Below are 144,179 nucleotides of genomic sequence, written 5' to 3' on the forward strand. Positions count from 1 at the left end.
GAGCATTCTGTCCTCAAGTAAAGAAGGTGACCTGATGGAAATGGGGGTCTTGCTGATGACAGTTCATGTGCTTCAGCTGCCCTCCCCATCAGCGGCAGAGCTGTCACTCTGGGGTCACCTTTCACCCTCCTCCAGGAAGTCCCGCCTCATCACTCATCTCTCTTGCTTCCTGTCTCTTAAAGTCTTCTTTTGAATTTCCTTTTTTGTTCTGGTGGAACACATCCTTCTTGAGTAAAAATGCTGGGAGGTAAATGTTTTGAGGCCTAGCATGTCTAGAAATGACTTTATTACTCATACTTGATTGAAGGTTTAGCTAATTACAGAATTCTACGTCAGATAAAAATGTTTCTTTCAGAATCATAAAGGCAGTGATCCCTTATCTTGTTCTCAGTATTGTAGCTGAGGAGTCCAAGTCACTCTGGTATGCCTTTGTCAGTGACCTCCTTATTTCCTTCTTTTTGTTCCCTATGTTCTCAAATATCACAACAAGGTGCCTTGGATCTCTTTTCATTTAGTGTTTTCATTCTGGTTACTCATAACTGTCAGGTCTGGATGTTTTCTTGAGTTACTTTTTGTAGACTTCATTTTGCTTCCCTAGCCTTTCTGTTATTCAGAGGGGAAGCTGCTGGAGCATATATCTCAGGGGTGGAGCCTTTGACTACAGAGGTCAAGCTACTAGAATGACCCGTAATTTCTTATCCTTTCTATTATTCATCTTCTCTTTTTGTGCTGCTAATTGGGAGGTTTCTTCAGTTTTCTCTCCCAACCTATTACCAAGATTTTTCATTTCTTCCAAATGATTTAATTTCCAAGAGCTCTTTTTTTTTTTTTTTAGCTCTGATATGTTTAACTAAAGCCCACAATTCATTCATATGTCCATAATTTGTCTCTAATTCCCTTTTCCTATGCAGGGACATCACATGTCTCCTTTTGGCTATGAGTTTCTCAGACTTCCCTTGTTTGTGATTACTTTGACAGTTCTGAGGACTATTGGTGGGTATTTTGTAGAATGTCTTACACTTGGATTTGTCTGATGCTATCCTCATGGTTAGACTGGTGCTCTGTGTTTTGGAGAGGAAGACCCCAGAAGTAAAAAGCCATTCTCATCATTTCATATCAAGGGTACATACTATCAACATGTCTTATTGCTGTTATGTTAAACATGGTCACCTGACTGAGGTTTTGTTTGTCAGATTCTCTATTCCCCAGGGCTTTCTGGGGAATCCACTTTCCATACTGAACTCTTTAGAAGGAAGCCACAATGCCTACCCCACACTTAAAGAGTAAGTGAGTTATGCTTCACCTCCATAGGAGGGATGTATCTATATAAATTATTTGGAATTCAGTACAGATTTGTCTGTTCTTCCCTACTTTTTTGTTGTTAAATCATCTATTTCTATTACTATGAAACTCATGGATATTTATTTTTATACTTTGAGTTACAACCTAGAACTAGGTTACTTTTATTTGGTTGTTCAAATTTTCCAGCGATGGCTACTGGGAGCTCCTTCAGTTGGCTCCTGTGGCACGCCCCCTTGCTTGTGGATGTGCTTTGGAAGCACTTCCTTTCTTGCCTACAGCCTGCTCTAAGCTCATCTTGGATACTCCCAGCCCCTGCCCTAGAATCAGCCGTTGCTCTAAGGACCCCTGGTTTCCTTTATTTGAGAATGGCATTAGAAACAAGACCTGGGCTCTGGGTGTGCTCCTCCTAGGATGCCATCACTTCTAGGCCAGCTCAGCTGAGGGCACAAGACATAGTTTGTGTGCTGAATTGTTTTTAATGGTGGTTCTTGTTTCAAGGCACGGAGAAGGCGATGGCACCCCACTCCAGTACTCTTGCCTGGAAAATCCTATGGACGGAGGAGCCTGCTAGGCTGCAGTCCATGGGGTCGCTAAGAGTCAGACATGACTGAGCGACTTCACTTTCACTTTTCACTTTCATGTATTGGAGAAGGAAATGGCAACCCACTCCAGTGTTCTTGCCTGGAGAATCCCAGGGACGGGAGAGCCTGGTGGGCTGCTGTCTATGGGGTCGAACAGAGTCAGACACGACTGAAGCGACTTAGCAGCTTGTTTCAAGGATCCAATATTTTTTCATATCCTCTGAAGCCTGCAAAGATTTATTTATTTTTCTGTTGGAATTTCCTTCTCTATGTAGCCTGTTTTTCTGTTTGATCTAAGTTTTCTTTGCCATGTGACCTTGGACTATTCGGTCAGATTCAAGGTAGGCTGAACAGTCCTGGGCACACAGTGGCACTTATTTTGATGCCGAGATTCACCGCTGGTCAATGTAGTAGGGGACGTGTGGGCAGATGGAGTGTCAGGCCTTTCCTTTAGGCTTCAGGGTTGGTCAGACTTGCAGAAAAGTTTTCTAGTCCCTTGCCTTTGAGCAAGGGTCCAGCAACTGGTACTCTGGGAAACACCTGAGGAAGAAGGCTGAGGATCACTGCATTCAGTCATGGGGCCATGGGTTCCCCATTCTCATACAGCTCCCATACTTTCAGCTATGCCCCCAGGGCAGACACCCTGTTTCTTATCACTGGAGAGTAAAATCCAGACTTCTGCCTTTCCCAACTGTTTTCTACCCTTTCTCTTTCCAAGTCCTCATATGAGACTGACTGACCAGCACAGGGGTGGGAGCCCTGAAGGGCAAGCTATCACAGTCCTCCTACGGGGGTCTTTCAAACTTGATTTGAGACAGAGGGCCATCCCCCTTGGGTGGTGGGAGAGCAGAAGGTGACATGGGAAGAAGGAAGCGGACACAGAGGAATGCGATGGGACAGAAAGCCTTCCTCTGGCTGCCAAGGCCTCACCCTGGCTCTCAAGCCTTCAGTACTGAGACCAGCTTTACCCCTGCAATCCCTCAGGTGCTATAGTGCAGGAAACTCCCCACATTGTTCCCACTGGTTTAAATGCAGTGTGGCTTTCTATATCACAACCGAGACAGTACTGACTTGAACCCTCTGGCACATCTCTGGTCCTGGTAAGGGCTGGGGAGAAGACAGAGGAGGGCTGAGGGGAGGGGAGGGAGAGCAGGCCCTGTGGGGAGAGGCTGAAAGCCCACTCCACATGGAACCAAGGCTCAGATAAGCTAATCTCTTGCCCAAAGGACCATAACTGAAGTGGAGAGCCTGACTGGAACCCAGGCGAAGAGGCCCACGTGGGATGGGGAAGTGGGCAGTGTCTGCAGCATCCAGGGCAGGGAAGGGCAGCCAGAAACAGATTCTAAAGGGCCTCTTCATGAGCAGGCCAAGGGCAGGAGTCCCCAGTCAAAAACCAAGCCAGGTTTCCTCTCTGACTACTCCTCTCTCACCCCTACAGCCTATCTCCAAGACCCAACAATTCCACCTCTTAAAAAGTATTTTTTCCTTTACATTAAGTTTGCTTTGTATAATTTACACACATTAAGTCATCTTTTCTGAGGTGCACAGTTCTGAGTTTTGATACATACACAGTCATACACCTGTGTGCTAAGTCGCTTCAGTCATGTCCGACTCTGTGCAACCCCATGGACGGTAGCCCATGAGGCTCCTCTGTCCGTGGGATTCTCCAGGCAAGACTACTGAGTGGGTTGCCATTCCCTTCTCCAGGGGATCTTCTTGACCAGGGATTGAACCCATGTCATAGTCATGAGGGCCACCATAATTAAGATACAAATAGAGTACACCCAACAGAAATACCCCAAAAGAAAGCTGACTGTCGGAGAATTGATGCTTTTGAACTTGGTGTTGAAGAAGACTCTTGAGAGTCCCGTGGATTGCAAGATCAAACCAGTCCATCCTAAAGGAAATCAGTCCTGAATATTCATTGGAAGGACTGATGCTGAGGCTGAAGCTCCAGTACTTTGGCCACCTGATGCAAAGAACTGACTCACTGGAAAAGACCCTGATGCTGGGAAAGATTGAGGGCAGGAGGAGAAGGAGATGACAGAGGATGAGATGGTTGGATGGCATCACTGACTCGATGGACATGAGTTTTAGCAGGCTCTGGGAGTTGGTGATGGACAGCACCTGGCGTGCTGCAGTCCATGGGGTCGCAAAGAGTTAGACATGACTGAGCGACTGAACTGAGGTGAACTGATCATCCCAAAAAATTCACTTGCGGCTCCTGGTAATTATCTCCCCCCACCCTCTACCTTGACCTCTGGCAACCACTAATATAACTTTGCTTTTCCCAGAAGGTCATATATATGGAATCATATGTGGTCTTATGTTTGGTTTCTTTCACTTACTGTTTTTAGTACTTTATCTTGCTGTGCACTTGCCATCAGGCCAGCTGTCAGGCAATATCCTACTGCACGGATATACCACAGTTCCTTTCCATTCACTGAATTATGGACACATAGGTTGTTCCTAGTTTTTGACTGTTTTGAATAAAGCTGCTATGAACATTTTTTATGTGAACATGCTTTTATTTCTCTTGGGTATATATCCAGTGATGGGATTGCTGGGCGATACGACAGGTACATGTTTAATGTTATCAGAAACTATCAAATTGTTTTCCAAAGTGGATAAACCAGTTTGCTTTTCCACCAGCAATGTATGAGAGTTCCACATCATTGCCAACACTCGCTATTGTCTTTTCTAATACAGCCATCCTATTGGGGTGTGTAGCGGGGTGTGTACTGATAGTGGGTTGTAAATTAATTTGCATTTTCTTAAAGTTTTGAAACAGTTTTAAAATCAGTTCCTTCCTCTTGACACCTGCTGCCTCAGCCCCAGGCCAGCTGTCATCTTCTCTTACAAGGGCTGTAGCAATAGCTCTTTAATTGGTCTCGTGATCTTAAGTCCCTCATCCCTGAAACTTCATGTGCCTTAATGATCTTTCAAAACAAACATCCCATCACATTGCTCACTTCCTTTCTTAATACTCCACAACAGCTGCCCATTACCTCCATAGCCAGGTCTCCACCCTGTGATGCCCCAAGGCCCAGTAGGTAAGGGGTGAGTGAGGTTGCAGGCAGGTGTGGGTAATAGAGAGTTAAGACTGTGGTGAACTAGGGGGTCTCACCTAATGGGGCAGCTGCCACTCAGTCCCAGCTGAAACTATGGGAATATGAGCCTCACGTTGCCAGAGCTTTGACTCTGGCAGACAGTGAAACCAACAATTCGAGAGTTTTCAAGGTGAAAGCTCCCAATTTTTAAATGTTGGCAACTAAAAAACATAGAAACATAGGAAAACTCTCAGGGTTAAACAAGGCATTCTGTGAGCTGAAGCCAGCCTATGGGCCTCCAGTCACCAGTGCCAGTCCACCCACCTCAAAGCCCTCAAAACTTTCCAGTATCCCTTCTCCATCTCCAACAAGAATAGGTGATGTGTGGTTCCCTGAACACAGCGTGCAGGTCTTCACTTCAGAACCACTGGGTCTGAATGTTCTGTATGCCTAAAGCACTGGCCCAGCACACTCCTGCTGGCTTTCCGTCCTCAGCTGGGGCTTCCTCTTGTCCAGGAGGCCTTCCTCAACTGCTTTTCCCCACCTGGCAGGCTAGATCAGCTGTCAGTCATGCCCATATGTTCCCCTCTCCCCCATCCCTACAGTTCTCAACACACTTGTGGCAGGATCTTCTCACTTGTTAGCCTCCACTGGAATTCTGTACCCTCTTCCAAGCATAGACCAGCTCCCTGATCCCTATCCTGTCACTTCAGCGGTGTCCATAAATGTTCACTGTACGTCATAAGCCAGAAAACAGAATCCTTTCAGAAAGCTCTACGTGAAATTCTCTCCTCTGATGGGGTGAATACGTGTACAATGATTTTTGGAACTCACTTTGCATGGGGTGATTGCTGCAAAGTCAGGACTGCAGTGTATCTGAGAATGGGTGCTCCTTCCTAATCTGAGAGGCACCTAGGAATGCTTCTTTGTAAACCGCCAGACCTCATTAGTTTCCCATAATCCTTGATGGTGGCAATTTTTGCTCCCTATTTTCTGTTGTGCATCCGGAGCAGGTAGCAGTATGGTTGGGTGTGGGCAGAAGGCTATCAGGTGGGCCCTTATCAGTGCAGGCAACACTCAGCAACTACAATTTCAAACAAGGATGGGCCATACTTAGTTTTAGAAAACTCGCTCTGGTAGCCAAGATCAGGGTGGCCTAAGGGGAACTCTGTACCTGGATCCCTTCCTCTACACTACCCCTCTTCTGGGGTCCTGGTAACCCCAGCCTGGCCCTGGGTCACAGGCTTGCCAGCCTCCATGCCACCTGCTCTGTGCCCCTTAGCTTCCCCATTTGCAGAGTCCTGCTCCTTCCCTCCAGTTTGGCCCTTACCCTGGCCACCCTATGAGGACTGTTCCTCCTTTACAGTTCACAAGTTTCCCCATCCCCAAAGTCCCCTCACCCCATCCACTGACCTCTGAGATTTTCCCCAATGAGTCCAGCCTTCGTGCCTCACTTCTAGCTTTGCTAATAGAAACACTGGTCTGACAACAACTCTCCCATCATTTCACACCTTCAGACCTGCTGGAACCAGATCCAGAGGCTAGCTGAGGGAGACACCTCTGAAGAAGGTCACTGCCAACAAATCACAGGTCCTAGGGGCCCTCAGCATTGCACTCCCTTCCCTCCATTTATGACTCTGCCATTCTCCTCTGAGAAGACCCAGGAATGAATGCTCCTTTGTAAAACCACAGCTCTGACAGCCAGACCTCCTGAGTTTCCCATAATCCTTGATGGTGGCAATTTTTCTTCAAGTGGCTTGAACTCTGCTCCAGGCTCACCAGCCAGTCTTTTCCCCTCTGTCACTGACCTGCTGGGGCCCGGGGCCTACACATGGCCATCTCCTCCCATGTCCCTCCTCGGCTTCTGGCTGCTGCTGCTGCTGCTAAGTCGCTTCAGTCGTGTCCGACTCTGTGCGACCCCACAGACGGCAGCCCACCAGGCTCCCCCGTCCCTGGGATTCTCCAGACAAGAACACTGGAGTGGGTTGCCATTTCCTTCTCCAATGCATGAAAGTGAAAAGTGAAAGTGAAGTCGCTCAGTCGAGTCCGACTCTTCGCGACCCCATGGACTGCAGCCTTCCAGGCTCCTCCGTCCATGGGATTTTCCAGGCAAGAGTGATGGAGTGGGGTGCCATTGCTTCTGGCAGCAACCCTCAAACTCCTTCACAGTGAGCAAAGGAATCCAAGGTCCATTCCCCTCGTCTCCACGTCCTCGCCGCCTCCGCCTCCCAGTCCTGGACGCCAAGGCCCCGGCTTCCCCTCGCCCTGGCCCTCCCCTCATGGACCTTCTCCGCCTTCCTCCAGGCCGACTCGCCGCTGTCAGTCTGCACCTGCAAGCCCAGAGGCCCGGCTTTCGGTCCCGTCAGTACCCCCTTTCCATCGCCTCCCAGCGCGGTGCTCGGCTGCCGCACCGCGGGCACCGGTAAAGCTCAGTCGGCGCGCCGAGCCCGGCCTGCGTCATAAGGAAGCGGAGCGATCAGCGGCGCGGCCGCCAAGCGCCGCTCCCCGAAGACCTGGTCAACCAGCGCCGGGCTCGGCCCGCCTCCCCTCCGCAGCCGCCCGGCAGCAGCCCCAGCCCCGCGCGCGCGCGATTGGCCGCGCCTGCCCAGCTCTCCGCGCGCTGATTGGCCGGCGCGCGGGTCGGTCAGACCGGGCGCCGCGGCGGCGGCTGCAGCGGAGGAGAAGCAATCCAGACCGGAAGGGTCCTAGGCGCCCCGGCGCCCCTCACACCCTTTGCGGCGGCGGCGGCGGCGGCGGCGGGGCGGAGCGGAGCAGAGCGGGGCGGGGCGGCCAGGCGAGCCCGGGGCAGCGGAGCCGCGAGCAGCTAGCGCGCTGCGCCGCCAGTCCGCCCGCCTGGCCTCTCCCTCTGGCGCGGCGGCGGGGAGGCGAGGTGAGCCCGGCCGGCGGGTTAGGCCCAGCGGGGACTCTGGGACCGAGCCTCGCCGGGGAGGGGCGGCGGGAAGGCCGCGAGGCCAGGCTCCGCGGGGACAGGGGGGTGCGGAGCGGGAAGCCCGGGTTCTGTGGGGTCTGCGGGGTGCTGGCGACCCCGGCCGCAGCCCCTCTTCCTCCAGGCTGCCGCAGTCACCCCCTTACGCCCGGCTGTCCGCGCCCCAGAGCTGCGGGCTCCCTCCCGGCTCTGGCCCCGGCAGACCTGCTGTAGGGTCTGTGGGCGCCCCCTCCCCCGCCCCGATTGTTTGGCACCCAGCTGCATACCTCCTCCCGGATGCTCAGAGCCTGGGATCTGATTCCTGCGACCTTGGCGAAGGCACTGATCCTTGCTGTTCCTCTGTTTTCCCCTCGGCAAAGTGGGGGAAATGTCTACCCTTTGGGGCAGGATTGTTGTCAAGCTCTATGAATGTGTGTGAAAGCCCCTGGGCGGGAGCCCGCCCGATGCACACTTGTGGAAAATTGAGCGGGATACTGCTCCTTGCTGGTTTGAGTGTAGCAGAGTCCGCCCAGAGTCCCCCATCCTCATGCTCCCCAAGTGCCTTGTCATTGCATACTCAGTGCCCAGCAGTGCCTGAGCGGGCCCTGACCAGCTCACCCCCAACAAGTCCCCCAACCCGGAGCAGTGGTCTCCTAACCTACCCATCTTACTGGCCTTGAACATTCAGCCCTGTTTACCTCAGGACCTTTGCACTTGTATCCAGTGATTGGAGTTGCCTCGCGGATCTTTGCACAGCTGACTCCTTCTGGTCCTTCTCCTCACATGTGTCAATTTACAGAATCCTTTCCTTGACCACTCTTTCTCCTCCTTTAGTCATTCTGTCTCATTACATTAATTTTCTTCCCAGTATCTGGTTTGAAACTATTCTGTTGATTTGCCTGTTTATTTTCGGTCTCTCCCATTAGGATTATAGCTTTCTGAAAACAGGTAGTTGTCTGATTTGTCCACTGCTTTACCCCCAGTGCTTAGAAAGCACACAGTAAGTATTCAGTAATATCAGTTAAGTGAGTAAATGAGTGAATGAATGACCCTGCCAGCCTGTTGCCTCTGCTTTCTCTGTTTAGTGACTTCCGACTAACTTGTGAAACTTACATGCAGATGATAGGTTGCTTTAGTTTTGTGAAACATTTTAATGTCCTTGACCCTTTTATTTGGTAACTATCAGAACAAGCTGTAATATAAAATCTGACATTTTTGTAATGTTTTAGCTCTAACTTCCTTCCTCACATTCAGGACACATTGACTGAATTCTCCATTATCCAGGTCAGCTTTCTGCTCGGCCCTGGGGACACAAAGGCAGTAGCAACAGGGTCCCTTCCTCCAGAGAGCCCAAGAGCCCAGTAGAGAAAGGAGACATGCAGACAGTGCTCGGACAGCTTGCTGTAGAGCAGGGCTGTGCTGTGGAAACTTGGAGGAGGCGGTGGTGCTTGGCTGGTGCTGGAGTTGACTTGAATTGTGATGAGAAACTTGTCAGGTCTAGGGGAAGACAAGAAGTGGGGAAGGGCAGGGTGAAGGAGGAACTTCAGCCCAATCAGTTGAGTTCAGTCGCTCAATCATGTCGCTGTTTGGGACCCCATGGACTGCAGCACACCAGGCTTCCTTGTCCATCACCAACTCCCAGGGCTTGCTTGAACTCATGTTCATCAAGTCGGTGAGGCCATCCAACCATCTCTTCCTCTGTCATCCCCTTCTCCAATATTCAGCCCAATGTTGGTGTCAAAAACCAGCCTGTGGGGCCAGGTGTGAGAGATTAAGAGTAGTGGAGACCCTGGAGAACCAGACAGCACTTAGCCAGCAATTTTTAGAAAGAAGCCAGAACTTGAGATTTGTATCTGCACTCTCTTCATGTTCAATTGTTGGCAGTAGCTTATTTTAAAATGTTTTCAGTGCTGTGAGCCAAGCAAAATGCAGACCTCATTCAGTTTTATTTCAGGATTGTCGGACTCCGGACTTCAAGGCAGGTTGTTTAGGAGGGAAGAGTTGCAGTGAGCTAGAAGGGTAGCCCACGACTAGGGCAGCTAGGCCCTGTTTGTCCAGGAACTCTCTTTTGTCACTGGAGCCCTGCGATAGCAGCTAGGAAGCCTGCTAGCCCCCACTTGCTACACAGGAGGAAACAGAGGCTCCCAGAGTTTCGGCAGTCTGTTTTGTAGCAAGCAGCTGGAAAGTGAAATTTGAACCCAGGTCTCCCGCAGATCAGCATTCTTTCCTGAGTCCCTTAGCTCTGAGTATTCTCTTTGGCTCTTAGTTTGTTCTGGAAGAATAAAATCCAATCTAGATATCGTTTCCCTTCATTTATCCCTTTTTTTTCCCCTTCAAAAGGATCCTACAGGGTTAAAAACAATCCTGTTTTGGCATAGTTTGTCGCTGAAGAGCGTTCTTTTCCTGAGTTTCTTGAGGAGAATCCACTCCTGAGAACTTAACGTTTCAGAATGCCACTTTAAATAATTTGTTGACAGATTAAAATGTGTTTATTTGGCCTTCCTAAATAAATGTTAGAAGGTACACCTCAATTTGTCTATTTAAAATGTCTTAATTTTCTGGGTAGAGAAAAGTGCCATATGAAGCAATTAATAGTGAGCAAACCAATTTATTTCATGATACATGAGGTAAAACAAAACCACATTTTTTCCTTAACATTGTTGATTTGGCAGTAGGAGGGCATGGCAGCTCGCTCCAGTATTCTTGCCTGAAGAATCTCACGGGCAGAGGAGCCTGGCAGGCTTCAGTCCATAGGGTCGCAAAGAGGTGGACACGACCGAAGTGACTAACACACATGCCTGCACAGCTGTCTCTGATCTAGTTATACTTGGTTAAGAAGGTGACATTTTTACATGATTTTCCTTAAGAATTACTAAATTTGTATTTGCCCCTTTGTGATTGTATGAACTGGTTTCAACAACAGTCTTCGTTGTAACTGTTTATTATGAGATTTCAAACATGGAGGAAAGTAAACAGAGTGGTATCTAGCTTCAACAATCACTAACCGCTGGCCAACCTGGTTCACCCCTGCCCTCGTGCCTACAGCCCTCACACACCCTCCAGCACACACTGTGCTATTATTTTCAAGCAAATCCTAACTGTCATGTCATTTCACCCATAACTTTTTCAGTTTACGTCTGAAAATTTTTAAAAAATAAGAATTCTTTCAAACTTGGAAAAGCAGTAATTAGTCATTCTGTGATATCAAATAGCCAGCCAGCACTCAGATTTCCAGGTGTCTCGTAAATTTCATAGTTCCTTTAATAGTTTCTTCCTTGGAATACAGATCCAGATAAGGACCATATATTGTGATTGGTTGATAATGTCTTTTAAAAGTCTTTTAATCTGTAGATCCCTCTTTATTTCTGTTTTTCTTTTCCTTGTAGTTTATTTGTTGAAGCGATAGTAGTTCTGTTATTGGGATCTTACTGATTGTACCTCTGCAGTGTAGTTTCTTGTGTTTCTCTGTATTTCTTGGAAGTTTGTAGTTGGATTTAGACAAGGTTTGGTTGGATCCATGGAGCCTTCCTAGGTGGGATGTGCGCTTCCTCTAGAGGCAAGTAGTTTTGATTGGCTCACACTATGATGTTAGCTACTGTTGATACTCAGTAGCTGGACCCATTGATTCATTAAAAGGCCATATTATTTGGGGGGACAAGTTTGTGTATCTTTTGCACAGCAAGAATTCATTTTTTATAAAGTACTGTGGGTCTTTTCAGGTTTTATATTGGCCTTTGGATTGCCAGTTAAACATTTTTAACTGGTGCCTCAAATCCAAAGGGAAAATGTTGGGGTGTAAATTAACAGATATAAAAATAATCAGCAATAGTAGTCTCAATTTTAGCATAGGAATTCTTAGAGCTAAGGAAATTTACTAGACACTTGAAAGTGGAATTCAGCAAATTTGATTTTCTTTAAAGAAAACTAATTTCTTTAAAGAAGAGTAATTTCATTCGGTTTTTGGGTTCATTTTTTTGTTTTTGGATTTTATAAAATACTCTACTCCTTCTTTCTCCTAGCTAATTTTACCTAAGAACCTTTCTTAAGCAAAGACTACATACTCTAAAACATTTCAGGAGTAATAAAAATAGATTCTAAGGATGTATGAATTACAAATGAGGTGGATTTTTTTCCCCTCCCTTGTGGCTCAGACTGTAAAGAATCTGCCTACAGTGCAGGAGATCCCGGTTCAGTCCCTGGGTCAAGAAGAACCCCCGGAGAAGGGAATGGCAACCCACTCCAGTATTCCTGCCTGGAAAATCCCAAGGACACAGGAACCTGGAAACAACTGAGCAACTAACACTTTCACTTTTTCAAAAGCGAGGTGTTAATGTTAACTCTCTTTATGTTAAATAAATTCTGGCCTGTTTTAAGGTTGTTATTTAAAGTATTTCCATACTTGAAATATTTGGCATTAGGAGAATGAACAGTGTGAAAACCACCTGTTAGTCTGTCTTTCCATAGGCCAGCATACGAAAAACCTGGGGATTTGGTTTAAAAACATAATTTTATTTAGAACAGTTTGTTTAAAAAGCATAGCTCCGCTCCCTACAATGATTCTGAGAGAAAGAATAATAATGATTGGCTTTAAAACAACTCCTTTTCCTTAAAATATATATACTTATACATACACATATATTTCTACAGAATTGTAAATAATTTAATTTGTTACACTATTTGAATATTGTGTATCTAAATTGATGCTGCTACTAGTTTGATTTCAGAATATCTAGGCTTAAGGATGCAAACCAGGTAGTGAATCCCCTAGGTCTGATTCTGGAATCAAATCTGTTTTTCTAACTCTTAACTCTCAGAAACATAGCTACTATTATATGTTGTAAAGTGGATGCCGTCTACAAATCTCATGACATACCGTCTACCTGTCACGCCCTAGAATGGAAAGTAAATTCTGTGCGTTGCCTCCTGTTGTGTCTTTCATGGGGGTGCTCACTAGCATTAACCGTGTCATCAGGCTTTGCACTCACCAGGGTTGAGTCCACGTTTTCAGAATGCAGATATTTGTTTGGAACAAGCAGAATGGGTGTGGTAAGATCTGTTCTAAGGTCGGCTAAGGCGGATCCACTGTGCTAGCTGTCCTCTGAGGTTGATTCTGCAGTTATCCCCCTTCTACAGATGAGGATAAGTGCTTGCCCAAGTTCACTCACCCACATAACGTGGCAGACCCACTGCCGTCTGACTGCAGAGCTGCCTTGCACTTACGGTCCCATTTAGTTTTCCTTTAACAAGTATTTCCTGGGCACCCACTGTGTAGTTAGTAGAGGGCTAAGAAATAGAGGAGCTCACAGAGTAGAAGTGGAGATAGACTTGCAAGGCAAACGAATGCAGATGGTGATGCTCAGAAAAGGGGGCGTGCCTGGCACGGCTGGAAAGGAAGGCCTGCTGAGGAAGACTTGCAGAAAAGCTTGCCCTGGACTTGGAAGGAGGGAGGTTGGCCAGGAACACAGAAGGGGGAGGGAAGTCATTTCAGGCAGATAGGACAACTCAGGCAAAGGAACCTGAAGGTGTGCAGGAGCTGGAGCCTGCTGCTCCCGGGGGGCTTGATAATGCCTGAGAGTGAGCCAGAGGCCCTGCAGGACTCCTCTGCTGTGCTCGGGATTCGAAGTTTACCCTTAACACAATCGGTCGCTACTGAAGGAACTCAAACATAAGAGTAGTATAATCACAAATCCTTTTCAACAAGTCTCTTTAATTCTTGTTTTGAAATAATTACAAATCCTAAGAAGTTGCACAAATAGTACAGAGGCCCTGTGCCCCCTTCACCTGGTTGCCCCCAATGGTTGTGTATTAATATCGCTATAGTGCAGTACCAGAACCAGGCAGTGAGTGTCGGTATAGCGTTTGTATAGTTCTATGTCATTTTATCACATATGGAGGTTCATGTAACCATCATCACTGTCATCAAGATACAGATCTACTTCATCATCCCTAAGATCCTCCCCTGTACTACCCCTTTATAACCACATTGCCCCCCCTTCTCCCCCACCATCCGTCATCCCTGGCGACCACGAATCTGTTCTATATCTGTAATTTTTCATTTTAGGGATGTTGTATACATGGATTACAGACCTTTTGAAATTGGCTTTTGTCACTAAAATTTCATAATGCCATATGACCTACCCAAATTGTTGCTGAATATCAGTAATTCAATCATTTTGAGTGCCAGGTGGTAGTCGGTTGTATGGATGGATGTACAGCAATTTGTTTAACCATTCACCCACTGAAAGACATCTGGATTTCTTCCAGTTTTGAACTATTACAGATACAGCTTCTTGAGCATTCGTGTAAAGGTTTTCATGTGCACACATATTTCTAAGATGGTGTGTATACCATAGATCTGAGGTATCAGGAATGGAGGCTGGAGAGCACTTTGGCTGTTGGTGTGTCTCGGGCACAGTGAGGCCTTTACTCACAACACTGAGTATCAGGGCGGGATGTGGGGAAACTGTTGACTGCAAGGGGCCAGTGGGGGGAATTCTTGCTAGATCCTTAGGATCCAACTGTGAGTGACATGATAACCAACTACTAGTTGTTATTCTGTGTCATAGTATATGCCATAAGTTAAGAACTGATGTTCAAAAGAGTGGCCCTGAAATGCTGTGAGGTTTTTGGTTATTCAGGGAGGATTAAGTTGTGCCAAGATCCCTGGAGAAGGGAATGGATGCCCACTCCAGTATTCTTGCCTAGAGAATTCCATGGACAGAGGAGCCTGGTGGGCTACAGTCTTTGGGGTCTCAAAGAGTCAGACACGACTGAGTGACTTAACACACACACACACACACACACACACACACACACACGAATACTATTTTTAATAAGAAAAAAGTAGGAAAAGGGAACAATTTGATTAAAACTTCTGGCAGCAAGCATTGAAACAAAGAAGGTGATTGTGACAATCTGCTTTTAATCACAGCAGTCAGTTCACTTAAATATTGAATGCCCTGGGTATTCTGAAGCATTAGTGTGATTAAAGGTTTGATTCTGTGGATCACTGCATTATCTTCATCATCAGAACAAACGTGTCTAGGTGGGTTGAAGCCAACAAGATAAGATGTGAAGAAGGTCTGTGTTATTTTGTCGTGGTCCTAACTAGCCCTTTGACAATCACTTTACTTTCTAAATAAAATTAGAGATATTCCAGTAGTATATTGGGAAGAACATGGATATTGTAGTCAAATACACCTCAATTCAAATCCAGGCTATGCTACTCTCCAGCTGAGAATCCGGGCAAGTTACTTCCTGTCTCCAAGTTGTTTCCTCATTTGTACAAGTTGAGGATAGTACCTGGATCTCACAAGCTGTTAGGAGAGTGTATATAACTGTGTACTGAGCCTGGCCCACTTGCCTTCCTGTCTCCAGTCTCATCTGCCTCAAATCCATTCTCTGTAAAGGGGTCAGAGTGACCATTCTTCAGCTTTTTATTTAAAAGTGTTTAGTTTTTAAAATGTGAAATATGTGCATAGGTAAAAGAAAAAAAAAAGTTGTGATGTCAGGAATGAAAGTCTCGTTTTCCACTGCTTCTCTGCACTTGCTAGCGTCTTGTCTGTGTATTTTTCTGTACATTGGGATTTACTGTCTGTACTCTTCTTTGCCTTGTTTTATTTCCTGATATATCTTAAACATCTCTCCATATCAATGCCTAACGTCCCTGCATTGGTTTTAATGGCTTTATTATGCTTTTATGCCATGATTCTTCAGTCATGCCAAGGGTGCTTTTTAGATTATTTCTAGTTTTTTGCCTGTTACAAGCAGTGCTGCAAACATCCTTGCACAGTAGTCTTTGCGTCCTTGTACATGTAATTTGTCAGGCGCATTTATATAGAATTGTAGTTGCCAGGTCAGGAGTCATGCAGATTTTCCCTTAGATGTTACCTATTTTACTTCCAAATAGTGTTTTACGAATTTATGTAATTCATACTAATTTATGCTCACCAGTATGTGTGAAAGTACCTGCTTTGTCACAACTAGGTTGTGACTTGCATGCAGGTCTTGCCTCCTCCAGGAAGCCTTCCTCCACGTCTGCCTCTCACTCACACATTCCACTTGTTCTCTGCCTCTGCCCACCACTCTGCTGGACTGCCGCCCTGCAGACAGTGCATGCCCCCAGGACACTTCCTGTGTGGTATGATAATTATGCGTTGGTGGTTTGGAGGGAAAGGATTGTCTGATTAGTACTCCATGGTTTCCTTGGTGGCTGAGAGAGTAAAGAATCTGCCTGCAATGCTGGAGACCTGGGTTTGATCCCTGGGACGGGAAAATCCCCTGCGGAAAGGAATGACAACCCACTCCAGGATTCTTGAATGGAGAATTCCATGGACAGAGGAGCCTGGCGGGCTACAGTCCACGGAGTGGCAAAGAGTCGGACGTGACTGAGCGGCTGACACACAGACACTCAAATACACACACATCCCTCATGTTTGGTGCACAGGAGGCTGTCAGGAAATGTTTGTTGGGAGAAGTCAGTAAATAGTAAGTAAATAGTAGCTGACATCTCCCCAGGTCACACATTATATGCTCTCCACTGTTGTTTCCCATTTTAAAATGTTAGAACTGCGTAAAGTGTGGTGGAAAGCTGTGCTGTGCTGTGCTAAGTCACTTCAGTTGTGTCCGGCTCTTTGTGTCCTGCTCCCATGGACTGTAGCCCGCCAGGCTCCTCTGTCTATGGGATCCTCCAGGCAAGAATACTGGAGTGGGTTGCTGTGCCCTCCTCCAGGGGACCTTCCAACCCAGGCATCAAATCCATCCGTGCCTCTTCCGTCCCCTGCATTGGCAGGCAGGGTCTTTACCACTAGTGCCATCTGGGAAGCCCCAGAAAGCTATAGTTAGAGCTAATTTTTTTATTTAGAAAAGATAATCAGAGATTTAATACTGTATTTACAGTACCTGGGTTGTTTATATTTAGAATTCTAGAGGTAGGGAAAAAACTTTTAAAGCATTTCTTACTCCAGGCTCTAAACAGATAGGAATGTTCCTCCTGCCCAATGTTTATTCCTAGAGTGGGTAGATTTTATTCCAGTATCCTGGAGGGGATCCTACAGGAGTCTCCAATCTTGAAGAAATAGAGCTTTTCAGTTAGAGCAATTCATTTGACAAGCATTCATCGAAGCAGCATGGTAAGTGGGGAGGGTATAGACCTGAGGCAGTTGCCTTTAGTAAAGGCCATGCCGCTTCCTAACCTTGAGGCATCCACTCACCACACTCGGGTCTGTAAGCGCAGAGCGTATCCTCCTAGGAGCTTTCTCAGTGGATCATTGGTTGGCATTTCGTAATGTCATATGAGAGGGAAGACAGGCCTTCCCTCCTTTTGAGGAGCTCCTCGCCTGGCAGAGGGAGGCGGAGGCAGACCTGCAGAAGCTGAGTGACAGGGCGGTGTGACCGGCAGTGGATCCCACTGCTGGGAGCCGAGGTGAAGAACCAGCACCTGCTAGTGATGGGAGTTAAGTCAGGGACTCCACCTTCCGTGTGTTGGTAATGTGGTTGCCTGAAGAATTCTTACACTGCTCGATTTGTGAATTGTCTTCTGAAACCTGGTTGATGTCCATTTTGTTTATGACTGTTTCTTTTGTTTGTTGTTGTTTTTTAGTAGCTGAATAGTGTCTGACGCTTTGTGACCCCTTGGACTGTAGTCCACCAGGCTTCTCTGTCCATGGGATTTTCTAGACAAGAATACTAGTTCAGTTCAGTCGCTCAGTCGTGTCCGACTCCGCGACCCCATGAATCGTAGCACGCCAGGCCTCCCTGTCCATCACCAACTCCCGGAGTTCACTCAGACTCACGTCCATCGAGTCCATGATGCCATCCAGCCATCTCATCCTCTGTCGTCCCCTTCTTCTCCTGCCCTCAATCCCTCCTAGCATCAGAGTCTTTTCCAATGAGTCAACTCTTCGCATGAGGTGGCCAAAGTACTGGAGTTTCAGCTTTAGCATCATTCCTTCCAAGGAAATCCCAGGGTTGATCTCCTTCAGAATGGACTGGTTGGATCTCTGTGCAGTCCAAGAGACTCTTCAAGAGTCTTCTCCAACACCACAGTTCAAACGCAGCAATTCTTTGGCGCTCAGCTTTCTTCACAGTCCAACTCTCACATCCATACATGACCACAGGAGAAACCATAGCCTTGACTAGGCGGACCTTAGTCAGCAAAGTAATGTCTCTGCTTTTGAATATGCTGTCTAGGTTGCTCATAACTTTTCTTCCAAGGAGGAAGCGTCTTTTAATTTCATGTCTGCAGTCATCATCTGCAGTGATTTTGGAGCCCAAAAAATAAAGTCTGATGCTGTTTCCGCCGTTTCCCCATCTATTTCCCATGAAGTGATGGGACCAGATGCCATGATCCCCTGGATCAACATTTTCTGAATGTTGAGCTTTAAGCCAACTTTTTCACTCTCCTCTTTCACTTTCATCAAGAGGTTTTTGAGTTCCTCTTCAGTTTCTGCCATAAGGGTGGTGTCATCTGCATATCTGAGGTTGTTGATATTTCTCCCGGCAATCTTGATTCCAGCTTGTGTTTCTTCCAGCCCGACGTTTTTCATGATGTACTCTGCATATAAGTTAAATAAGCAGGGTGACAATATACAGCCTTGACATACTCCTTTTCCTATTTGGAACCAGTCTTTTGTTCCATGTCCAGTTCTAACTTGCTTCCTGACCTGCATACAGATTTCTCAAGAGGCAGGTCAGGTGGTCTGGTATTCCCATCTCTTTCAGAATTTTCCACAGTTTATTGTGATCCACACTGTCAAAGGCTTTGGCATAGTCAATAAAGCAGAAATAGATGTTTTTCTGGAACTCTGTTGCTTTTTCCATGATCCAGTAGATGTTGGCAATTTGATCTCTGGTTACTCTGCCTTTTCTAAAACCAGCTTGAACATCAGGAAGTTCAGAGTTCACGTATTGCTGAAGCCTGGCTTGGAGAATTTTGAGCATTACTTTACTAGCGTGTGAGATGAGTGCAATTGTGTGGTAGTTTGAGCATTCTTTGGCATTGCCTTTCTTTGGAATTGGAATGAAAACTGAGTGGGTTGCCATTTCCTTCTCCAGGGGATCTTCCCAACCCAGAGATTGAATCTGCATCTCCTGCATTGGCCGGTGGATTCTTTACTGCTGAGCCACCAGGATCACGAGGTCCATTTTGTTGAAATACATCTCAGGAGTTGATTTCATTAATAGTTAATTTACATGCTTTCTTCTTTTGGCTTGGGATTCTTTCTCTTGCTCTCATGAAGCCCAGGCTTGGCAGAGGAGGTGGCTCTAACAGATTCTTTCTTAAGTGACTTTTTTTCCCTGCCTGATAAGGGCAACTTATTTTAATTTAAAAATTATTTAAAATCTTGAGATGAAATTGTATTAATTATTGACCTAATGATGTAATATTGGGGGCAGGTAAGGAATCTGCCTGCATGCAAGAGACCAGAGTTTTATCCCTAGATTGGGAAGATTCCCTGTAGAAGGGGATGCCTATCCACTCCAGTATTCTTGTCTGGAGAATTCCATGGATAGAGGAGCCTGTGGGCTACAGTCCATGGGGTTGCAGAGTTGAACACAACTAAGTGAGTAACACAATGAAGTAATATACTCCCCAAATTCACAAAAGCTAATCTAATACTGTAGCAGTAAGAGTATGGGTTACAACAGCTGTAGCAGAGAGAATTCCAGAATTATTCAACATGATCTAGATTAATTTATGCCAGTCTCAGTGTGGACAGGTGGACCAGAATGGCCCAGCTCTGTCCCACACGGTCGTTCAGGACCCTGGCTGGTGAGTGATTCTAGTGTCTTCAGCATGTAACTTCCATCTCTGGGAGTACAACTGCTGATCACCCAGCCAACAGCAAGGGAGAAAGATAGATTGGAAGGTAAGCAACTTTCTGTTTAAAACATGGTCTAGAAGTAACATCCGTCATTTCTGCTCACATCTGTCAGGTAAAAGTTGGTCGTCTGGCCACACCTGGCTGCCAGGAGAGTGGCAGATGTCATCTCTGGCTGGACAGCTGTTTGTCCAGCTGGAACAGGATGGCTCCTGTTATTAAAATGAAGGGAGGAGTGGGTCCTGGAGTAGGTCAGCGGCCTGGTCCGCTCATACTGTCCCTTGGCCTCTTCAGACTTGTCCAAAGTCACACTCTCCAACTCTGCAGTTATCGCCTGCCTCCCGTCCGTGGTTTCACCTCTATTTCTCCCCATCTCCTGCTTTCTCTAAGCCACGCATTTCCTTCGTTTCCCCAGCTCCCATGATTCTGGCATTTTTGTCAGGTCTGCCTGTTTTGAGCCCTGCTCCCTGCAGTCACTCCCTTTCTCAGCTTCCCGAATGACCTCTCTGAGAAGCAAGTCAGAGCCTGTGCTTCTCATGCTTTGATGCCTCCGCAGCCCTTAGGCCCGCATCCAGACCCAGGTGGCTCCCAGTGGCTTCCGAGGCTTGTGGTGATCTGGCCTTGTGTTCTGTCTCCAGTTTTTCCCCCACAACCCAGCAAAACCAAATCTCAAATGGTTTGTCATGCTCAGAAGGCACCTCCAGGTCTCATCACCTGATCCTTCTCTTCCCTGCACCCTGAACCTCCGTCCTTCTGGCTTTAGGGCTCTCCTTGCTTTCACTCTCTTCTGAGTGTACCCACGGTGTGCACTCGCTGTAAACTCGAAGCCCAAAAGGCAGGCAGGCTGGCTGTTCTGGCAAGGGACATGGTCCACAGTGGTACTCAAATGCTTTGTGAATGACCGTCGTGGCTGGTCCATTACTCAATGGCAAAGAAAGAGCAGACTGTATTGGCTCCTGGCTTTTTGCTGAGTCTGTCTCTGATCCTTGGCATTTGTACTCCACCAGTCAAGCTGAACAATTCACCGTGTCTGAGCACAGACAGTTTGAGCTCTGCGCTTCTACTCTGTCTCTGCAGAATTGTTCAGGGCAAATGCCACCTCCTCCATGAAGCTCTTCTTGTCTTCTGCACCCCTGCTTGTGGGTTGAACCTCTTTTGCCTTTCAGATTTGTTTACATTTTGCTTATGGCCCTTACCTCTTTGTAACTTAGATTACAATAAAGATAACAGACTCATTCTTCACATTTCTTCCCCAAAGAGTGAATTAGATGATATTTCAAGACCAATTCCTGGTTAATCTTGCCATGTCTTCTGTATTAATCACTTTATTGTTCAAAGGCACCCCATAAATGTTGAAATGAATTGTCTCAACCTCTTAAAAACTATAACTAAATTAAGAAAAGGATACTCCTTCAGATGTCAGTAAAATGGAGTAGCATCATGAGGGAATCATGAGCTACAGTGTTATAGGGTCAGATCAGCAGAAGTATATTGAATGTTAACTCTGTCCCAGGGTCCAGGCCCTCCCTGTCCTCCTGTCCTGGAAATACAAGGTGCCACAGTGATCAAGATGGACCTGCCTCTACCCTCTTAGAGCTTAGGACCAGCTTCTCACGGCTGCATGACTTAGCCAGCTCACTAAGCTTTGGGTCACTCCCGTGTAACACGGGGCTGGCGATCCCTGTGGGTCATCGTGAGCAGTGTGTTGGTTTATCTAGTGCAGTGCTGGCCTCCCAGAAGCAATCCTCAACCAGTGTGCAGTGGCTCTTGGTCAAAGTGGCCGCTGGTACTAATAGCTGTGCCTCAGCCACTGCCCTGAGAATGGTAAAAAAAAAAAAAAAAAAAAAGAAGCAAATATAAATTTGATTTAATTATTTGTTCAGACTTGTTATTGATAAATTTATTTCCATTTTTAATGGAAGTCCTAGGCATCATTGCATTGAAATATGTATCACCAGTACCAAAAATTCCATGAGTAGACATTAAATGTTAGGTGGTAGAACAAACAGGCAAGAAGCTGGGGCAGCCGTAGAATAAAATTTAAATTCTGTGTTTTTAAACAGTGTGGAATACTTACCTAAATGATTTTATTGTTGGCTTTTTAATTTTTAATGACCAGTATAAATAACTTGCTAACTTTTGAATAAACATTATCAGACAAGAGCCAGGAAACTAAGTAAAAGTAGCTTCCTGCCAATTGATTTCTGTTTGTTTTGTTTTCTGTATAAAATCACATAGGCTCCTGCAGCGTAGAAATCTTAGCTTACTGTCTAAACCACCAGAAGGCTGCTCTGGAGCTGCCAGTTCATACTCATACCTCGTGTCCATGTTATTGACTGTAGTTTATGACAGATTTCTCTGTCTGTGTTGAAGCCCACTAGTGACGTGGGCTGCCGGGAATATAAACTAGCTCCAGAACCAGCTCGAAAGTTAGGCACGCACTCACCAGTATGCATGGCGCTCACAGATGCCACCAGCCCTGCAACACCGTGTTGTCCTTTAACTTAGCACTTTCATAATCACTTTGACATCAGATTTGCTTTCTGGTTCATCCCTTTAGCCTGAATCTGTGGACAGCGCAGAAGCCTGGGTCATTTGTTTCTCTGCGTGGACATAGACATGTTCATTCTGCAACATCTCCGGAACACCTCCATGTCTGGTTGAGACAGTTCAGCATAATCTGGCCCCACAGGAAACGGATGGGAGTTACACAGTGGCATGGTCTTGTCGTGGCTAGTAAAAATGTGCAGCTTCTTTTCTCCAAGGGTGGTTGTTTCCTAATCCAGTCCCTTAAGATGTGGTCATGCAGGATCTCAAAGTGTCTTCCCTTCATAATAGTCTTGTACATTAAGGTGGATGTCTTTGCATTTTTTGTTTGTGGCTTAAGTTCAGAACTTGGTCTGAGTTTATCAGCTTATAACCATAATGTCTTATATACCCAAAACTGGAAACACGGTGAAGTGCGCTATGCATGTAAAATTTCAGTAAGAGTGCCTGTTCATTCTGGTTTTCTTTCAGGGACTCTGACGACTGTGCCCGTCCTCTGGAATACTGCATGACGGTGCATCATGAGCGGCAGTAAATGTGACAGTCAGTTTTACAGTGTGCAAGTGGCAGACTCAACGTTCACTGTCCTGAAACGATACCAGCAGTTGAAACCCATTGGCTCTGGAGCCCAAGGAATTGTGTGGTAAGTATAGTCTGTTTCAGTAGTGTAGATTGTTTTTGTTGTAATGAAAACTTAATAGTTCTAAGTTGTCAGAATTTAGAAAACACTGATGATAAAAAAAATACTCTTTGCTATAGGTTTATAAGCTAAATTGAATCAACCTCTTGCTTTAGTTACATGTAGTTGGATTATAGGATACAAACTCAAATTCTTTAAAATGCTGCATAAATTTAAATAGGTAGACATTTTTCTTTTTTGTTTCTGTTTTCTTTTTTTCCCCCTTTTCCATTCCCCCTGTCATAATGATATTAGAATAATAGGTATGACAATGAGTTGTAACCGAAATTTGGAGTTTTATTCATTTCTTCATCCTGGCCACCCTTCCCCCCTCCCCCTTTTATTCCCAATCACTCCTATTCGTTTCTAGGCGCCATGATTGCAGTGCCTTGCCCTTCATTGGCAGGATGAGGCCAGTCAGTGTCATTATCACCCCATGGATTAACCAGGAAGGGATGCCGTATGAGGGGTTGGGCTGGCCGTCTCTTCCTTGGTGTCTCACTTCAGCTATGTGTCCAGCCCAGCCGTCAGAACCGTTGGTCTGACCCTGAACCTTAGTCTCTTGCTTGGTAAGACAGTCAGCTGCCGCGACATCACTGGCCAGCTAAAGGTAAAGTCTTTCACGTTTTCTAGACTACAGTTATCGGCACCTCCCGAACTTTTTATCCCTTCGTTTTCTGGGCAAAATCTTTTCTTCTTCTTTTGGTCAATAAAAACAAGATTGCCTTTACATCTAAGAGGAACTGTGGTAAAGTTAAATACCTAATGTTTACAGCTGGTTGGTAAAGGGAATTCAAGATAAAAGAGAACTCTTGAATGTTCTGGTTGGGGAGTTTATATTTTTATTAGAGGTATTGAGTTTAGAGAATCTGCATCTGTGGTTTGTAACTGACCCTCTGTTATCGAGACATATAATCAGGGAAGGTGGTAGTTTTCTTCAGCCTAGGTAGGTAGAGGTCCTGGGAGCTGAGGAGATGGTAGTCCAGAGATTCCTTGAAAAACTAATGAGGGAAAAGGGGCTGTTGGGAAGGAATGCCTGGCTTGCATCTACAATAGTGGTGATCTTAACTTTCAATGGATAACATGCTATATCGGTACTTAAAGACCCAGTGTACCAAGAGAATTTTTAAAGTGAATGGATGGCTCATATTAGGATACTTTGATGTCAATAAGAAATTCTAGATGTAAAATATTCTTTTGATTTATAATATATCTCTTATTTGGAACTGAATGGTAATTTGACATAGGAAATTAAGCAAGACAGATAAAAAGGACATTTAATGTAATAACCACATTTAGAGGTTGATTAGAAGTTCATAATTATAAAATGGAGATCTTTATAAGGGTTAGGCAGTTAAAATTAATGACTTCATTACAGCATGGTAAATGACCATGAACTTACATGCTACTTTATAAAATACTGTTTCTTGGGGATTAGTTTTGATTTCCAGTTTGCATATACTACTCATCTTTGTTTTTTTAAAGAAATGTTTAATAATGAAATTACTCATTATGAGTACATATTTTTCATTCAAAAATTCTAGTTTTGAAATGAAAGCTCCTACATATACCATGATAAGCTAAACCTCCTCTCATAAAAGCATTGGTAGAATTATAATATGGAAAGTTCTGAATTTTGAAAACATTTTAAAAACTAAGAGTCCAGAAAATCATCTGTAGCCAGTTGATTTTCAAAAAGGGTGCCAAGATTATTCAAAGGGGAAAGAGCACTCTCTTCAACAAATGGTGCTGGGACAACTGGATACCCACATGCAGAAGAATGAAGTTGGACCCCTATTTCACATCATGTGGCAAGTCAACTCAAAATGCATCAATGACCTATATATACGAGTTAAAACCGTAAAACTCTTAGAAGAAAACAAGAGGGGAAAGCTTCATGACCTTGAATTCTTAGAAATGACACCAAAAGCATGAGCAACAAAAGAAAACAATTGGACTTTATAAAAAAATTTTTATGCATCAAAGAACACCAACAAGAGAGTGAAAAAACAACCCACAAATGGGAAAATGTTTGACCATAGTCTAATACTTATGAAGATCTTCTATAACTCAGCAACAGACAAGACAGTTTTAAAAAAAGAACGGACAAAGGACTTCAATAGACATTTCCCTAAAGATTTTTGGCCAATAAACATGAAAAGATGTTCATTGTTAGTCATTTGGGAAATGCAAATCAAAACCACAGTGAGGTACAACTTCACACCCACTAGATGGCCATAATCAACAAAATGGAAAATAAACAAATTTTGACAAGGATGTAAAGCAATTAGAACCCTCATACATTGCTGGTGAAAATGTAAAATGGTGCAGCAATTTGTGAAAACCAGTTTGGCGGCTCCTCAACAAGTTCAGTTCAGTTCAGTCGCTCAGTCGTGTCTGACTCTTTGCGACCCCATGGACCACAGCATGCCAGGCCTCCCTGTCCATCACCAACTCCCAGAGTTTACCCAAACTCATGTCCATTGAGTCGGAGATGCCATCCGACCATCTCATCCTCTGTCAGCCCCTTCTCCTCCTGCCTTCAATCTTTCCCAGCATCAGGGTCTTTTCAAATGAGTCAGCTCTTTGCATCAGGTGGCCACAGTATTGGAGTTTCAGCTTCAACATCAGTCCTTCCAATGAACACTCAGGTGTTAGACATAGAATTATTGTTTGACCTAGTAAATATTTCTAGATATATTCCCAAAAGAATTAAAAAGAGATATTCAAAAAGGACTATATATAAATGTTCATAACAGTACTGTTCACAGTTAGCTGAAAGGTGAAAACAGGCCAACTGTCGATCAGTAAATGAATGGATACACAAACTGTCTTCTATATGTACATGGAATATTATTCATAAGAAGAAATGGAGCACTGATGTATGCTGTGACGTAGACCATGTACAAAATCATGTTAAGTGAAAGAAGCCAGACATGAAAGGTAGTAGTGTTTGAGTCCAAAGTAGGAACATCCATCGAGAATGCAGTCATGCGGACTGGTGGTTAACTAGGACAAGAGGGAGAGGAATGGGGAGCAACTTCATAATGGGTATGGAGTTACCTTTTCGGGTGATGAAAATTTGGGGGTTTATTTAAAGGTGGTGATTGAACAACACTGAATGTGCTAAATGTTACTGAATTGTTCACTTTAAAATGGCTTATTTTATGTTTATGTGATTTTTTTGAAAAAAAAGTGTAAGCTGAAGGATGCCTTAAATTAAGGATATTTGTCATTTAATGGATACTCTAAATATTATATTTAATATATTAAATATTATAATATTTTCATTTATATTATCCAGTAAAATATGTCATTTTTTGTAACTTATTTAAATTCTTTTAAAATTATTTAAAAGAAAATACTAAGAGTTAAGTGAAAGTGCATTTAACTCTTAAGTATTTTCTTTTAAATAATTTTAAAAGAATTTAAATAATAATAAAATTTTAAATAATTTTTTGACAATTTTATTAACATTTTTAGGAGCAACTGTCACCTCACATACATGTAGATGCTAAAATTTTAACACCATCCTGAATCTCATGTCTTGTACATTCCATTTCCATAGCCTGAATTTTTATTTTTATTTTAAGGAAAGATCAAAAAATGAGTTTTGCCCATTTCTCCTCAAGAAAGAAGTCATTATTTTGAACTGATTAAGGTAGCTCTAAAGGAGCCCCTGCATAGCTAACAGTTTATTTTATAATCTTTGATGTAATTATTCACTTAAGTTTATAATCCAAGCCAGTTATTCATTACCAAATCAAAACCTTTTAGTTGGGTTAACGTTGCTGATTCATGTAAAAGGGGTTAGTTAATTTGATTCAGATTATTGGTACTTTCTTTTAGAAATGTTTGTGCAATTATGAAAATTATTCTTAGACTTGTGGGATGTTTTCTGTTGGCTTTTAGATGAGGTGCTGTCACGAGAGCTGGGCCTAGATGATTGGAGACCTGGTTTCCATTATTACTTTACTGCTCCTTTCTGCCAGAGCCTGTGCTGGCTTTCTCTCAGCCGGGAAGGTGGGTGACTGCTCCTCACCTTCCTTCTGGGCTTGAGGCTTCACGGTTCCCCTGAACTGCAGCACTGACGGTGCTGGTGGTCCTAGTTCCAGACTGACAAGAGAGCTACTTCCCCCACCTGTCTTCGGAGGATTTTTTTCTGGCCGTTTCGCACAGCATCTTGAATATTGGCATTCTGCTTTAAAAACTCCTCAAAAGAAAAGTATTCTTTTTGTACAAGGCATAAGGAGAGGGTATTTTACCTTGTTCTACTGTTTAGATGAAGCAAGGAACTATGAATGGTTCCTTTCAAGGAATGACTCCTTTCTTCCTTGTCACTGTTGGAAGGGCCTGAGTATCCCCAGCATCAGGCCCTGACTTTTAGATAGCCTCTTCTCTCCAGTGGTCCCTTCTCTGCAAACCTGACAGGCTCTTTCCCATGCCCATCACTTCTGTCCCCACTGCATCTCCTGGTTGGAGAATTCTTTGCAACCCTGCTGATCTATCCAGACCAGTCTTTTTAAGACTTAGCTCTGAAACTCCAGATAGTCTCAGTTCATGCCTGGAATAGAGCCTTCTTTCTGGTTAAACCAAATGCTGGACTAATGTACATGTGCACACATGCATGCTCCAGGACTGTGAGATAATAAATTTGTGTTTTAAGCTAGTCACCCTGTGGTAATTTGTTATAGCAACAACGTGAAATGAATATATGTGTGTTTCACATTTTTGAGAAATATCATAGTAGTAATAATGCATGGTTTATAAAAACTTGTTAATCATCTAAACTAGAGCTTTATAAAGACATAGGGACAGGTAAATTAAGGTGCAGGTACTGATATAAGATTAAATGGAGGAGCTGAGATCCAAGTAAAATATTTTGACTCCTAATTTTGAATTGTAAAAGCAACTGTCTGATTTATTTGCTTCTCTGTTTTTGTTGTTCATTAAAACTGTTAGTAAAATAGTTAAGAAGTAAGTTTTAAAATGTTTATCATTTGCAGTATTTATAAAATTAAGTTATTAGTAGAATTAAATAGTTACAGGCTCTATAGGAAAAATGTGTGCACATTTCTTTCATGTAAATTCAGTTTTCTTCCTCTCCGTCTAAAATCTCAAGCTGTTAATCAAAGCACTAGGGCGTATTTGTTTTACAGAACAATTCTATGAAGTGTTTAACTTCATTTTTTTTTTTGCTTTTTAAAAAAAATTTTAATTGAAGTATGGTTGGTTTACAGTGTTGTTAATGTTTGCTAAATGGTTCAGTTGTACGTATAAATGCGTTCCTTTTTAAAAATATTCTTCTCCATTATGGGTTATCATGGAATAGTGAATGTAATTCCCTATGCTGTGGAGTAGGACTTTGTTGTTTATCCATTCTGGGTATAATGGTTTGCATCTGCTAACCCCACACTCCCACTCCATCCCTCCGCAGCCCCTCTCCCCCTTGGCAGCCACAGGTCTGTTCTCTATGTTTGTGAGTCTGTTTCTGCTTCATAAATGTTCATTTGAGTCATATTTTAGTTTCCACATATAAATGACATCACATGGTATTTGTCTTTCTCCTTTCGACTTCCTTCACGTAGTGTGTTAATCTCTAGTTCCATCCTTGCTGCTGCAAATGGCGTTATTTCATTCTTTCTTTATGGTGGAGCGGTGTCCATCGCATGTATGTACCGCATCTTCCTTCTCCATTCGTCTGTTGATGGACATTCAGGTGGTGAATACTGCTGCTGTGAACATGGGAGCTGCATATGCTCCACACTATTTTCCATAGTGACTGCACCAGTTTATATTCCCACCAACAGTATAGAAGGGTTCTCTTTTCTCCACACCTCCAGCATTTATTATTTATAGACTTTTTAATGATGACCATTCTGACTGGTGTGAGGTGGTACCTCATTGTAATTTTGGTTGACATTTCTCTATTAATTAATGATGTTGAGCATCTTTTATGAAGTGTTTAACTTTCTTTTTTAAAAAAGTGTATAGTATTAGATCTGAGAGTGCTTAGAAGTGACAGTTACAACCTTAACTTGAAATGGTTGGTGTAGCTTATTTTTTTTTTGCTTCCTCTGGTTCTGTATAAGCGTGAATGTTGGCCTGTTCTTACACTGTTTTATTTTCTGTTAGTATATATAAATGAACATAATGCCCACAACAAAATTTTTGTGATAAAGTAGATATATGATATGAGGCATAGGAACACTGTGATTCAGGAGAATCGAGTTCTAAGTCCAGCTCAAATCCTCATTGCAGTAGTTTTTAGTTACCTTGGGCAAATCATTGTGTCTTTATGGACCTTAATAGTTACATCCCTAAAATAAATGTTTTGAAACTTCTTATTTAAATTGGTGGACCAAACACCTAAACAAAGAGACCAGGAGGGCAGTAATCAGTGGATATGAAAGCACATTTAACAAGTTTCTGCAGAGGAAATGAGAATAACTAGATGAGACATTTGCCACAAAGAAGAGAACCTATCTATAGTAGAACTCAAGGGAGATTTTGGGTCTAGAGATGCCAGATACAGAAAACAAAGATGAAATGGGTGGCTGGAAATAGGGATGTTAATTAAATATGTGTCTGCAAAACAGTTTTGCTAGTTTTCTCCCAGCCTTCTCACCCCATCCCCATGCTCAGCATTTGCCCCTAGATAGTGAGTAAGTAAATGAAAAATTACTGGGCTAGGATCTGGGAAAGGAGAAGCCTAGTCAGAGGAGCCCAGGCTTTGGGGTGGTCTTTACCTTGAGGGCATTTGAAAATTCTGGAATGGGCAGCTAAGAGATTTGAGAGTCCTTTGGAGTGTCTTGTGGGGCCATAGGAGATAGGGATTGGAGTCCAGGGCCCTCTAAAGGGGCTTAGTGAACTTCCTTTGCTTTGAATTGGGTCCAATAAAGGGCTGCATGCTAGATGTAAGAATAATCCAGAAAATAACAGGCTCTTGCAGGCACTGCCCTTAGCTTCACATCATCTCATTTGCTGAACCCAAGGTGAGGTGAGCCCAAACTGCTAGTGTTTGAAGGTCCTTGAAGGTCCAGCAGAAATAAATGTAAATTCTACCTGGAGGAAGACAGCATCATACTGGTTATCAAATTATTTCTAGATAGCAGACAGTTTTGCAAGTTCAAGGTCCAGCACATAGTCAGAAATAACTAGTCACAAAAGGAGATTCGATGACATTCACAAAATCCAACACAACAACAGAGAAAAGAAATAGATCCATAGGAGTTATTGGCCTTATTGGATCCAAACTTCCAAAGAGCTGTGATGTTATGTTGATAACAGACAGTATGAAAAACTTTGGGTGGAAAATGAAAACTTTAAAAAACTAAATAGAAATTATAGAACTCTTAAGATATAGTAATTGAATTATGAAGTTAATAGGTGGGTTTAAAAGCATATTATTAATAAGTATAACTGAGGAGAGAATTGTGATCTGAAAGACAGTTAAGGAGAAAAGTATCCAGAATGAAGGCTGGGGAGACAAAATGGTAGAAACATACAGAAGAGAAGATGTATTTGTTTTCTATTGCCGCATGACAAATTACCATAACCTGGGCTTCCCTGGTGGCTCAGATGGTAAAGGCGTCTATCTACAATGCGGGAGACCCGGGTTCAAATCCCCGGGTTGGGAAGATCCCCTGGAGAAGGAAATGGCAATCCACTCCAGCACTTTTGCCTGGAAAATCCCATGGACAGAGGAGCCTGATAGGCTACAGTCCATGGGGTCACAAAGAGTCAGACACGACTGAGCGACGTGATGCGACTTGACTTGACTTGACTTGACTTGACTTTACTAGGGATGTAAAACAAAGCAACAGCCATGTGTAATTTCATAGTTCTGTGTAGGTCAGAAATCTGGGTGGGCTTCCCTGGGTTCTCTGCGTGGCATTTCACAAGGCTGAAATCAAGATGTCACTGGACCAGGCTCTTATCTGGAGGCTCTGGGGAAGAATCTGCTTTCAGGAGCATTCAGGGTTCTTAGCAGAACCTAGTTCCTTGCAGCTGTAGGTCGGGGGTCTCTATTCCCTTATTGTCTGTCAGCCAGGGACCACTCTGCTCCCATTCCTTCTCAAGACGGACCCCCCACGTTCATCTTGACGGCAACAATGGCATGTCTGGTCCTTCTCTGGATTCAGACCTCTCTGACTTTCCCCTCTTCCCAGCCAGCCAGAACAAACTTTACTTCTAAAGGGCTCTTATAACTGGATTAGTGCCCCCCACCCCTTCCCTTGTGATCTCCCTTTTGTTGAAATAATATTTAGTCCCCTTATGGGACACAGGATGAATATACTGCAAGAAAACCAAATGCCTAGAAATCGGTAGAACAAACCACTTCAGAAAACAATTTGGCATTATCTACTAAAATAAAACATGCAGTCCCTTTATCTACTTGTTAAAAAGACATGCATAGGGTACCCAGAACCATGTACAAGAATGTTTATGACCATTCTTTGTTTTTTGTAATGCTTTGCAAACTGAAAACAGCCAATATATCTATAAACATTATGTCATATAATGACAATGAAGGAATGTTAGAGCAATGACACAGAATGAGCTGTAGCTTCATACAACAATGGATGTATTCCTACAAACACCATGTTGAGTGAAGGAAGTCAAACACAGTTTCAAAAACCAGGCAAAAATAAATGATGCAGGGTCTTAAAGATGCATGTTTAGCAGGTAAAAGCAAGGAAGTGATTCTCATAAAAGTCAGAAGTAGTTACCATCTTTGGAGGGCAGTGGGAATAGTGATTAGTAGGAGATGTGACTAGGGAACTTTGGGGTTGTTGACAAAGCAGGATTCTCTGTGATAAATCATTGAGATAAGGAACAAAAAAGGAAGCAAAAGAATGAGAACCTGACAGGCACAAGCCTTCTGTGCATAACCAACAGCACTCAACTTTGGCAATCCCAAGAGAAAATTGACTTCAAACTTAGAAGATAAACTATCAATCAGGGATAAAGGAAGAGTAGGATAATTTATCTTCCATGCACTTTTTTCCTGAAGAAATTCCCTTAGGATATATTCCAGCCAGAAAGAGAATACAAGAATGTATAACAAGTAACAATGGAGGCCAGTGAAAAGAAATCCCAGGCTGATAGCTGCACATCAGGCGTTGAAACTTCAAGAACAATGTCTTCCCCTCCAAATGGAATAGATTCCAAACAATAGATAATTTGAGAAGGTAGGAAGTACTAGTGTCAGGCTCTGGCGAGATATATTTGTCTTCTCTTAATAAGAAAAAAAAGTTTATTAGAAACCTGTAGTAGAAAAGCTAGAAAAAGTCATGATCTAAGAAGGAAATAAATTTAAAGTAACATGAGGTTTGAGAACTGGTAGAATGTAGGAAGAGAATCCATTTAACATTAATATTGGCAACAGTCTTGTTCTTTTATGAGTGACAGCAAATCATGTGATCTTTAGAAATGAAATGTAATCCTTACTCTGCAATTAGTAATGTTTACATGTGCGTACATACATACACTTCATACCTTGATTTTCAACTTTTAGACACTTCCTACAGAAGAAACGCAGAAGACCTAATTATAGAGGCTGAAAGGTGTGTTATCAAACTTGACCATTTAAGACAAATTTGGAGGGAAAGAGAGTAGAGAGTTGGAAGTAAAAGAAGATGCAGTGTAATATTCTCATTTTACATACTGGGCAGCAAGAAATTCCTTTAAAAGTTGATGAAACAAGTTTAGACATGGTTATTTAAAGTTACAATGGTGACCAAGGTAAAAATTAAAAATAACATGAGAACAAAAAGCTAAGAGACGTCCTTGGGGGTTTCAGATAAGTGACTAAATCCTCAGTTTTCATGATGGGGAGTAAATAGATAATTTCTAAAGTTGATAAATGAGGAAAGAGTGATAAAAGTATATTTTTGGAGTTGAGACCTGACTACGAGAAGTAAAGCCAGGAATGATTGAAAATAGCTCCTCCTGGAGTTGAAACTAGGAGTGGGGAACAAGTGTCTGCTCAGGTAATTCAGAATTGGTTCATTTGTCTCACTGGACAAAACTTCTTTGTCCAAAAAAAGATGTGTCTGTTTTTAAATTCTGAAGACTGAGATATATACGTGCTTCCCAGGTGGCTCACTGGTAAAGAATCTGCCTGCAGTACAGGAAACTTGGGTTCACTCCCTGGGTCAAGAAGATCCCCTAGAGAAGGAAATGACAACCCACTCCAGTTTTCTTGCATGGGAAATCCCATGGACAGAGGAGCCTGGTGGGCTACAGTCCATGGGGTCACAAAGAGTTGGACACGACTCAGCAACTAAAACAGCAATTTTATGTATACACACACACATATAAGTGTACAAATCACACATATATATTAATGATTTGTTTCACAGATTTAATTTTAACATTTTGTAATTTATATGAATATTATATTTGCCTGTGGGCATGTGATTTTACATTTGTGTATACCTGTACACATAATGTGAACTGGGTTAAAGAAAAAACAATTTCAAAGTGACTCGACAGCTTTCAATTTTAAAAAGTTAAAATTGAATGAAGTTTGAGTTTCTTGTCGAACAGATTATTAACAGAAGTGAATAAGTGTAAACAGTGTCATAAACTGAATAGAATAAATAGAAACAGTGTTTTAAATGGTGCTTAGGTTCTCAGATGGTCTTTAGCAGCTTTGAACTGCCAGTGAGGAGCCAGAAGGTAACAATAACAGCAACTGATGCTGGTGCTAGCTTGAAACTAGTACACGAAGTATTCAATTTTTCCTGTCTACTTTTTCTAGGAAAATGAATCATAAATTTCAGCTGGGAGCTTGAGATGCTAGAAACAGATCCCCTAGATTTTATTTCTTGCCATAGTATTAATAATATGAAGAGGTATTTCTAGTAGGATTTTATGTATATAGCAATTGCTTATGTTAGGGATTTTGTATCTTGGGGATTTACCATGAGTTGAGATTTTGGCTTCTGCTTTCTTTTTAGATTCTTTCATCTAGGAAAAAACACAATCAATCAAAACTTAGATTTATAATATTACATTCTTCTCAGGAGCTCAAACCATTTTCTCCACTGTGATATTCCAAAATATACTTCTGTTTTATTTTGTGATACCAGTGAGTTTTTTCAACTTATTGACATATTTAAACTGAAGATTTTGTTTCCTGACCAGACTTACATGCTGTATATTAAATTACCTGGTGCCACTGAAAGGAATCAGTTCATCCTGCACTGTTAGCCAGCCCACTTTGCTCTTCATGTGCAGAAGTACCCTGAATGAAAGCAAGCAGATGTTTCCTTATTTGTTATTCAGTTAGAAAGATAACATATTGAATGTACATTCTGCATTGCTGTATTTTCCAGAATTATCCTAATGGGTTGCTTATTATATTTCTTAATTATAGTGCTGCTTTTGATACAGTTCTTGGGATAAATGTTGCAGTCAAGAAACTAAGCCGTCCTTTTCAGAATCAGACTCATGCAAAGAGAGCATATCGTGAACTTGTCCTCTTAAAATGTGTCAATCATAAAAATGTAAGTAATGTCTGTGTTTCCACTGTATACTTTAATGTTGTCAATGATATGTGGTAATCTTCTCGGTCTTTGAAGATACAGTGAGTTTAGACCTAGGGTAAGCTAGTGGTAAAAGTACTATTTAAATGTTTATATTTTATTGATAAAATTGTTAATCAACATTGGGAATATTGAGTCAACAAGAGGCATTGTGGTCCATAGGAATTTAGGTCACTCATTAGGAATGGGAATGTTCTTGTTACCGTTTGGTTTTCACTATTTCAGTGTGATAAAATGGCAAGAGTATTGACTTGACAAATTGAGAAATAGTTAAATACTTTTTAGGAAAACACTGTTCTATAAGTAGCTTTTACATATTCATATTTATGGAAATAATTGTTATTAGATGATGCTTTATTCAAGGTAGTTCTACTTAGCACAGAAATCAAAGCCTTGTACATTGTAAGGAAAAACAGTATATCTCTAGAAAATGAGGTACTCAGTCACGTTTCATGTTCTTTTGCTGATCCCTGAATATTATGTGGAACATGATTTTGATAGCCTTGTCATGTTATAAGATTATAAGATGGTAAGCCTAGAAGGGGCTTTGGAGACCCCCTCCCGTCTGACTTCTCTTTGTCGCAAAGTTGAGGGGATAAGTATCTAAGATCCCACTCAGCTCCATATGGCTCCTTTTTTTGTGACATTTCTGCTGGATTTTTCTGGTGTAGGGACAAAAAACAAAGATAATTTCAATCTTTTGAGTCTGTGATTTGAATTTGTTTTTAATTTCTCCAGTGCCTGTTTTATTTGTTATTCAGTTGCTAAGTCATGTCCAACTCTTTGCAACCTCATGGACTGCAGCACTCCAGGCTCCCCTGTCCTCCACTATCTCCCAAAGTTTGCTCAGATTCATGTCCATTGAGTCAGTGGTGCTGTCTGTCCATCTTTCCTCTGCTTCTTCTTTTGCCTTCAGTCTTCCCCAGCATCAGGATCTTTTCCAATAAGTCAGCTCTTTGTATCAGGTGACCAAAGGATTGGAGTTTCAGTATCAGTCCTTCCAAGAAATATTCAGAGTTGATCTCCATTAGGATTGACTGTCTCATCCCCTTGCAATCCAAGGGGCTCTCAAGAATCTTCTCCAGCACAACAATTTGAAAGCATCAGTTCTTTGGTGAACTTCTTTGATGCTTTCTTTATAGTCGAACTCTCACATCTGTACATAACTACTGGAAAAACCTTAGCTTTGACTTTATGGACCTTTGCTAGCAAAGTGATGTCTCTGCTTTTTAATATGCAGGTTTTTGTGTCTAGGTTGGTCACAGCTTTCCTTCCAGGTAGCAAGCATCTTTTAATTTCATGGCTGCAGTCACCGTCTGTGGTGATTTTGGAGCCCAAGAAAAGAAAATCTGTCACTGATTCCATTTTTTCCCTGTCTATTTGCCATGAAGTGATGGGACCAGATACCATGATCTTAGTTTTTTTTTTAATGTTGAGTTGCAAGCCAGCTTTTTCACTCTCCTCTTGCACCCTCATCAAGAGGTTCTTTAGTTCCTCTTTACTTTCTGCTATTAGAGTGATATCATGTGCATATCTGAAGTTCTTGATATTTCTCCCAGCAATCTTTATTCTAGCTTGTGATGCATCCAGCTCAGCATTTCACATGATGTTCTCTGCATATAAGCTAAATAAGCAGGGTGATAATATTCATCCTTGTTATACTCCTTTCTCAATTTGGACCCAGTCTGTTGTTCCATGTCCAGTTCTGTTGCTTCTTGACCTGCATACAGGTTTCTCAGGAGACAGGCAAGGTGGCCTGGTATTCCCATCTCTAAGAATTTTCCACATTTTGTTGTGATCCACACAGTCAAAGGCTTTCACATAGTCAATGAAGAAGTAGATGTTTTTTCTGGCCCATTTGACTTTGCTTTCTCCATGATCCATCAGTCATGGCGATTTGATCTCTGGTTCCTCTTTGAAACCCAGCTTGTACATCTGGAAGTTCTCAGTTCATGTACTGCTGAAGCCTAGCTTAAAGGATTTTGAGCATAACCTTGCTAGCATGTGAAATGAGCATAATTGTACAGTAGTTTGAACATTCTTTGGCATTGTCCTTCTTTGGGATTGGAATGAAAACTGACCTTTTAGAGTCGTGTGGTCATTGCTAAGTTTTCCAAATTTGCTGCCGTAATGAGTGCAGCACTTTAGCAGCAGCATCTTTTAGGATTTGAAATAACTCAGCTGGAATTCTGTCACTTCCACTAGCTTTGGTTGTAGTAATGCTTCCTAAGGCCCCTTTGACTTCATACTCCAGGATGTCCGGTGTCCGCTTCTGTGTATTCTTGCCATCTCTTCTGTGTCTGTTAGATGCTCACCATGTCTGTCCTTTATCATGCCCATCCTTGCATGAAATGTTCCCTCAGTATCTCCAGTTTTCTTGAAGAAACCTCTAGTCTTTCCCACTCTATTGTTTTCCTCTATTTCTTTGCATTATTCACTTAAGAAGACCTTCTTATCTCTCCTTACTATTCTCTGGAACTCTGTATTCATTTGGGTACGTCATAAAAACAAAAGTAAAAAAAATTTTTCTTAAAAAAGTATGGTGAGATGTTGCTAAATCTCATGTACATTAATGAACATAGATATAAACCATTTTTAAATAGCTACCTAGTACAAATGCACAGTAATTCATTTAACCAATTACTTATTGTCAATTAAATAAATTTATATTAAAAATTTTTTTAAAAACATAAAAAAAACAAATATTTAGATTGTTTCTAATTTTTTACTACTATAAGCAGTGCTGCAGTGAACATCCTTATACAGGTGAATTCTTTGGCCAAGATTCTGGGTCAAAAAGTATGCACATTTCTGGTTTTAATATATACTGACAAATTGACCTCAAGGAAGACTATCAGTTTTACACTTTCATTGAGTATCTGAGTATGGCTTTTATTTCAGAATACTCCAGAACTACATATTGTTGATTTTTTTGTTTCACTTTACCAAACTGATAGATGACAAATGATACCTTATTTTTATTTGTGAGGTTGATTTTCTTTCCATATCTCTGCTGCTGCTGCTGCTGCTGCGGCTAAGTCGCTTCAGTCGTCTCCGACTCTGTGCGACCCCATAGACGGCAGCCCGCCAGGCTCCCCGTCCCTGGGATTCTCCAGGCAAGAACACTGGAGTGGGTTGCCATTTCCTTCTCCAGTGCATGAAAGTGAAAAGTGAAAGTGAAGTTGCTCAGTCGTGTCTGACTGTTAGAGACCCCATGGACTGTGGCCCACCAGGCTCCTCCGTCCATGGGATTTCCCAGGCAAGAGTGCTGGAGTGGAGTGCCATTGCCTTCTCCGTATCTCTACCAACCTTTTATTTTTATTTCTTGAGAGTTTGTTTTCCATGGCCTTTGTCCATTTTTCTCTAGGACTGTTGGTTTCTTTCAATGCAGGAGGTGGAAGAGGTGCAAGGGGAAGAAAAAAAAAACTGGATTCACACTTCAATCTTTACACCAAGATAAACTTTAAATGGAACAAAAATTTAAATCTAAATTAAATTTTAAGTCATGAAACCATGAAACATTAAAATATTTATAAACATATCCCTTGCCAATGCAGGAGATGCAAGAGACACAGTTCAATCCCTGGGTTGGGAAGATCCCCTCAAGTAGGAAATGGCAACCCATTACAGTATTCTTGCCTGGGAAATCCCATAGACAGAGGTGCCTGGTGGGCTACAGTCCACGGGGTCGCAAAGAATCAGACATGACTGAGTGATTGACCACACGTTGGTTTCTTTCTTATGCATTTAGAGAAGATCTTTGATATTAAAGCTATCAATCCTCATTTCTTTTCCATTTGACCTAATTTAGGTTGTTTTTCAGAGAAGGCAACAGCAACCCACTCCAGTACTCTTGCTTGGAAAATCCCATGGATAGAGGAGCCTAGTAGGCTGCAGTCCATGGGATTGTGAAGAGTCAGACACGAATGAGCGACTTCACTTTCATTTTTCACTTTCATGCATTGGAGAAGAAAATGGCAACCCACTCCAGTGTTCTTGCCTGGAGAATCCCAAGGACAAGGGAGCCTGGTGGGCTGCCATCTCTGGGATCGCACAGTCTCCGGGATTGCAGAGTCGGACATGACTGAAGTGACTTAGCAGCAGCAGTAGCAGGTTGTTTTTGCCATACTGATTTTTGTCGTTGTTGAATGTAATCAACTCTTGTAGATTTCTTGTCATTCTTAGAACAGACTTTGCTACACCAGAGTTGTATGGATGTTTATCTATATTTTAATGTTTCATGGTTTCATGCCTTAGATTAAAGTTTTTGTGCCATTTTAACTTTATCTTGTTGTAAAGGTTAAACTATGAATCCAGTTTTCTTTTTTCCCCATTGGCTATCCAGCCACTTCAATCTTCAGTCTTTTATACTGAATAATTCAACTTTCCCTCAGTCATTTGAAATGATTGATGATGTGTTTTTAATGCTCAAGTAGCAGAATTCATTGTTTAACATTGGAGTACCCAGACCAAAGCCTGTGATGGGGTCAGTTTTTGAACCCTCTTTAGGTAAATACATAATACTGTGAGGCATTTCATCTTTATTATACCGAAATTTAAGCTTCAGTTCCGTTCAGTTCAGTCGCTCAGTCGTGTCCGACTCTTTACGACCCCATGAATCGCAGCACGCCAGGCCTCCCTGTCCATCACCAACTCCCAGAGTTCACTCAGACTCACGTCCATTGAGTCAGTGATGCCATCCAGCCATCTCATCCTCTGTCGTCCCCTTCTCCTCCTGCCCTCAATCCCTTCCAGCATCAGAGTCTTTTCCAGTGAGTCAACTCTTTGCATGAGGTGGCCAAAGTACTGGAGTTTCAGCTTTAGCATCATTCCTTCCAAAGAATTCCCAGGGCTGATCTCCTTCAGAATGGACTGGTTGGATCTCCTTGCAGTCCAAGGGACTCTCAAGAGTCTTCTCCAACGCCACAGTTCAAAAGCATCAATTCTTCAGCGCTCAGCCTTCTTCACAGTCCAACTCTCATATCCATATATGAGCACTGGAAAAACCATAGCCTTGACTAGACGGATCTTTGTTGGCAAAGTAATGTCTCTGCTTTTCAATATGCTATCTGGGTTGGTCATAACTTTCTTTCCAAGGAGTAAGCATCTTTTAATTTCATGGCTGCAGTCACCATCTGCAGTGATTTTGGAGCCCCCAAAAATAAAGTCTGACACTGTTTCCACTGTTTCCCCATCTATTTCCCATGAAGTGATGGGACCAGATGCCATTAGCCCTCATATTTAAAAACTTTCTAGAAATTTGCACATTGTATTTAAGTTTTCAGAGTTAACATATTGCTTTATTTAGTGTTTTGCTACTTGTAATTGATACTTTTTTATGTTCAAAGCTGAAAGCATTATGTGTCAAAATTCTGTAATAATAAGTTACCAGGGACACATAAAAGTTAATTTGATTAAAAGTGCATCTTATTTCCAAGGTGAGAATCCTAATCATTTAACTTTTGAAATGATGTATAATAGAATGTTTTGGTAAAAGCAGTAATAATAATAAAATTACAAAGCTCTGGTGTGATTTTTTTCCTAGTTTTTAATACATTTTAATGTTAAACTTAATTTTTATAGTCAAGTAGAGTTGTTTGACATGCTGAGGTTTAATTTTCTCTTTTCAGATAATTAGTTTGTTAAATGTGTTTACACCACAAAAAACTCTAGAAGAATTTCAAGATGTGTAAGTATAATTTTTATTCAGTAATACACTGTGCATGAAAGACTGAGAATTTAAGAGAACATGACTGCTTTTTTTAACTTAGGAAATGCAGACAATAATACATTTTTAAATGATATCTTAGCCACTGTTCACTATGAGATAGAAACAGTAAGGAAAACGAATAATAATATTCAACTGCTTGTGCCTGTGGACTTCTCCGGTGGCTCTAGTGGTAAGGAACCGGCCTACCAATGTAGGAGACGTAAGAGGTCCTGGTTCAGTCCCTGAGTGGGGAAGACGCCCTGGAGAAGGGCATGGCGACCCAGTCCAGTATTCTTGCTTGGAGAATCCCTTGGACAGAGGAGCCTGGCAGGCTATAGTCTACAGGGTTGCAAAGAGTCAGACATACTGAAGCAACTTAGCACGCACGTGCTTATCCCTAGACAGTTATCATTTTTACAACAGATAAAGGATGACTGAAAGTGGATTCCTTGGAGAAGACAGTGCCATTAATACTGCTGATTTGCTTTACTGAAATATAAAATGTTTTTCTCTAGTCCCCTAAAATCCAGGATTGTAGGGTTTAAGTGTTTACGGTTGTTATATGAAATAGGTAAGTGACGAAATATTATATGTTTTCCAAAATCTGAAATAGAATTGTTTTACTAACAATGAAATGAAATATTAATTTATTATTGAGATATAATGCCCAACTTTATCTTAAATTTATTGGTTTATTCACTCAACAAATATTTGATTGCTAGAAATTCCCTGGTGGTCCAGTGGTTAGGATGCCATGCTTTCAGTTGCACAGCCAAAAGGAAAATTTGATTGCCAGCTGTGTGCTAAGCACTCTCTTGAACTTGACATACTTAGTGAGCAAAACAGGCAAAAATATCTTTCATTATTTAAGAATTGCAGATGATCATATTTCTTCCTAGAGCTTGAAGGAAAACCAGGGAAGATAATCAACATAACAAATAGGGAAATTATGTCATTCATTAGAATGTGGCAAATGTGGAAGAAGTTAAGCTGAGTGAGAGGGATCAGAAGTGCGGGGGGTTAAGAGACAGGCTGCAGTTTTAAGTAGGATAGTTAGGGAAGGACCTCATGGGACTGGTGACATCTGGAGAAGCCTTGAAGGAAATGAGGGGGTTCGTCCTACAGATATTTTGAGAAAGGCAGTATCAAGATAGGAGGAGTGGGCTTCCCTGTCGGCTCAGTGCTAAAGAATCTACCTGCCAGAGCAGGAAGCAGGGGTTTGATCCCTGATCCAGGAAGGTCCCCCATGCCACGGAGCAGCTGAGCCCATGTGGCACAACTACTGAGCCAGCTCTCTAACACTTGGGAGCTACAGCTCCTGAGCCCACGTGCTGGAGCTGCTGAGCCCGTAAGTCATGGAAGCCGTGTTCCACAAAAGGAGAAGCCCCTGCAATGAGAAGCGCATGCACTGCAGCAAGAGAGCACCCGCTGCCCGCCGCAGCTGGGGAAGACCTGTGCATCAGCGAAAACCCAGCACAGCCAAAACTAAAGTAAATACAGTTATATTTTTAAAAGATAGAGGGAACAAGGAGCATAAAGGAGCAGACATGGGAGTGTGCCTGGTGTGTGCTTTTGAAGAGCAAGAGCCTGTTTGGCTGGATCTAAGGAAGCAGAGGAAAGTAGAAGAGATCGGCTCAAAGAAGTGGCAGGGCCAACACTGCTGGGCCTCTCGGCCGTTGTAAGGACTTCCCTTTACAAGTTAGACTTTCAGTAGAAGACTGAGTTTATCTAACTTACATTTTAAAACAATAACTTGGTTTCTGGTCTGAGAATCCACTGTATGGGGTAGAACATGGAAGACCAGTCAGGAGGCTATTGCAGTAGTTCGGGTGAGAGATTACTGTGGCTACATTTAGACCAAAGGGGTGATGGTGATGGTAAAGGCACGAGATTGGATGGTTGACACTGTTTTGAAGATAGAACCCCAGTGTTTGCTCTTAGGCTTTGAGAGAGGCTTTGTGTGGTTTGAGAGAAGGAGTTGCTGAGAACATTTGGAATTTTGGCTCAGGTGCTCACCAGAAGGATAAAAGTTCTCTCAACTGAGATGAGGAAAGCTATAGGAAGAACAGATTTGGGGGTGGTGTAGAATCAGGAGCTCAGTTTTAGACAGGGAGTCTATTGGGCACCCAAACTGATCTGTGAAGCAGTCAGTTAGATAAGTGAGCCTGGAGTTCAGGTGGGATGTCTGGGGTGAATGTATTAATTTGAGAGTTGGCAGTCTATAGATGGTATTTAAAGCCTTGAGATCAGAAACCAGAGATGATCATCATGACTGTGAGTACAGTAGAGAAGAGAAGGCCAAGAACAGGTGCTGGCACTCCAGCAGCAAGAAGCCAGTGGTAAGAGAAAGTCACGGTCAGCCAGGATTGTAGGACTAGCCACTGGGTTTAGCAGCACGGAAAGTGTCAGGATCCTTGAGGACAGTTTCAGCAAAGTGGTGGGGGCAAAAACCTAATTAAAGTGAGATTAAGGAAAAATGGGAGAAAAAAATTGAAGATGATGAGCGTAGATAGCTCTTTGGGGAGTTTTGCTTGCAGGAAGAGCAAAAATACAGGATCGTAGCTGGTAGGGGAGGGAAGGTCAAAAGTTTTCTTAAGATGCAAGCAGCAACGGCATGGTTTCTGTATTGGTAAGAATGACCCAATAGCAAAAAATTTTAAATATAGGAGACTTTGCATGTTTGAGATTCTATTTACTATGATATAAAAATTGCTTCTTTTCAAGATAGCTTATAAATCAAGATACCCAATAAAAGCGAGTTATCTTTTTACTTTAGCCAGTACAGTGACTAGGCATGAAGTTATTACTTTTTAATAAAAATTCTGAGGTAATACCATGAAGGAATTTGGATGATTTTCATGTGTACATGGCTGATCATTTATTTCCTCAGGTATTTGGTTATGGAATTAATGGATGCTAACTTATGTCAGGTTATTCACATGGAGCTGGACCATGAAAGAATGTCCTACCTTCTTTACCAGATGCTCTGTGGCATTAAACATCTACATTCAGCTGGCATAATTCATAGAGTAAGTAGTGACACTGTATTGGTTTTTTCCTTCTAATCAAAATCATTTTGTTATTGTAATCTTCAGATACAAAAGAACATATTTTTTAAAAATTTGTCAATGTTGAAAATCCAAATCAACTTTGGGATCATGTTACTTTCTCAAAGATTGTTGAGATTAGAAGACATTTGTGGAATGCCTGGTTTGCCTGGGCTCATCTGAGCCACCCTGGGTGCAGATATGAGCCAGCTGCCCAGACTCATATACAGAAAAATGCTTCTTTTTTTTTTTAAGTTTTTATTTGGGAATAATTTAAAACTTAGAGAAAAATTGCAAGAATAGGACAAAGAACTTCCAAATACTATTTGCCCAGATATCCCTGGTGTTAATAGTTGTGTCATACTTGAAATCTTATTCTTAGTGCAAAGAATTTGAATTTGGGGTGGGGGAAAGTTAAAGGCCAAGTAGTATATGATACAGTTGCTCTAGAAGTTTTATATGAGTTATCACCCAAGTATTCATTTCTTACATCGTGAAATTGTACCACTCCAGCACCCCAACCATACCGGTAGGAACTCTTGGAAAGGCTCCAGGCAGACCTCTTGACTAGGCCAAGGCTGGAATTTGAATGGTGGTGTTGCCTGTCAGGGAGTACATATTTAAAAACCAGAGAGATGTTCTCTAAGCTGGTTTTATGAGCTCTTGTTATTTTTTGATCTGTACGGCTGTGTAAACAGATCATGATAAAGTTTTTGTTTGTTTCTTTGTTGTTTCTTGGTTTTTTTTTTAGCAACTGAAGTGTTGAGTGAGACTAGAGGCAGAGATAATAATAGTTTTATTGAAAGCATTCTTAGCATTCCTTAAATAATTACTATATTGATTTTATTGAGTGTCTTTTGATACTATGTTTCAATAGCAAAAGGTTATATTTTCTGTGAACTAAAGTCTGTGGGGGGAAGAAGTGAGACAAGAACAATGAAACCTTTTCATACAAAAAAGAACAGAGAGATTTTTGATGGTAGAGTAGTAGTAATTCTTTTGAATCTGTTGAGTGGTCCCGTCACAGCCACTGAACAGAGGCCTAACACAGTAGCAGAGCCCACAGTTCAGAGAGGGCCAAACCCTTGCCCCTTGTGAACATGAGGCCTGAGGCCCGGGTGAGGTCTGCCACCCGAGACCAGTCCTGGCTCTCCCACTGACTACTGGGGGCCTGCCACAAAGATTCCTGGATAGTCTTCAGTCATTTAAATAATAGCCTCTGCTGCTGCTATGCGGTCAGTTAAAGTAATATAAATTCAGTTGATGAATTTGCTTTAGAAATAGTGACACTAGTCATTTTAATTAAAAATAAAGATTTCCTAGCATACCATTCTATTTCTTTTCCTAAAACATTCAGTTCAGTTCAGTTCAGTCGCTCAGTCGTGTCCGACTCTTTGCGACCCCATGAATCGCAGCACGCCAGGCCTCCCTGTCCATCACCATCTCCCGGAGTTCACTCAGACTCATGTCCGTCGAGTCCGTGATGCCATCCAGCCATCTCATCCTCTGTCGTCCCCTTCTTCTCCTGCCCCCAATCCCTCCCAGCATCAGAGTCTTTGCCAATGAGTCAACTCTTTGCATGTGGTGGCCAAAGTACTGGAGATTCAGCTTTAGCATCATTCCTTCCAAAGAACACCCAGGGCTGATCTCCTTCAGAATGGACTGGTTGGATCTCCTTGTAGTCCAAGGGACTCTCAAGAGTCTTCTCCAACACCACAGTTCAAAAGCATCAATTCTTCGGTGCTCAGCCTTCTTCACAGTCCAACTCTCACATCCATACATGACCACAGGAAAAACCATAGCCTTGACTAGACGGACCTTAGTCGGCAAAGTAATGTCTCTGCTTTTGAATATACTATCTAGGTTGGTCATAACTTTCCAAGGAGTAAGCATCTTTTAATTTCATGGCCACAGTCACCATCTGCAGTGATTTGGGAGCCCAAAAAAATAAGTCTGCCACTGTTTCCACTGTTTCCCCATCTATTTCCCATGAAGTGATGGGACCGGATGCCATGATCTTCGTTTTCTGAGTGTTGAGCTTTAAGCCAACTTTTTCGCTCTCCTCTTTCACTTTCATCAAGAGGCTTTTTAGCTCCTCTTCACTTTCTGCCATAAGGGTGGTGTCATCTGCATATCTGAGGTTATTTGATATTTCTCCCGGCAATCTTGAGAAATCTGTATGCAGGTCAGGAAGCAACAGTTAGAACTGGACATGGAACAACAGACTGGTTCTAAATAGGAAAAGGTGTACGTCAAGGCTGTATATTGTCACCCTAAAACATTCACAGACCTTTATATAAATTAAGGCACTCTTAATTTCTCTTAAATACATATTGTATTAAGGTCTTGCCTGAGAATAAGTTCTCAGATAATTAGGCTTCCTTACTGTTAAGCAAACAGTTTGTCTTGCTGTGTCTCCCCGCTTGGGCCCAGACATACATGGCGAAGCAGTATCCTCTCGTTTCAGGGGTGCCTTGTGAGAGCTGTAGCATACACTTGCCTGTGTTAGGTGATGTTTGGTCCTTGCAGTGTAGGCCCACACCTGCAGACTGGAAAGTCACATAGGGTCAAGGAAGTTTTTGGTTTGCCCAGCATGATTTCGCTAACCACCTCTCCATCCTATCTCCCCACTGGTTCTCCCTCCCCTTGTCTTATGCCTTCTGGTTCACACTTCAGTAGGACTGTGGACTCTGTGTTTGCTTGAGAGCACCACGTGCACATTGTGGGGAAGGTGGATAACGCCCCTGTTTGCACACCCACCCCTCCTCCAGGTCCCGAGAGGTGAGCAACCACAGTTACCCTTTAGCGTGTTAATGGTTTCCTGTGAACTTTTCCTGTCCTTTTTTCTGTATACAATACCATAGATGGAGAAGGAAGTGGCAACCCACTCCAGTATTCTTGCCTGGAGAATCTCATAGACAGAGGGGCCTGGTGGGCTGCTGTCCGTTGGGTCACACAGAATTGGACATGACTGAAGCGACTTAGCATGCATGCATGCATTGGAGAAGGAAATGGCAACTCACTCCAGTATTCTTCCCTGGAGAATCCTATGGACAGAAGAGTCTGGTGGGCTGCCATCTATGGGATCACACAGAGTCGGGCATGACTGAAGCGACTTAGCAGCAGCAACACCATATAGACAAAATGTGGTCCACTGGAGAAGGGAATGGCAAACAACTTCAGTATTCTTGCCTTGAGAACCCCATGAACAGTATGAAAAGGCAAAAAGATAGGACACTGAAAGATGAACTCCCCAGGTCACTGTGTGTGTGTGTGTTAGTTGCTTAGTCGTGTCCGACTCTTTGCAACCCCTTAGACTGCAGCCCACCAGGCCTCTCTATCCATGGGATTCTCCAGGCAAGAACACTGGAGTGGGTTGCCATTTCCTTCTCCGAAAGGAACTATAGAAAGAAGGTGAAGTCACTCAGTCATGTCCGACTCTTTGTGACCCCATGGACTGCAGCCCACCAGGCTCCTGCATCCATGGAATTTTCCAGGCAAAAGTACTAGAGTGGGTTGCCATTTCCTTCTCTGCCCCAGGTCGGTAGGTGCCCAACACGCTATTGGAGATCAGTGGAGAAATAACTCCACAAAGAATGAAGAGACGGAGCCAAAACAAAAACAACACCCAGTTGTGGATGTGACTGGTGACAGAAGCAAGGTCCAATACTGTAAGAGCAATATTGCATAGGAACCTCGAATGTTAGGTCCATGAATCAAGGCAAACTGGAAATGGTCACACAGGAGATGGCAAGAGTGAACATCGACATTCTAGGAATCAGCGAACTAAAGTGGACTGGAATGGGTGAATTTAACTCAGATGACCATTATATCTACTACTGTGGGCAAGAATCCCTTAGAAGAAATGGAGTAGCCATCATAGCCAACAAGAGAGTCTGAAATGCAGTACTTGGATGCAATCTCAAAAACAACAGAATGATCTCTGTTCGTTTCCAAGGCAAACCATTCAATGTCACAGTTATCCAAGTCTATAACCCTGACCAGTAACGCTGAAGAAGCTGAAGTTGAATGGTTCTATGAAGACCTACAAGACCTTCTAGAAATAACACCCAAAAAAGATGTCCTTTTCATTATAGGGAACTGGAATGCAAAAGTAGGAAGTCAAGAAACACCTGGAGTAACAGGCAAATTTGGCCTTGGAATATGGAATGAAGCAGGGCAAAGGCTAGAGTTTTGCAAAGAGAACCCACTGGTCATAGCAAATACTCTCTTCCAACAACACAGGAGAAGACTCTACACATGGACATCACCAGATGGTCAACACCGAACTCAAATAGATTATATTCTCTGCAGCCAAAGATGGAGAAGCTCTATACAGCCAGCAAAAACAAGACGGGGAGCTGACTGTGGTTCAGATCGTGAACTCCTTATTGCCAAATTCAGACTGAAATTGAAGAAAGAAAGGAAAATCATTGAACCATTCACGTATGACCTAAAACAGTGGAAGTGAGAAATGCATTTAAGGGACTCAATCTGATAGAGTGCCTGATGAACTATGGATGGAGGTTCATGACATTTGACAGGAGACAGGGAGCAAGACCATCCCCATGGAAAAGAAATGCAAAAAAGCAAAATGGTTGTCTGAAGAGGCCTTACAAATAGCTGTGAAAAGAAGAGAAGCAAAAAGCAAAGGAGGAAAGGAAAGATATACCCATTTGAATGCAGAGTTCCAAAGAATAGCAACGAGAAATAAGAAAGCCTTCCTCAGCGATCAATTCAAAGAAATAGAGGAAACCAATAGAATGGGAAAGCCTAGAGATCTCTTCAAGAAAATTAGAGATACCAAGGGAACATTTCATGCAAAGATGGGCTCAATAAAGGACAGAAATGATATGGACCTAACAGAAGAAGATATTAAGAAAAGGTGGCAAGAATACACATAAGAACTGTATAAAAAAGATCTTCACGACCCAGATAATCACGATGGTTTGATCACTCACCTAGAGCCAGACATCCTAGAATGTGAAGTCAAGTGGGCCTTTGGGCCTTAGGAAGCATCACCATGAACAAAGCTAGTGGAAGTGATGGAATTCCAGTTGAGCTATTTCAAATCCTAAAAGATGATGCTGTGAAAGTGCTGCATTTAATATGCCAGCAAATTTGGAAAACTCAGCAGTAGGACTGCTGATTGCCTTTTCCACAGGACTGGAAAAGGTCAGTTTTCATTAGTCTCAAAGAAAGCCAATGCCAAAGAATGCTCAAACTACCGCACAATTGCGCTCATCTCACATGCTAGTAAAGTAATGCTCAAAATTCTCCAAGCCAGGCTTCAACAGTACATGAACCGTGAAATTCCAGATGTTCAAGATGGTTTTAGAAAAGGCAAAGGAACCAGAGATCAAATTGCCAACATCCACTGGGTCATCAGAAAAGCAAGAGAGTTCCAGAAAAACATCTATTTCTGCTTTATTGACTATGCCAAAGCCTTTGACTATGTGAATCACAATAAACTGGAAAATTCTGAAAGAGATGGGAATCCCAGACCACCTAACCTGCCTCTTGAGAAATCTGTATGCAGGTCAGGAAGCAACAGTTAGAACTGGACATGGAACAACAGACTGGTTCCAAATAGGAAAAGGAGTACGTCAAGGCTGTATATTGTCACCCTGCTTATTTAACTCATATGCAGAGTACATCATGAGAAACACTGGGCTGGATGAAGCACAAGCTGGAATCAAGATTGCCGGGAGAAATAGCAATAACCTCAGATATGCAGATGACACCAGCCTTATGGTGGTCTAGTCAAGATTACGGTTTTCCCAGTAGTCATGCATGTGCATGCATGTGAGAGCTGGACTATAAAGAAGGTTGAGCGCCAAAGAACTGATGCTTTTGAACTGTGGTGCTGGAGAAGACTCTTGAGAGTCCCTTGGACTGCAAGATCAAATCAGTCAATCCTAAAGGAAATCAACCTGAATATTGACTGGAAGGACTGATACTGAAGCTGAAACTCCAATACTTTGGCCACCTGATGCGAAGAGCTGACTCACTTGAAAAGACTCTGATGCTGGGAAAGATTGAAAGCAGGAGGAGAAGGAGATGACAGGATGAGATGGACATGAGTTTGAGTAAGCTCCCGGAGTTGGTGATGGACAGGGAGGCCTGGCGTGCTGCAGTCCACAGGGTTGCAAGGAGCTGGACACAACTGAGCAACTAAGCTAAACTGAACTGATACCACAGGCATAGATACACACGTTCAGTTTTGCTTACTAAGATGGTTTCAAAATAAACATACAATTTAATTACTTGAAAAATAAAACAGCTGTAATCCTACCACTTTTGTGTTGTATAATTAAAAACAAATGGAAAGTAAAGTCCCCCAGCCCTCCATTGCCACCTGGAGGAGGCCATTGATGGCATTTGGGTTTTTTCTTCCTGCCTTTACACCGATACATCTTCTTACTTATGTAATACCAGCATATCTGTTTATACTTATGTCCTTTATAACTTATATTTTTTAAAAATAGGATCATCTTGTACATGATTGTTCTGCAGCTTGCTGAATGAGTTGGTCAATCTGTTTTTTTATTTTTATCAAGGACAACTTATTAAAAAGGAACCCTCACCTCCTCCCTCCTATTTTACTCTCCCCAGAAGCACTCATTCAGTTCTTTTAGCTGTTATTTTGGTGTTTATATTTTGAAACAATATGATTAGATCTCTATTTGTTGATCTCTCTTCAGTTTGGGACATAAGGTACTGATTTAGCTCTCTTTCTCTCCCCTGTTCTCCCAATTAGTTACAGTATAATTGGTTTAGATCAGATGTAAGTTTTACATCAGGGCCTATAAACACTTTTCACAGTTAAGCTTTCATTTATACCATGATTATATTTCTTTTCTTTTCAACTTTTTGTCCCTAGAGTTAACAACACTTGTCTTTCACTTGTTAGAGCTGCGGTCTCTGTTGTTTGTTTGAAGGAGGAAGCAGTTTTCCATGTCTTTACTGCTAATTAAACCTTACGTTTTCTGCCAGGTGTCTAAGTGTTCTCTTGCTGCAGATGGCTTAACTGTTTCATTGGTTTGATTGTCTTGTGGAATCTCAGCCCTGCTCACATCTGGACTGGCCACCCCCATACCTGATGCCGAGGCCTTATCCTGGCCTTGCCCCAGCATTTTCCTGAGGATTTCCTTCACCTCTCTCTGCTTCCTGACACCCATCTCTCCTTTGTTTTGGTGGGACATATCCTCCAATAGCTTCCCCAAAAGTGGTGCCTGGAAAGTAAAGTTTTTGAGGTCTCAGATATCTGAAACTCCTCTTCTGCCCTGTCATATAATTAATGATTTGGTTGGATACAAAATTCTTGGTTGTAAATCAGTTGCCCCCTGAGGTATAAGTACTGTACCATTGTACTGTAGTGTTGTATGGCTTTTGAACTTTCTGTGCTATTCTTATTACAGATCCTTTGCAGATGCCCTGGTTTGGGTTTTGTTTTTATCTCTGAAAACGTCTTTTAAAGTTTCTTTATTTCTTGTATTCTGAAATGTTACGGTGATATGCCATCATATGGAAATTTTTTTCATTAATTGTGGTGGGCACTTCAGTCTGGAAGGATGTGCCATAGAGTTCTGGGAACTTTGTATTATTTCTTTCAGAATAGAAATGTGTTTTTTATTCTGTCTTTCTCTGAAGTACCAGTTAGTTGGAGCTCTTTTTTTATCTTTAAAAGTTCCTTTTTATAGCATTTTGTTCTTTTTTTAAATTGGAATATGATTGATTTACAATATTGTATTAGTTTCAGGTGTACAGCCTAGTGATTCAGTATCTTTGGAGATTATATTCAACTTTTTTTTTTAATCTTTTTTTTTTTTTAACTTTGCAATACTGTATTGGTTTTGCCATACATTGACATGAATCTACCACGGGTGTACATGCGTTCCCAAACATGAATCCCCCTCCCACCTCCCTCCCCATAACATCTCTCTGGGTCATCCCCGTGCACCAGCCCCAAGCATGCTGTATCCTGCGTTGGACATAGACTGGCGATTTGATTCTTACATGATAGTATACATGTTACAATGCCATTCTCCCAAATCATCCCACCCTCTCCCTCTCCCTCTGAGTCCAAAAGTCCGTTATACACCTCTGTGTCTTTTTTGCTGTCTTGCATACAGGGTCGTCATTGCCATCTTTCTAAATTCCATATATATGTGTTAGTATACTGTATTGGTGTTTTTCTTTCTGGCTTACTTCGCTCTGTATAATCGGCTCCAGTTTCATCCATCTCATCAGAACTGATTCAAATGTATTCTTTTTAACGGCTGAGTAATACTCCATTGTGTATATGTACCACAGCTTTCTTATCCATTCATCTGCTGATGGACATCTAGGTTGCTTCCATGTCCTGGCTATTATAAACAGTGCTGCGATGAACATTGGGGTGCATGTGTCTCTTTCAATTCCGGTTTCCTCGGTGTGTATGCCCAGCAGTGGGATTGCTGGGTCATAAGGTAGTTCTATTTGCAATTTTTAAAGGAATCTCCACACTGTTCTCCATAGTGGCTGTACTAGTTTGCATTCCCACCAACAGTGTAGGAGGGTTCCCTTTTCTCCACACCTCTCCAGCATTGATTGCGTGCAGGTTTTTATATTCTTTTATAGGTTGTTATAAGATAATGGCGTAATTCCTTGTGCTGTACAGTATAGCCTTGTTGCTTCCTTTATATATCTTCCTTATATATGCTACTTTTATCTGTTAATCTCAAACCCCTAAATTGTCCCTCCCCACTTCCCTCTCCCTTTTGTTAACCACAAATTTGTTTTCTCTATCTGTGAGTCTGTTTCTATTTTGTATATACATTTATGTGTAGCATTTTTTAGATACCAAGTGATTGATATCATATAGTATTTGTCTTTCTCTGACTTGTTTCACTAAACATAATATGCTCTAGGTCCATTTACATTGCTGCAAATGGCAATATTTCGTTCATTTTTATGACTGAGTAATATTCCATCCTATATATATGTATATATATGCTTAGTCATTCAGTCATGTCCACTTCTTTGCGACCCTTTGAACTGTAGCCTCCAGGCTCCTCTGTGCATGGAACTTTTCAGACACAAATACTGGAGTGGTTTGCCATTTTTCTCACCCAGGGGATCTTCCCAACCCAGGGATTGAACCCACATCTCCTGCATTGCATGCAGATTATTTACCTGCTGAACCAACACAGAGGACCATATATATATATATATATATATATATATATACATACACACACACACACACACATATATATACACATATATACATACAATCATACAACACATCTTTTTATTCAGTCGTATTATTAGGCACTTACTTGGATTGCTTCCATGTCTTGGTTGTGGGAAATAGCATTTTCTTCTTGCATGAAGGCACTGTCGTCTCTACAAGGCTAGAATTTCTTTGAAGTTTTTTTTCTATTAAATGATAGTTTTACTGTTACAGAATTGTGTTATTTTCTGTTGCTCAATCATGATACAATGGTATTAAGTGAATAATAGTTACATAATCACAATAATAAAAGATGTTGATCAGTTTTCATAATCAATATCCAGACCAAAAAAAAGATAATTACAACTGTAAGCCATAATAGAGACATGATTAACCTAAACAATGTAAGATAATTACATACAGTTTGGAGGGGTTATGTAAAGTAATGTGGTAAGTGAAAGTGCATACATGCACATGTTTTCATCCACCCAGCTGGTCTGTGTCTTTTGGTTGGTTCATTTAATCCATTCACATTTAAAGTAATTTTCAATATGTATGTCTATATAGTCAAAACTATGGTTTTTCCAGTAGTCATATATGAATGTGAGAGTTGGACCATAAAGAAAGCTGAGCGCCGAAGAATTGATGCTTTTGAACTGTGGTGTTGGTGTTGGAGAAGACTCTAGAGAGTCCCTTGGACTGCAAGGAGGTCAAACCAGTCAATCGGAATTGATGCTTTTGAACTGTGGTGTTGGTGTTGGAGAAGACACTTGAGAGTCCCTTGGACTGCAAGGAGGTCAAACCAGTCAATCGGAAAAGAAATCTACCCTGAATATTGATTGGAAGGACTGATACTGAAGCTGAAGCTTCAGTACTTTGGCACCTGATGCGAAGAGCTGACTCATTGGAAAAGACCCTGATGCTGGGAAAGATTGAAGGCAGGAGGAGAAGGGGAAGACAGAGGATGAGATAGTTGGATGGCATCACCGACTCAACAGACGTGAGTTTGATCAAGCTCTGGGAGTTGGTGATGGACAGGGAAGCCTGGCGTGCTGCAGTTAGACACAACTGAGCAACTGAACTGACTGATGAGAAGTGAAGAAACAGCCAAGATCTTCTGTGGGGGTCTGAGAGCTCTGCCTTCACCTTTCTGCGAATCTTCCCCCCACCCACCCCCATCCCCCGCAAATCCCTCAGCATTCTGCTCCCTACCCCATCCTGCCTTCTACAGTGCTTGTCATTTAATTCCACAGCCCTTTCCAGAGTTGTGGTCCACTTTATCTCACTGCGGGCCACTCACTGAGGTTGGGATTACTCCACCTGGCCAAGTTGTTTATTCCTGTGTGCTGACTTCCATCGCCATAGAGCATATGAGGGTTTTCACTGAAGGCATTAGTGTGCCATGATGGCATTAGACATGCGGGAGATGCAGAGAGAAGGCCTCTGAGGAAGAACAGAAGGAGGGAGTCAGAGGAGGGGGGAAAGCTGGCAGGGGACCGCACAGTCTGACCCCTTGGCATAGAAAGGGTGTGAAGAAGGGTTGGAAGCAGCCTGTTAGAGGAATCCAGTATCTCAGAGGAAACGGCCTCCTTCTCCATGCAGTTGCTGGCCAAGAGCCAGTGTGGGACTTGTGGCCTTGTGAGCGGAGGGGAGGCTTAGGGCACCTCAGGGCATGTCTGTCAGTTGCACTCCCACAGTAGAGAGAGAGACAGGCATTTTCATGGATACCACTGTCCACCCCTGTCCGTCTCCGCTCTGCTTCTGCACACAGGTCAAGAGCAGGCTCCTCATGAGCCTCCCTTCCTGAGGGGGAGAGACAAACCGTAGTCCCTTTCACCAGGTGTTGATCTCGGAGACACAGCAGGTCCTCATTCTCTGCATTGTTCATTCCTGAAGTGTACGAGTCTGGTGGTCCAAAACGGACCCTGTGGTCCACGCAGCAGTCATCTTCCCAGTCCTCAAGTATGTGATTGGAACTGATACACTTGACAGTTGATACTCCTGGCAAATTGACCCCTGCATTTGTTCTTTGGTCCGCAGTTAAGAGTTATCTTGATTGGCAAGGCCAAGTGGAAACGTGAAACTGCCATCCCCAAGATAGTACATCAAAAACGGTATTAAACTCTGGGAGATGGGGGAGAATGGAGGAGATTACTGCCACCGTTAGAACCTAAAAATGTCAGGGTGGTGGTCCCTCCCAGCTCAGTGTAATTCACTCGTCCAGCCCTTGAAGAAACTAGAAGAAACTAGATGGATGCTAGAGAATGTCGACCACCAAGACTTAGCTGACCAGGAGTCCTGATTGTAGCTGCTATGCTGGACACAGTGTTGTTGCCAGAGCAGATTAATAAGGCCTTAGGTGTGTCATATAGTCATTGATTGGGCAAATGCATTCTCCCATACTGATTAGATAAGAGGATCACAAACCATGTGAGATGGACAACAATCTTCTGTCACAGTTTTGGCCCAGGCCTGTGTCATAATATAGGTGGGAGAGATCTGGACCAGTCTCCGTTTATTAGCTGGCCTCCATGACCACCCCCTACCACCAGCTGGGGGAGGCACGATGTTGTTTGGAGTCTTTGACTTTCAGTGTCCACTTAGAACTTCAATGTCTAATACTTCTCCAAATGTCTGCTTAGGCTCCTGTCCCCAGATACAGTCAACCGAGTAAGCAGTCATAGGTACATGTGAGGAAATCAGGTCAGTGGACAGCTGTTACACTTCTTCAGGCAGCGGGTTCTAGATGGAGAACTGATGAGGAATGACGACGCCCGCAGCCTCGACTCCTCTGCTCCTGCCTGTGTCTGGTTACAAGTGTTTCGTATACCCTTGTTGGCTGCCCCAGGGGTGCCATCCCCATATTCTGTGAGTTAAGCCCCCAAATTTAGGTGGCATTTGTGTTTTACTGTGTATTTCTTGTTTTCCTTGTTTGGGATGGTTTTCAGGATTTGAAGGGGCAGAATTGTCTTTACTCTGCCATCTTCAAAGTACAAATCCACTTCTTTTGTGGAAAGCTGCTTCTGGTTGTGTGTGGAGAATGATGGGGCCGTGTGTGTGGGGAACCCTCAGAAGCCCCGGGACCTCTTTAGGCACCTTCCATTGCCTCCCAACACGGCCCCATCTACCATTCCGGGCAGGACAAGATCCACACCTTTCCACAGCTTGATTCCATAGGTTTGCATTTGACTCTCATTGTTGTCCAGTAGATGGCAGTAAAGTCCATCTTTACTTGGATGGCGGTTGGTCCAACAAAATCAGTGCAAGAGACACTCTTGTGCCACTCTTTATGACAGACGTGGCTGGCATGGCCATGTTTTCTAACCACACAGCAGTTCATCAGGCTGAATGATGCTACTCTGATCATCCTTGTTCGTGTGGCTGTGTTAGTTCAAGGCCAGGCTGGATTTCAGGGACTGCTGGGTGGTCAAGTATGTTGTTAACTCATATCGCGACGTCATGTCCAGCTCTTTGCGGCACGGCAGGTTCCTCTGTCCTCCACCCTCTCCTCAAGTTTGCTCAGATTCACGTGCATTGCATCAGTGGTGCTATCTAACCATCTCTTCCTCTCCCACCCGCTTCTGTTGCTTTCAGGCTTTGCCAGCGTCAGGATCTTTTCCAGTGAGTCAGCTCTTTGCATCAGGTGTCCAAAGTATTGGAGCTTCACCTTCAAAATCAGTCCTTCCAATGAATATTCAGAGTTGATTTCCATTAGGATTGACTGTCTCATCTCCTTGCAGTCTGATGGACTCTAAAGAGTCTTCTTCAGCACTACAGTTAGAAAGCATGAATTCTTTGGCGCTCAGCCGTCCTTATGGTCCAGCTCTCACATCTACACATGACTACTGGAAAAACCGTAGCTTTGATTATATGGACTGTTGGTGGCAAAGTGACATCTCTCCTTTTTAATGTGCTGTCTAGGCTGGTCATAGCTTCCCTTTCAAGGAGCAAGCGTCTTCTAATTTCATGGCTGCAGTCACTGTCTGCAGTGATTCTGGAGCCCAAGAAGAGAAAGTCTGTCACTGCTTCCACTTTTTCCCCTTCTGTTTGCCATGAAATGATGGGACCGGACACCATAATCATAGTTTTTTTATGTTCAGTTTCAAACAAGCTTTTTCACCCTCATCAAGAGGCTGTTTAGTTCCTCCTCACTTTCCCCATCAGAGTGATATCATGTGCATATCTGAAGTTCTTGATATTTCTCCTGGCAATCTTGATTCCAGCTTGTGATTATTCCAGCCTGGCATTTCCATGATGTACTCTGCATATATTAAGCAGGGTGACAGTATATAGCCTTCTTGTGCTGCTACTGCTAAGTCACTCCAGTCGTGTCTGACTCTGTGCGACCTCATAGATGGAAGCCCACCAGGCTCCCCCATCCCTGGGATTCTCCAGGCAAGAACACTGGAGTGGGTTGCCATTTCCTTCTCCAATGCATGAAAGTGAAAAGTGAAAGTGAAGTCACTCAGTCGTGTCCGACTTTTAGCGACCCATGGACTGCAGCCTACCAGGTTCCTCTGCCCATGGGATTTTCCAGGCAAGAGTACTGGAGTGGGGTGCCATTGCCTTCTCCAACAGCCTTGTTGTACTCCTTAACAAATTTGGAACCAGTCAGTTATTCCATGTAAGATTCTGATTGTTGCTTCTTGGCCTACATACAGATTTCTCAGGAGACAGGTAAGGTGGTCTGTTATTCCCATCTTATTGAGAATTTTCCAGTTTGTTGTGATTACACAAAGGTTTTAGCATAACCCAAGAAGCAGAAGTAGATTGTTTTTTTGGAACTCCCTTGCTTTCTCCATGATCCATTGAATGCTGGCAATTTGATCTCTGGTTCCTGTGCCTCTTTGAAACCTAGCTTGTACGTCTGGAAGTCCTTATTTCACATACTGCTGAAGCCTAGCTTGAAGGATTTTGAGCATAACCTTGCTAGGATGTAAAATGTGTGCAGTTGTATGGTAGTTGGAACATTCTTTGGCATTGCCTTTCTTGGGGATTGGAATGAAAACTGAATTTTTCCAGTATTGTAGCCACTGCTGAGTTTTCCAAATTTGCTGCCATATTGAGTGCAGCTCTGTAACAGCATCAGAGTGTGATCCTTCCTAAGGCCCACTGGACTCCACACTCCAGGGTGTCTGGCTCTAGGTGAGTAACCACACTATCATGGTTATCCTGGTCATTAAGATGTTTTTTGTATAGTTCTTCCGTGTATTCTTGCCACCTCTTCCTAATCTCTTCTGCTTCTGTTAGGTCCTTAATGGTAAGGACCTTCTGTCCTTTATCATACCCATCCTTGCAAGAGATGTTCCCTTGATATCTCCAGCTTTCTTGAAGAGATCACTAGCCTTTCCCGTTCTGCTGTTTTCCTCTATTTCTTTGCGTTGCTTATTTAAGAAGGCCTTCTTATCTCTCCTTGGTATTCTTTGGAACTCTGCATTCAGTTGGGTCTATCTTTCCCTTTCTCCCTTGCCTTTCTTTGCTTTTCTTCTTTCCTTGGTTATTTGTAAGGCATTCTGAGGCAACAACTTTGCCTTCTCGCATTTCTTTTTCTTTAGGATGGTTTTGGTCACTGTCTCCTGTACAATGTTATGAACTTCCATCCATAGTTCTTCAGGCACACTGTTTACCAGATATAATCCCTTGAATCTTTTCATCACGTCCCCTGTATAATCATAAGGGGTTTGATTTAGGTCATACCTGAATGGCCTAGTAGTTTTCCCTACTTCAATTTAAGCCTGATTTTGCAATTAGGAGCTCATGATCTGAGCCACAATCAGCTCCAAGTCTTGTTTTTACTGACTGTATAGAGCTTCTCCATCTTTGGCTTCTAAGAACATAATCAGCTTTGGATATTGACCATCTGGCAATATCCATATGTAGAGTAGTCTTTTGTGGGTTTTTGAGAAAGGGTGTTTGCTATGACCAGCACATTCTCATGACAAAACTCTGTTAGCCTTTGTCCTGCTTCATTTTGTACTCCAAGGCCAAACTTGCCTGTTATTCCGGGTATCTCTTGACTTCCTACTTCTGCATTCCAATCCTCTGTGCAGAAAAGAACATCTCTTTTAGGTGTTACTTCTAGAAGCTCTTGTAGGTCTTCATAGAACCATTCAGCTTCACCTTCTTCAGCATTACTAGTTGGGCTATAGAATTGGATTACTGTGATGCTGAATGGGTTGCCTTGGAACCCATTCAGTCATTTTTGAGACTGCACCCAAGTACTACATTTTCTACTTTTTTGTTGAATATGAGGGCTATTCCATTTCCTCTAAGGTATTCTTGCCCACAGTAGTAGATAGAATGGTCATCTGAATTAAATTCACCCATTCATGTCTGACTTCCTACTTTTACATGCAAAAGTAGGAAGTTAAGAGATACCTGGAGTAACAGGCAAATTGGGCCTTGGAGTACAAAACAAAGCAGGTCAAAGGCAAACAGAGTTGTGCCAAGAGAACACACTGGTCATAGCAAACAGCCTCTTCCAACAACACAAGAGAAGACTCTACACATGGACCAAGAAGAGAAGCAAAAGGCAAATGAGAAAAGGAAAGATATACCCATTTTAATGCAGAGTTCCGAAGAATAGCAAGGAGAGATAAGAAAGCCTTCCTCAGTGATCAATGCAAAGAAATAGAGGAAACCAATAGAATGGGAAAGACTAGAGATTTCTTCATGAAAATTAACGATACCAAGGGAACATTTCATGCAAAGATGGGCACACTAAAGGACAGAAATGGTATGAAGCTTAACAGAAGCAGAAGTTACTAAGAAGAGGTGGCAAGAATACACAGAAGAACTATACAAAAAACATCTTCATGACCCAGAAAACCATGATGGTGTGATCGTAGAGCCAGACATCCTGGAATGCAAAGTCAAGTGGGCCTTAGGAAGCATCACTACGAACAAAGCTAGTGGAAGTGATGGGATTCCATTTGAGCTATTTCACATCCTAAAAGATGATGCTGTGAAAGTGCTGCACTCAGTATGGCAGCCTGTTTTGAAAACTCAGCAGTGGCCACAGGACTAGAAAAGGTCTGTTTTCATTTCAGTCCCAAAGAAAGCCAGTGTGAAAGAATGCTCAAACTACTGCACAGTTGCACTCATCTCACACACTAGCATCACACATCATATTTCAGGACACAAAAGTTGGTGAAGAAGTTGTAGTGGTTACACCTTCATTTACTGTTACCCAGTTGGTACAGTGTGAAATGCCACATGCTTGTAAGTTCTGAGATTTTTTTTTTCTGAAAAGGATACCAAATTGCTATGATTTATTCAGTAATCCTGGATAAATACTTTGGTATTATGTAGGAACTTGGATGATCCTTTCAGTTTTATTCAGTACTGTTATTTTTTAGAGATCATGTACATTTCAGATCATCAGCACTAATGTAGCAGATAGGTGAATTTCTGTTTTAGAGAGGATTGCCAGGTATTACACTCTCACAGGTTCTTAGGAAATTTTGTGGAATGTTTAAGAGTTACTGAAATTCATTTATGGAATGTTTTCATGGAGAAGGAAATGGCAACCCACTCCAGTGTTCTTGCCTGGAGAATCCCAGGGACGGGGGAGCCTGGTGGGCTGCCGTCTATGGGGTCGCACAGAGTCGGACACGACTGAAGTGACTTAGCTTAGCACACACTAGCAAAGTAATGCTGAACATTCTCCAAGCCAGCAATAGTATGTGAATCGTGAACTTCCAGATGTTCAAACCGGATTTACAAAAGGCAGAGGAACCAGAAATTGCCAACTTCCATTGGATCACTGAAAAAGCAAGAGAGTTCCAGAAAAACATCTGCTTTATTGACTACGCCAAAGCCTTTGACTGTGTGGATCACAACAAACTGTAGAAAATTCTTCAAGAGATGGGAATACCAGACCACCTGACCTGCCTCCTAGGAAATCTCTATGCACGTCAAGAAGCAATAGTTAGAACTGGACATAGAACAACAGACTGGTTCCAAATAGGGAAAGGAGTACATCAAGGCTGTATATCGTCACCCTGCTTATTTAACTTATATTCAGAATACATCATGCAAAATGCAGGGCTGGATAAGCACAAGCTGGAATCAAGATTGCTGGGAGAAATATCAATAACCCCAGATATCCAGATGACACAGGCTTATGGCAGAAAGCGAAGAAGAACTAAAGAGCCTCTTGATGAAAGTAGAGAGGAGAGTGAAAAAGTCGGTTTAAAGCTTAACGTTCAGAAAACTAAGATCATGGCATCCAGTCCCATCACTTCATGGCAAATAGGTGGGGAAACAATGGAAACAGTGACAGACTATTTTCTTGGGCTCCACAATCATTGCAGATGGTTATTGCAGCCATGAAATTAAAAGACGCGTGCTCCTTGGAAGAAAAGTTATGACCAACCTAGACAGCATATTAAAAAGCAGAGACATTACTTTGCCAACAAAGGTCCATATAATCAAAGCTATGGTTTTTCCAGTAGTCATGTATGAATGTGAGAGTTGGACTATAAAGAAAGCTGAGAGCCGAAGAATTGATGCTTTTGAACTGTGGTGTTGGAGAAGACTCTTGAGAGTCCCTTGGACAGCAAAGAGATCCATCCAGTCCATTCTAAAGGAAATCAGTCCTGAATATTCATTGGAAGGGCTGATGCTGAAGCTGAAGCTCCAGTACTTTGGCCACCTCATGCGAAGAACTGACTCATTGGAAAAGACCCTGATGCTGGGAAAGATTGAAGGCAGGAGGAGAAGGGGACAACAGAGGATGGTTGGATGGTGTCACCGATTCTATGGACATGAGTTTGAGTAAGCTCCAAGAGTTGGTGATGGACAGGGACGCCTGGCATGCTACAGTCCATGAGGTCGCAAAGAATCAGACACAACTGTGCAAGTGAACTGAACTGATTCCTGTCTGTTTTAGTTCACTGATTTCTAAGATGTCAGTCTTGCCATCTCCTGCTTGACCATCTCCAATTTATCTTGATTCATGGACCTAACATTCCAGCTTCCTATACAGTATTGTTCTTTACAACATCAGACATTACTTTCACCACCAGGCATATTCACAACTGAGTGTCGTTTCCACTTTGGCCCAGCCACTTCATTCTTTGTAAAGCTATTAGTAATTGCCCTTTGCTCTTCCCCGGTAGCATCCTGGACACCTTCGGACATGGGGGCTCATCTTCCGGTGTCATATCTCTTTGCCTTTTTATACGGTCCATGGGGTATAAAAAGGAGAATCTCCTTGGAATGAGGAAGCTGGCAGGGTACAGTCCATGGGATTGCAAAGAGTTGAACACAACCGAGCGACTAAGCACAGTTTGTATCCTGAAATACCCGTTCTTCCCATATCCTTTGGTTCTAAAAACAGAACCTAGGAACAAATTGGGTTGCTTTACCTTAGCTGCATTGCTGCCTGCTCGCAGGAAAAGGTCGCTGGTTTGAGTGTGGTGCCTGTTCTTCCCATGCTTGCTCTTGAGCAGCCTCGCAGCCGTGGGTGGGGTTGGCCGGGGTGGGGTTGGCCGTGCCGCCCTCAGCGCTTCCTGCTGGGACGTGCCTGGAGGAGGTGCTCTGGGGCCAGCCAGGGACCAGTGCGTCTGCATGGGCTTGGTAGGAGTTTTCATTATGTCTTTAAGCAATGCATAGTTACGTTATATTTTACTGAATTCCGAATTTTCAGAAAGAAAGCCCTTAGCAGTAATGAAACATAGTTTTGACTGATGTAAATTTAAATATTTTTCTACTTATCCCAGTAACATTTGGCAGCTGTCACTCAAGGCACACCTCTGTCCATTGGTGACACAGCAATTGGAAAGTTTCAGCCAGGTGCTGGTCCTAAAACATCATTTACTGTGTGATGTGACTTGGCAGTTTGACATTGTAGCTACACGTTGGAAGGCACCTGTGAACGTAATAGATTGTTTAGAAGTCATAGTTTCTAGGATGAGTTTTCAGGCCGAAGTTCCAGGCAAGAATCAAATTCCTGTAGCTTGAGGAAGGGTCTAGGATGTAGGGGATCACCGTAAAGAAAGGCCCTAGAGTAACGAAGGAAAAAGCAGCAGAAGTTGTGATGAGCTGTGTTGAGAGTGTGGTGGAGTGTGATGCGTACATTCGCCTGCAAACGTTTTCTGAGAATCTGCTGTGCCAGACTCCATGTGCTGGGAGCTCAGGGAGACCTTGAGGCCTCCTCTCACAGAGCCCTCACTGGGAGGGGTGAAGAAGGGACTTAGAGGAGTGTGTGTGCCCAGGAACGGCAGGTCCCAGGGGATGGGACGTTCTTGTTGGTAATTGAGGGATTCTTCTTCCAAAGAAAGAAGAAGCCTTTGGGAGATTCCAGGGTCCGAGAATTCTAGCCCTCTGCCGTCCAGTATCATACCCACTAGCCACGTGAAGCTATTAAGTACTCAGAATGTGGCTATAATTATAAATAAATACTGGATTTCAAAGACAGTACCAAAAAATGTAAAATATCTCCATAATGTTTATATGTTGGTTACATTTTAGAAATGAATGCTATGGAAATACACTGTGTTGGACTAAAGAAAATATTCTTAAAATTAAATCGTACCTCTTCTAGTCACTGTATTTTTAAGGTGGCTGTTAGAAACTGTAAAGTACACGTGGGGCTTGAATTGTGTTTCTGTTGGATAGCAGGGAGGAACCAGCCTGTTGGGAGCTGAAGGATGAGCGGGCGTGGCAGGAGGGAGGAGAGGATGGCATAGAGACTCTCTAAAGGATTCAAGCAGAGCAGAGTCGCAAAGGCTCCCGCACGGCGGATGAGGGCACCCGTCTGGCCTCTCTAGACTGCTCTGTGTGGGTTTCAGCCTGAGCGTTAGGTTTCCCAGCATGACTCTACAATCCCAGGGTTCAGTTCTAACTGTCTTCCCTCCCCCAGCACTCTCACATACGCCAGTGGTCACCGACCTCACAAAGCCGTAACCCACGTGAGATTGTGTACTAGCCTGCTTTGGCTCGCCGTGTTCATTTAAGCCTTTTCTGTCCTAGGATCTGAAGCCTAGTAACATTGTAGTAAAGTCAGACTGCACCCTTAAGATCCTGGACTTTGGCCTGGCTCGCACAGCGTGCACCAACTTTATGATGACTCCCTATGTGGTGACGCGGTATTACCGGGCACCCGAAGTCATCCTGGGCATGGGCTACAAAGAGAACGGTGAGTACAGACGGAACTGGAGGAGGCCGCAGTGCTTAAAATTAGTGCTATTAGTCACCACGAGCTTTTTTTCTCTTTCCTGTGAACTGTATGAAACATAATATGGAGACTGTGTTATGCATAGATGATCATAGTTCACAGATGAGAAATAATTTTATATTTCCATTGGTTAAAATTATTCACTTTTGAAATGAATATTTTGAACATTTATCAAAGTATAATATGCTTACCAAAAAAAATATGTGAATCCCAAGTGTGCAGCTCAGTGGGAGCACACCCATGTAACCAGCAGCATAACTGAGGCCTCCCTAGGACCCCTCTGGGTCTCAACCCCCATGGGAAGCCATTATCCTGATTTCCAGCACCATAAATTAATTTTTCTTATTTTTGAGCTAGATATAAATGGAATAATACAGCATGTGCTTTTTGTGTGTAAAACTGGTGTTTGTTTTTTAACAGCAAAACTTATTCTAGCAATATCAGAGCTCTTGGAAACTTAGCTTTTGAAAAATTTGTCAAAAAGAACTAAATCACACTTACTTATTAAAAAAAAAAAGAGTCTAAAAGTTTGCCTGTCATGTGAAATGAGTTGAGCTTCAAGTTTATCCAGATATTTTAGAACTCCCATTCAGAGGGACACAAGCCTGTGGCCTTCCAGTCCTCCATGGCCGTGAGAGGAAACTCGGTGCCCCGTGAGCGTCTCTCAGCCCGCCTACACCAGCAGGGGCACTGAAGAGCTCTCTGTCTAGGCCCCTGAGGCCTTGTTCAGCTGGGCCCCGCAGAGGAGGGGGAGCAGCCAGAAGCTGAGGCGCCTCTCGCCCTCTCCTAGGACCCAAACAAGCCTGGCCCTGTGGGGCCCCGCTGACTAGACAGTTCAGAAATGGATCGTTCTGAAGGCATGGTGCTCATATTTCACATGAGTCCTGCTAGCAAGCTGGGTCTGTCTTTGTTTGGGAGGGGGTTTGAGAAGAGACATGCATGGGGGGCGGTCTCTGGCTGGTTTTAATCACCTGGTATTTGGTAGTGGACATCTGGTCTGTCGGGTGCATCATGGCAGAAATGGTCCTCCATAAAGTCCTGTTCCCAGGAAGAGACTGTATCCTTCACAGGGAGATACCTGGTGCTGACCACAAGGCCGGGAGCCGGGGTGGGCTCGTGCCTGGAAACAGCTTTCTGGGGACAGGCACTCCTTGTTTCTGGGACTCTGTCTTTGAAGCTGTAAGCCAAGATTGCTGCAAACTGAAAGCCAAAATAGAGGTCAGCAATCTTTCGCACTGTCTAAAACAGTTCACCCTTAGGTGGCCGTTGATTTTCCATATTTATGTATTTAGTGCACTGTTAGAAATCTTTTCTTCACCTTTGTTTTGTTCATGGCACTTCATAATTTTGTCATTTCACTTTATTTTCAGTTGATATCTGGTCAGTGGGTTGCATCATGGGAGAGCTGGTGAAAGGTTGTGTGATATTCCAAGGCACTGATCGTATCCTTCCCGGGAACCTTCCCGGCCATGTTTTCCATAAATACCAAAGGCAGCAGGAGCTCAAAAGGAAAATGTTGTGATTCTAGACTGTATTCTAAGGAGGTCTTGATTATATTTGTTAAATTAGTGTCACAGATCAAATGGTTCAATTTTATGTTTTCTTTTTTACTTGACTAACGATTTTATTGACACATAGAATTAAACCAATTTATATTCTTAATTTTGTTAAAAATAGCTTATAAGAAATGCATTTACTCTTTGACAAATGTATTCTGGTGTTTAAATGAAAGTACTATTTAGTTAATTAATTTAACTATTTAGGGAGTTGTCTAAATTTAATAGGCCAATATTCTTATGTAATTTGCTTAATATACTATTTCATCAGTTACCAGGATGCAGTAGAATATTTTCCTCCAAAGTAAGAACTGAAGGATGCTACATAAGACCTAAAGGGAAAAGATTAAAGTGGAAAGTTTGTGAGGAAGAATATTTGCTAAATTTTTTTGTTTGTTACTCTTCTGACATTTTGTAGAAAATTTTAGAAGGTCCACTTAGATGATTATTTTATGACTTCCCCAGTGGGGAAGTCTAAATAAATACAAAATGCAAAAGGTTAACTTATACTGTGGTCAGCAAATCATATTAATGATATGTAGCATAAGGAAGAATAGATATATAATAGTTTCAATAGCTTTCTTTTCTCATATTCCTCATGTTCTTCCATCTTCAGTATTTTTTACTCTAACTTAGTTCTTCACATATACCCTTTTTCATTTGTGTTCTCACCACCTAAAATTTTCATTAGTCTTTTGATTTTATTTTTTTGTTAAGAAAGCTTAAAGTAGTCTCTGCTGGCAGATTGATGGTTATCTTTAAGAGAAATTAAGTTGTATAGTCAATGTTTTATATATATTTTATTAATTTTCATTTTTATGATTTTATGAGGGTGATTTTCTTGTAATATAAATCTTCACAACACAAACTTGAAATGAAAAAATTTTATCCCTATCATTTTATTTACCTTCCTTAATAGTTTTCACATCATAGATTTTATGTGAAGTTAAACATAGCATTTTATTTTGTTCTAATACATTTTCTAGCAATTTTTCATAGCCTTACCTTAGATTCAGTTGTTTCAAACTGTAAATAGGAGATATTTAATTTGCAAGTAAATTCAATATAAAAAGGATAAGTTGATGTATTCCAAAGATGCATTTATTTATTATGCCAAGCTACTGGGCTTGTAGGATTTTGGTTCCCCAATCAGGGATTGAAACCACGCCCTCAGCAGTGAAAGTACCGAGTCAGGGAATTCCCTAACAATACATAATTAGAAGTGTCTACTTAACATTCAGTTTGTCTCAATTTTTAATTTATTTTGTGTCTTTCTTTTCTTTAATTAACTGTGTTCTTCAGATAGTACAGATGTGAAAAGTGTGGGTACTTTTTGGTGTGTTATTAAATAATTTTAAAATTCTTAGTTTACATATTAACATCTTACAGTATCAGTAATAATAATTTTATGTATAAGGTCACCTAATGTCATCCTTAGAACACACACAGAGATTAGCATCATTTTCCAAAGACAATTTTGCTCTTTTTTCAAACATTAGATAGAAAAAGATTCTGGAAACCAGGCTGCAGTTGTCAGAGATTTGTTTTAGTTTCATAAGCAAAGGTAGAAAAGAAGTCCTCATGGCTTATAAGAAAGAGAAGGCTTCTGCCAGGTACCCCTCAGAAAGCAGGGCCCTGGAGGCCCAGAAGCAGATTACTGAGGAGGGCACGTGGACACTGTCACAAAGGTGAGGACTGAGAGCTGAGGGGCAGCCATCTGCAGCTGTGATGGGCACCGTTTTCATGAAATGATGGGTGAAAAGAATGGTTAAGAGAGTATGACAGGTTGGGAATTAAAGATAGAAACAACTCTGTATTGCTGCAAACGGGAACAGAAGCTAAGCTACGGAAGTTCACAGGAAAGTGACTGTTCACGGGAAAGTGACTGTTGTTTTAAGATGAGAGGGGAAAAAATTATGTTTGATTGGTGATGGAAAGGTCCAGTGGAGAGCAAAATGGTGATGGTATACCGATAGGAAGAAAGACATCACAGAGCATAAGAGGGCCTCCTCCTTTGTTCTTTGAAGAACATATGTTAGTTCCCTAGGTTCTTTCACAGTAATGTCATTTTATTTTTCTAAGACATACCTCAATTAATAACTTTAAGATTCTGTTTATTTATTTGATTCCTCTGGTTTGTGTTCTCTTATATAATGTTTATGGTTTTAGAATCACTTTCCACATTCATCTTGCCGGTTATCTCAAGCTCCCAGAAAAAGAGACAAAGCTGGCCTTGTCTCCATTTTACAAATAGGAAGATGAGACCCAAGGGAGATTGACTTCCTGACACCCAGTGAGTGACTAATACACAATGGAGTCTGAAACCTAGGTCATGTACTTTGAAAGGAAATAAAACACACTCATTTATATTGCAATGATAGCCAGAGTCAGTGACAAGTAAAACTTAATGACCTCTCAAAGCTGTCGCTGCTCAATGTAAGCCCAGCTACAGTGGGAGATAACATGATGAGGGCTCAGAAAGTCCAGAACCCCGGCTCCCACCCCCTCTCTCGTGCACCCCATCCTGCCAAGCCTACAAGGTGGTTCCCAGCCGTAAACTGAGCAGTCAGTTAGCTCTCCTTATTTCAGGGAGCTTTATATCTAACATAGCTTTACTACGAGAAGTGGAGGTGTGAAAGTCACTAATAATGAGCATGTGAACGTGAACGTGAAAGTCAGTCGTGTCCAACTCTTTGCGAACCCATGGACTGTATAGTCCCTGGAATTCTCCAGGCCAGAATACTGGAGTGGGTAGCCTTTCCCTTCTCCAGAGAATCTTCCCAACCCAGGGATCGAACCCAGGTCTCCCGCATTGCAGGTGGATTCTTTACCAGCTGAGCCACACAGGAAGCCCAAGAATACTGAAGTGGGTAGCCTATCCCTTCTCCAGCGGATCATCCCGACCCAGGAATCAAACCAGGGTTCCTGCATTGCAGGCGGATTCTTTACCAACTGAGCTATCAGGGAAGCCCGTTATTGTGAGAACTGATTTCAATTTGCCTACATAATTATTACCTACTTTCATGTTTAAGCCTTTCAGTCATAGGTATTCTTCAGCTTCAAGATAACTTCATTTTGATCTAGAATAGGAAGCCATAAAGACTTCATTGTGTTGATTTAATAAACTGTGACCAGAGTTTATATGGTGCAGAGTTTGTTTGTTTTAAATACTCTTAACTAGGAACCCAAACCTTATTTGAATATTATTTCAGAATGCTTCTGCTGACCCAGTGAGCTGTCCTGATTAATTATTCATTGATAAGTATAATTTAAGTTTCTCTTTGAATGATGCAACTTTATGTAATATGAATATAAGGCATTTCAGTTGTATTTTCCTCAAGAGACTCCTTAGATATTGATCAGTGGAATAAAGTTATTGAGCAGCTAGGAACACCATCTGCAGATTTCATGAAGAAACTTCAGCCAACTGTGAGGAATTATGTAGAAAACAGACCAAAGTATCCTGGAATCAAATTTGAAGAACTCTTTCCAGATTGGATATTCCCATCAGAATCTGAACGAGACAAAATTAAAAGTAAGATATCCTTTTTTCTTATACTTGTTTTCGTAATCTGGTGAAGCCCTTTTTATGTTTGCATTCTAAAATCTGTGAAAACTGAAAGATGAAATAGTTGAAAACCCTCAAAGTCATTTATAGGCAAGAATGAAGGCATTTCAGAAAGAAAGCTTAAAGACCTAGAAGTTTTGTCCTCGATAAAGGGGACAAAACTGAAGCCTCTGGTCAAAATATTTACATAGTCTGAAAGATTCTTATATTAGTTACAGCAAATGGAATTCAGACTGTTATCAGGTATAAAGAATAATTGAATAAAGATTGTCGCCCATTTGAAGAGTCAGAAATTTTAAAAGGCCTTTTCCCCTGACCCTGTGCCCGTCACATTTTAATGTGTTTAAGGGAAAAGAATAGATTTGGTTTTCTCTGCATCAAGACAAACTGTGCCTCATTCAGAAGAGTTCCATCTCTCCTTTGCCTGCACATGTGAACTTTGTTTGGTTTTGGTGTTCATTTGGCTGTCGTGGGTCTTTGCTGTGGCATGTGGGGTCTTGGGTTGCGCATGCAAGCTCTCAGGTGGAGCATGTAAGGTCTAGTTCCCTGACCAGGGGTTGAATCTGGCCCCTTGCACCGGAAGTGCAGTGTCTCAGCAACTAGAGCACCAGGGAGGTCCCACCTGTGAATTTTAGTTGCTGAAACCTAGGTGAGCCTTGTATTTAACCAAGTTATTGAACTTGTTGAGTTTATTCATAGCTACTAATCTCTAGATTTTTTTTAAGTGTACATTGTATACAGGTAGGCAAAGCAGAGGGCTTCCCTGGTGCAAGATACCTGGGCTCGATCACTGGATTGGACAGACCATCTGGAGAAGGGAATGGCTACCCACTCCAGTGTTCTTGCCTGAAAAATGCCAAGGACAGAGGAGCCTGGTGGGCTAGGGTCCATGGGGTTGCAAAGAGTCAAACACGACTGGGACACTACGCACAGCACAGGCGAAGCAGAGATATCTGTGAACTGTTGTGTACGATGCACTTATGAAGTCATTGTGTGGCTTAGTCTGTTCGGTTTCACTTTGATGTGGCATCAAGAGAAAAGGCCTGCCCGTGCTTCATGCCTGCACTCTCAGCAGTGCCACCCTCGGCTTAGCTCCTGTACCCTCCCTGTCCATGGCTTGTCAGCCTTCTGCCCTGTCCTTCTCCCCTCCCAAACTCAGGGCAAAAGCACCTTGGAAAGCCTGGTTTGTGGGAAATGGCTGCTTGATTTACTCTTAAAGAAAGAGACTAATAATCCTGAATTTATCACCAGTTTCTCAGAGTTAGTATATTTTTGTTCTGTCTGAGCTGTCACATTTAGTTCTTTATTGTGTAATTCTCAGGATAAAATTGTTACTTTATTAATCTAATATTTGTTTTTACCCTAGCAAGTCAAGCCAGAGACTTATTATCAAAAATGTTAGTGATAGATCCCGACAAGCGAATCTCTGTAGATGAAGCTTTGCGTCACCCTTATATCACTGTCTGGTATGACCCTGCTGAAGCAGAAGCGGTAAGCATCTATTTTGAAAAGACTTGTGTGTAAAGGCAGGGTGTACATTTCCCTGGATCTTCTGTCTGTCAGTCTGAAATGGCTACACAAAGATTTAAGGTTAAAAGGACTCCTGATTACTTTGAGGCCATATGCTGCTGCTGCTGCTAAGTCGCTTCAGTGGTGTCCGATTCTGTGCGACCCCAGAGACGGCAGCCCCGTCCCTGGGATTCTCCAGGCAAGAACACTGGAGTGGGTTGCCATTTCCTTCTCCAGTGCATGAAAGTGAAAAGTGAAAGTGAAGTCGCTCGGTCGTGTCCAACTCTTCGCGACCCCATGGACTGCAGCCAACCAGGCTCCTCCACCCATGGAATTTTCCAGGCAAGAGTACTGGAGTGGGGTGCCATTTAGCCGGGGTCAAACCCCTTTTAGGACTCCTTACTGGGGCTGAGCTCCGAGTACCTCAGGGTGAACATGCTTGTGCTGCGGTGATATAATTGTCTTCATTTATGTCAATGCTGATGTGTGATCATAATATCACCTTTTTTAGCCATCCATTTGTGTACCTGGTACCGTGCCTGGGTTTTGCTTTTATTATCTTGTTCAGGTATTCTGTCAGGCTAAGAAACTTGCTGAAAATCACAGGTCTGGACGTCCTTCCCCAGGGGTACCTGTTAGAGGAGTTCCACTTCTGAGTGTGGTGCTCATGTGCATTTGCCTGTAGCATCCCTGGTATGGATGGTCTTTAGTTGAAAGTGAAATAATTACATGGTGGCATGCTCATTATTGGGCTTCCCTCATAGCTCAGCTGGTAAAGAATCCGCCTGCAATACAGGAGACCTGGGTTCGATCCCTGGGTTGGGAAGATCCCTTGGAGAAGGGAAAGGCTACCCACTCCAGTATTCTGGCCGAGTCGGACACGACTGAGTGACTTTCACGTTCACATGTTCATTATTAGGTTTTGTCCTGTGCATTTAACCACCATTTAATTCACCATTTTATAGGAAAAGAATTTGGTTTATAAACGTGATTTTAAGTAAATTTTTGAAGCAATCCACTTACGATTTGGGGACTGAATTTGGGAGTTCTAACAGGAAGAAATAAAAACTTGAGATATATTTTGCAGCTTCTGTATTTCCTAGCATAGTACCTTGTCCAGGATGGATCTCTAGGAAGCAGCCTGTGATTGCTAATTTTATAATTACATTTGGGCAGATGTCCTTAGAGTGTAATTATTAGCAGGAATATAATAGGTCTATTTTTTGGTTAATTATTCCGTAATTATTTTGATTTTGAAACCAATGTAAATATCATACTTAGAAATCTTTAAGCCACATATTGAATGAAATTACATCAATATTATAAATATTTTAATATTTTTATAAGTATTTTAGAAGTCTTACAAGTGATTCATTTTCTTCATGCCTCATTATTTTTTCAACTATTGACTTTAGCTGTAAATTTTAATTTTTAGCCACCACCTCAAATTTATGATGCCCAGTTGGAAGAGAGAGAACATGCAATTGAAGAATGGAAAGGTAAAGATGGAATTTATTTTGATTGTTACACACTTCTTGAAATGGGGCAACTTAACACTTTTTGACAGTAGCCTTTCTAAGGGAGGGGTGGAGACCCTTCAGCCCTTATCCTCTCTCTTCCCGCTTCCCAGTAGATAAAGAACTTGAAGATAACAAAATTAGAGAGGAACATGTATGAATTGCATATTTGCTTCAGAAGACAAAAACAAAGGCTCTTCACACATCTCACCATATCGAATCTTGATTTGTAAACTAAATTCAGTAAGTGTATTACACTTAACTTGATAACATGTTGCAAACTATTGAGTAACCCCAGTTCACAGGCCCCTGTAAAGGAGATATGAGAGACCCCACTGGGGTCATGGGAACTTCTGCTGTATTTGTAAGCCTTGTAGTTACATATGCGTTTGAAAATAAGAGTTTGGGGGAAATTGCAGATCAAAAATATGCAAATAGTTATTATTACCACTCTAACCAGACAACCCACAAGAAACTAAACCAGTATAAAGAGGTTAAACTAAAAATATTTCATTAAAAAGCAGAATCAATAATAGTTGAGAACTGTGGTCAGCGCAAGTCAAACATGGCAGCGTGTCCTGCCCGAGAGCTGCTCCGTGGGCTTCAGGGAACCAGTGGCCTGCAGTGCACACAGCTACAGCCTCACTCTGTGCCTGCACTGTGCTGATTTTATTTCACGAATGCCAAACTTTAGGATGCTGCTAGTATCGTCCTTAATAGGTAGTTCTTCTGACAAATGAAAATTGAGGAACACTGAGAGTGAAACCAAGAAAAAACGTAGGTAACTAGACCAATTTCTGGCCAATCTGGAGGAGTTTACATTTGAAGAACCACAGTGGTGGAGGAAAAACTGCAAACAGCTGTGAGAATATCCAGTAGTTAAACTGTTCTGTTAGAGTCGCTTTGCTGGTACTTTTCCTCCTTGTCGTCCCCACTCTCCATGTCTCTCTCTCACTCTCTGCCTACCCTCAACTCTGTGAAACCCACTGGTGGATCCAGAGCTCCCCTGCTTTTATGGCCTTCATAATTGGTTGGTGAAAAGATATAATTGGTTTGAAAAGATACAAGGAATCAAATTATATTTTGGTCTAGGTAAACTATTACTTGTCTGTCTATCCCGGTTAAAAATAGCACATCACAGTGTCCTTGGAGTGGTTCCAGTTTATTTGGAAGCAGGGTTTAGAGACCCAGAGAAACTGATGAAGCATTCTAACTTGCATTTCTATTTGAAGAGCTAATTTACAAAGAAGTAATGGATTGGGAAGAAAGAAGCAAGAATGGTGTTGTAAAAGATCAACCTTCAGGTTAGTGATTGCTTTAATAGTTTGATTACATAATACTTTTTCTCTATTCATTTTTTGCAAATGGCAGCAGCGTGTTTTAAGTGCCGCCTTGACCAGCATTGGATTGGAGAACTCCTTGTGTGAAATACTTTTCTCTTTTTGGTCTGCTCTGGTTGTGGCAGCTAACAGTTTATTGATGACAGGCAGCGAACTAACTGTATTGTGAACATTCTTGGTTCATCCTTGTAACAGCTACTGTCATTTTCATTTATAGATAGGGGAATCGAATTTAAAGTTTTTCAGCGTGCATGACCTTCTTTATATTGCCCCCAACCAATTACAAAAGAAAATCAATATAAGTCTAGATAAAGTAGAATTTGGTTTTCTTTTGAGAAAATTGTTCATATAATTCTCCCATCTTTCTGGTTGATCTTCTTAGTGGTAGAAGTCTGACTAACAATTAGGAAGCTGTATGACTATTAGAGGCATAATATATATGGTATTGGAGAAGGCGATGGCACCCCACTCCAGTACTCTTGCCTGGAAAATCCCATGGACGGAGGAGCCTGGTGGGCTGCAGTCCATGGGGTCGCTGAGGGTCGGACACGACTGAGCAACTTCACTTTCCCTTTTCACTTTCATGCATTGGAGAAGGAAATGGCAACCCACTCCAGTGTTCTTGCCTGGAGAATCCCAGGGACAGGGGTGCCTGGTGGGCTGCCACCTATGGGGTCGCACAGAGTCGGACACGACTGAAGTGACTTAGTAGTAGTAGTAGTATATATGGTATTAACTTATGATACCATCTATAAGGTTCTACCTTAAACAAAACTATCTTTACTTACATTTATTTCACATTTGTATTCACTCCACTCCCACTGGAAAGCACATGCACACTACACACACATGTAAATACACATGGGGCTGTTTCTTATTCTTGAATTTTATATTCAGCATGACACGTGTCACGTGTCTGGAGATCGTATAACTTCAAGAAAAATTTAGATGCTTATAGTCAACTAATCACAAATTTAAGACTGACCTCTGAGCCCCTGGATGTTTTGTTTTTGTTCAGGCTAAAATATAGATGGTGGGAAACAGATTAGTTTCATTTGCCTTAAAATGTCAGTTTGGGGGATTTAGAAGGCAAAAATAAAATGAACAAGAGTCCATTAAATTTTGTTCCAATTTTTTTCTTGTTTGTATCATTCCTTCTTTTAGAAGGTATTTTTTATTGCAAAAGAATTCTTCAAAGGTTGATGTTTTTCCCCTTGGATTAAGTGTTTATGATTATAATTGAAATGTCTGATGACACTTGAATCCTACTTGGACTTGAGCCTTTTGTGATACTGATAATTTTAGGATAAATTCAACAATTTTCTTTTAATATCTTTTTAAAACCAGAGGGTATTTTTAAGGTAGTGAACATGACTGTACATGTGTGTGATGTTTAGCCACCAGGAAGAAAGAGAATATTGCAGTGAAAGACAGAGGAATATTTGGGATTTTGAGCCTAAAGAAAGACTCCACCAAAAGTTCAAAATGTACAGTCAGCTAACTTCTTGTCTGTACCACTAGTAAAGGAAACTGCAGGAGGACAGAGCTGAGAAGTGGCCTGAAGCCTCGCTGCCTGGGTCTGCAGCAGTGTCGCGCCTCAGATTTTATTATATTTGGTTTTCTTAGCACAGATGCAGCAGTGAGCAGCAACGCCACTCCTTCTCAGTCGTCGTCCATCAACGACATTTCATCCATGTCCACGGAGCAGACGTTGGCCTCAGACACAGACAGCAGTCTGGACGCCTCGACAGGACCCCTGGAAGGCTGTCGATGATAAGTTAGAAATAGCAAGCTTGTCATCAGTGAAGGAACTCTCACTTCCATGGGCGTGAAATACTTGGGAGTTGATGGAACCAAATAGAAAACTCCATGTTCTGCATGTAAGAAACACAATGCCTTGCCCCTACTCAGTTGTACTAGGCTTGCCTTGCTTAGATTATAAAATGAAGCAGATTGTGTCTAAAGAAAAAAAAAAAATACAAACCACACATTTAGAAATTTTGTTCAAGGTCATTTCAGGTGAGCAATTAGAATATATGAATTTTTTTTTTAAGTTGTGCGGTAATAGTGATCATTTCTCATCCTCAGTAACTGTTGGGATTTATATGCATGACACAAATGCTTGCTTGGATTTGCCCTCTAGCACTTTGGAAATCAGTATTTATAAAGCCAAATAATCTTCAAGGTAGTGCTGCTTCTAGAGTTGTCTCTTAATCCTCTTAAATAATTTTGTGTTTGTCCAGAAAAAAAAAATAGATTTATGTGTATTAATTGGCCACCATCATATTGTATCTTACCTTCTTTTAGGGTATGAATTAACCTTCTTTCATATTTCAGAAGGAATATAATTAAATCTACATCATGAAAAAAATGTAGCTTTTCTTTAATTTGTCATGTTTTAGGCTGAGAATTATCACTGCCAAGACCAGGATACTTTGTTTTCTCTAAACTGTGTTAGTCTGGATGACTGTACATTCAGTTTCACTGCACGATAGCATTTTAAGTTTTGTTTTATGCTGCTTAAAACATATATACGTTTAAAGTCCTCTCTACCCCATCTCTTTTTTCTTGGTCTTCTGGACTTACTAATTTGAAGTGCTACCTAGAACTTCATCTTCTTGATTAGCCACCGAACACCCATGTCAATCATATGATGGCAAATAGATTCTTGACCCCACCACCTGCTGTTAGAGTAGAATTTTACGATGTGATCACTAAAGATGATGGCAGTCACTTGCTGCGTGCTTGTTTCGCTTGTGCCTGGACTGGGTCCTTTCTTACCTCCTCTAGGGTAAGATACATGATTTCACAAGGCAGAGTTTCCCTCTTCCAACACAGCATTATTCCTCAGCTTTCTTTCTTTTATGAAAGAAACCACCTAAACCCGCTTTGGTCTGTTTTAGGAAGCAAGCTGGTTCAGAATGGCTGTTTGTGGTGGTTTTCCACTTTGTGGAGGCATTTCCTGTTCCTAAGGGAAGACCTTCTGAGAGATAGGGAGGAACTGTCCTAAAGGGCAATTATCAACTAGTCAATATTTCCTGATTTTAAGCTGCTCACCTGAAATTGATACTTTCAGACCAATATGGAAATTATTCAGGATTCAGTAGCATACTGAGCATTGAAGTGCCGTCGCAGAAATGGAGTTATGGCAGCCACGCACGGCTGCCTGCGCTCGTAATACTGTCCCCTGGAGCTTATTCTATGCAGACTCGTACCTTCCGTTCAGTCATTTTGGAAGCTATTGGGTCAACATTGTCACATTCTATGGACTGTGTTCTGAGGAGGAACTTTGTTAAGAAAGTTTATTATAAATATTATCTAAAATATATGATTCTCTCTACACCATTTGTATCTTATTGGTCTTATCACTGGAAACTGGAACCCTTGATGAACAAAATTAATGTTGAAGTAATAAATAGTTTTCTATTATGATGTTTAGACATGTCCAGCTGTAAGACGGAATCCTAACTTGGATTGGGGCAGAAACACCTGTTACATAGCTGAGGATTATTTTGGCTTCAGAGGCCTGATGGTATGGTGAAGAAAGTTATCGCTGTACATATGTAAACATCTTAAAGTGACCTAATACAAATTCTTTAAAAAGACTTTACTAAATCTGTCTTTGAAAAGAAAAGGAAAGGGGAGAGTTTTAAAAAGACATTGTCTGTCCTCAGCTTATGTATATGCAGCACAGGACCGCGCGGGCACATGGAAGTCCCACTAGGTGATTGTACACTCAGCCGGGTGCCGTTTACAAATGGAGCTAGGTGCCATACACAGTGGCTTTCTGCTCACTGATTCCTCCTGTGTTCACGGATGAAGTCCGTGATGGTGCGGACGGGTTTCCTGCCAAGACCACCTTCCATCAGCGAGTGATGAGTGCACCCCGGCAGGCCACGGTGCTGCGGACCGCAGAGCTCCATAGAAGTACCTCACCCCAGTTCAGGGCCCTCCCTCCTGAGCTGGGACGTGCCAGGGACCTGGTGCAATGCAGATGGTTCCACACTGCTCTCCATGGATAAATTCTGGTGTTGGATAAAGAACTGAAAAATGTGCTCAATTTTTCATCTTTTCTATTTTATTTTTGTAATTTATATTGTACACAACCCTGGAAGTAACTATTTTGGACACATATTTTTATAAACCAGGTAATTTATTATTAGCCTGGAATTTGGACTAGGTTCATTTTGTTTGTTGACTTAGTTTTTTTGTTAAAAAGGAAATGACTGCCTCCCCTGTCAGGTCTTGATTTCAAGTGCAGGTTCCAGAGAGCAGACAGAGTCTGTCAGAGTAGGAGAGCATTCTAGAAACATCCTGCTCAGTGTTGATCCCCTGTGGAAACAGGAGACAGAATCAAGGCTCTGTGCTTATCTGTGCACCACGAAACTCAGAGCTGCAGTCCTGAAAGGAGAAAATGCTTGGTAGGGCCCCTTACTGACACCCAGAGTCCAAAGTCCAAACACTGAATGCCCGACTGTTTGAATCCGGGTTTGATGCTGTGTAAAGTCATGGTAATGATACACGATGAGTTCATATGGTTGATTTCTAATGTAACTCCTCTGGTGTTTCATACTGGTAGTAAACACAGGTGTGACCTTTCAGATTGCATATCTCAAAAGTAACATTGCCTAATGTTTTATAATAAAATATATTACGTGTGTTTTGATTGGTGAAAATAATACAAATACATTTTAAAAGAGAAGTATATAACATGTCCAATTCTTGTGTGTTTTTAAATGACATTTGACTGTGTATTTCTACATCACCATCTCTGATTACAGATTTAACATGAACACAAGCAGATATTGGAGTGTTGTCATCTCAGTATTAATAGATGCTTTTAAATTGAAAAGCAAAAGAGATTCTGTTAGATCCCTTACTGAAAATATTCTGCAACTTCCTGAATCTAAATCTTCAAAAACATGCAGTGCAAGAACTGAATATTTGGAATAATTGTTTTCTCACAAGAGTGGCCAGAAGACTCCACCAATCAGTCTTTCCTTGTGTCACTTAAAATCTTTAATGGTGCCTGTGTGCTTGTAGTTTTCTGCATGGATTAGCCTCTTTCATTTTGCTTCTGGTTTGGAGGTACTTTAGGATGTTTACTCGGAGAAGGCGATGGCACCCCACTCCAGTACTCTTGCCTGGAAAATCCCATGGATGGAGGAGCCTGGTGGGCTGCAGTCCATGGGGTCGCTAAGAGTCGGACACGACTGAGCGACTTCACTTTCACTTCTCACCTTCATGCATTGGAGAAGGAAATGGCAACCCACTCCAGTGTTCTTGCCTGGAGAATCCCAGGGACGGGGGAGCCTGGTGGGCTGCCGTCTCTGGGGTCGCACAGAATCGGACACGACTGAAGTGACTTAGCAGCAGCAGCAGCAGCAGGATGTTTACCACTTAAAACCACAGGAGTAGAAGGGTGCACAATGGCTCACTGTCTTCTTGCTAGGACTAGAATCATTCCAGATGGGTTAGTATCAGTCTTAATTTTAAAGATCTCTAGGAAAGGACAGTGAAAGTCCTTCAGTCATGTCTGACTCTTTGTGACTATACAGTCACATGGAATAGGAAAACATGTGTCTTGATAATGATCTGGACTCCATTTCTCTATTACTCCCTCTTCCCGCTTTCAACGTAGATAGTACTGAAATACTTCAAATTTATTGACTTAAATGGGACATACAGATTTTGGGGGGATTTTTTTAATGGGAGGAGGTGTGGTGGTGTTCAGTCACTAAGTTGCATCCAACTCTTTGTGACCCCATGGACTGCAGCATTCCGGGCTTCCCTGTCCTTCACCATCTCCCACAATTTGCTTAAACTCACGTCTATCAAGTCGGTGATACCATCCAACCATCTCATTCTCTGCTGTCCCCTTCTCCTCCTGCTTTCGATCTTTCCCAGAATCAGTATTTCAAAATAACTTACTGTATACTTTCCTGAAGATTGTATTTTGTATTTAAGTGTAAGCTTACCTTTGGCAGTAAGGCAGTTATTTGATATTTTTGGTCTTTGATCAGGAAAGTTGGCAACAGTAACAGAGTGGCCAGTGACATCTCTTGGAAGCCAAATGTGACCGTGACTTAAGAGGGATATGCCTGTCCCGGCAGCCGCTGGGCACTGCCACTCACTGCTTCCTCAGGGCCCAGGGAGTCCTTGTGAACAAGGCTGTTTGCTCTGCCATTTGTGTGCTGTGGGACTTTAGCATTGGAAGGGAAATTCAGAATCAATTTTCTGACCCCCTGCACAACAGTTGAGGAGGCTGCAGCCACGTCGGGAAGGGCACCACAGGGCTGCCCCTCAGAATGCTGTCCCACTCATGCGGGTCTTACTGTTCTTACAGTCATGAGCACACTTGAGAATCTAATGAAGACTGTGACCGCCCCTGCCCCCCCGCCCTGCTTAGAAAAAGGCCATGAGCACAAGGTTTTGCCAAACTTTCTGAGGAATCCTGAACCCTGGTGGTTACCATGTTAAGAGCTCCTTTGTAGAAGCAGCTTCTAGATGCCTCATGGTCTTAGAGGGAGGCAGAGCCTGCAGGAGGGTTCTCCTGATCTTCTCTGTTCTAAATGGTTCCGACACTTTTGCAGACAGATCTTGGGTATAGATAGGGACATTTTTACTCTCAGCCCCAGCATAAGTCGGCGTTCTTGTTCTGTGTCCGAAAGAGCATATAGAGACTCAATTCAATGAAATGGGTTGTTTCCAGCATTCCTTCCACATGGGACTTAGCTGCAACATAAGAACTGTAGGTTTATAATAGAGAATTCATAGAAACATAGATATGATTAAGTGCATCTCTTCATTTTAAAGAAGTAGTTCTGTGCTGAGCTTTGAAGTACAGTCTTGGCTCTATTTTGTCTCTGCGCTTAGATTTATCGAGAATAGGAATGAACAAAGAGGTTCTCTAGTTCACGTTGCCATTCAAGGCACTGAGGAAGTTATCCAGCCTCTGCTCAGATGGTTTTAATGAAGAGAATGCTCCTCCGACTGCATTTTTTTTTTAGTTTTGACTGTTATAAAGTTCTTCCCTGGGATTTCCCTGGTGGTCCAGTGGTCAAGAATTCTGCCAGTAAAGGGGACATGGTTTCGACCCCTGATCCAGGAAGATCCCACGTGCCGCAGGGCAGCTGAGCCTGTGCACCACAGCTGCCAAGCCCACGCCCTGGAGCCCGCGAGCCACAGCTACTGAAGCCTGTGCCCCTCGGGCCCGCGCTCCACGACACAAAGCCCCTGCAGTGAGAGGAAGCCCATCCACCACAGCTGGGGAGTAGTCCTGGTCCCCTGCTATGAGCCGGTGTATAGCAAGGAAGACCCTGTGGGGCCAAAAGGAAATAAATAAACAAATCTTAAAATAAGTTCTTTCTCTAACTGAACAGAAAACTTGGTTCCCACAACTTCCACCCATTGGTCCAAGGTCTTTCCTTTGGGTGAAATAGAATGCGTCTGACCCATTTTTATGAGACAGGCTTTAATATATTAGTTGAAAAGATACGCTCCAAGTGTTCCCTTCTCTAGCTTAAACTCAAAGTTCTCACAACCCTCTTTCATATGAAAAAGCCCCCAGAGCCTCGTCACCTCAGGGCACCCTAAAATTATGGACGCAGATGTGAATGGAATATTTCTGCACAGCCTGAGCATGCACCCTCCAAGTGAGGCCACACTCATGAACACAGTCTCAGGTGGCCTGAGCTTTACAAGCCGTGTTCCACTAGGGGCCTGTAGTCTAGCAAAATGACTGGCTTTTGTGATGCTGCGGTTACTCCTGATGCTGTCATTCCTCATAAGCATTCTGTCCGCCAGCTTGTGACATCCATCAGTTTTATGAGCATGAACAGGCCTTCTGGAAATTTATCCACAAGGTGACTGACTGCCTTGAGTGGCAGGACCGAGCCTTGAGGGAGACCTAGCAGTCAGTGCCCAGAGCCGCGTGGCCGGCACTTTGCCAGCCTCCTCACTAGAGTTCTCAGCCCAGTGACTTGTCATTCAGCTCTTGCGGAATGTTATCTTGCCACAAGGTCAGGACGAAGCATCTTGACGGACACCGTGCAGAAATAATGAAAACACTTCAGCAGCTGCCTCTGATCTGCTTGCTTCAAGAAAAATTAATTCAGCAATTGCACCGGTTTTCAGAGTTTATGCTTTTATTTTCTCTTGGGAGGATCAGGTAGTAAGTGCCAGCCTCGCCTTCATTTCTACACCTTTGATATCTTGTGGCCACCAAGAAGTGTGACCAAGTGCTGTCTCAGTATTCACAGATCGGTGTGTGGGCAGGGAGCAGGGCAGAAACGTGTGTTGGCCTTGTTCCGTGAGAATAAAGTGATGTGTTTTGAGGAGTACACAATTGTGATTCCACAAGAGGCCAAGCTGCCCTCCAGTGGCTGTTAGAGAATTGTGTCCATCCAGCACAGCCGGGCTCAAGCTGAGCATGACTTTAGAAGTTTATCGCCTTGAGCATACCTTGCCATTTTTCATCTAATGGCAGTCACGCTACTTTGTTTTTATTTGATTTTCATCTAGGCTAGAGCTGCAATATAGAATTTCACTAATAGTTACGTTTGTCCAGCTCTCCGTTGTAAAGTTGATGACTCGGGTGTTTTAAGCAGCAAATTGTCATTCTAAAGATGCTGTTAAAACACAACTGTTTGACCAGAACCCTCGGTTGTGTGTGTGTGTTCTCACATGTTCTCAAAGGGCTGCCTCACCACGCGTGACGGAAAGAGTGCAGCAAGTGGAGGCCTGCCTCCTCTCCCCGTACACCCTCCTCACCTTGACTGTCCCTGTGCCCATGAGAGCTGGCGCCTGCCCTTCAGGAACTTCACTGCTACAAGCATCTCGATCCTGTGTCGTCGCCACCCCTCCTCTGCTCCGTCATCTGTCGTCTTCGTCACCTGCGTGGAAAGGAAAAAGCTGCTTAACCCGGCATCACCCTTGAGTTGCTCCCCTTCACAAGGGAAATCGGAAAGCAGTTTCATTTTCTCTCCCTTCTCTTCTCTCTTCTCTCATCTACTTCCTTTTTAAATAAAAAAGATACACACACATATGAAAACATAATCAAGAATGAGAAACTAAACATACCATATTACCCCATCTGGAGATGACCCCTCTTTATACTTAACTGTACTTGCAGATCATTTTCTGTGGACACATACATATCTAGACGATTTTTTGGTTTGCTTTTTGCCCAAATGAGGTCATACTGTGTGTGCATGTTAAGTCACGTCAGTCATGTCTGACTCTTTGTGAACCCATGGATTGTAGCCTGCCAGGCTTCTCTGTCCATGGGATTTTCCAGGCAAGAACACTAGAGTAGGTTGCCATTTCCTTTTCTAGGGGATCTTCCTTGCCAAGGGATCAAGCCTGAGTCTCTTACGTCTTCTGCCATTACTGCTAGCGCCACCTGGAAGCCCAGTCATGCTGTACCTGCCTTTTAGAACCATTTTTCAGTTAGCCCCCAGCTGTCCATATCAGTAAGCTTTCATCAGGTTTAATAGCCAGGGCCTTGGCATTTCCCCAGAGTCCTCTACTAGTGTGTCCTGCCAGGGTCCAGTTGAAGACCTTGCATTCCTGGGGTCTGGGGTCTGGTTGTCATGTCCTTACGATTGTCCTAACCCTCCCTGACACCAACCTACCTTGTCAGGCAGGTCAGCCTGCAGTGAATGCACCTCCTGGCTCTGTGTGGCTGCTTCCACAGGGTTGCACGGACCATGCCCTCTGGACCATGCCCTTGGATCTAGAAAGCATATCCAAAGATTTGATAGACTCACTGACATCTTTGCTTATTTAAATGAAATGTAAGTGATACTGTGTCATATATATATATATATAAAGGGTCAGGGCTCCCCAACTAGACCGTTGACTGGGGAACCAGAGGTGAGTGGCAGGCAAGTGAGTGAGCTTCATCTGTTTACAGCCGCCTCCCATCGCTCTCATTACTGCATTAGGGCAGTGTAATAATAATAGAGAGAAAGTGCGCAATAAATGTGATGTGCTTGAATCATCCCGAAACCATCCCCCTCCCTGGTCTGTGGAAAAGTTGTCTCCCACAAAACCTGTCCCAGGTGCCAGAAACGTTGGGGCCCGCTCGCTGCTATATATGAACTCCCAGCAAAAGATGTTTAGTATCTTTTTGACCCACTGTCAATGATGCTAAATTGACCTCTGGGTTCAGATAGTGCCAGTCAGGTCCTCTGTCACGCAGTTATGTTTTGTTTCATAACTAGAAAGTCGTCCACATGGGCGGGCTTCTGCAGGGGGCCCATCCACCATATACCTTGTGCAGTTATTAACCTCAGGCGATCATCCTTGCCGTGAGCAGGAATTTCACAAATTCGTTCATCCCGCTGATATCTTTCACCACCACTCTGTTGTTGGGGAGGGCTTCCTGGCATCAGCTCTGGCGGGAAGGCAGGGTCCACACCTGGCTCCTTCCCTTCAGCAACCTGTGCTCGGAGTAGGGTGTGGGTTCCATTGCCACCTCAGATGGGATCACAAGAGGATTCATATTTCTATCTTTGAGTATTTCCAGTCATTCTTTTTGAGACTTAAATTGTTATAACTGGGGCCAGGGAAGCTGATTCCATCCAGTCTTTTTGACTGACTGCATTAAGTTTTTAACTTTTTATTTTGAAATAATTTCAAACTGACAGGAAAGTTGCAGAAATAGCCCAAAAGGTGCTTGTATATCTTTCCCTACCCCAGCTCCCCAAAGCTTAACTTTTTACCACATGTGCCTGAGCCTTCTTTGTCTCCACACATACAGTTAGTTATTATACATGCATGCACGCACATCCACTTATACAGATGGATATGTTCCTACATACACACACTTATGCTGATACATAGTCACTAATTTCTTTCCACTGATTGTTTTTACATTTGGCCTCATTTTTTAATGTTTGTAAACTTGTGAATAATGAGGTTTATGCATGTACTTTACAGACAAAGATAGGTGTACATTATGGTATACTTGTATACTGTTAGAAGTATACATAAACATGTAAATAAATATTGTGTGGATATGTTAGTAGTGTTTATAATAGGCATCATTCATGTGGGTAAATGTGTCCCACATGACTTAAGAGAACCTACTAAAGAATCAGTGTGTGTATGTGTGTGTGTGTGTGTGTAATGATTGACAGTACCAAGGGTATAAATAAATTTAAAAGGTAGTGGAAATCTGAATGCTTTCCTCTCAGTAAATGCTTTCCTCTTCAGTAAAAGACTGAAATGCCAGTTACTTAACTTGGACTCATAACAAAGAATATTATACCCAATAGGCAAATTCCTTTTGGTCACACATAGAATTTAAGGAAACTGACTACATACCAGGTCACAGAGGATGATCAATAAATTCTGAAGTTAAAAATACACAACTGTTTTTCTATGATGATGCAATAAATTTGAAAAGATCTCCCACATCTGGAAACAACAATATACAGAGCAATCTAGATGAAAGAGGAAATCATAAGGAAAATTATGATATTTCTAAAAGTGCATGACCTCAGAATTGCACCGCATACCAAATCTGATCCAGCTAAGCCTTAAATACTCTTGTCAAAAAAGGACAGTTTTTCGTTTTAATGAGTTCAGTTTTCAAGAGATTGACAGAAGATCAACAGAGCAGGCTCAAAGGCAGAGAAGAGGAGGGATAATGAAGGCAGGGACAAGAAACTGGAAAATAAAATGAGAGGGAAAATCAGCAAAGCTGAAAGATTGAAAAGCTAGACAAGCTTCTGGCAATTCGATCAAGAAATAAAGAATATGCAAGTAACAGACAAAGTCGAAAAGGCAAGTTATGATAGACATTTTTTTAATCTATAGTATTCTAACAAATGTGATGATCATCAAGAAGTAGGTAAAATTTCTTTAGAAATTAAGCACGAAAATTGTCTCAGGAATGAAGATGCTAAGCACATCATACATATGAACTTATTTAATCTTCTCAACAGTTCTATGAGGCTGGTATCCTCTCCATCTTAAAGTTTGGGAAATGGAGGCAGGAAGAAATCCTACATTCCCACAGCCAGAGTATGTAGAAATGGGGTCTGAGGCCAGAACAGCGGGTGCAAGCGCCATGCTCTCAGCCACTGTGCACTGCACGGCCTCCCAACAACCTGACTGGATCAGTGGCCGTCAGAGGACGTGAAATGGTAGTCAAAGAGTTCCCCTGCCGCCCCCAAATACTCTCCAGGAAAAATCAATCTTACAGATCAGGTTTCACTAAATTTTAAAGAAACACTATCTTATCTAGCCTTTCTAAGCCACCCAACTCAGTTTAGGCTGGATTAATCTTGATTCCAAAATTGGATAAAGAGAGGTCAAGATTATGCTATTTTTTCATGGATCCTGGCTGAATCCAAGATTGTGTTGTTTATTTCCAAATTCAAGGGTGACTCAACCCAATTGTTTCAATAAATAACGTATTTTTGTTTTGTTTTTCAACTCTCAGAAAATGGAATAGAAAAGAACTTCCTTCGGGAAGCGGCAGGAGACATCAAATGGTCAAATGTGCATGGCTGAGCTAACAGGAGTACAGGGACCCGAGACCCTAGGGCGGTCAGGATGGTGGCAACGGGAGGACGTGGGGCTTGCGGCTGAGCACAGGCAGGCACCCTGGCCAAGCCTCTGCCCAATCCCCTGGTCTAGAGACAGCCCAGCAGCGAGCTGGAGGCAAAAAGCCCCACTCCCCAAGGACTCACTGCCACCTCGGCACAAAATCAAAACGCAGCCTTCTGCACAACTATGTCGGGACTCCTCATCTGGGCCAAGATGCTTCCCCGGAGCCCCCACTTCCAGGACTGTCTCTGTCCCCTCTTCCCCTGCAATGCCTCATTTTTCAACAAACACCTGCTGAGAGGCTTCTGCGTCCCATTAATAAGACACATGGTTACTCCAGCTGAGCTGACGACTGAGGACAAGAGGTTGCCTGGTAGAGGAGTCTCCAGGCCTGCTGGCTCCATCTCCAGCAGGTGGCTCAGCAGTGGCCGTGATGCTCCTGGCTTCCACTCTCATCCAGCCCCTGCCCAGCCTTTACCTCTGCCTGGACTGAGCCTGTGACGCTGCAGCTGCAGCCACACATCACTGCCTCTGTGGCAGCCTCCGGAGGGCCCAGCTGACCAGATGGGTGTGAAACCGGGGATCCCACTGCCACATTGCTCACACACACTTTTACACAATCAGGGTTGCCAGCATCACACTTAGGATATTTGGCTGTCCTAAAACCACCTTCTGTGTTTTTATTCTGCTGGTAGATTCTAAACAATTGAAGGTCAGGAAACCATTTTGACCACATCCATTTGATCATAGAAAAAGCAAGAGAATTCCAGAAAAAAAAAAAAAATCTACTTCTGCTTCATTGACTGCTAAAGCCCTTGTGTGGATTACAACAAACGGTGGAAAATTCTTAAAGAGATGGAAATACCAGACCATTTTACCTGTCTCCTGAGGAATTTGTACGCAGGTCAAGAAGCAACAATTAGAAGCAGATGTGGAACAATGGACTGGTTCCAAATTGGGAAAGGAGTATGTCAAGGCAGTATACTGTCATGCTCCTTATTTAATTATATGCAGAGTACATCATGTGAAATGCCAGGCTGGATGAAGCTCAAGATGGAATCAAGATTGCCAGGAGAAATATCAATAACCTCAGATATGCAGGTGACACCACCCTTATGGCAGAAAGTGAAGAGGGACTAAAGAGCCTCTTGATGAAAGTGAAAGAGGTGAGTGAAAAAGTTGGCTTAAAGTTCAACATTCAGAAAACTAAGGTCATGGCATCCGGTCCCATCACCTCATGGCAAATAGATGGGGAAAAAAATGGAAACAGTGACAGATTTTTATTTTCTTGAGCTCTAAAATCACTGTGGACAGTGACTGCAGACATGAAATGAAAAGATGCTTGCTCCTTGGAAGAAAAGCTATGACAAACCTAGACTGCATATTAAAAAGCAGAGACATCATTTTGCAGACAAAGGTCTGTATAGTCAAAGCTATGATTTTTCCAGCACTCATGTATGGATGTGAGAGTTGTACCATAAAGAAGGCTCAGCACCGAAGAATTGATGCTTTCAAGCCATGGTGCTGGAGAAGACTCTTGAGAGTCCCTTGGACTGCAAGGAGATCCAACCAGTCAATCCTAAAGATCAACTTTGCATATTCATCGGAAGGACTGATGTTGAAGCTGAAGCTCCAATACTTTGGCCACATGATGTGAAGAGCTGACTCATTAAAAAAGATCCTAACGCTGGGAAAGACTGAAAGCAAGAGAAGGGGGTGACAGACCGAGGATGAGATGATTGGACGGCATCACTGATTCAATGGACATCAGTTTGAGCAAACTCCAGGAGATAGTGAAGAACGGGGAAGCCTGGTTTGCTTCAGTTCATTGGGTCGCAGAGTTGGACACGACTGAGCAACTGAACAAGAATGACAAAATCATTTTGATGCTGTGATGCAGATTTCCGGGGCCCCACACAGACCCTCTGAGTCCAAAGTCTTGGTCATCTGTGCTGTAAATGAGCTCCCAAGGAAGGCGCAATACATATCCACTCTGCCCGGTGTGGGCCCTTCCGAGGGCAGCAGCCTGATCCTGACCTTCCTGCCTCCTACTGTGCCCCTAGAGCAGTTAATGGGAAGCATGCGGGGCTTGGCCCCCAGTTTGCGGTGCCACCTCCATAAGTTGCATGCCTGCTCTGAGCCTCTTTTGTGGAACAGTGTCTGAGTTTCCCATTACCACTATTGCAAATTACCACAAACTTACTGGTTCAAAACAAATGAAAGTCGCTCAGTCGTATCCAACTCTTTGTGACCCCGTGGACTATACAGCCCATGGAATTCTCCAGGCCAGAATACTGGAGTGGACAGCCTTTCCCTTCTCCAGGGGATCTTCCTAACCCAGGGGTCGAACCCATGTCTCCCGCATTGCAGGCGGATTCTTTACGCTGAGCCACACGGGAAGCCCAAGAATACTGAAGTGGGTAGCCTATCCCTTCTCCAGGGAATCTTCCCAACCCAGGGATCGAACCCATGTCTCCCGCATTGCAGGCGGATTCTTTACCACAGCCACATGCAAGCGTATTCGTGTCCAGTTCTGTAGGTCAGAAGTCTCCCATGGGTCTCACTGAGCTTAAAACAGGTGTCAGCAAGGTTGGTTCCTCCTACAGGCTCTAGGGGAGAATTCGTTTCTTGCCTTTCACAACCACCAGAGGCCTCCCACGTTCCTTGGCTCATGGCTCCTTGCTCCACACTCAGAACTAGCAGAGTCCCCAGCGTCTCTCTGACCCTGCTTCCATACCCACATCTCCTTCCCTGACTCTTCTTGTGTCTCCCTCTTCTGCTTTTAAGCACCCACTGATTATTTGGGGCTCACCTTGATAATCCAGGGCAATCCTGGGTTGAGGTAATCCCCACCTCAATGTCACACCTGCGAAGTTCCTTTTACCATGGAAGGTCACATATTCACTGGTTCTGGGGGTTAGGCCTTGGGCATCTCTGGGGGCCATTATTTTGCCCATCACAGATGGGCGGGTTCACCCTGTACCCCTTGTAATCAGTGTTTCTCAAAGTGTGACCCATCTTCTGCTGTGTCAGCCTCACCTGGGGCTCCCATCGTAACTGTGGAGCGTGTTCACTCTAAAAGCTGCCAGGAGGCGGTGACCACAGCACCCTCAACACAGGCCACAGCACTGAAACAGGATATAGCGATCTGACCTCCAGGGCAGCGAGAAAGGATGAGTTTTCCCAGATCCAAGAATGGGTGAGTAATAAGATGCACTGGCCAGAGGCTGAAGTTGTCCTCAGGGTTCTCTGCTTTCTCAATGCTTGGCAGCCCGCGTGGTGTGATCCGGTTCCTGAGTCGCCTGCCACAGGAGGACCAAGCACTGGGGCAGACACGCTGCAGGGCCCTCGCAGGCTGCAGCCACTGCATGTCTGTGGCAGCAGGGACCACAGGCTCGCCTTCCTCCACCCTGTGAAGGCCCGCACCAGACTCTGCACCCACAAGTCCCACTGCCTCCAGATGGCCCCCCAGTACCTCTCTGGCCCCACAATCTCAGCAAGTCCCGCATCCACCCTGGCCACACCCAGCTGCCTCTCGCTGCTCCTCCCACCTTCTCCGCATCTTACCATCACCCACACCCCCAGCCCCTGCCCCAGACCAGGGCGTGCGCTTCTCAGATGCCTCCTGCCTGCCGTCTCCTCCATCCCGTGCAGGTTAGCGCAGCAGTTCCAGGGGTGGCCTCCTCAGAGGACGAGGACTCCAGCCCTGCCAGCCCAGTGCTGGGCAGGTAGGACACACTCAGGTGGCCCCAGATTCAGATGTATGTGGGAGATGCCGTCTGGACCATGGACGGCCAAAGCAGGCGCTGGGGGTGCCGGGAAAGTCCTCTGGGGTGTTACAGCCAGCACGCCTCCTGCTGGAGGGGCTACCGATGGGGTTGGGGTGGAGCCTGCCCTGGGCCACACCCGGAGAACGGAGTCCCGGCTCCTTGCCCGCCAGGAGGCCCAGCCTGGCCCCTACTGCTTCCACCGGGGCCTCTGCGCCCTCCCCACCCTCTCCTCCAGGCACCTTTCTTTGTCACAGAAGCAGGATGCATGCTGGCCACAGGGTCACTGCTCCTGCTTCCCTCTCTAGCAAGGACCATCTTCCCACAGACCCTGGAGGGCTGGCTCCTCCTACAGGTCTCAGCGCAGAGCCCCTGTGTGCAGAGGCCTTTCCTGGGCCCGCCCATCTAAAGTAAGCCCAAACACACTCCACCACCTCACCTTGTATTGGTGACTTCATGGCACTTAGCATGCTCTGAAATGCTCATTTTTATTATCCTTTTGTGTGTGGGATTTGTCTTCAGTCTCCTGTCTCTAAACAGTGGGCTCTGAGGCGGCAAGAACCACACGTCCTGCTCCCTGCAGGATCCCAGCATCCAGCGCGGCACATGGCGCACACAGGCCCTCAGGAAATATCCACCGGAAGTGTGTCTCAGGGCAGGGCTCAGGCAGAGGAGACTGAGCTGAGAGCTCCCTGGGCCACTCACCCTCTGTCCCAGCACTGGACTGTCTGGGACTAGGCCCTGGGCAAGGACTGGAGCAAGAAGATAGGGCTGGAGTAGGGCAGGCCACAGGGACTCGATGGAGGAGGCGGGCCAGGGAGGCGCTGGGGAAACATGGAGCCTGCAGGGGCCCAGTCTTCTCCCAGGGTCCAGGCATGGCTCCTGCAGCCACTGTCTGCAAGCTGGGGACAACTTGGAGCAGAACTCCCTGCTGGCCTCAAGGCTGAGTTCAAGGACTGCATGCTGTACCCGCAACACAGCCTTGACCTCAGGGACAGCGAGAGAGGCTGCAGGAGGCATCAGGAGATACAGCATTCTTCCCCGTCACAGGAATAGCCCTGCTCACTCAGCCACTTGAGACATGCGGGGTGGCCACAGGCAAGTCCACCCTGGGGTTCCAGTTCCTCCACCAGGCACTGCCCTGACTTCAAGCAGCCCCGCCACTTCACCCACCGTGACAACAGCTCCTCAGTGGTCCCCAAGCCTTTGCTCACAGAGAGGGGTAGGGTGGGGAGGGGCCTGCCCTTCTCCTTTGAGCTGCACTCTGTGAGGGGGCCCTGAAGTGCTGCTCAGGCCCCAGCAAGTCACAGGTGAGTGGGCTCTTCCAAGTTTTCTCATGCAGCCCTCTCTCCTTAGAACCCCACCATGCCTCCAGCAGGCATGCAGGGCCTGACCTGAGGGCTCCGGGCATGTGGTGAGAATACGAGAAGGTTCACTGGCCTCAGGACTGGTCTTAGTACCTAAGCCCCAAGACGAATCTATTTCCTGGGAATCTCCCCCAACCTTCCTGTTTCTGCTTCCTCTTCACCGCGGCCAGGTTGTTGACACTGGTCTCAGGCATGACCCTCCCTGGGACCAGCCTCTGGCCCTAGCCTTGTCATAAAGCTCTGCTGCCTCCCTGCCCAGCCCATCCAACTCACTTGCCCTAATACATCTATGTGCCCCAGTCAGATGCCTTCTGCCTCCAGGCCTCAGTTTTGCCAACTGTACAGGAAACGATCATTGGTTTTTTGTTTGGCCTTCTACAAATAGCCTTTGGCGCATGCTAGAGTAGTTCCCTACTCCATCCTCAGGCTGAGCACAAGGGCTACTTCACCTTTGGTTCCAGGGAGGCAACACCTAGGCCTGTAATCCTCATTCTTCAGGACTTTGGAAATGGCCAGAGCCAACCTCTTCAGAGTCTGTGTGGCAGTTCTGCAGTTTTCTGGGAATATCAGGCAGCTGTGCTCTTTCTGACAGTGTCAACCCAGACATAGCAGGTCTAGGAGAAGGGAAAGGTGGATCCCTATTCCTAGTGTTTAAGTGTCTGGACCTAACAATTCTTGAAAGCAGAATATCTTGGCTTTTAATGCTTCAAGCCAATAAATGCTTCATAAGCCTTTGACTGTGGATCACAACAAACTGTGGAAAATTCTGAAAGAGATGGGAATACCAAACCACCTGACCTGCCTCTTGAGAAACCTATATGCAGGTCAGGAAGCAACAGTTAGAACTGGACATGGAACAACAGACTAGTTCCAAATAGGAAAAGGAGTACGTCAAGGCTGTATATTGTCACCCAACTTATTTAACGTATATGCAGAATACATCATGAGAAATGCTGGGCTGGAGGAAGCACAAGTTGGAATCAAGATTGCTGGGAGAAATATCAATAACCTCAGATATGCAGATGACACCACCCTTATGGCAGAAAGTGAAGAAGAACTAAAGAGCCTGTTGATGAAAGTGAAAGAAGAGAGTGATAAAGTTGGCTTAAAGCTCAACATTCAGAAAACTAAGATCATGGCATCAGTCCCATCACTTCATGGCAAATAGATAGGAAAACAGACTTTATTTTTCTGGGCTCCAAAATCACTGCAGATGGTGATTGCAGCCATGAAATTAAAAGATGCTTACTCCTAGGAGGAAAGTTATGACCAACCTAGACAGCATATTAAAAAGCAGAGACAGTAATTTGCCAACAAAGGTCTGTCTAGTCAAGGCTATGGTTTTTCCAGTGGTCATGTATGGATGTGAGAGTTGGACTGTGAAGAAAGCTGAGTGCCGAAGAATTGATGCTTTTGACCTGTGGTGTTGGAGAAGACTCTTGAGAGTCCCTTGGACTGCAAGGAGATCCAACCAGTCCATCCTAAAGGAGATCAGTCCTGGGTGTTCATTGGAAGGACTGATGTTGAAGCTGAAACTCCAATACTCTCTCTGGCCACCTGATGCAAAGAGCTGACTCATTTGAAAAGACCCTGATGCTGGGAAAGATTGAGGGCGGAGGAGAAGGGGACAACAGAGGATGAGATGGCTGGATGGCATCACCGACTCAACGGACATGGGTTTGGGTGGACTCCAGGAGTTGGTGATGGACAGGGAGGCCTGGCGTGCTGCCGTTCATGGGGTCCCAAAGAGTCAAACACGACTGAGCGACTGAACTGAACTGAAGCCAATAAATTGTTTTTGCTAAAGCTGATTGGGTTGGGTAACCTGCCACATCTCGTTAGGTAGGCCCTGACTGAAGCAAAGGACAGATATCCTGACTTTTACGCTGGGACAAACCAGGGCACTTTTAATGTCCAGCTGGAGCCAACTGAGGAAAGTCACCCAATCTCGTTCAGGCTCCCTCCCCCCGTTCTGAAAGTGAAATAGCAACCGGTTATCCTCCTAGCAGCTCAGTGTCTTCAGAGTGGTGAGCCACCCTCCCAGTGGGCCAGTTCCTAGGACCACCTCCCCGATAGAAGAGGCTTGGAGGGTGACGAACAGTCTTCCCATCCTTTGATGCCCACCCTGCGCCCACCAGACAGGGAGCACAGACAAACCACAGATCAGAGGCCATCACGGGAGGAGAGTCCAGAGGAGCGGCCTGTAAAAGAGGTGCACCGGATTTTAGGCTGTCAGGGGTTTTCCAGGTGAGAGAGTCGGTAGTGGGGAGGGGCCAGTTCAGCTGCAGAGTCCAGCAGGAGCCATGGCGTGGAGGGTGCCGTCTGATGCTTGTAGGGGGTCCCACCTCCAGGGGGTGGGAGGCGAGCCACAGCGGAGGGTCCTGAATGCAGGGCTGGACTTACGGCCTTGATCCTGAGGCCCGCAGCAGAGCAGAGGCCGGGTGAGCGGGGACGCCTCGGGGATGGGTGGCCTCAGAAGGGAGCCCCGCGGCAGGCTCCCCCGCAGCCCCACCCGGCGCGCTGCGCGCCCAGCCTTCCCCCTGCGGCCGCGAGGGGGCGCCGCGCCGCGCCGCTCGGGGGCGGCCGCCGGAGTGAGGCGGGCTCTGCGCCCCCGGCCGCGCGCGGCGGGCGGCCGGCGGCCGGCAGGGTCCGCGGCGCCGCGGGTCGGCGGGAGCGGTGGGCTCTGCCCAGGGGCCGAGCTCCGACACGGGGCGCGCCGGGAGCCGGTGAGTCGGGGCGCGGCCGGGCGGGGCGCAGGGAGGAGCCGCGGCGGCGGCGGCGGGCCTCGACGCGGAGGGGCGCGGCTGCGAGCCCGCGGGCCGGCAGGTGGCCGGGCCTCCGCGCGGGGACTCGCGGGCTGAGCACGGGCGCGCGTGGGTGGCAGGGCGCGGGGCCGGCCGGCTGCCGGGGCCGCGGAGCCCGGCTCGCCGAAGTGCGCGCCGCTCGGGCGGGGACGCGGGGAGGCGGAGGCGCTGCGGGGCGCGGGCGCGGGCGCGGGGAGGGCGCACCCCCGGCCGCCGGGCTCGTGACTGCCGCGCGAGCACCGCCGCTCGCCTTGGCGCGAGGAGCGAGCTTCCCCAGCTGCTCGAGTGGCAGGAAAAGCCGGCCTGGGCCCAAAGCCTACCCAACACGAGACCTCGGTTTCCCGGACTGTGAAATGGGAACAGGAAGGCTGACCTGCCACTGCTTATGAAGATGGCAGAGGGCCTTGTGTGTGGGAGAAGAGGATGTTGTCACCTCTAAAGCCGGGATAGGATGGAGGAAAAGATCGATGCGAGAGAGCCTGCAGGGGCAATGGGGTCAGCTCCGGGTTCTGGGTGTGTTCCTCATTAGTGACGGTGGGCAGGGCCAGGAAACCTGGAGCCCGCTCCTTTCTGCGTCCACGCCGGGATTGGGAGGCCTGGAGGGGAAGAGGCCAGGGAGGCCCCTGCCCCTGCCCCAGGCCCAGCGTGGGGAGCAATGTTAAAAAGACAGACAAGCCAGCCTGGGGTATGGAGGGGCTCACCCTTGTCCCTGTCTCCTGGTTCTCTGAGGCAGGTGTCCTGCTGAGTCTCAGGAGTCAGAGAGGTGTCCTGGGAAGATTTGCTTGCAGGCGGGTGCCGTGTCTCCGTCTTAGTTGAAGTTACTGAGGCTTAGAGCAGTCACAGGACTTGTTCAAGGTCTCAGGACCATCAAGCGGCAAAGATGGAGTTTCAACCATGTAGGACTGGTTCCAAAAGCCGTACTTCAGTCACTGTGTCAAGTAACCAGGAGAGGCCTGGGTTTGTTGCCTCGCTTGCCTACAGCGTTGCATTCCTTAACCTGTGTGCTGTCTGCTGCTGGCCCTGAGGAGTGCTTACAAGCAGATGTGGGAGAGGGGAGCTGAGTAAGTCATCTAAAGTAAAGCCAAGGTAATGGCAGGAGATGAGTGGTAGGAAAAAAAGAGTAATTAGGCTGGAGCCTGAGGAGGGGGTGAGGAGAGGCTTACCCTGCTCAGAGAGGATGTGTCTGAGCCGTGACCACTGACCGCGGCTGTGACGTGACTCCCACAAAAAAGGTCCAAAGGTGCAAGGCCCCTGAAGCAGGCACAGGTGGGAGGAGGGAGGAGCTGAAACAGAGTCAGTTTTGTGAGCTGTGGAGTTTGACCTTTCCTCCAGGTGCAATGGACAGGCCCCGGAGGGTTTCGAGTTTTGAGTATTGAAAGGATGTCCCTAAGGTGAGTGGAGAGGACTCTCAGGAGCAGGAGAGGGAGCAGGGAGGAGGCTGTGGAGTCTGCCAGAGATTCTCAAGGTTAGCCAACCAGCTGCAAGATGTGGAGTCTGCCATCCTGGCAGAGCCAGGGGCTCAAGAAGGGCAGGGTCTTCTGCAGGTGGTGGAGTTGTTAGCTGTTGTGGACAAGAGACCCAGTTTGGTCTGAAGCCCTACCCCTCTTCCTGCATCCTTCCGGGTGCCCATCTCAGACCTCCCTGTGCCTGGCAGGGGATGTAGTGCCTGCCCCGAATGTGTAGAGATGAGATGCTGGGTGTTCAGATCAATCTCTGCATCCTCTCATATGTTCCCAGAAGTCTTTGAGCTAATCCAGCTCTGACTTGTACTTTGACCCAGGCCTAGAGTCAGCCATTTCTCAAGAAGCCTTGGTGTGTTTTAGTGGGGTTGTGGTGGGGGTTAGAAACCAGTATCTGAACGTTAGATAGAAATGCTCATTGCTACCATGGCGTCGTTGACCCTAGACCTTCTCAGTGGTCTGAACCAAGCACTCCTTTGCTAAAACTGAAAGTTAATAATAGTTCCATCTCCTTTCTCCTACAGTATGAACCTGGTTCCCCCCAAAATATCAATATAAAAGCTGAGTTATATTTTATTCGATGGTTAGGACTTAAGCCCAGGAGGCAGCATCTCAAGTAACCCTGGGACAACTGCTCCAAGGAGGCGAGAGGGGCAGCCAGGCTATATAGAAGTTTTGCAACAGAGGGCAAATAGTCTAAAGTCATAAGATTACTGTAAATTAAAGAAAACCAGATATCTCATGTTAAGGAACCTAGCACTTTTCCATGTGTGGGAAGATGCAAGAGTCTGGGCTTACTGAAATCATTCCTTTGATTAGCTTCTCAGCTAGCATCCTGTGTTTTCAAATCCCGAGTTTCCTCAGGGCTCACCATGAGGAGTGGCTGCAGTCTGACTGCTGCTGGATGGCAGGTATTGTTCTCAGGGCTCACCAGCTCACCATCCGTGCTGGCTGCAATTGCTGATGACTGTGACATCCTTTGTTTACTGACATGGCAGGAAATATTCCATTTCTCAGTAATAATTTGCTTAACCCTAGAATACACTCAAAATACTTTCAGAATCACTACATCGGAACCAACCAAAACCTACCAGGTCACGTTCAGGATTTCTTTGGCTGTCAAGTCAGCACTATGTAAATATGTTATCAATTTGATATACCATTAGTTTCATCTGTTTCTGTTTGCACGCAATTCTTTTTTTCCCCTTTATGATATAATTTAATTTTTGAACGTTTGTTTTACATGGTCCAAAGGTCAAAACTAAAAAAAAAAAAAAAAACCGCTGTATTTGAAGTCTTAGTCCCATTCCTGCCTCTTTCTTCTTGTTCCCATACTATGGTATTTGAAATAATTTCAGGTTTATTCTTCCTGAGTCTCTTTTGTTAAGCAAGCCACTTATAAATTATTACAAAAGTTAGTATATATACATCTTTTTTGCGCCTTGCTTTTTCAGTTAGGAATATCTTTTTACTGGTTCGTAGAGACGCTCCTCGTTCCTTTATACTGCACATTGTACTCCATTCTGAGGCTGTTCCTTACTTATTCAACTATCTTGCGCTTGACATTTGGGTTTTTTTTTACAAGCCTTTGCTATTAAAAATAATGGAATAATATATAACCTTGCACATAGGTTGCTTGTATTTGTGGAGGCATATTATTGATTCCAAGAAGGAAGAGTAAGTAAATATTTATTTTGTTAACTATTCTTGATTTCCCTCTCCCCAAATTCTGCACTCCTACCAGCAGGTGTGACAGCGTGTTTCCCCCACACCCACATGGACCTGAGAGCCAGTAAATAGTGTTTCAATACATTTTAATTTGCATTTCAATGATTATGAGTGAAATTAGACAGCTTCTCATTTGCTTATGAGTCATTTGATCATCTTTTTTTCTGTAAATTGCCTGTCTATATATTTTGTCCATTTCCTTTTGGATTTGAGGGTGTTCTTTTCTTTGGATTTTTAAAATTTTGTCTAAAATACATATTAGAGGTAGTAGAGCTTTATCTTTGTTAAATTGCGACTATTTCTCCCAGGTTTCTTTTCACTCATTCATAGTGAGTTTTACCATTAAAAGCTTCTGTTTTGAGACCATTGATTTAGTCATTCTTTTCATTTATTGCATCTAGATTTCGAATCCTAGTTAGAAGGGCTTTTCTCAACCCAACTGTAATAGAATTCACCTCTGTTTCCTAATAGTCTTTTGGTTCTGTGCTTAGTTTACAGATCCAGTAATCTTTTTCCAAATATCTATCCGACATTTTTTTAAAGGCCATCTTTTCTCTGGTGATCCGAAATGCATTTGTGTCATATACTAAATATCCAGATGCAGCTGGACCCGTTTCTAGTCTGTCACGCAGCTTTATCCCCTTGCGTGCGGGTGTCACGTGTAGGAGCTACACTGTGTGTGTCTGTGTGTGTCTGTGTGAACAGCAAAGAAAACTGTATCTACAACTGTTGCAATAGAGGAAAGAGATTGAACTCAATTCTCATTATTATGTTTTGATATCTGGTAGGGATAATCTTCCTTCCACTGCTTTTATTTCACGGTTTTCCTATCTATTCTAACATGTTGCTGGTATCTTTTGTTAGGATCATATTAACTTTATGTATAACTTCAGGATAATTGATGTTTTTATGAAGTTGAGTAATCTTGTCCAAAAACAAGGAATGTCTTCATTTGTATTTAAGATTCCTTACTTTTATATTTGTTCAAGACCACTTTCAGGAGCATTTTGAAGTTTTCTTCATGTCAAGTTTATTCATGAATATTTTACCTCGTTTGTTCCTATTATGATGGGGAAAAATTTTCCCCCATCATATCTTTTTTTCATGGCTTATATCTTTTTGTTTATTTTTTCCAACATAATTAAGATTTATACAATTCTCACACAACAGTATGATACAAATTCTATTCAAGTTCCCATAGATGGTAAATTCAGTTCAGTTCAGTTCAGTCCCTCAGTCGTGTCCAACTCTTTGTGACCCCATGAATAGCAGCACGCCAGGCCTCCCTGTCCATCACCAACCCCCGGAGTTCACTCAGATTCACGTCCATCGAGTCAGTGATGCCATCCAGCCATCTCATCCTCGGTCGTCCCCTTCTCCTCCTGTCCCCAATCCCTCCCAGCATCAGAGTCTTTTCCAACGAGTCAACTCTTCGCATGAGGTGGCCAAAGTCCTGGAGTTTCAGCTTTAGCATCATTCCTTCCAAAGAAATCCCAGAACTGATCTCCTTCAGAATGGACTGGTTGGATCTCCTTGCAGTCCAAGGGACTCTCAAGAGTCTTCTCCAACACCACAGTTCAGGAGCACCAATTCTTCGGCACTCAGCCCTTCACAGTCCAACTCTCACATCCATACATGACCACAGGAAAAACCATAGCCTTGACTAGGCGGACCTTAGTCGGCAAAGTAATGTCTCTGCTTTTGAATATGCTGTCTAGGTTGGTCATAACTTTTCTTCCAAGGAGTAAGCGTCTTTTAATTTCATGGCTGCAGTCACCATCAGGAAACACTAAAATATATTCAGTGGCATAAAACAAGGTGCAAAAATTACGTGATCTAAATATATTGAAATCATGCAGAGTCTGTTCTCTTATGACTATGGAATTATGTTAGAAATCAATATTGAAGATATTTGAAAATAACCCACATATTTTTAAGTGCAGTGTGACGTTTACCAGGAGAGATCTTCAAGATAGCCATCAAAAGCCTCAATAACTTAGACTGAAAAAAACACAGAGGGTGTTTGCAGAGAATAAAGCATTGAAATGAGAAATTAATATTAAAGATACTTTAAACAAAATCCCATGTATTTGGAAATTAAATGATGGGTGTTTCTAAGAAGCCATAACAAGAAAAATTAGACAATATTTGTAATAGAATAATAATGAGAAAAGAGTTTACCATAATTTATTTCACGCAGCTGAAGCTACTCAATGCATTTAAATACAAAGTGGAGTCTTGAGTAAGGTATAAAAATGAATAATGGACAGTGGCATAAAACTTTGTGAAACTTGAAGAAAATCTGAACTTTAGGTATCTCTTGCTAATTCCTGTTGCTAAAAGCAACAACAGGTTTTTTTTATTATTTTTACAGCTTAGTATTTCTTTATATTCTCTGAATTGGTTTAGAAGTTTCAAGCCTCATTCACAAATATTTTTAATCACTAAGATATATTGCCTTGACTTTTAGCATTAATACTAGATGCTAAAAAGCATGGAACTATATCAAAGTTTTGCATGAATATAAATTAGAAATGTGGCATTGTACACATTCTACACATATTAAGTCAAACAAGTGGAATCGAAATATCATGGTTTTTTAGCTAGGCAAAAATTCATAAATTTTCTAAAATATATATATTATACATACTATGTAGTACATATACATATAGTATATACATGTAGTACTACATACATATAGTGTGTATAATATATATATGTGTGTGTGTGTTTGTGCGAAAAAACCTTTTCTACTAGATAAAGGCTGGAGAAAGAACAACAACAAAAAAGAAGACGTGGCGAAGTTGGAAAACATAAACTAAATGAAATGGGAGCACTGAATAGGAAATAGAAAAGGAGAAAAAAACTAGATAACAGTGAAAGATCCTCATATAATCTGTTGTTTTTAAATATGGCTGCTCGTTAGAAACATATCTGGAGGTACCTGGGCATTTGTATTTTTTCAAAAAATTCTACGACAACTCTTATGCATCTGGATTTTAAAAAATGTTACAGGTTTTTCTATTAAATGGTAGTTTTGATGATACAGAATTCTGTTATTTTCTGTTAATTAATCATGATACAATTATATTAAGCGAATAATACTTCAGTCAGTTCAGTTCAGTTGCTCAGTTGTGTCCGACTCTTTGCAACCCCATGAGCTGCAGCACACCAGGCTTCCCTGTCCATCACCAACTCTTGCGGCTTGCTCAAACTCACGTCCACAGAGTCGGTGATGCCATCCAACCATCTCATGCTCTGTCATCCCTTTCTCCTGCCTTCAATCTTTCCCAGCATCAGGGTCTTTTCCAATAAGTCAGTTCTTCCCATCAGGTAGCCAAAGTATTGGAGCTTCAGCTTCAGCATCAGTCCTTCCAATGAATATTCAGGGTTGATCTCCTTTAGGATTGGCTGGTTTGATCACCTTGCAGTCCAAGGGACTCTCAAGAGTCTTCTCCAGCACCACAGTTCAAAAGCATCAATTCTTCCGTGCTCAGCCTTCTTTATAGTCCAACTCTCACATCTATACATGACTGCTGGAAAAACCATAGCTTTGACTAGACAGACGTTTTTTCAGCAAAGTGATTGATGTCTCTGCTTTTTAATATGCTATCTAGGTTGGTCTTAGCTTTACTTCCAAGGAGCAAGCGTCTTTTAATTTCATGGCTGCAGTCACCATCTGCAGTGATTTTGGAGCTCAGAAAAATAAAGTCTGTCACTGTTTCCATTGTTTCCCCATCTATTTGCTATGAAGTGATGGGACCGAATGCCATGATCTTAGTTTTTTGAATGTTAAGTTTTAAGCCAGCCTTTTCACTCTCCTCTTTCACTTTCATCAAGAGGCTCTTCAGTTCCTCTTTGCTTTCTGTCATAAGGGTGGTGTCATCTGCATATCTGAGGTTTTTGATATTTCTCCTGGCAACCTTGATTACATAATCGCAATAGTAAAAGATGTTTATCAGTTTTCACAATCAATACCCAGACAAAAAATAAAAGATAATTACAATTGCAAACTGTAACAGAAGCGTGATTAACCTAATAATTTGAAATAATTGCATAAAATTTCAGGGATTGAATAGAGTGATGTGGTAAGTGGAAGTGCCAGCCTTATGTCTTTTGGTTGGTGCACTTGATCCATTTACAGATAAGGTAGTTATCAATATGTATAATCCTATTAACATTTTCTTCATTGTTTGAGGTTTATTTTGTATAGGTCTTTTCCTTCTCTTTCATTTCCTGCCTAGAGAAGTTCCTTTACCCTGTATTGTAAAGCTGGTTCGGTGGTGCTGAATTCTCTTAAACTTCTGCTTGTCTGGAAAGCTTTTGATTTCTCCATCAAATCTGAATGAGAGTCTTGCTGGGTAGAGTATTCCTCGTTGTAGGTTCTTCTCTTTCATCACCTTAAATATATGGTAACATTCCTTTCTGGCTTGTAAAGTTTCTGTTGAGATATCAGCTGATAACCATCTTTGCATGAAGTGTTCCCTCAGTTCAGTTCAGTTCAGGCGCTCAGTCGTGTCCGACTCTTTGCAACCCCATGAATCGCAGCACGCCAGGCCTCCCTGTCCATCACTAACTCCTGGAGTTCACTCAGACTCACATCCATCAAGCCAGTGATGCCATCCAGCCATCTCATCCTCTGTCATCCCCTTCTCCTCCTGCCCCCAATCCCTCCCAGCATCAGTCTTTTCCAGTGAGTCAGCTCTTTGCATGAGGTGGCCAAACACTGGAGTTTCAGCGTCAGCATCATTCCCTCCAAAGAAATCTCAGGGCTGATCTCCTTCAGAATGGACTGGTTGGATCTCCTTGCAGTTTAAGAAATACCAAGGGAACTCTAGTCTTTCCCATTCTCTTTTTTTCCTCTGTTTCTTTGCACTGATCCCTGAAGAAGGCTTTCTTATCTCTCTTTGCTCTTCTTTGGAACTTGCATTCAAATGGGTATATCTTTCCTTTTCTCCTTTGCTTTTCACTTCCCTTCTTTTCACAGCTATTTGTAAGGCCTCCTCAGACAGCCATTGCTGGGAAAAATATCAATAACCTCAGATATGCAGATGACAGCACCCTTATGGCAGAAAGCGAAGAGGAACTAAAGAGCCTCTTGATGAAAGTGAAAGAGGAGAATGAAAAAGTTGGCTTAAAGCTCAATATTCAAAAAACTGAGATCATGGCATCCAGTCCCATCACTTCATAGCAAATAGATGCGGAAACAGTGGAAACAGTGAGAGACTTTATTTTCTTGGGCTCCAGAATCATTGCAGATGGTGATTGCAGCCATGAAATTAAAAGATGCTTGCTCCTTGGAAAAAAAGCTATGACCAATCTAGACAACATATTAAAAAGAAGAGACATTACTTTGCCAACAAAGGTCCATCTAGTCAAAACCACGACTGTAAAGAAAACTGAGTGTCGAAGAATTGGTGCTTTTGAACTGTGGTGTTGGAGAAGACTCTTGAGAGTCCCTTGGACTGCGAGGAGATCCAAGCAGTCCATCCTAAAGGAGCTCAGTCCTGAATATTCATTGGGAGGACTGATGCTGAAGCTCTAATACTTTGGCCACCTGATGGGAAGAACTGACTCATTGGAAAAGACCCTGATGCTGGAAAGATTGAAGGTAGGAGGAAGAGGGGATGACAGAGGATGAGATGGTTGGATGGCATCACCGACTCTGTGGACATGAGTTTGAGCAAGCCGCAAGAGTTGGTGATGGACAGGGAAGCCTGGTGTGCTGCAGTCCGTGGGGTCAGAAAGAGTTGGACACGACTGAGCGACTGAACTGAACTGAACTAGTCTGGTGGTGCTAAATTCTCTTCAACTTTTGCTTCTCTGGAAAGCTTTTGATTTGTCCATCAAATCTGAATGAGAGTCTTGCTGGGTAGAGTATTCTTGGTTGTAGGTTCCTCTCTACCATCACTTTAAATATATGGTGCCATTCTCTTCTGGCTCATAGAATTTCTGTTGAGAAATCAGCTGATAACCTGATGGGTGTTCCTTGTATGCAATTTGTTATTTTTTTCCCTTGTTGCTTTTACTATTTTATCCTTGTCTTTAATTTTCATCCGTTTGATTACTGTGTGTCTGTCTGTGTTCCTCCTCGGGTTTATCCTGCCTGGGACTCTCTGTGCTTCCTGGACTTGGTTGACTATTTCCTTTCCCATGTTAGGGAATTTTTCAGCTCTTCTCTCTTCAAATATTTTCTTGGTTCCTTTCTCTCTCTTCTTCTTCTTGGATGCCTTTAATGCAAATGTTGGTGCCCTTAATGTTGTCTCAGAGGTTTCTTAGGCTGTCTTCGTTTGTTTGTTTTTTTTTTTCCCCATTCTTTTTTCCATATTCTGTTCTACAGCAGTGATTTCCACCATTCTGTCCTCCGGGTCACTTATCTGTTCTGCCTCAGTTATTCTGCTGTTGATTCCTTCAAGTGTATGTTTCATTTCTGCTTGTTCTTTCGTTCTTCTGGTGTTTGGTAAACATTTTTTTGCATCTTCTCAACCTTTGCCTCCATTCTTTTTCTGAGATCCTGAATCATCCTCACTGTTATTTTTCTGAATTCTTTTTCGGGAAGGTTGCCAAATCTCCACTTCATTTAGTTGTTTTTGTAGGGTTTTATCTTGCCCCTTCGTCTGGGACAAAACCCTCTGCTTTTTCATCCTGGTTGACTTTCCGTAATGTGGCTTTGTTCTCGCCACTGAGGGATTGTGGTTCTTCTTGCTTCTTCTGTCTGCCCTCTGGTGGAGGAGGGTAAGAGGCTTGTGTAACCTTCCTGATGGGAGGGACTGGGGGTGGGGAAAACTGGGTCTTGCTCTGGTGGGTAGGGCCATGCCCAGAAAACCTTCCATCCCGTTATCCACTGGTGGGTGGGGTTGTGCTCCCTCCCTGTTGGTTGTTTGGCCTGAGGTGACCCAGCCCTGGAGTCTGTGGGCTCTGTGGTGGGGTTAATGGTGACCTCTGGGAGGACACACACCGAGGGCATCTTCCAGGACTGCTGCCGCCAGTGCCCTTGTCCCCATGATGAGCCACTGCTGACCCCCACCTCCATAGGAGACCCTGCAACAGTGGTGGTCGGCCTGGTTCTGTCTCCTGTGGGCTCACTGCTCCTTTCCCCTGGATCTTGGAGTACACGCGATTTTGTTTGTGCCCTCCAGCAGGGGAGTCTCTGCTTCCCTGGTCCTGCCGGCCTTCAGTCAGATTCCCTGGGACTCTCAGTCCCTTTGTCAGATCCCCAGGCCTGACATGGGGCCTAGAACCTTTGCAACAGTGGGAGAATGTCTTTGATGTTATTCTTCTCCAGTTTGTGGGTCACCGCCTGACAGATGTGGGATTTGATGGTATCATGTTTGTGCCCCTCCTGCCATCTCATTGCGGCTTCTTTTTCTTTGGACACGAGATGCCTTTTTTCGTGGGTTCCATCATTCTCCTGCTAGTTGCAATTTTTGTTCTCTTGGAGGAGGAAATGAGCACATGTCCTTCTACTCTGCCATCTTGAACTGGAAGCTTCTATTTTCTTTTTTTTTTTAAGGAAACTCCATGCTGTTTTTTAAAGTGACTATACCAATTCACATTCCCACCAGTAGTGCACAAGCGTTCCATTTTCTCCCCCTCCTCACCAACACTTGTTATTTCTTGTTCTTTTAATATATATATATATATAATAGCCACTCTAACAGTTGTGAGGTGATATCTTACTGTGAATTTGATTTGCATTTCCCTGATATTTAGCAATGTTCTGCATCTTTTCATGTAACTATTGACCATCTATATGTCTTCTTTAGAAAAATATATATTCAGATATTCAGCCCATTCTTTTTACTTTTTTAAAAAATTATTTATTTATGATTGGAAGATAATTGTTTTACAATGTAGTGTTGGTTTCTGCCATACATCAGCATGAATCAGCCATAGGTATACATGCCAATTTTTAAGTCAGATTGTTTTTTTTTAATGGTTTTTGCTGTGAAGTTGTATGAGTTTGAAGTTTTTTTTAAATTCCAAATAGTAGGAATGATGAAAGTTGGGTGGACTGGGAGGAAGGCCCAGGTGAGGTAAAGGTTGATAATATTCCACCACCCAACTTGGTGGAGGGCCTCCAAGCATCTAATTTATTATCATGCTTCCTAACTTATATGTTAGAGATAATCTTATGTAGCCACCATTCCATACTAATGTCACTTTCAGTGAATGCTAAAATGTTAAGTGGAGTTCTCATATTTTCATCCCATGCTTTTCATGTTGGTCTGTACTCTGGCGACATCTCACTCTGTGAGGATGCTGTTCCCACTTTGGAGACCACTAAGTTAATCAGATCCGGGGATCACCAGGGTACCTGTCTGCAGCAGACCCTGGTGCAGGGCAGCTGTGTCCGCAGGATCATGCATGGGTGATCTTGCTCAGATTAACCCGAGAGAGGCTCAACCCGAGAGAGGCTCCCAGGAGAGGCTATGCCTCCACTCCTCTGGAAGGTCAGGCAGGAGTCAGGCAGAATGTGGGTGGTCGGGCAGGTGGGGAGGAAAGCGAGAGTCAAGGCCCCTGGCACTGGAGACCCCGGGAGCTCAGAGCCGGCTCTCTGCATCTTGGCTGCGAGCAGCTTGAGGACAGGCACGGAGTCACCCTTGTCACTGCCGTGCTGCACGAGGCTGGGAGCACAGCTCAGGAGGGCTCCTGGCCCTCTAACCAGCCACTGCCCAATTTCCCTGTGAATCTGAGCAGACTGAGAACACTGCAGAACCGGTCAGCGGCGTCAGGAGGGAGGACCCAGTCTCTGAGGGCCAGGGCAGGCCACCGTACACCTCACACACCTAGACACCACGTGGGCGGGCGCACTGGGGTGTGTGCCTGGACTGATCCTCAGAGAAGGTTAGCCACAGTCCAGAGCCCTGGCCGGGAGGTGCAATCCATTTGTAACATATTTCCATGAAAATGGCTGAAGTGTCCAGTTCTTTCACGTTTAACAGAAATATCTCCCCAGCTCAGGAGTTCTGACAACCAGTTGTCTTGACAAACCCCTTAAGAATAAAATATTGCACACTTGACTGTTTGTGCGAACATGTGCAAGAGGAATTGTGGAAAGGGTTAAGGATGCTGAAATGACAGTGTGTGTGACAGCTGCTCCCCTAATATGAATTGGAGGCCCCCAGTGGCTTGTGGTTTGAAAACAGATGTTTCTGCGTAAATGCAGCCAAATTCTATTAGCACTTTGGATGATGAAAGGGACGTTAAGTGTCTGCATGTTGCAATTCTGAAATGTTTGCCAGGGAAAATGTGCTTATATTTTGCAAATAGTGAGTGCAAGAAGAAGGAACAAATTAGATTATCACACTGTATGCAACCAATTTCATGAGCAGAGTCCTTGACAGATGCACGTTGTATATGATAAATGTGATCAGTGGTATTGCCCTCAGTGAATGATGAGGCAGCCCCTCTTTCCTACCTGTGGCCATTTTCATCCTTGGCTCAGACAGGGAAGGCAGCCCAAGGTCACATGGCACCCAGGCCTCCTGGGACTTTCAGGGAGAAAGTCACAGATGTTCCTTTCATTAAAAACGTTTTACTGGAGGATAGTTGGTTCACAGTGCTGTGTTAGTTTCAGGTGTTCAGGAACGTGAATCATACATGTATAAAATCCAGTTACGTATGCATATATTATATGTATGTAAACACACACACATGTATTTACTTTTTTAGATTCTTTTTCTGTATAGGCCATTGCAGAGTGTTGCAGAGTGTTCCCTGTGCTACACGGTAGATCCTCATTAGTTATCCATCTTATGTATAGTAGTGTGCATACGTCAGTCTCCTGGTTTATCCCTACTCCCCTTACCCCCCTGGTAACCATAAGTTTGCTTTCTACATCTGTAACTCTCTGTTGTGTAGACAAGTTCATCTGTACCCTTGTTTTAGATTCCATGTATAAGTGGTATAATATGATGTTTGTCTCTCTCTGTCTGACTGACTTCACTCAGTATGACAGTCTCTAGATGCATCCCTGTTGCTGCACGTGACATCATTTCATTCTATGACTGAGTAAACTTCCATTATACACCACATGTTCTTTATCCATTGCTCCATTGGTGGGCATTTAGGTCGCTTCCATGGCCTGGCTATAGTTCTCCAGTGATGACTGGCGTGTATGGATCTTTTCAAATTATGGTTTTCCCTGGATATATATCCAGGAGTGAGATTCTAGTTTTATCTTTTTAAAGGAACCTCCATATTGCTCTCCACAGTGGCTGCACCAATTTACATTCCCACCAACAGTGTAGGAGGATTCCCTTTTCTCTGCACCTTCTCTGTTAGGGGAAGCACACTGATTGAAACTGCCCACCCTGGCCAGGCACCATAGTAACCATTTGCGTGAGTTGTTTTATGACAGGAGATCCTGATAAGGAATACAGAACTAATACGCTACCGCCAATCGGAAGAGTTCGGGAAAGGTCGAACGGAGACTGTGTGTCCGTCCACTTCCCAGAATCCCTCTCGCTAGCATCCATCTTGGCTGAGCAATGCGGGCGCCACCAGGAAAGACTGATTGGCCAAATGATTGGCCAAAGACCACCCAGAAACTAATCTCATCACCATAAAACCCAAGACTGTGAGCCATGCAGAGCTGGTCTCCTGGGTTCCCTTACCCTACTGCTCTCCACCCGGGTGCCCTTTCCCAACAAAATCTCTTGCTTTGTCAGCACATGTGTCTCCTTGGACAATTCATTTCTGAGTGTTAGACAAGAGCCCAGTTTCGGGCCCTGGAAGGGGTCCCCCTTCCTGCAATATCTCTAGCAATTATTGTTTGTAGCTTTTTTTGATGGTGGTCATTCTAACTGGTCTACAATGAGATGACACCTCATTATAGTTTTGATTTGCATTTCTCTAATGATATTAATGATGCTGAGCATCTTTCCATGTGTCTGTTGGCCATCTGTATGTTGTCTTTGGAGAAATGACTATTTAGATCTTCTATTTGTTTTTTGACTGGGTTGTTTGTCTTTTTGATATCGAGCTGCATGAGCTGTGTTTTGGATATTGATCCCTTGTGGGTTGCTTCATTTGCAAATATTTTCTCCCATTCTGAGGGTTGTCTTTTCATTTTGTTTATGGTTTCCTTTGCTGTGCAAAAGCTTTTCATTTTAATTAGATCCTATTTGTTTATTTTTGTTTTATTTTCATTACTCTAGGAGATGGATCCAAAAAAATCTTGCTGCAGTTCATGCCGAACAATGTTCTGCCTATGTTTTCCTCTTGGAATTTTACAGTGTCTCGCCGTACATTTAAGCCTTTAATCCATTTTGAGTCTATTTTTGTGTATGATGTGGAAAACTGTTCTAATTTTATTCTTTTATATGTAAGTGTCCAGTTCTCCCAGCACCACTTATTAAAGAAACTGTCTTTTCTCCATTGATGTTCTTGCCTCCTTAGAGGCAAGATTAGGTGACCATAGGTGGGTGGGTTTATCTCTAGGCTTTTTTTCCTGTTCCACTGATCTATATGTATATTTTTGTACCAGTAACAAACATACTGTTTTGATTACTGTAGCTCTGTAGTAAAATGTTTTTCTTATGGAAATTCTCAAAACATGTAAAGAACAGGACGAACATGAACTGCATATATTCCCCCCCGAGTTGCTACACTATTAGCTCACAGCCCATCTTCCTGTATCTGTGCTTCCATCCTATTAGGTATTTAAAGCAAACGCAAGACACCCTATCGGCTCCTCTGTCATGACTGTGATATGCATCTGATAGGGATTTTATGTACAAGCAGCATGCCATTGATACACGTAATGAAATTAATAACAATTTCTGATTATTGTCTAATAGCCAGCCCATAGTCAGATACCTAATTACTTCAAAAAATTTTTTATAGTTGATTTGTTCAAATCAGGATCCTAGCAAGTTTCACACAGTGCATTGATTTTTATAACTCTTTGTTGTTGTTCAGTCACCCGCTCGTGTCTGACTGTTTGGGACCCCATGGACTGCAGCATGTCAGGCCTCTGTGTCCCTCACCATCTCAAAGAGTTTGCCAAGTTCATGTCCATTGCATCGGTGATGCCATCCAGCTATCTCATCATCTGACACCCCCTTCTTCTGCCCTCAATCTTTCCCAACATCAGGGGCTTAATGAGCCAGCTGTTCGCGTTAGATAACCAAAATACTGGAGTTTCAGCTTCAGTATCGGTTCTTCCAAAGAGTATTCAGGGATAATTTCCCTTAAGATTGACTGGTTTGATCTTGCTGTCCAAGGAACTCTCAGGAGTCTTCTCCAGCACCACAGTTCCAAGGCATCAATTCTTCAGCACTCCGCCTTCTTCATGGCCCAGCTCTCACAACCATACATGACCACTGGGAAGATCATAGCCTTGACTATACGGACCTTTGTCAGCAGAGTAAGATCTCTGCTTTTCAACACACTGTCTTGTTTTGTTATAGCTTTCCTGCCAAGAAGCAGACATCTGATTTCATGGCTGCAGTCACTATCTGCAGTGATTTTAGAGCCCAAGAAAAGGAAACCTGTCACTGCTTCCACCTTTTCCCCTTCTACTTGCCATGAAGTGATGGGGCCAGATGCCATGATCTTTTTTTTTTGAGCCAGCTCTTTCACTCTGCTCCTTTACCCTCATCAAGAGGCTCTTTAGTTCCTCTCTACTTTCTGCCATTAGACTGGTATCATCCTCATATTTGAGGTTGTTGATGTTTCGCCCACCTGTCTTGATTCCCGCTTGTAACTCATCCAGCTCAGCATTTCTCATGATGTGCTCGGTGTATAGATTAAACAAACACGTTGATAGCAAATAGACTAGTCCTGCTCCTTTCTCAATCCTGAACCAGTCAGTTGGTCCATACAGGGTTCTAACTGTTGCTTCTTGACCTGCATACAGGTTTCTCAGGGGACAGGTAAGATGGTCTGGTTATTCCCATCTCCTTAAGAGCTTTCCAAGCCTATTATGCTCCACACAAAGGCTTTTACGTAGTTGATGAAACAGAGGTAGATGTTTTTCTGCAATTCCCTAGCTTTCTCTATGATCCAGTGAATGTTGGCAATTTGATCTCTGGTTCCTCTCCCTTTTCTAAGGGTTTAGCTTGGACATCTGGAAGTTCTTGGTTCACATAATGCTGAAGCCTAGCATGCAAGATTTTAAGCATGACCTTACTAGCATGGGAGATGAGGGCAATTGTTTGATGGTTAGCACATTCTTTAGCACTATCCTTCTTGGGAATTGGGATGAGAATTGACCTTTTCCAGTCCTGTGGGCACTGCTGGGTCTTCCAGATTTGCTGACAGAGTGAATGCAACACCTTGATGGCATCATTCTTTAGGATTTTGAATAGTTCTACTGGAATTCTGTCTCATCCACTAGTTTTATTAACAGCAGCACTTCCTAAGGCCCGCTTGGCTTCACTCTTCAGAATGTCTGGCTCTAGGTAACTGACCGCACCACTGTAGTTACCTGGTTCATTTAGATCTCTTTTGTACAGTTCTTCGGCACATTCTTTCCATCTCTTCTTGATCTCTTCAGCATCTACTAGGTCTCTACCATTTCTGTCCTTTATTTTGCCCATCTTTGGACAAAATATTCCCTTGATATCTCCAGTTTTCCTGAAGAGATCTGTAGTCTTTCCCCTTCGGTGTTTTCTTCCAGTTTTATACACTATTCATTGAAGAAGCCTTCTTGTCTCTCCGTGCTGTTCTTTGGAAATCTTTCTCCCTTGATTTTTGCTTCTCTTCTTTCTTTAGCTATTTGTAAGGCCTCCTCAGATAACCAATTTGCCTTTTTGCTTTTCTTTCTCTTTGGGATGGTTTTGTTCGCTGCCTCCTGTACGATACTAGGGACCTCCATCCATAGTCCTTCAGGCACACTGTTTACAAGTTCTAATCCCTTGAATCTATTCATTACCTCCACTGCATATTCATAGGGGATTTGATTTAAGTCATATCTGGCTGGCCTAGTGGTTTTCCCTGATTTCTTTAGTTTAAGCCTGAATTTTGCTATGAGAAGCTAATGATCTGAGCCACAGTCATTCCAGGTTCTTGTTTGTGCTGAATGTGTACAGCTTCTCCATCTTCAGCTACAAAGAATATAATTAATTTGATTTCAGTATTGGCCATTTGGAGATGTCCATGTGTAAAATCATCTCTTGTGTTGTTGAAAAAGGGTATTTGCTATGACCAGTGCATTCTCTTGGCAGAATTCAGTTAGCCTTTGCCCTGCTTCATTTTGTTCTCCAAGGCCAGACTTGCCTGTTATTCCAAGTATCTCTTGACTTCCTACTTTTGCATTCCAGTCCCCAGTGATGGATAGAACATCTCTTTCTGGTGTTAGTTCTAGGCAGTCTTCTAGTTTTTCATAGAACTGATCAACTTCGGTTTCTTTGGCATCGGTGGTAGGGGTATAGACTGGGATTACTGTGATGTTGAAAGGCTTGCCTTGGAAACAAACGGAGATCATTCTGTCATTTTTGACGCTGCACCCAAGTACTGCATTTTGGACTCTTGTGTTGATTATGAGGGCTACTCCATTTCTTCTATGGGATTCTTGCCTGCAGTAGTGGATATAATGGTCATCTGAATTAAATTGGCCCATTCTTGTCCATTTTAGTTCACTGATTCCTAAGATGTCAATGTTTATTCTTAACCATCTCCTTCTTGACCATGTCCAATTTGCCTTGATTCATAGGCCTAACATTCTAGGTCCCTATGCAGTGCTGGTTCTTTGCAGCATCAGATTTTACTTTCGTCACCAAACACATCCGCAACTGAGCATCTTTATGCTTTGACCAGATGTTTCATTCTTTCTGGGACTAGTAGTAGTCCTCCGCTCTTCCTCAGTAGCATATTGGACACCTTCAGACCTGGGGGATTCCCCTTTCAGTGTCACATCTTTCTGTTGTTTTATACAGTTCATGAGGTTCTCATGGCAAGTATACTGGGATGGCTTGCCATTCCCTCTTCCAGTGAATCACATTTTGTCAGAACTCTCCACTGTGACTTGTCCGTCTTGGGTGGCCCTGCCCAGCATAGGTCATAGCTTCATCAAGTTATACAAATTCCTTTGCCACCACAAGGCAGTGATCTGTGAAGGGGGTTGTAACTCTTCACTCTCTTTTGCTTTATTATTCTCTATTTTATTCTATAAATGATCTCCCTGCCCTATCTTTTGTTTTCTTAAGGAATCTTTTGGTCTTTACTCCACTGATATTTTCGAGAAACAAGAGACATCTGTTCTGTAAAATGTCCCGTGTTCTGAAATGGGCTGCTTGTCTCTTTCTGTTGTCAATGAACTTGTTTTTTTCTACCCCCCTTACTTGCCTAACTGAGCAGTCTGAGCTAGAGCAGCACTGTCCAGTAGAAATATCATGGAGCTCTGTGAATAATTTGAAATTTTCTTGTAGCCACATTAAAAATGGTGAATTTAAGATCAGTAATACACTTTATTTAACCAAACATATCCAGGATATTATCATTCTACTATGTAATCAATATAAAATTGCCAATGGCATATTTTACATTCCTTTTCCACGTGAGCTTTAAAATCAGATGTCCGTGTATGCTTGCAGCATGTCTCAGTTTGAATATTGTGTCATCATTGGTAACTAATATGTATGTGAATTTCATAAAAACTGCAGTTGAAAACTTATTACATAAGTTGAAAACTTATTAATAAATGTTTTCCAATAACTGTATCAAATATCAGATTTCATAAGCTTCTTTGTTAAAAAATCTGTATAACTGACCTTCACGTGTCTCCTGAGAAACCTGTTTGTGAGTCAAGAAATAATCGCTGGAATGGAGCATGGAACAACTGACTGGTTCAGAATTGGGGAAGGAGTACGACCAGGCTGTATACTATTGCTCTGCTGGTTTAACCTACATGCAGGATTCATCATGCAAAATGCTGATTGGAAGACTCACAAGCTGGAATCAGGATTGCTGGCAGAAATAGCAACAACTTCAGATATACACATGATGCCACTCTAATGGCAGAAGGTGAAGACAGATTAAAGAGCCTCTTGATGAGGGTGAAAGAAGAGTGAAAAAACTGGCTTGAAACTCAAAATTAAAAAAATTAAGATCATGGCATCTGGCCACATCACTTCATGGCGAATAGGAAGGCAACAAGATTTTATTTTCTTGAGATCAAAAATCACTGCAGACAGTGACTGCAGCCATAAAATTAAAAGACACTTGCTTCTTGGAAGGAAAGCTATAACAAACATAGACAGCTTATTTTTTAAAAAGCAGAGATATCGCTTCACCGACAAAGGTCCGTATAGTCAAAGCTGTGATTTTTCCAGTAGTGATGTATGGATGTAAGAGTTGGTCCATAAAGAAGACTGAACGCCAGAGAATTGATTCCTTCAAACTGCGGTGCTAGAGAAGACTTTGGGGAGTCCCTTGGACAGCAAGGAGGTCAAAGCAGTCAGTCCTAAAGGAAATCAACCCTGAATATTCATTGGAAAGACTGATGCTCTGGCCACCTGATGCAAAGAGCCAACACGATGGAAAAGATCCAGATGCTAGGAAAGATTGAAAGCAAAAGGAGAAGAGGGCAGCAGAGGATGAGATGGTTAGATAGCATCACTGACTCAGTGGACATGAGTTTGAGCAAACTCCGAGAGGTAGTGGAGGACAGAGGAGCCTGGCGTGCTATAGACCATGGTGTCACAAAGAGTTGGACGTGACTTAGCGGCTGAACAACAGCAACACATACTGACGTCATAGGCATGACACATGTGAACACTCATGAAGCCATCACTACAATCAGAATATCCATCTGGCTCCTTTCCCTCTGCGTAAGTATTTTCAAGTGTGTCCATGTTGCCGTGTGTATCAGCAGCCTCTTCCTTCTCATTGGTGAGCAGAATCCCTGTTGCTCCTGCACAGCTCGTTGGTGTGGTAGACCACCTTCTAAGATGGGCCGCAGGATTCCCACTCAGTTAATGGAAGTTCAACTCGCTTGACATCCTTGTTACATTTGGTATATCAGTTTTTTCATTTTATCTGTTCTAATAGATGTAGATTGCGATCTCATTGTAGTTTCAGATTTCGTTCCCTAATGGCTGATTATTTGGACATCTTTTCTTATGCCTGTTTGCCATCTGTGTGTCTTGTCTTCTTAGATAAAATGTCTGTTCAAATATTTTGCACGTTGAAAACTCAAGTGTGTTTTCTTATTACTTTTTGAGAGTTCCTCGTATATTCTGGATACAAGTTCTTTATTAGTAATTGATTTACAAATTCTCCCCTTACTACATGACTGTCATTTGTTCTTTTCAAAGTGTCTGGGGAACAGAAGTTTTTAATTTTGATGAAGTCCACTTTAACAATTTTTTCTTTTCAGTTACATTTTGCTATTTAAGAAATTTTTATCTAAAGATTTTTCTCCCATGTTTTCTTCTGGAAACTTTATAGTTGCCTTTTATTTCATCTTACCCCATTGCACTAGTGAAACTTCTAGTACAATGTTGAATAGAATTAATAAGAGTGGACATTCTTGCCTTTCCTGATCTTAAAAGACACACATTCAGTTTTTCACCATTTGATATGATATGAGCTGTAAGATTCTCATAGATGCCCTCTATCAAGTTGGGAAACTTCCTTTCTCTTCCTAGATGGCTGAGCATTTTTTGAGTTTGTTTATTTATTTTTTTAATCAGGAATGGCTTTTGAATTTTATCAAATATTTTTTGGCATCCTTGAGATGATCATATGGTTTTTCTTTTCTAGTCTGCTAATATGGTAAATTACAAAGGTTGGGTAACCACAACCTCTGTCTAGTTACAAAACATTTTTGTCACCCTAAAATATAACCCCAACCCCTTAAGCAGTTGCTTCCAACTCTGCCATTCACTAGCCCCTGCTGCTGCTGCTAAATCGCTTCAGTCATGTCCGACTCTGTGTGACCCCATAGACGGCTGCCCACCAGGCTCCCCCGTCCCTGGGATTCTCCAGGCAAGAACACTGGAGTGGGTTGCCATTTCCTTCCCCAGTGCATGAAGGTGAAAAGAGAAAATGAAGTTGCTCAGTCGTGTCTGACTCTTAGCAACGCCGTGGACTGCAGCCTACCAGGCTCCTCTGTCCACGGGATTTTCCAGGCAGGAGTACTGGAGTGGGGTGCCTTTGCCCTCTCCGCCACTAGCCCCTAGCAGCGCTAATCTGTGTTTAGCTCTGTAGGTGTACCTATTCTGAATATTTCATATAAATGAAAGAAGAATCCTACAGTATGTGACCTTTCATATCTGGCTTCTAAATGTTCTGAGGCTCATCCATGTTGTAGCATATATCAGTACTTCATTGCTTTTATGGATTAATAATATTCCATTGTATGTATGTACCACAATTATTTATCCATTCATCTTTAGTTTGTTTATGGATTTTTAGATTGTTAACACCTTTTGATCATTCATGTACTTGTTTTTCAAGTACATGAATTCAAGTATGTTTGAATACCTGTTTTCAGTCCTTTTAGGTATATAACTAGGAGTAGAACTGTTGGTTCTGTGGTTAACCTACTGAGGAAGTGCCAAACTGTTTTCCATAGCAGCTGACCATTTCGCAACCCCAGTAGCAATGAACAGGGGTTCTAATTTCTTCAAATCCTTACTAACACTTACTTTCCATGTTGTTGATTGTGGCCATCTTTGTGGATGTGAAGTGGTATCTCACCGTAGTTTTGATTTGTATTTCCCTAATGACTGATGATGTTAAGCACCTTTTCATTTTCTTGTTGGGAAAACTGGACGGCTACATGTAAATGAATGAAATTAGAACAGTCTCTAACACCATACACAAAAATACGCTCAAGATGGATTAAGTGCCATTTTGGTAAGCCTAGTAAGGCCAGATACTATAAAGGTCTTAGAGGAAAACATAAATCACACCAAGATTTTATTGGCTCCAATTCCTAAAGTAATGAAAATAGAAATGAACAAATGGAACCTAATTAAGCTTAAAAGCTTCTACACAGCAAAGCAAACCGTAAATAAAATGAAAATATATGACAAAATAGTTTCAAATGAAGCAACCAACAAGGGATTACTCTCAAAAATACACAGACAACTCATGCAGCTCCATGTCATAACACAAACAACCCAATCAGAAATGGGCGGAAAACCTAAACAGACATTTCTCCAATGATGTCATACAGATGGTCAAAGAGCACATGAAAAGATGCTCAACATCATTAATTATTAGAGAAATGCAAATCAAAACTACAATTAGGTATCATCTCCTTGTAGACCGGTCAGAATGGCCATCATCAAAAAAAAAAAATTACAAACAATAAATGCTGGAGAGGGTGTGGAGAAAAGGGAACCATCCTACACTGTTGGTGGGAATGTAAATTGGTACAACCACGATGGAGAACAGTGTGGAGGTTCCTTAAAAAGCTAAAAATAAAGCTACCGTATGATCCAGCAGTCCCACTCCTGGGCACATATCCAGAGAAAACCATAATCTGCAAAAATGCATGCACCCTAGTGTTCACTGCAGCGTTATACAATAGCCAAGACAAGGAAGACTCCTAAATAGCCATCAGTGGAGGCGTGGGTAAAGAAGACATGGTCCATATATACAATAGAACTATCACCCAGCCGTAAAAAAGGATGAAATAATTCCATTTGCAGCAGTGTGCTTGGACCAAGAGGCTATCAGTAAGTGAAGTAAGACGGAAAAAGACAAATATCATATGGTATCACTCATATTTGCATCTAATTTTAGTTTTTTCTTAATATGTAGATTTATTGAAGTATAGTTGACTTACAACGTTTCAGGTACACAGCAAGGTGATTGAGTTACATATATATATATATACATATATATATATATATACACATGTTATTTTTCAGATTATTTTCCACTATAAGTATTACTAGATATTGACTATAGTTCCCTGTGTTATACAGTAAAACTTTGTTGCTTGTTGCATGTCTGTTTTTTTAATTAGAACTATAGCACTCTGTTCATACTAGGTCAAATAAGTGGAATCAAAATGTCCTAAATTTTTAGCTAGGCAAAAACTCACAAGTTTTCCAAAATATATATTATATTATACATACTATATATACAAAAGCTTTTCTACTGTGCTTGATAAAGGCTTGAGAAAGAACATCAAAAAAGAGGGACGAAGAAATGGAAAACATAAACTAAGCGAAATGGGAGCCCTGAATATGAAATAGAAAAGTAAAACGAACCAGATAAAAGTACAGATCATTATGCAGTCCCGTCGTTTTGTTTGTTTTTGTTTTTAAAATTAATTTATTTTAAATGAAACAAAGATGAATATTTTCAGTGCTAAGAGTTGCAGTTTCACAAAGAAGATAGACATCATAATCCATTAGATACCTTAACAAAGAAAGATACATAAAGCAAAAATCAGAAGAAATATAAGGAAATGGAAAAAATTGATAATCATAGTGAGAATATTTTATCAAGTGCAGAAAAAAATAAGAATAGAAACATCTTGAATGACGTCATTAATAGTTTAATTATAATAGATTTATATTTATTTATATTATGCATATCCTATACACATTTATTTAAAATTTTTTATTTCATACATTGTTATTAGATGTCTATAGGATACTTAGAAAAATTGGCAAAAAGATAAACATTACTAAATTTCAAAAAGTAGAATTCTTTTTTGTGTGTGTGATTAAATTATACATATACGCATGTTATTTTTGAAATTATTTTCCACTATGGTGAAAAACAGGGAAGCCTGGTGTGCTGCAGTTCATGGGGTCACAAAGACCCCGTGAACACAACTGAGTGACTGAACAATAGATTATTACAAGATATTGACTATTGGCCCCTGTGCTATACAGTAAGCCTCTGTTGCTTGTTGCATATCTATTTTTTAAAATTAGAAATCTAGCATTCTATTCATACTAATTCAAACAAGTGGAATCAAAATGTCATAATTTTTTTAGTTAAGCAAAAATTCATAAGTTTTCTAAAATATATGTTATACATATTATGTATATAAATATGTATACAAAAGCTTTTCTACTACACTTGATAAAAGCTTGAGTTCACTTCAGTTCAGTTCAGTTCAGTCGCTCAGTCATGTCCGACTCTTTGCGACCCCATGAATCGCAGCATGCCAGGCCTCCCTGTCCATCACCAACTCCCGGAGTTCACTCAGACTCACGTCCATCGAGTCAATGATGCCATCCAGCCATCTCATCCTCTGTCGTCCCCTTCTCCTCCTGCCCCCAATCCTTCCCAGCATCAGAGTCTTTTCCAATGAGTCAACTCTTCACATGAGGTGGCCAAAGTACTGGAGTTTCGGCTTCAGCATCATTCCCTCCAAAGAAATCCCAGGGCTGATCTCTTTCAGAATGGACTGGTTGGATCCCCTTGCAGTCCAAGGGGCTCTCAAGTCTTCTCCAACACCACAATTCAAAAGCATCAATTCTTTGGTGCTCAGCCTTCTTCACAGTCCAACTCTCACATCCATACATGACCACAGGAAAAACCATAGCCTTGACTAGACGGACCTTTGTTGGCAAAGTGGTGTCTCTGCTTTTCAATATGCTATCTAGGTTGGTCATAACTTTTCTTCCAAGGAGTAAGCGTCTTTTAATTTCATGGCTGCAGTCACCATCTGCAGTGATTTTGGGTGTGTGGAGGTGTATTTTTCTTGTGCAAAGCTTCACTCATTCTGAGCATAGCCTGAATCGTAACTGGCTTTTCTCACTCCTCAGCTGCAGATGTGCTCACCATCTCCTGTGCTCCTCCGACTACTGCATGGCGTTCTGTTGGAGAGAGGGACGACCCTTTGCTTAGCCAGGGCCTGTGGCCTGGTGCTCTGCACTCTTCGCAGTGTGGTGGATGTCCTTGTTCTTGGCAGGCGCTGTCAATGGTTGCATTCTCCGTGGACAGGGTCCCAGAGTAGTTATTATGGTCAAAGGTGTACATCCATGCCAGCTTCCGCCTTCATGCCACCCATCTGTTGCTCTGGAGCTCGTCCTCCAAAGCTTGGTGCATCACACAGAGGGTCACCGTGCCCTCGAGCTCTCCTCCTCTGTCCATCTGGCTGGCCCAATAATCAGCCTTGTCTTCCTCCCCTGCTATACTCTGGGCTTCCCCCGACTCTCACATCTTCCTGCGGTTTCCCTCATGTCAGCCAAGTCCCCCGGATGGCGAAGTGCCCGCCTGAGTAGCCACACCCTTGCCGTCCACACATCAGCACGGCCTGTGGGCATCGCCTTGCCCGGGATGCAGCCACTCTTTCCACCCCCTGATGCAGCTCATCCCACAGTCAGGACTCTCCTCTGTCCATTCTTCACCCAGCAGAGACCTACCAGGCCCATCCCACAGCACTTGACCAAACCTGCCTCTTGCTCGTCCCCTGCCCCACGGGGAGGGTGCTGCTCACCTTGCTCTCGCCACGGTGGCCTTGCTGCTCTTGGCTTGCTCCCTTCTCTGGGGCCTTGACACCTGCTGCCTCCCTGCACAGCCCTTCCCCAACTCCCAGGATGTCCCGCCCATGTCTGGTCCTTCCTTCCACTGAGTTTCAGAGCAGATGTCGCCTTGGCACGTCAGCCTGTGAGCTGGGCTTCTTAGAACCATTTTGTAGAAGAGAATGTGAGAGGGAAAGGGACGTCCCAGGGACTCACAGCTAAGGGCCAAATGCATGTCTGCCCTGGTCAGCCTATGTGTTCCCACAGCCCATAGCTGATGGGGTGTAGCCCACCCCCTGCTGCTGGTGGTGTACTCCAAAACCATGTCTGTCTCCAGAGCCTCAGGTCTTAGGATTCTTGCCATTGCATGTGCAGAATCTCAGCTCAAGCAGACGCAGGTGAAGCACAAAAGGAGGATGTCTTTGCATCTGTAAATAAAAATTCTAGGGGTGTACCTATGGCTGATTCATGTTGATGTTTGGCAGAAACCAATACAATATTGTAAAGCAATTATCCTTCAATTAAAAATAAGTAAATATTTTTAAAACTAAAAAGAAAAGTCTAGGGGTGGACATCAGACACGGCTAGATCTGGGACCTGGTCCCTGGCCCTCTGCTGGTTGGCTCTGCTTTCCCCACTTGGGCTTCCTTTACCAGAAGGCCCTTGGCAGCCTTACGTTTACCTCCTGTCCCTCCTTTTCCCAAGCAGAAGGCAGAGTCTTTGCTCCAACAGTTCAAATTCCTGTCTCAGGAATTGTCTGGTGGCCCACCCCAGTGAAGTGCCTACGCATGGATCTGTTCCTAAGGCTGGGGGTGGCATGCCCTGAGTCTCTCTCTCCGTTGCTCAGTTGTGCCCGACTCTTTGCGACCCCATGGACAGAAAATCCCCATCCATGGGATTTTCTAGGCAAGAGTACCAGAGTGGGTTGCCATTTCCTTCTTCAGGGAATCTTCCCGACCCAGGTGTCAAACCCAGATCTCCCACATTGAAGACAGACGCTTTACCGTCTGAGCCACCAGGGATGCCCTGAGTGGCTGCACCCGAATCACACACCCATCCCAAAGCACTGTAGGGAAAGCTAGTTCCTACCCCAAGTAGCCACTGGGGCCACATGCCCTTAATACCACAGGCAAGAAAGAAAGGACAGAATGGTCTCTGTTGCCATAAGGAGAAATAGATGCTGAGTAGGCAGAAGCCACAGAGGCCCGTGACCCTTGGCCGCTGCAGCAGAGGCCAGGTCTTGGTGTGGACAAGAAGGAATCCAGGTGCTTCCTCTCACTTTCCATGCCCTAGCCTCACTTAGTCCTGGAACCACTGTAGCCTGGCCAGAGGGACTTTGCAGACCCTCACCTGAGGGCCTCTGCTGGGGCTGCTTGGACTGAGAGGAGGCTAGAAATGGAGCCAGTTAACAGGCTGCTTCCCGAGAGGAGCTGTCTCTCTAAGGAGACTCCCGTTGCTCTGTGGCTGTTGCTAAGTAGCTCCTGTTGTCCCGTGGCCTTTAGGCTAGCATCCCCCTCCCCGCCCCTCTGCCAGCCACTTTCTCTCGCCGAGTCTCACCCCCACATCTCAGTCACCCCCATGCTGTCAAAGTGGTCATCCCTGGAAGCCCCCGCTCTGTGTAGCCCCCACCTCCAGGACCAGAGGGGGCCAGGAGGGTGCTCAGATGGGCCTGGCCTGGACAGCTAACACTGCCAACACGCTGATGTTTTCAGAGTGTCTTTGTGGCAGAGTCTTTCTGAAGTGTTAGTCCCAGAAGTGTCCGTCCCCTGACCAGCAGGGCCCATCTGCACAAGCAGTGATTCCTCCCCGCCTTATCCCGGTGAGTCTTGGAGGTGTGACATGTGGTGCCTGGGCTGGCCTGGCAGCCCACACAGCCCAGTCTTTGTTGTCTTTGTTGTCCCGTGTCTTTGTTGTCCCAAAGACACAACTGACAGCCGCTTGGGCCAAGACAAAAGTAGCACTCAGCACGGCTGGACCATTCAGTGCCCTGCCAGGCCCTCCGTGGCCTGGAGCCCACGTGGAACATGTACCTAGGCGAGGGCATGGCCTGTGTGGCCTCTGCCTCAGGGGCCACCTGCTGCTGGAGGTTGTGGCCAGCTGAGGTCCCTGTGCGTCTCGGGCATGTCAAGGAAGCAGCTTGGTTCACCTGAGACTCCGAGACTGGAGGACCTATAATCCACCTCAGCGCCAGCCGCTGTCTTCAGGGGCCAGCAATGCTAAGGACTAACCATAATACATTTATTCTCTCTTGAGTCACTCCAGCAGTGCTGAGCACTGACCGCCTTAACATTATTCACTCTTCAGTCACCGACATGTGTCAGCATGCTTATTTGAACACATTTTCAAAAGCACATGGCCAGCACATTAGACCCATGAGTTCATAGATACTATCAGTAAGAGTGATACTAATTTTAAAATGTGAATGGACACGAAGAACACGACTAAGTGAATAGCTGTGCAGAGAGTCGTCAGGCGTGGAAATGTGAAAATGATCCTGGAATGTGTCATTCAAAAAACACTGGAGTGAAGGGTGTCATGTCCTGAAGGCCCTGAGCCTGGTTCTTGGAGGGATGCAGGGGGCTGCACAGAGCAGGTGTGCACAGGGGAGCCTCACCCTTGTCACCCTTCTGATACCTGGCATATAGGTGTCCCCAGCCCTGCGAAGACTTCTCCTGGTGGCTGCCCTCACTTCTTCACACTCCTCCGTGGCGATTCCTTGCACTGAAACATGTGGCCCAGGGCCCAGAGTGGAGGAGGTGGCATGAGCTGGGTTCTGGGTGACACACTGTGTCCTGGCCTGGCTCCCCCAGCTCCCCACACTGCAGTGCACAAGTCACTCAACCAGGGTCGCCTCATAGGAAACAGGGAGGATGAGAGCAGCGGCGTGGTTGGACACAGAGGTTTGAGGGAAAAGGTAACCGTATCTGGGCTGTGAGTTTGTGTGGCACGAGGCAGCTGATTCACACCAGTGTCTTCCTGTCCACAAGTGAGGTGGTGCACTGTGTCCACTTTATTAGGAAGCTCTGAGGTGGGTGGGCCTTGCCTGAGGGCTCTCGGATGGGTGGCAGTTGGAGGGTCCCCATTTCTGGGACTCCTCTAGGTGGAGGATTTGTCTGGTTGGGCCTCAGAACCACCTGGGCTGTCCAAAGCTGGCGTGAGACCTCAGCATCTGCATTTTCCAGGAATGCAGCTCCAATTGATGACCAGCCTTCCCCAGATGCTGAGGGCAGGGACAGATGTCCAGTGCTCACATCTGATCAGGATGACCCTACCCCTAGGGTGTGGTGTTGGAGAAGACTCTTGAGAGTTCTTGGACTACAAGGAGATCCAACCAGTCCAGCCTAAAGGAAATCAGTCCTGAATATTCACTAGAAGGATTGATGCTGAAGCTGAAGCTCCAACACTTTTGCCATGTGATGTGAAGAACTGACTCATTTGAAAAGACCCTGATGCTGGGAAAGATTGAAGGCAGGAGGAGAAGGGGATGACAGAGGATGAGATGGTTGGATGGCATCACTGACTCAATGGACATGAGTTTGAGCAAGCTCCAAGAGTTGGTGATAGACAGGGAAGCCTGGTGTGCAGCAGTCCATGGGGTCTCAAAGAGTTGGACACAACTGAGCAACTGAACTGAACTGAACCCCCAGTGTAAGAGGTTTCATCTTTAGAGGCAGAGGCTCACTGGCTTTTGCAAAGGTGGCCATGCCCAAGTGCTGTCTTTACACAGGACTCAAGTTCTAACACCACTGCCTCCCTAACTGTCTTTTAGGACAGTGGCTGGGGAGGCCCTGCTCTGCATGGACCCCTAGCGTTGGCCATGTGCACTGGGCCAGCCTCAACTGCCTGTGATCTCAGTAGCCCCCCATCCGGTCTGGGCCTTTCCCACACAAGCTGCCTGGGTCACTGCATGGAGAACCTCTCAAGTCAGAATCCAACCTGGCTGTGGGCTACCCCAGACCATTTCAGAAGTCAATAAAAGCCCAATATTAGTTTGAATCCATGGAAGGGGTGGGGGCTATCTTGTCCCCCACCAAGTCCAATTAGGTGACCTAGCACAGGTCAGGCCCTCTCTCTGAGCCTCAGTTTCCCCTTCTGTGACAACCATAAGACCCCTTTCGTGTCCCCCTGCAGGTGACAATCAAACTGCTTTTCAGCAGTCCTAGAGGGAACGAGATTCACAGTCACATTTGTGCACACGCTACACGTGCTGGCCGTGGGTGAGGGCCCCCCAAGTTCAGAGGCTGCAGTGCAGGCCAGGACTGACCCGGAATGCCCTGCAGAGCCACCGGTTTGGGCCTCAGATACACTCACACATCCTCCCGGCTTCTCTGACAAGAGCCTTTTCTCTGTACTCAAGGTTCCTGAGAGAAGCCAGAGAAAAACAGTATGTTTCTTTGTTTTATTATAACACGGATGACTTCATTCTTCCCAGAAAAGACAACAACGAATTTGTTAAAGTTCAGCTGTGAGAGCTTCCTCTTATAGCAGGAATGAGGGGTATTTTAAAAGCAGCTTCTTGCTTCCTGGAGCTATTTGCAGCTGAGTGGCCCTGCTTGCTCCAGTGCTGCCATCCATCGGGTGGCGGGGGGCGGGTAGTGGGGGTGCTGCTGCGCTCTCTCCTTGTCATTCAACTGCCCAATGCTCTGGGACCATCCCATGGGTTTTAATTACTTCCTTCAGATTTCCAAATTCAGGGAGAAATGAAATTATTTCTCTGTCCATTAAGATGTTTCCTGCCTTTCACCTGGAACCACCATCTTCCAGAAATTTGCCAAAATGAGCAACACAAAGAGAAAGAGGAGGATCACCCGCTGAGTGACCTCTGGGCCTTTTAGAAAACGTGGAGTTGTTCCTTAGGCCACATACATGTGAATCTACCAGAAGGGTGATATTGTGGCTATCAAGGGAATGGGTACTGTTCAAGAAGGAATGCCCCACAAAGGTTGCCATGGCAAAAGTGGGCGAGTCTGCAGTGTCACCCAGCATGCTGTTGGCATCATTGTAAGCAAACAAGTCAAGGCAAGATTCTTGCCAAGAGAATTAATGTGCGTATTGAGCATATTAAGGACTCTAAGAGCCAAGATAGCTTCCTGAAATGTGCGAAGAAAAATGATCAGAAATAGAACGAAGTCAAAGAAAAAGGGACTTGGGTTCAGCTGAAGTGCTGGCCTGCTCCACCCAAAGAAGCACACTGAGGACCAATGGACAGGAGCCTGAACTCCTGGAGCTGATTCCTGCGAATCCATGGCACGATGGGTGTAAAAATAAAGACCTAGACCTTACGAATGTTTCTCTTGATTGAGTAGAGGTGTTGTGTCCCTTCCCCAAGGAAATGCTTAGGACACATTTTAATTGTGTCCAAATTCAGTGCTGCTGCTACTGCTGCTAAGTCGCTTCAGTTACGTCCGACTCTGTGCGACCCCATAGATGGCAGCCCATCAGGCTCCCCCGTCCCTGGGATTCTCCAGGCAAAAACAGTGGAGTGGGTTGCCATTTCCTTCTCCAGTGCATGAAAATGAAAAGTCAAAGTGAAATCACTCAGTCGTGTCCAACTCTTCGCGATCCCATGGACTGCAGCCTACCAGGCTCCTCCATCCATGGGATTTTCCAGGCAAGAGGACTGGAATGGGGTGCCACTGCCTTCTCTGCCAAATTCAGTGGGTGATGCGTTTTTAAATGTAGTGTTTTTTCTTCCTAAAAGATGTAAGATAGCTTGCTGTTCAAGCTAATAAACTACTATATATATATATATATATCTTTCCAGACCCCTGACAGACGTCTCTAGCTAGGAGCAAACGTCCTAGGGAGCAATGTCTGTGTGACCCCCAGGGAGATGCAGTCAGTGCGAGGGTCTGGTGTCTGGTCTCCCAGAACACTGGGTCCCCTGAGGCACCCGAACCCCAGTGCCCACAGAGGGCTGAATCAGGCCAGCCAGATGATGGGGACAGCAGGCTGGTGGCCTCCCTGGGTAGAGGGACAAGTGCCAAGAAAGAATGGAGGCTTGATGTGGCTGGCTCTTCTGAGCTCTTCAGTAAAGGCAGAAATGCTGATTCTCGTGAAAACCCTTGTGTAAACAAGGTCAGCAGATCCACCGTTTACAGGGGCAGGACACCTGACCCCTGCTTGTCAACCTCTTGATTTACCTGGAGTGACCATCGTGGATGCGTTTGGCAGCTGCCCGCCTGGATCAGTATGAGGGACACAAGTGGTGAACCGCACCCTCCCTGGCCACGAATAAGTAGGTGAGAGAGCCACACAGGGACCACAGGCTTTGCCCAAGGACAGATTGCCCAGAGGACTGTGTGAATGGCATGGGAGCCCAGAAAGGGAGCTGTGGCCTTTAGCAGGGCCGAGGGGATTGAGTCAGGCTCCCTGGAGGAAAGGACAGCAGGCTGAACTTCGGCCTCTGCCATCCAGGAAGAGAGTACAGCCGCGCAAAGGCCTGGAGGCAGGGAGGGTCCGGAGGGGCGGGACGGGATGCTGGTGGGCAGGTGGGAGGGCCATAGGGCAAGAGGCCACACGTGTGGGGAGATCCAGGTGGGCTCCAGCTCCCGGGGGCAGCCTGGCAGGGATTCTGGAGAAGGGAGAATGTGGACCCAGTTCTTTTCAGGCTGGGGCAGGAAGCCCCTGGCTGGGCTTGACGGAAGGGTCTGAGGGGAGTCAGTGGGCAGCAGCACCTGTGAATTGTGCACACCCCAGACTGTCCGAACTGCTGGGGATCCCTACACCTCCATGCCCCCACTTCCTCAACTACCTCGTCATTCCTGGGCCCTGATAAGACAGCTTAAGGTGCACTTGGCCAGCTCAGAGAGGCCTGAGCTCAGAGAAAGGCCAGATAACCCAAGCAGCACTGGAAGGCTAGGCAGCTGGGGCAGTTCTTGCCTGAAGGAGGCAGAGAAGCAAGCTGGTTCAACCTCCTGGCCAGGAGCCTGAGTACATCTCGTCACAGAGTGGGCAGCACCATGCCCATAGAGCAGGGACTCTACTTCTGACCCCAGTAGATCCATCAAGGGGGGCTATTATGAGCCCACTTTATAGAGGCAGAAACTGAGACTCAGACAGGTGAGGAGGCTGTTCCACACCAGGCAATGAGGAAGATCCCCTCCCTGCTCCATGTAGCCCACAGAGCTCATCCCCAAGCCTCCCAGGCTTGCCTCCCCAGATACTGAAACAAATCCCAGAAGCCACAGGGATAAAAAAAATAAAGCCTTTATTTTTGCCGACTGTTTCTTGTCTTTGAAAATGCCTGAGAGGCGTTTGTGAAGAGGTGTGGGTGACTCATGCAGAACGTGGAGATGCCATTAACTATTTTTGCCTCAGACTCCAAAGACAGATGGGCAGCATCCCTGAGGGTATGCAGGCAGTGGGGGCTGACCCTCAGCAGGGAGGCAGGGCAGTGGTTGCCATGCACAGTGGCCTAGGCAGTCCCGATGTTATCAGTGTTGATGAAAGCAAATCCGTCAGCCCAGAAGGCTGGCTCTGGGTTTGCTGGGGTGTTGTCATCGCCAGGGTTATGCGGGGTCCCAAGGCCACAGGAGGTGGGGACCGTGGTCCTTGTTGATGTCCCCTTCCTCCCAGTCTGCAGTGTCTGAACATGAGGCCCCTCCTGCCCTGCCACCTCCAGGTGAGCAGGCCCCAGGCCTGGGACCCCCAAAACACTCACACCTTCCAGATTCACCTAAGGCCTGCCTGCAGGGCTCAGCTTGGAAGCTGAAAGTCCCAGGCTCTGTCATCACGTTCGAGACTCAGGCCTGATGAGGAGGAGACCACAAAACCTAAACTGAGAGTGGTTTCCTCCTCTGTTGCCAATGGGGTCCTCCCTCCCTAAGGAGGTTCTGGCGGTGGGGATCCTGCTCCTGGGCTGGAGGAGGGCCCCAGGATGTCTGGAATGGGGAGCCACGGCCTGGGTCTCACCATGTAGCCCCTGAACCTGGAATCAGGGCCGTGGCTTCCGACTTGGTCTGTCTCCAACTCTCTGGGGCTCAGATGGCCCAGATGGTAAAAAATCTGCCTGCAATGTGGGAGACCTGGGTTCCATCCCTAGGTTTGGAAGATGCCCTGGAGGAGGGCCTGGCAACCCACTCCAGTGTTCTTGCCTGGAGAATCCCATGGACAGAGGAGCCTGGGGGGCTACAGTCCTTGGGGGTCACAGAGAGTCGGACACAGCTGAGCAACTAAGCACCAATTCTCTGGGACTCAGGGGCCCCGATTTGGAACAGCTCTATAGTGCTTACAAGAGCCCCTGCCCTCCAGGCTCCCACAGGGCAGGGCCCACAGAAGGGTCGTCCTGACCCCAGCCACTCCCTAGAGAGAGACACACACACGTCGCAGCCTGCGGTGAGGAGGGGCCGAGAGCAGGGGGCCGCCTCAGGGCCGCTCCCGCAGCTCCCACCACGCTCACGACTCAGGCCTGAGGAGGAGGAGGACAGGAGAGGGACGTGAGCGGCCCCCGGCTGAAGCGCAGACAGTGGCTCGGCTGAGGCCTGCGCGAGCGCCGTCAGGAGGCTCAGCGGGAGAAAAACCTGGGGCCGGCCGACTCTGGTCGGTCACAGGAGGGTGGGGAGCCTCCCGCGGGGCCCAGGCGGGGGCCTGGGCGGGACAGGCCGGGCTGGGCCTCTCAGCTGGCGGGCGGGGGCTGGGGGAAGACTCAGCTGAAGAACAGCTAGCGCTTTCATTCCTGCGTCCTCGATTCACGCATCTCAGTGACAAATGTGTTTTTCACACAGTCTTGAGGTTCATTGTCTGTGGTAAAGAAGACTTCTGTTTCCCCTCACAGAATGAGCCACTCTCCTCCCTGGCAGCTGTCGCCTGGCTGGCTAGCCCCACGGAGCTGTGCGGTCACCACTGGCAGCCTTGGCCACTGGCCAGGCGCCCCTGAGCACTTTCTCTGCCCTCCTCTGTCTGCTGTTGCACCAGTCACCTCCTCGTGCCTGTCGTTTGTTCATTCATTCATTCCTGTATTTAGCCCTTCAGCAAGTGCTAGGTGAGCCCTGTTCCAGATGTTAGTGGTACAGCCTTGAGTAGGGCTGGCAGAGCCACACCCTCAAGAACTCATGGTCACATGAGGGGGAACAGGGGCCAAACAAGTAAAGAAGAGACACAATAACTTCATGCCACAGGAATACGAAATGAGGAGGAAGTGGCGACCAACTTCAGTATTCTTCCCTGAAAAATACCAAGGACAGAGGAGCCTGGTGGGCTACAGTCCATGCGGTCTCAAAGAGTCGGACACGACTGAGTGACTAAGCACAGCACCAGTGTGGAGAATGACTGGGCAGTGAACACCATGTGAACCTGTGGTCAGAGATGGCTTTGATGGGGATAAGAGGGAAGCAGCCAGGTGAAGGCCTGGGGGAAGGGTGTTCCCAGTGGGGGCAGCACAGAGCCCTGAGGTGGGAATAAGTGTAGTGTAGGCAAGGAAAGGATTTGGGGCGAGGCTGGAGAGGTTGGCCTGGAGCCCAGTTGGGGGGACTTCACGGTCCATGAGAAGGACTTTAGAGGAGGCCCAGCCACTCCATGGGATGTAACCAGTGATGGTTCTGATCAAGTTCCAGCGCTGCGCTGGGCACGGACACTCACAGCCTCTCCATGCTTATGTGGGCTTGTCATCTGCACTGTGTATGGGGGGAAACTCGGGCTCAGGGAGGAGCCCACATACCCAGCTGCCAACAGCTTCTCCTGTCTCAGCCTACCAGCCCGTCCCAAGTCTGTCTCTATAACCCCAGCTGCTCAGAAGACCCTTTCTTTACTCAGCTCCTCTTGTGGCCACCTCCAAATGCCTTGGACCTAGCCCCCTATCTACTGCATTTCTGAAGGCTGCTTCTAGAAGGTGACACTGCAGCTGGATCTTCCAAACGAACAGAAGGGTCTTCTGAAATGGAAGAAACAACTGCAAACTTGACTCAGTGGTGGGAGTGTGGATACACATGTGGGGCACAGCAGGCAGGCAGGCATTACTGGAGTAGTCTTGCTTACTATTTCTTTTAATAAAAACTCATTTATTAAAATGAAAATATTCTGTAATGAAATTTTACATTTCTATCAGAATCACCATTGTCACTTCCCACAACTTGAAAGTTTCCATGTAATGAAAACATGGAATGTTAATGTAATAAAAACAAACATTATTGATTTTTTAAAAGAATAAAACTACAAAACGATAAACACCAACATTTGGGTTATAGGATCATGTAAGTATACTCCATTCTGTCTCTCCCACTGACTGCAGCTTAAAATCAAACAGGATGCATGGAGTAGCTACTTTGAAAACTAAGTAATAACAGGCAGATTGGAGAAGAAGATCATAATTTGAAGTACCGCCTAATTGTCAGTGAGCTTACCATTTTTCCTCCACTGGTGTTCCCTGCCTAAACTCAGGGCAGCCTGAAAACTAAAAGGGACATCAACAGTGACACAAAGAGCTTTGGGAGACATCTGCTGATTCTGGCTCAAGGAGCAAGTGAGCGGTCTCTTAGAGCAGGAAACTACATTTAAAAACATCTTGCCTGTGCTCTTTTTATGCTCCAGCTCACAAGCGATTCCACAACAGCGTTTCATGGACCCTGCAAGAACCTAAAACTCCGAGGAAGGGGAGCCTTTCTGTCTGAACAGATGCGTTATTGCCCAACTGAAGGCAGGATGAACTTGGCACTTTGCTTTCTCTTTTGTCCTCCCTCCGTTTAGCCCTAGGTTCAGGCATAGTCATGGGAAGTGCATAGCAGAACTGGGTAAGTTGGGTAAGCAAAGCCCTAGCTCTCTGGCTTGAAGACCAGAAAAGGGAGCTCCAGGACAATGGAAAATTCTAGAGGAGGTCAGGAAAGCTACCTCATAAAGTTTTTTAATTAACTCCTGGGCTAATCCCCAAGCTGCACAGGTTGGGATCTGACCCTAAAGAGTACATCATAGGTTTTGAACTTCCAGATGTTCAAGCTGGATTTAGAAAAGGCAGAGGAGCCAGAGATCAAATTCCCAACATCCGTTGGATCATAGAAAAAGCAAGAGAGTTCCAGAAAAACATCTGCTTTGTTGACTATGCAAAAGCCTTTGACTATGTGGATCACAACAAACTGTGGAAAATTCTTAAAGAGATGAGAATATCAGGCCACTTTACCTGCCTCCCAAGAAATCTGTATGCAGGTCAAGAAGCAACAACAGTTAGAACTGGACATGGAGCCGCCACCGCCGCAGGGGCCAGGTAACTCTGCTGCTCTGGAGGATTCTTGTGTGATTGGTAAACCTCTGATGAAGCCCTGACCAGATGGGCATGAGCTATTACCACACAGAACAAAAGACCCTTCCCTACAACATTATGGGAGAACATGAAGAAGGGGTCCTTTGAGGGACAAAGCCAAAACCTTTCAAAGAGTAAACAACTTGAAGCCAATAGGCTGCGCCTTAAAAATGATGCACCCCAAGCAAAACACAAAAAGAATAGAAAGAAAAAGGAGTATTTAAATGAAGATGCGAATGGATTAATGGAATATCCAAGACAAAACTCACATTCAGTTCACAATGGTGAGATGATAGCAACAGTCAGGAAGCAAGGGGAAAAATTGTAGTTGCCTTAAAGGATGACAGTTGCTGGGAAGGAAGACGATCAAAAAGACAAGCAGCCAAGAAAAATGCAGTGGTATGTTTCCGTTGTAGACAGCTGGCCATGGAATTGCAGATTGCCCTGCTGCCCCTGAGAATCAAGAAATGGGCCCTGGAATACGTTACCGGTGTGGATCCACAAGGGCAGGGTTAAAGTAGACCCGGCTCTTGGTGAACTTCCCTTTGCAAAATGTTTTGTTTGTGGGGAAATGGGACATCTGTCCAGATCTTGTCCTGATAATCCCAAAGGACTCTATGCTGATGGTGGTGGCTGCAGACTATTAGGCTCTGTGGAACATTTGAAGAAAGATTGTCCTAAAAGTCAGAACTCAGATCAAATGGTCACAGTTGGTCACTGGGGCAAAAGGAATGAGTGCAGACGATGAAGAAATTTTGGATGTGCCTAAACCACAGAAACCCAAAACAAACATACCTAAAGTTGTTAATTTTTGATGATTAGTACTATTGGTTGTTCAACATTCTGAACTGGGCCTGCTTCACAAGTTAGAGCTGGACTGTCGCTTGGAGGCCTGTATTGTATATATCAGTATAATTCAGGTATGGGTATGGCCAAACCAGTTCCTGAGTTCAGTCCATCAAAGAGCATTTTACCAGTGTTTGGAGGAAAGCACTGAAAAAAGTATAAGATGTTTAAAATGGATTTTCTAAAAGAATATATTTTTGAGCAATAGAACTTAGGTATAACTGTCTGTATACCCAATTGTACATCTTTTTTTGTAATCATCTTTTTCTTAAAAACAAAAATATACATTAATATAAACTATCCCTAAACATAGGATAACTGCTTTGCATTTGGAAATGCATTTGTGGCCCTATTATTTTCTTGGTTCAAATTATCAATTTATTTTTATGTTAGGACTTTATTTACACTTGCCACAAATGTATTATTTTTCAAATATTAAATACAAACTCATTTTCTATTAAAATATGGACATGGAACAATGGCCTGGTTCAAAAGTCAGAAAAGAGTACATCAAGGCTGTATATTGTCACCCTGGTTATTTAACTTACATGCAGAGTACATCATGCAAAATGCTGGGCTGGATGAAGCACAGGCTGGAATCAAGATTGCCATGAGAAATATCAATAACCTCAAATAGGCAGATGATACCACTCTGATGGCAGAAAGCAAAGAGGAATTAAAGAGCATCTTGATGCAGGTGCAAGAGGAGTGAAAAACCTAAAACTCAGCATTCGAGAAACTAAAACCATGGCATCTGGTCACATCACTTCACGGCACATTGATGGGGGAAAATGGAAACAGTGGCAGGTTTTATTTTGGGGGGCCCCCAAATCACTGCAGATTGACTGCAGCCATGAAATTAAAAGATGCTTGCTCCTTGGGAGAAAAGCTATGACAAACCTAGTTCAGTTCAGTTCAGTTGCTCAGTCATGTCTGACTCTTTGCAACCTCATGGACTGTAGCACGCAAGGCCTCCCTGTCCATCACCAACTCCTGGAGTTTACTCAGACTCATGTCCATCAAGTTGGTGATGCCATCCAACTATCTCATCCTCTGTCATCCCCTTCTCCTCCTGCCCTCAATCTTTCCCAGCATCAGGGTCTTTTCAAATGAGTCAGTTATTCACATCAGGTGGCCGAAGTATTGGAGTTTCAGCTTCAGCCTCAGTCCTTCCAGTGAATATTCAGGACTGATTTCCTTTAGAATGGACTGGTTGGATCTCCTTCTCTCCAAGGAACTGTCAAGAGTCTTCTCCAATACCACAGTTCAAAAATATCAGTTCTTTGGCGCTCAGCTTTCTTTATAGTCCAACTCTCACATCCATATATGACTACTGGAAAAACCATAGCTTTGACTAGAAAGACCTTTGTTGGCAAAGAAATGTCTCTGCTTTTTAATAAGCTGTCTAGTTTGGTCATAACTTTTCTCCCAAGGAGCAAGCATCCTTTAATTTCATGGCTATAGTCACCATCTGCAGTGATTTTGGGGCCCCCCAAAATAAAGTCTGTCACTGTTTCCACTGTTTCCCCATCTATTTGGCATGAAGTAATGGGACTAGATGACAAACCTAGAAAGCGTATTAAAAAGCAGAGACATCACTTTGCCAACAAAGGTCTGTATAGTCAAAGCTATAGTTTTTCCAATAGTCATGTACAGATATGAGAGTTGGACCTTAAAGAAGGCTAAGTGCCAAAGAATTGATGTTTTCAAACTGTGGTATTGGAGAAGACTCTTGAGAGTCCCTTGGACTGCAAGGATATCAAACCAGTCAATCCTGGTTCAGGAAATCAAGGAATTCAGGAAATCAACCCTGAATATTCATTGGAAGGGCTGATGCTAAAGCTGAAGCTCCAATACTTTGGCCACCTGATGTGAAGAACTGATGCACTGGGAAAGACCCTGATGCTGGGAAAGATTGAGGGCAGGAGGAGAAGGGGGAGACAGAGGATGAAATGGTTGGATGGCATCACCAATTCAATGGACATGAGTTTGAGCAAACTCCTGGGGATAGTGAAGGATAGGGAAGCCTGGCATGCTATAGTCCATGGGGTTGCAAAGAGTTGGACATGACTTAAAACTGAACAACCACAAACCAAAGTACAAAATAGACTGCTGCCCATGTCTCAGATTAGCTGCTGCATGGCACACAAATTTGAACATCAACTTAATGGCTTTGAAAATAAAACTAACATTAAAGCCACAACCCCATCAGAGCTTTAGGAACAAGCCCCTCTGAATCAATTGCCTGCCAAAACAATAACGTACATATTCTCCACGGGATTTTAAAAGAATCCGAACTTGTAAACATAGTATTCAAAATGTCTATAACACCATCCAAAATTACTTTACATGTGAAGAACTAGGAAATCTCAACTCACATGGGAAAAGACAGTGAATAGATGCCAGTGCTAAGATAAAACCTAGCAAATTCATATTCTCTGACAAAGACTTTAAGCCAGCTATTGTAAAAATGCTCTAACAAGTGAGGGCAAACACTTCTGAAACAAATAGAAAGATAGACTATATCAGCAAAGAAATAAGAGATATAAAGAACCAAATGGAAATCTTAGAACTGAAAAAATAACAATAACCCAAGTCTAACAGAATTGGAAATGAGAGAGAAAATGATCAGTGATATTGAAGGTAGTTTGGTAGAAATTATCCAGTCTGAACAATGGAGAGAAATTGAAAGAAAAATTAACAGAGCTTCAGGCACCTCTAGAATAACAGCAGAAGTCTAACACTTATGTTACTAGAGTCCCAAAAGGATAGGAGAAAAAGTGTAATTCAGAAAAAGTGTTTGAAGAAACAATGGCTGAAAGCATTTCAATTTAATCAAAGATATAGGTCCACATATTCACGAACCCCAAAACAAGGTGTATTCCAAATAGAATAAAACACAAAGGAACTCATGCCCAGATCCATCATAATCAAAGCACTGAAAAATAAACACAAAGAAAAAATCTTAAAGAGCTACCAGGAGAAATGATGCTTTACTTATAAGCGAAGAATGCGTCAAATGATTGTGGCTTTCTCATTAGAAACCACAGAGGTCAGAAATAGTTGAAACAACATTTTTTAACATGCTGAAAGAAAAGAACTGTTAACCCACAGTTCTAGAGCCATTGAAAAGGTCATTCAGGAATGAAGATGTTATAAGAAACACTCAGGTGAAAGAAAACTAAGCATTTACTGCCAACAGACCTGCTCTTTTGCTTTGTTAAAGGAAGTTGCCCTGGTAGAAAGGAAATGATGCCAGAAGGACACTTAAAACATGAAGAATGAAGGAAGGGTAATAGAAATGATAAATATCTATATAAACACAACAGACTATTCTCCCTTTGAATTTTTAACATGTGTTCGATGGTTGAAAACAAAGATGATAGCATTGTCAGATGAGGTTTTCAGTGTATGTAGATGTAACACATAAGATGCTTACAGTACAGAGGAGAGCGGGTAAAGCACCCTAATGGTGGCTAAGTTTTTTCTGTTTCACTTGAGGTGGTGAAAAATATTGATTCTAAGTAGACTATGAAATGTACATACAAACATACTTCATTTTCTTGCACTTTGCAGATGTTTCACTTTTTACTAATTGAAGGTTTGTGGCAACTCTGTGTCGACTTCAAATGGTCACAACCTAAAAGTTAAGAGTCATGTTTTATTCAGTGGGAATTTTTGCATCCCAAGTCTCAAGTCACCCTGAGAGAGCTGCTCCGAGGAGGCCGTAGGTGAGGGGGAGGAGCCAGGTTAAACAGAAGTGTGCAACAAGGGGCAGGTAATCTGAACAGTAAGAGATTGTTGTTAATTAAGGAAAACCAGGTATCTCAAGAAATTTAGCACTTTTATGTCTATGGGAAGACGCAAGAGTCCGGGCTCACTGCAATCATTCATTGCATGTCCATCTCAACTATCTGGGGCCAGTTTCTCAGTACAGATCACAGGTATTGTTCCACAGGTGTTGTGCTTCCTGTTTGCCCTGGAGAGCTGGGGTCACTGATGACTGTGACATTCTTGTTTATTGATGTGGCAGGAAATACTCCATTTCTACCCAACAGCCTTTTGCCCACTTTGTGCCTCTGTGTTACAGTTTGTTAACAATATTCCAAACTATTTGATTATTACTGTAATTGTTACGGTGGTCTCTGATTAATGATCTTTGACAATACTATTGTAATTGTCTTGAGGTACCACAGACAGCACCCATAATGTAACAAATTTTATATATATATATATATATATATATATATATATATAACCTGATTGCTCCACCAACAGCCTGTTCCCCAACTCTCCCCCTCTCCTTCAGCCTCCCTATTCCCTGAAATGCAACAATATTGAAATTAGATCAATTATAACCTTACAAGGGCCTCTGAATGTTCAAGTAAAAGAAAGAATCACACATCTCTCACTTTAAATCAAAAGCTAGAAATGATTACACTTAGTGAGGAAGGCATGTCAAAAGCCAAGATAGGCTGAAAGGTAGGTCTCTTGTGCCAAAGTTGGCCACGTAGTTAATGCAACGGGAAAGTTCTTGAAGGAAATGAAAAGTACTACTCCAGTGAACACACAAATGATACAAAAGTGAAATAACCCTATGACTAATATGGAGAAATTTTAGTATTCTAGACAGAAGATCAAACCAGTCACAACATTTCCATAAGCCAAAGCCTAATCCAGAGCAAGACCATAACTCACTTCAGTTCTATGAAGGCTGAGAGATGTGATTTTGAAGCCCAAGAAAATAAAGGCTGTCACTGTTTCCACTGTTTCTCCATCTATTTTCCATGAAGTGATGGGACTGGATGCCATGATCTTAGTTTTTTGAATGTTGAGTTTTAAGCCAGCTTGTCACTCCCCTATTTCACCTTCATCAAGAGGCCCTTTAGTTCCTCTTCACTTTCTGCCATAAGGGTGGTGTCATCTGCATATCTGAGGTTATTGATACTTCTCCTGCAATCTTGATTCGAGCTTGTGCTTCATTCAGTCTGACATTTCACATAATTTACTGTGCATATAATTTAAATAAGCAGGGTGACAATATACAGCCTTGACGTACTCCTTTCCCAATTTTGAACCAGTTCGTTGTTCCATGTCTGGTTATAATTGTTGCTTTTTAACCTGCACACAGGTTTCTCAGGAGGCAGGTAAGGTGACCTGGTATTCCAATCTCTTTAAGAACTTTCCACAGTTGTTGTGATCCACACAGTCAAAGGCTTTTGCGTAGTCAATGAAACACAAGTAGATGTTTTTCTGGAATTCTCTTACTTTGTCTATGATCCAACAGATGTTGGCAATTTGATCTCTGGTTCCTCTGCCTTTTCTAAATCCAGCTTGAATGTCTGGAAATTCTTGGTTCACTTACTGTTGAAGCCTAGCTTGAAGGATTTTTAGCATTACTTTGCTAGCATGTGAAATGAGTGCAATTGTGTGGTAGTTTGAGCATTCTTTGGGATTGCTCTTTTTTGGGATTGGAATGAAAACTGACCTTTTCCAGTCCTGTGGTCCCTGCTGAGTTTTCCAAATTTGCTGGCATATTGAGTGCAGCACTTTCATAGCATCATCTTCTAGGATTTGAAATAACTCAGCTGGAATCCATCACCTCCACTAGCTTTGTTCACAGTGATGCTTCCTAAAGCCCACTTGACTTCACATTCCAGGATGTCTGGCTCTAGGTGAGTGATCACACCATCATGGTTATCCAGGTCATTAGGATCCTTTTTGTTTAGTTCCTCTGTGTATTCTTGCCACCTCTTCTTAATATCTTCTGCTTCTGTTAGGTCCATACCATTTCTGTCCTTTATTGTGCCCATCTTTGCATGAAATGTTCCCTTGGTATCTCTAATTTTCTTGAAGAGAACTCTAGTCTTTCCCATTCTATTGTTTTCCTCTATTTCTTTGCATTGATCATTTAGGAAGGTTTTCTTAGCTCTCCTTACTATTGTTTAGAATTCTGCATTCAGATGGGTATGTCTTTCCTTTTCTCCTTTGCCTTTAGTTTCTTTTCTTTACTCGGCTTTGTAAGGCCTCCTTGGACAACTATTTTGCCTTGTTGCATTTCTTTTTCTTGGGATGGTTTTAATCACTGCCTCCTGGACAGTGTTATGAACCTCTTTCCATAGTTCTTCAGAAACTCTGTCTATCAGACTAATCTCTTGAATCTATTCGTCACTTCCACTGTATAATTGTAAGGGATTTGATTTAGGTCGCACCTGAACGGTCGAGTGGTTTTCCCTACTTTCTTCAATTAAACTCTAAATTTTGCAAAAAGGAATTCATGATCTGAGCCACAATCAGCTCCCAATCTTGTTTTTGCCAACTGTATAGAGCTTCTCCACCTTCGGCTGCAAATAACATAATCAGTCTGATTTCGGTATTGACCATCTGGTGATGTCCATTGTAGAGTCTTCTCTTGTGTTGTTGAAAGAGGGTGTTTGCTGTAACCAGTGTATTCTCTTGGCAAAACTTAGCTTTTGCCCTGCTTCATTTTGTACTCAAGACCAAACTTCCCTGTTACTCCAGGTGTTTCTTGACTTCCTACTTTTGCATTCCAGTCCCCTATGATGAAAAGGTACTCTTGCCTGGAAAATCCCATGGACAGAGGAGCCTGGTGGGCTGCAGTCCATGGGGTTGCTAAGAGTCAGACACGACTGAGCGACTTCCCTTTCACTTTTCACTTTCATGCATTGGAGAAGGAAATGGCAACCCACTCCAGTGTTCTTGCCTGGAGAATCCCAGGGACAGGGGAGCCTGCTGGGCTGCCGTCTATGGGGTCACACAGAGTCGGACATGACTGAAGTGACTTAGCAGCAGCAGCAGCATGATGAAAAGGACATCTTTTTTGGTGTTAGTTCTAGAAGGTCTTGTATGCCTTCATAGAACAATTCAACCTCAGCTTCTTCAGCATTAGTTGTCAGGGCATAGATTTGGATTACTGTAACATTGAATGGTTTGCCTTGGAAACCATTTCTTCTACGGGATTCTTGTCCATAGTAATAGATACAGTGGTCATCTGAATTAAATTAACCCATTCCAGTTCATTTCAGTTCACTGTTTCCTAAAATGTCGATGTTCAGTCTTGCCATCTCCTGTTTGAGCACTTCCAATTTACCTTGATTCATAGACCTAACATTCCATGTTCCTATGCAATGTTGTTCTTTATAGCATCAGACTTTACTTTCACCACCAGATACATCTACAACTGGGCACTGTTTCTGCTTTGGCTCAGCCTCTTCATTCCTTCCGGAGCTATTTCTCTGCTCTTTTCCAATAGCATATTGTGCACCAACCAACCTGGGGAGTTCATCTTTCAGTGCCATATTTTTTTGCCTTTTCATACTGTTCATGGGGTTCTCAAGGCAAGAATGCTGAAGTAGTTTGCCATTCCCTTCTCCAGTGGACCTCATTTTGTCAGAACTCTCCACCATGACCTGTCCAGCCTGGGTGGCCCTACACGGCATAGCTCATAGTTTCACTGAATTAGACAAGGCTGTGATCCATGTGATCAACTTGGTTAGTTTCCTGTGGTTGTGGTTTTCATTCTGTCTGCCCTCTGATGGAGAGGACAAGAGGCTTATGGAAGCTTCCTGATGGGAGGGACTGGCTGTGGGGAAGACTGGGTCTTGCTTTGGGGGACAGGTCATTCTCAGTAAAACTTTAATCCAGTTTTCTGCTGGTGGATGAGGTTATGTTCCGTCCCTGTAGTTCGGCCTGAGGCCAAACTATAGTAGGGTAATGGCAACCTCCTTCAAAAGGACTGTGACAGTTAGTGTCACTGACCCTGTGGCAGGCCACTGTCAACCTACACCCCTACCAGCAACTCCTGAACACTCACAGGCAAATCTGGCTCAGTCTCTTGTGGGGTCACTGCTCCCTTCTCCTGGGTCCTGGTGCACACAAGGTTTTGTTTGTGAGTCTCTGTTTCCCCAGTCCTGTGGAACTTGTGTATTCAAATGGCACTGGCCTTCAAAGTCAGATTCCCTGCAGGCTCTCAGTCCCTTTGCTGGAGCCCCAGGTTGGGAAATCAGTGTGGGGCCTTGAACTTTCACAACAGTGTGAGAACTTCTTTGAGATAATTGTTCTCTGGTTTGTGGGTCGCCTGCTCAGCGGCTCTGCTGCTGCTGCTAAGTCACTTCAGTTGTGTCCGACTCTCTGTGACCCCTAGACGGCAGCCCACCAGGCTCCCCCGTCCCTGGGATTCTCCAGGCAAGAACACTGGTGGGGCTAATGGTGACCTCCTCCAAGAGGATTTATGCCAGACAATGCGCCTCCCAGGTCTGCTGCCGCCAGAGCCCCTGTCCCCGTGGCCGGCCACTGCTGACCTGTGCCTCTGCAGGAGACACTCAAAGGCAGGTCTGGCTCAGTCTCTTGTGGGGATCACTGCTTCCTTTCCCTGGGTCCTGGTGCACACAAGGTTTTGTTTGCGCCCTCTGAGTGTCTCTGGTATGAGGTTTGATTTTAAATGCAATTGCTCCCTTCCCACCATCTTGTTGCAGCTTCTCCTTTGCCTTTGGACATAGGGTATTTTTTTTTTGGTGGGTTCCGGCATTCTCCTATTGATGATTGTTCAACAGCTAGTTGCAATTTTGGTGTTTTCACAGGAGAAGATGAGCACACATCCTTCTATTCTGCCAAATGCTCATTTACCCCTCCCCCAAATCCTAGGGCCCTTAAGAACCACGCTGAATCTACTCTGTGTGTGTTGTATCAGTGAAACGACAAAACCTGGATGACAGCACACCTGTCTACATCATGGATTACTGAATATTTTAAGCCCATTGTTGAGACCTACCGCTTAGAAAAAAAGATTCCTTTGAAAATATTACTGCTCACTGACAATGCCCTTGGCCACCCAGAAGCTCTGATGGAGATGTACAATAAGAATAATGTTGTTTTCATGCTTCCTGACACAGGATTCATTCTGCAACCATGGACCAAGGAGTAATTTCAACTTTCAAGTCTTACACTTTAAGAAACACATTTTGTAAGGCTGTGTGTCTGCTCAGTCACTCAGTTGTGTCTGACTCTTGGTGACCCCAGGGACTATAGCCTGCCAGGCTCCTCTGTTCAGGAAGTTTTCCAGGCAAGCATACTGGAGTGGGTAGCCATTTTCTTCTCCACGGATCTTCCTGACCCAGGGGTCAAACCCTTGTCTCATGTATCTCCTGTATTGGCAGGTGGATTCTTTACTGCTGCACCACTTGGGAAGCCCCTTTTGTAAGGCTATCACCACCATCAATAGTGTTTCCTCTGATAGATCTGGACAGAGTAAATTGAAAACCTTCTAGAAAGGATTCACCATTCTAGATATCATTAAGAACTTTTGTGATTTGTGTAAAGAGGTCAAAATACTAACATTGACAGGAGTTTGGACAAAAGTTGTTTCCAACCCTCATGGATAACTTTGAGGAATTCAGGACTTCAGTGGAGGAAGTAACACAGATGTGGTGGAAACAGCAAGGGAACTAGAATTAGAATTGAAGCCTGAAGATTTGACGGAATTGCTACAATCTCACGATAAAATCTTAATGAAGGAGAAGTTGCTTCTTATGGATGAGCAAGGAAAGCAATTTTTTGAGATGTAATCTACTTCTGGTGAAGACGTGACAATTGTTGAAATGACAATGAATAACTTATAATGTTACATAAATTTATTTGATAAATCAGCAGCAGGGCTTGAGAAGATTGACTTCAATTTTGAAAGAAATTCTACTGTGGGTAAAATGCCATTGAACAGAATTGCATGCTACAGAGAAATTATTCATGAGAGGAAGAGTCAATCAATGTGGCAAACTTCATTGTTGTCTTATCTTAAGAAATTGCTGCAGCCACCTCAACCTACAACAATCATCACCCTAATTATTTAGCAGCCATCAGCAATGAGATAAGACCTTCAATCAGCAAAAAAAATTACGACTTACTGAAGGCTTAGATGATGGTTAGCATATTTTAATAATGACATCTTTTTGAAATTAAGGCATGTACATTTTTTGACATAATGCTGTTGGACACTTAAGAGACTACAGTGTAAACATAGCTTCTATATGTACTAGGGAACCAAAAAATTTCATGTGACTCATTTTATTGCAATATTTTCTTTATTTTGGTGGTCTGTAACCAAACCCACAATATCTCCAAGATATGCTTGTGTATTGTAATCCTTAGTTCAACCTTTGAAAAACAATACAAAGATACAGTAAAAAGCCAAACAGATAAATTAAAATAGAATATTAAAAAATGTTCAAATAATTCCAAAAAGGCAGAAAAGGAGAAATAGAGTTAAAATGGAGGCAACATAGAGAAAAAAATGGTTTCTATAAACCTAAAACTACTCTGAAAATAAAGCATGTTTTAAAAAATATAAAATGTTAGCCCTTATCCAAACACACCAATTAAAACATTAATTATAAACAGTCTAAGCATACCAATTAACAGACAGAAATTGTCAGAATGGATTTTTTTAATGATCCAATTTTATGCTCCCCAAGTTCAGTTCAGTTCATTTCAGTCACTCAGTTGTGTCCGATTCTTTCTGACCCCATGGACTGCAGCACGCCAGGCCTCCCTGCCTGTCACGAACTCCCAGAGTTTACTCAAACTCATGTCCATTGAGTTGGTGATGCCATCCAACCATCTCATCCTCTGTTGTCCCCTTCTCCTCCCGCCTTCAATCTTTCCAGCATCAGAGTCTTTTCAAATGAGTCAGTTCTTTGCCTCAGGTGGCCAGAGTATTGGAGTTTCAGCTTCAGTATCAGTCCTTCTGATGAATATTCAGGACTGATTTCCTTTAGAATGGATTGGTTGGATCTCCTAGCTATCCCAGGGACTCTCAAGAGTCTTCTCTAACATGACAGTTCAAAAGCATCAATTCTTCAGTGCTCAGCTTTCTTTATAGTCCAACTCTCACTTCCATACATGACTACTGGAAAAAACATAGCTTTGACTAGCTTTGACATTACTTTATTGGCAAAGTAATGTCTCTTCTTTTTAACATGCTGTCTAGGTTGGTCATAACTTTTCTTCCAAGAAGCAAGTGTCTTTAAATTTCATGGCTGCAGTCACCATCTGCAGTGATTTTGGAGCCCCCCAAAATAAAGTCTGTCACCATTTCCATTGTTTCCCCATCTATTTGCCATGAAGTGACTGGACCAGATCTTAGTTTTCTTATTGTTCTTTTGTTCTTATTGATCTTACTTTTCTGATTGTTGACTTTTAAGCCAACTTTTTCACTCTCCTCTTTCACTTTCATCAAGAGGCTCTTTAGTTCCTCTTTACTTTCTGCCATAAGGGTGGTGTCGTCTGTGTATCTGAGGTTATTGATATTTCTCCCAGCAATCTTGATCCAGCTGTGCTTCATCCAGCCCAGCGTTTCTCATGATGTACTCTGCATATAAGTTAAATAAGTAGGGTGACAATATACAGCCTTGATATACTCCTTTCCCGATTTGGAACCAGTCTGTTATTCATGTCCAGTTCTAACTGTTGCTTCTGACCTGAATACAGATTTCTCAGGAGGCAGGTCAGATGGTCTGGTATTCCCATCTCTTGAAGACTTTTCCAGTTTATTGTGATCCACACAGTCAAAGACTTTAGCATAGTCAATAAAGCAGAAATAGATGTTTTTCTGGAACTCTCTTGCTTTTTCAATGATCCAACAAATATTGTCCATTTGATCTCTGGTTCCTCTACCTTTTCTGAATCCAGCTTGAACATCTGGAAGTTCACGGTTCACATACTGTTGAAGCCTGGCTTGGAGAACTTTGAGAATTAGTTTGCTAGTGTGTGAGATGAGTGCAATTGTGCAGTAGTTTGAGCATTCTTTGGCATTGCCTTTCTTTGGGATTGGAATGAAAACTTACCTTTTCCAGTCCTGTGGCCACTGCCAAGTTTTCCAAATTTGCTCCCTAAGTAAAAACTTATTTCAAATATAGTTGATCCTTGAACAACACCGATTTGAACTGTAAAGGGCTACTTCTGTGTGGATGATTTTTCAGTACATGCATACTATAGTGCTATACAATCAATGGTGCTTTGAATCCATAAGTGCGGAACTGCATGTTCAGAACTACAGATATGCAGTGCTGACTGTAAAGTTAAACATGGATTTTTGACGGTCAGCACCACCAAAACCCTGCATTGTTAAAGGGTCAGCTGTATAATGACTTAGTTAGATTTAAAGAAAAAGAATGGTAAAGGGTACACCATGAAAATATTAATCAAAAGAAATCTAGAGTAGCAATATTAATAACAGTAAACTTCAGAAACTTACCAAAGATAAAGAAGGATATTATATGATGATAAGAGGATCAGTTTACAAAGAGTACATAACAGTCCTAAATGTGTATGCTTCTAACAGCAGAACATTAAAATACATGAAGCAAAACTGAAAGAACTGAAAGGCAAAATAGACAAATCTGCAAATATATTTTACTTATGGACCTCAAAGATTCTCTCTCACTAAACATTAGAATTAGTCAACAGAAATGAGCAAGGATGCAGAACTGAACAGTGCCATCAAGCAGCTGGGTCTCATTGATGTTTACACAACACTTCACCCAGCAACAGAATACACTTTCTTTTCAGATGCACATGGAATATTCACCAAGATATATTATGTTGGATCATAAAACACATCTTAACAAGCATAAAAGCATTGCACTACAAATTATGTCTTCCGACCATAAATGAATTATATTGGAAATCAAATATAGAACAGTAACAGAAATTAAAAGATGCTTACTACTTGGAAGGAAAGTTATAACCAACCTAGACAGCATATTAAAAAGCAGAGACATTACTTTGCCAACAAAGGTCCGTCTAGTCAAGGCTATGGTTTTTCCAGTGGTCATATATGGATGTGAGAGTTGAACTATAAAGAAAGTTGCTGCTGCTGCTGCTAAGTCGCTTCTGCTAAGTCT

General features: G+C 43.7%; 2 protein-coding genes and 1 pseudogene across 6 annotated transcripts; 2 read left to right on the forward strand and 1 right to left on the reverse strand.

The window, feature by feature from the left end:
* Positions 1-7,736: 7,736 nt before the first annotated feature.
* Positions 7,737-77,731, forward strand: MAPK9 (mitogen-activated protein kinase 9). Of its 5 annotated transcripts, none has more exons than XM_052644099.1 (12): positions 7,737-7,823; positions 22,700-22,871; positions 34,294-34,423; positions 40,093-40,151; positions 43,063-43,201; positions 63,414-63,579; positions 64,604-64,675; positions 68,527-68,709; positions 70,109-70,233; positions 71,687-71,750; positions 73,001-73,072; positions 74,740-77,731. In XM_052644099.1, the coding sequence occupies exons 2-12, from the start codon at positions 22,750-22,752 to the stop codon at positions 74,880-74,882; spliced, it is 1,275 nt and encodes a 424-aa protein (XP_052500059.1). In that variant the 5' UTR covers positions 7,737-7,823; positions 22,700-22,749; the 3' UTR covers positions 74,883-77,731. The 5 variants fall into 5 exon arrangements, with proteins under 5 accessions (XP_052500059.1, XP_052500058.1, XP_052500060.1 ...); XM_052644098.1 differs by lacking the exon at positions 64,604-64,675 and adding an exon at positions 64,989-65,060; XM_052644100.1 differs by lacking the exon at positions 64,604-64,675 and adding an exon at positions 64,989-65,060 and having other exon boundaries at positions 68,563-68,709.
* Positions 77,732-92,966: 15,235 nt separating this feature from the next.
* On the reverse strand, positions 92,967-95,237 carry LOC128050347 (serine/arginine repetitive matrix protein 1-like). The gene is made up of 4 exons (XM_052642578.1): positions 95,208-95,237; positions 94,041-94,203; positions 93,207-93,953; positions 92,967-93,004 (listed from the first exon to the last, which is right to left on the reverse strand). Exons 1-4 carry the CDS (start codon positions 95,235-95,237, stop codon positions 92,967-92,969), a joined length of 978 nt encoding a protein of 325 aa, XP_052498538.1.
* A 35,115-nt stretch (positions 95,238-130,352) lies between these two features.
* Positions 130,353-131,231, forward strand: LOC128050351 (zinc finger CCHC domain-containing protein 9-like; annotated as a pseudogene).
* Positions 131,232-144,179: the final 12,948 nt, after the last annotated feature.

Source organism: Budorcas taxicolor, chromosome 7, assembly GCF_023091745.1.
Source record: "Budorcas taxicolor isolate Tak-1 chromosome 7, Takin1.1, whole genome shotgun sequence".
NCBI classification, from domain to species: Eukaryota; Metazoa; Chordata; class Mammalia; order Artiodactyla; family Bovidae; genus Budorcas; species Budorcas taxicolor.

Bases quoted from the DNA above. Each gene is read 5' to 3' on its own strand.
- MAPK9 (XM_052644099.1), top strand. From the start codon at position 22,750: ATGAGCGGCAGTAAATGTGACAGTCAGTTTTACAGTGTGCAAGTGGCA. The intron at 40,152-43,062 runs GTAAGTATAATT...TTATTTCCTCAG, and splicing joins CTAGAAGAATTTCAAGATGT to GTATTTGGTTATGGAATTAA. The intron at 70,234-71,686 runs GTAAGCATCTAT...TTTAATTTTTAG, and splicing joins ACCCTGCTGAAGCAGAAGCG to CCACCACCTCAAATTTATGA.
- LOC128050347 (XM_052642578.1), bottom strand. From the start codon at position 95,237: ATGGGCACCCGGAAGGATGCAGGAAGAGGG. The intron at 93,954-94,040 runs GTGACAACATCC...CCCATTTCACAG, and splicing joins ATCCTATCCCGGCTTTAGAG to TCCGGGAAACCGAGGTCTCG. The intron at 93,005-93,206 runs GTAAGTCCAGCC...CCTCTTTTACAG, and splicing joins CGGGCCTCAGGATCAAGGCC to GCCGCTCCTCTGGACTCTCC.